The sequence below is a fragment of the Oryzias latipes genome, chromosome 8 (genome assembly GCF_053564925.1).
Source record: "Oryzias latipes strain Hd-rR chromosome 8, Olatipes_Hd-rR_3.1".
Classification (NCBI taxonomy): Eukaryota; Metazoa; Chordata; class Actinopteri; order Beloniformes; family Adrianichthyidae; genus Oryzias; species Oryzias latipes.
The window spans coordinates 3,669,890-3,810,005 of record NC_136244.1 but is presented as its reverse complement, the minus strand read 5'-3'; the positions used below and the strand labels follow the sequence as shown (position 1 = coordinate 3,810,005).

The 140,116-nt window shown below is 42.2% G+C and overlaps 10 protein-coding genes across 24 annotated transcripts in view; 8 read left to right on the top strand and 2 right to left on the bottom strand.

Annotated features, from left to right (window-relative positions):
- The first annotated feature begins 34,821 nt into the window (after positions 1–34,821).
- tlcd4b (TLC domain containing 4b) lies at positions 34,822–51,055 on the top strand. Of its 3 annotated transcripts, XM_078951192.1 has the most exons (8): positions 34,859–35,251; positions 35,680–35,836; positions 37,093–37,245; positions 41,271–41,360; positions 45,596–45,654; positions 48,182–48,276; positions 48,383–48,456; positions 48,527–51,055. In XM_078951192.1, exons 3-8 carry the CDS (start codon positions 37,100–37,102, stop codon positions 48,873–48,875), a joined length of 813 nt encoding a protein of 270 aa, XP_078807318.1. In that variant the 5' UTR covers positions 34,859–35,251; positions 35,680–35,836; positions 37,093–37,099; the 3' UTR covers positions 48,876–51,055. The 3 variants fall into 3 exon arrangements, with proteins under 3 accessions (XP_023813526.1, XP_078807318.1, XP_078807319.1); XM_023957758.2 differs by lacking the exon at positions 35,680–35,836 and having other exon boundaries at positions 34,822–35,251; XM_078951193.1 differs by lacking the exon at positions 35,680–35,836 and having other exon boundaries at positions 34,895–35,251; positions 36,839–37,245.
- An 11,301-nt stretch (positions 51,056–62,356) lies between these two features.
- Positions 62,357–71,631, top strand: cnn1b (calponin 1, basic, smooth muscle, b). The gene is made up of 7 exons (XM_004071988.5): positions 62,357–62,625; positions 65,865–65,986; positions 66,066–66,132; positions 67,386–67,523; positions 67,660–67,776; positions 67,861–68,007; positions 69,507–71,631. Exons 1-7 carry the CDS (start codon positions 62,566–62,568, stop codon positions 69,750–69,752), a joined length of 897 nt encoding a protein of 298 aa, XP_004072036.1. The 5' UTR covers positions 62,357–62,565; the 3' UTR covers positions 69,753–71,631.
- Positions 71,553–74,389, bottom strand: elof1 (elongation factor 1). The gene is made up of 4 exons (XM_004071847.5): positions 74,259–74,389; positions 72,410–72,532; positions 72,275–72,345; positions 71,553–72,143 (listed from the first exon to the last, which is right to left on the bottom strand). Exons 2-4 carry the CDS (start codon positions 72,523–72,525, stop codon positions 72,079–72,081), a joined length of 252 nt encoding a protein of 83 aa, XP_004071895.1. The 5' UTR covers positions 72,526–72,532; positions 74,259–74,389; the 3' UTR covers positions 71,553–72,078.
- Positions 74,390–76,315: 1,926 nt separating this feature from the next.
- On the top strand, positions 76,316–82,670 carry tmem205 (transmembrane protein 205). The gene is made up of 5 exons (XM_020699553.3): positions 76,316–79,978; positions 80,601–80,707; positions 81,665–81,773; positions 81,852–82,015; positions 82,105–82,670. Exons 3-5 carry the CDS (start codon positions 81,674–81,676, stop codon positions 82,405–82,407), a joined length of 567 nt encoding a protein of 188 aa, XP_020555212.1. The 5' UTR covers positions 76,316–79,978; positions 80,601–80,707; positions 81,665–81,673; the 3' UTR covers positions 82,408–82,670.
- Positions 82,671–84,356: 1,686 nt separating this feature from the next.
- On the top strand, positions 84,357–98,077 carry rab3db (RAB3D, member RAS oncogene family, b). Its single transcript, XM_023957759.2, has 5 exons — positions 84,357–84,626; positions 88,201–88,437; positions 94,986–95,104; positions 96,108–96,232; positions 96,315–98,077. The coding sequence occupies exons 2-5, from the start codon at positions 88,201–88,203 to the stop codon at positions 96,494–96,496; spliced, it is 663 nt and encodes a 220-aa protein (XP_023813527.1). The 5' UTR covers positions 84,357–84,626; the 3' UTR covers positions 96,497–98,077.
- Positions 98,078–98,846: 769 nt separating this feature from the next.
- Positions 98,847–104,262, top strand: epor (erythropoietin receptor). The gene is made up of 8 exons (XM_004071990.5): positions 98,847–99,178; positions 99,289–99,424; positions 100,099–100,265; positions 100,433–100,584; positions 100,696–100,852; positions 100,943–101,030; positions 101,132–101,219; positions 101,309–104,262. The coding sequence occupies exons 1-8, from the start codon at positions 99,070–99,072 to the stop codon at positions 101,990–101,992; spliced, it is 1,581 nt and encodes a 526-aa protein (XP_004072038.1). The 5' UTR covers positions 98,847–99,069; the 3' UTR covers positions 101,993–104,262.
- A 2-nt stretch (positions 104,263–104,264) lies between these two features.
- swsap1 (SWIM-type zinc finger 7 associated protein 1) lies at positions 104,265–106,824 on the bottom strand. Of its 2 annotated transcripts, none has more exons than XM_011478604.4 (3): positions 106,688–106,824; positions 106,205–106,458; positions 104,265–104,960 (listed from the first exon to the last, which is right to left on the bottom strand). In XM_011478604.4, the coding sequence occupies exons 1-3, from the start codon at positions 106,755–106,757 to the stop codon at positions 104,403–104,405; spliced, it is 882 nt and encodes a 293-aa protein (XP_011476906.1). In that variant the 5' UTR covers positions 106,758–106,824; the 3' UTR covers positions 104,265–104,402. The 2 variants fall into 2 exon arrangements, with proteins under 2 accessions (XP_011476906.1, XP_078807317.1); XM_078951191.1 differs by having other exon boundaries at positions 106,679–106,796.
- Positions 106,803–114,221, top strand: znf653 (zinc finger protein 653). Of its 2 annotated transcripts, none has more exons than XR_002873714.2 (10): positions 106,803–107,086; positions 108,464–108,504; positions 109,150–109,434; positions 109,540–109,988; positions 110,069–110,246; positions 112,051–112,135; positions 112,206–112,323; positions 112,431–112,522; positions 112,867–112,966; positions 113,056–114,221. XR_002873714.2 is itself a non-coding variant. In XM_004071991.4 (10 exons), the coding sequence occupies exons 1-10, from the start codon at positions 106,803–106,805 to the stop codon at positions 113,231–113,233; spliced, it is 1,833 nt and encodes a 610-aa protein (XP_004072039.1). In that variant the 3' UTR covers positions 113,234–114,221. The 2 variants fall into 2 exon arrangements, 1 of the variants encoding a protein (XP_004072039.1); XM_004071991.4 differs by having other exon boundaries at positions 112,408–112,522.
- A 4,020-nt stretch (positions 114,222–118,241) lies between these two features.
- On the top strand, positions 118,242–135,779 carry tspan34b (tetraspanin 34b). 4 transcript variants are annotated; one of them, XM_023957760.2, is made up of 8 exons: positions 118,242–118,401; positions 126,126–126,203; positions 129,416–129,631; positions 133,934–134,008; positions 134,079–134,186; positions 134,254–134,385; positions 134,465–134,557; positions 134,627–135,779. In XM_023957760.2, the coding sequence occupies exons 2-8, from the start codon at positions 126,147–126,149 to the stop codon at positions 134,684–134,686; spliced, it is 741 nt and encodes a 246-aa protein (XP_023813528.1). In that variant the 5' UTR covers positions 118,242–118,401; positions 126,126–126,146; the 3' UTR covers positions 134,687–135,779. The 4 variants fall into 4 exon arrangements, with proteins under 4 accessions (XP_023813528.1, XP_004072040.1, XP_023813529.1 ...); XM_004071992.5 differs by lacking the exon at positions 118,242–118,401 and adding an exon at positions 124,985–125,223; XM_023957761.2 differs by lacking the exon at positions 118,242–118,401 and adding an exon at positions 125,571–125,687.
- A 3,176-nt stretch (positions 135,780–138,955) lies between these two features.
- Positions 138,956–140,116, top strand: part of LOC110015526 (outer dynein arm-docking complex subunit 4-like) — a 4,026-nt gene continuing 2,865 nt past the window's right edge. For 4 of the 8 annotated variants that reach the window (XM_078950820.1, XM_020705509.3, XM_078950819.1 and 1 more), the window contains exons 1-5: positions 138,956–139,052; positions 139,247–139,411; positions 139,490–139,621; positions 139,700–139,853; positions 139,925–139,986. In XM_078950820.1, coding sequence (XP_078806946.1) covers positions 139,304–139,411; positions 139,490–139,621; positions 139,700–139,853; positions 139,925–139,986 — 456 coding nt within the window. In that variant the 5' untranslated portion in view covers positions 138,956–139,052; positions 139,247–139,303. Of the gene's footprint in view, positions 139,053–139,103; positions 139,123–139,246; positions 139,412–139,489; positions 139,622–139,699; positions 139,854–139,924; positions 139,987–140,116 lie in introns of those variants that run through there. The other 4 variants (XM_020705510.3, XM_020705507.3, XM_020705508.3 and 1 more) reach the window with 3 other exon arrangements.

The window sequence follows — 140,116 nt, the reverse complement described above, 5'->3', positions numbered from 1 at the left end:
CTTTTATACGTAATGATCTCCTCATGCTAGCATCAATATCAATACCTCAACTTGGTATCGATACTATCGATACTCGGATTGATGTACTCACCCCTATTTTGTGGACTAAATCAAGTTTGAGAAAAAACAATTAGTCAAATGAATGTAACTTATATAAGGTTGCAGGACAGTGACCCTGCTGGAGTTTTTCTTTATTTTCCCTTAAGTCAGTCAGCCACAACCTATTGACTGTAAATGAGACCTGGACCAAGTGAGTTTGACGTCATCCATAGAAAATGACTTACTTCTATGGAAGCGATTCTGTAGCATGATTAAAAACAAAAGTCAAAACCAGAAATGCTTTTTCATTTTCAGATGAAGCTGCATTTTTGACTCAAAATTAAAATAAAAAAGCAATCCACCAAAATGCTTTTTCAGTTTCTTCTTCTGTCACTTAATTAAAATGATAATGGTATTTGACATTTCATTTTCAAAAGGTTCTCTGGTAAATGTGTAGCAAAATTCATTTAGAAATGTCTAATTTGACAATTAAAATGGATTAACAGGAATGCTTTTTCATTTTCAAAATGTAACTCCATCAAATGAATCAAAATGAAAATGAAAATCAATACTTCAAAATGCTTTTTCATTTCTACTTAAAAACTGCTTATTCTGTGTCATAATTAAAATGAAAATGCAAAGAGGGGTTTGCATTTGCATTTTAACATCCACCCTGCAAACATTGTTGCAATATTCAATTCGAAAAAGCATTTCCAGAGGGGAGGCGGGGCGATGACGTCAGTGCTTTCTCTGTGTGTCCGGCTGCTAAGAGACACAGACATGCTAGGAGCAGTGTAGCTTTGTGTTAGCGGCAGAGAAGACAGCTTTGAGATGGTTGTGAACTTCTGATGATTGTACACAGTGTTGCCAGATCTGAGTGACAGTTTCCAGCCCAAACTCATCGTAAAACCCGCCCACCTCAATAAAAACCAGCCCAAATCTCAACCTAGCAAAAACCTAATGTTGAACGTAAAAGTATAGCAGTAGCCTAATAAAAAATGATGCAATAATAATAAATTATTATATAATAAGTCTGTTATAATAAAATTTTTTATAAAATAAGTACAGAAAATCCAGTTATAGGTTTCTCGTATCGTGTACTCTAGATGGCTTTTGATGGCGCCCCCCTCTTTCTGCCACTGCCAGGTGCTGGACCACAGCGTATGTCAATCAGCGGTGGGCTGGTGACTGGTGGATTAGAGGGGGCGGGGCCTACCTGGGTGCGCGTTGGCTGAACGTTCTCCTCCGGCTGAGTGTATAAGCAGGCTGCGTTATTTTTGTTCGAGCTGTAACCATTCTGACAAGGTTAATAAAAGCCAATAAAAGCCCTGCATCATCTCCATCTTTTGGAAATGAACCCAAACGGCAAATATATTAATTAGTATACTTTTAATTAATATTTTAAATAATAAGAAAAATAATAATAATGACAGTAAAACCGCTAAATATTTTGAAAAGCAGCCCAAATTTTATAGACCCGCCCAATGCCAATTTTACCCGCCCAACATAACCAAAAGAAGCCCAATTGGGCGGAAACCCGCCCAATCTGGCAACACTGATTGTACACAGCTTCTCAGGACTACGTAGCAGCATTTTTTTCACAAAACAGGCGTTGCCATGTTGGAACTCGTCAGCACTGATTGGTCTGAGTTATCTGAGTCACTGTTTCGGTAAAAACCAGTCTCGCCAATCATGAGTGAGCTTGTTGGAAGTCCACACCCCAACCTGATTGAACTTGGCTCTGGAGATTCTGTCAATCAAACCTTTTAAACGTTCAACGTGAGATCACATACTTTAATGAAGGCATCTCATTGGTCCGTTTATAACTTGAATATTGTGCGCTAAAGAAAAAATATTAAAATAACATTAGGGATATCAAGAACATATCCGATCAGCTGTTTATTTCTGTATCAAAGTCTATGGGATTTTGGCTTCTTGGAGCCAGCACATACGGTACTTCCTGTTTCAGTCTAGTTCTCATAAACAGTCACTTCCCACACACACATGTTTTTATCAATTTTCTTTGAAGCCAAGGGTGCACAATTGGTTCCAAATAGAACTGTCCTCACCATTGACCTATTACCTGGACTAACATATCCATTCACACTAGCAATGCCACAATTCTGGGTTTAAAACCAAACCATATCTGACATCATTGGACCAAATCATTGGGAAAGTGAATCGTTGCATTAATAATTTTTTGTTTTATGTTTAAGAGTTTTCTGAGTTGTACTTGCAAGTGGAAGATAGAAGTTTGTTTGGAATAGAGTGAGATGTTTGTTTAATTGGCATGTGGGAGGGGCCGAGCCTTAAATGAGGGGGAAGAGAGGGAAGTCCAATCAGCTCTCACAGAAATGATTGGTTTCTTTCTTCTGCTTGGGACCATTTAAATCCCATTGTTTGTTTGTTTTTCTGAGATTTCTAGCTATTTTCCTGGGTTTTTTATTTATTTATTTTGTGTTGCATTCAGAAGAACTCTGTTAAAGTGAGTAGTGGTGCTTCACCCAAAAATCTGATAGATAGAAGTGTTTCCATTGACCATGAAATTGCACAAATTGGATTCGCAGTAATAAATTGGCTTTATGAAAACATGTCAATTTTGAAAAAACTTGCATTTATTGGAAAAAAAATGTTCCGCTTGGAGGACATGACTTTTGAGGCGTATGAAAATTGACATATTTAGCAAAACTGAAAAGGAAATGCTTTATTTACAATGAGTCCTGTGACCTGCACGGGTTTATTCTATTTTTCTCCTTGGAGTTTTTTGTTCTAAAAGTTATTCTTGCAGCATTTTAGACAGACAGCATTCAGACAATAGAGAGTATTTCTATGTTATGTTTCTTTAGTGCTCGTAGCTTGATCTAAAACCAGAATAAAGATGATACATTTTTGCAGTATTCTCCCAAACGAGCCAAGACCACCAAGTTGGTGGTGTGAAATCCTGGCTTCATCACTGGTAGCCTGACTGACTGTGACATTCAGAGCCGGGTGAAAGCCTGAGGCCTCTCCAGAACTGTGAAAGTCCCTCTGTCCCTGACTGAGTATTTTCTGTTCTCAAGCACAAAGCAGGAAGGAAGCTGTTGGCATGTTTTTTATGAAAAGTTCACCAAAAACATTTTAGCTGAATTTCTGTTCGACTCTGTGGACGATGTAATAAGTTGGAGAGAATCACTTGAAATACCATGTTTAATTTTCAGTTTGAATTCTTTCATACTTTTTTGCTAAAGTACACTGACATAAGATGAAATGCAGATTATAAAAGGAAACACACATTCATTTTGAATTAAATTGATACATTTTGATGATATTGGTGAGATTACAACATGATAAAAAGTTACTCTGTCATTTTTCCTTCAAAAGGCTAGTTGAATTGGATAAGTGTGTTCGTAGTTGTCATGCCATTGACACAGCAGAACACGGTGTGCCAACAACAGAAACGGTCCTTGCTGAGGTTTTTTTGAGTGACTGACGTCGAGCCACTAGAAAAAGTAAATAAAAATAAGGCTGAAAATAAGATACATGCATTCGTTTGTCCTCATGGGTGTTATGATAAGTTGGTGGCAAGTACCTTAAGATGCCAAGTTCAACTTTCACAATTTCAGCTTTTACATGCTTTTTTGACATTTGTTTCCATTGTGTTGCATACGTTTGTCATGGATTGCTGCTCATACAGGGTTGATGTTTTACCTTTAGCCCTTGTGCTATCTTGTGGGGTCTAGATGACCCCTCCGAGGCACGTTAACGTTGGGAGAGGGGTCATCTAGACACCACAAGATAGCACAAGGGTTAGATATAACATCATTCCCCCACTTCAGTGTCAAAGTCACATTTCTGCTTTGCATCTTATTTATGTGTGCATGGACATAGCGTGTGTTTAATCCTTTTTCATTTGTGTATATCCTTGTTTTTGCTTTTAGTTTTTGAGTTGAAAAATGTCTTCAACAAATCATGCAACAAATCTTTTTCTTGCATAGTTTGGCCGTTGGTGTGACTGATTTCAAATATTTAAATAAAAACAAATTGCTAGGGCACTGCAGGTGTGCGTATTTACTATCGCCATCATCAAAGAAGAAGAAGTGCGGCTCAGTCCTCAGGCATGTAAACACCGGAAATGTGATGTTCAAGAATGCGCTAAACAGTCATCCTTGAATGCGCTTTGAGCCCATGATGTTCATACTGGACTGTCGCTACCCGATACTAGCGCATGTACAGTTTTTTTAAGTCAATTTTCTATTAACAAAATTTAAAAAATTACACTCATTTTTTTTTTCATTTGGAACATTCAATCAAAAAACATAAGACAGTATAGCATTTTACAAATAGAAAGCTAGAAAAAAAGTCTAAACAGCAGAGGAAAACAATATAAAGTAACAGAATGGAGTAATAAGTAATAAAAAATAAATAAAACACAGACATATAATACCAAACTAAAAGTAGCAATAGACAAAAATGATTAAAATAAAATAAAAAGAAGCAAAGGCATAAATCCAGATAAACCGAAAAACAGTTCAAGAGTTTTATAGCTTTCTTTTTGTGTATTTTTGAGGTGATTTATTTAAAAAAAGCAGGAGCTTCTGTTTCAGAAAATGACATTAATGAATAAAAATGTACCTAAAATAACAAAATATTTAAAAATAAACGGAATATGTTTAGCTTTTTTTAAAACCCAAATTGAATGTTAAATGTACTGTACCTGCAGTTGGAAGAGATGTGGTGCAAAATGTCAAAGCTGTGCAAATCTGGCGAATCATGCTTTAAGCTTTTTCCTTCACACCTCAAGTCTTGAAAGACTTGGTGTCATGGACTGCCAGGGACAAACTTCTTCTTCATGATCAATTTTCAGACGGTTGGCACGGTGCAAACCCCTTTGTCACTACCGGATCTGAGTTCCTGATTGATCAAATTTTAACTCACTTATGAAACGTATTCCATGGCTGCACATTTAGGTATATGTAGACCGAGAACATGCGTAGCGATATGTGAAGGAGAGGCCCAAAATGCAAATATTTGTGCTTTTACATACTTTTCAAAAGCTGCATTCACATCGGCTGCGTTGACTCAGGCTGCTTCTTTCAATGAAAAGTCCACGTAAACGCGCGTCAACCCGAATTTCAGACTTGTGCATCCAGAACGCTTTCGTTCACGTGTTGCCACGCAAATGTTAAGTCCGGCCGCAGGCTCTACTTAAAGAACAGCCGTTCATTGATCGTGTACTAAAAATTTGACTAATAAACGTCTCGGCTGTTAAAACGCGATAACACTGAGCTGTGACCAATCACGGACTCAGATTCGTTAGTGACGTGTAGGTCGCATTCTTTTCAAAACATGGAAGTACCAGCCGTTGTAAACATGATCATGGAGGTGAAATTAATAATGGCGCTTTTTCTGTCCGTCCAGAAATCTAGACACCAAGTTTTTCCTATATTGGAATAGATCTGTGAAAGAGAAAGCCTGGAGCAAGACTTGCCAGGACGGCACCACGTCAAAATTTCACATCACGCCTCATCCCCCTGTAGGTGGCGGACAAGCTCTGGTGAACAGTATAAAAACAAAAGAGGAAGAAATCCCTTCCCTGCTGCTCCCTGCATGTGTACTGTAGTGTAAACGTGGCACTACGCCGGGCTTAGCAGAATCTTTCCAAAGTGACACAGAGGATGAAGAATTCAGCGGATGAAGACATTTAAAGGGATATTAAAGAGTTTAGATGACATGTTATTTACGGTTATCTCATTAATTGTTCATATGTTGTGCTAACATACTAGATTCCATTTATGTTTCGTGAAGCTAAATAAGCATCAATGCGTTACTTTAGTGAAGCGTGCAAATATTAGGTTCATTATTCTGTCATGATTTGTCTTTCAAGATAAAATGTTCGTTCTTCTTCCCATATTCCCATATTTCTCCCGAAAGTGCGACTCACATCTGATTTTTTCTTCTTTATTATTCATTTATTTAGCTGCTGTAAGTTATACTCAGGATCGACCTAAACCCAGAAGAACAGGGTACGTATGACCGTGTTTTGATTTTGTCCAACCCAACTGTTGCTTTATATGTGTGATCCACTTTCAAAAACAAATTTCTTTTTTCTTCTTCACATCTTTCATGCCACTTTCTACACTTTGACAGGTTCATCTCCAACATCTATTCCGTAAAGTGAAGTCTCTGTACACTGTCTTGCTGCAGTGGCTGGTGTGTCTTTCTGGATGTTCTGAACCGAGAGGTGTGAAGACTGGAGCCTCGGCCCCGAGGATATACATGGACACGCGTTACGCACAGACATACACATTCACACACAGGCGCGTCTGGCACGTTCACACGCAGAGCAGATGCGGCAGCAGGGATGCGCATGCAGCCGCTGTCTCGCCTCCGAGCGTGAGGTGGGCTTCAGGTAACCCAGAGTGACAGCTAGTTGTCTGCGGGACGCTGTCCAGAAGTGTGAAGGGCAGGACATCTGGACTGCCTCCCAGATGTGGCAGGAGGAACACGCACACCTGATGTGGCAGAAGGCCCCAGCTGTTAAAGTGTCAAAAGGAAGGAGCCTCGGCGTGTGACAGGCCTCGTCAAACTTCCCGGGATGGAAGGACAAGTGGGGTTAAGCCGTTTTGACAGCTGCTGTCAGGGAAGGTAAAAGCTAACAGGTGCGTGCCAAGTTTTGCATCTCTGTACATTTTGTTTACCATTCAAACCCTTTTTATGCGTTTTGTTTCTTGTTTACCATACTTGGTTGTGTGGGCGCGTGTGAAATTGATTGCACATGACACCACAAACTTATAGCACCCCCCCCCCCCCCCCCCTTCCCTTTCCGACACCTCCGTGCACACCCCCACACATGCACACTGGGACCTGGCACAGGCTGTTCTGCAACCCATCGCAGTCCAACTGCCTCACATTAGTACCAGTATTATGTAATGAGACACAAAGCTAGGCCTTGTGGGAGATGCAGTCCAGGGAGGTTTGAAGGATTCGGGCTGCCTCTTTCCTCTCGGCTTTTTAATACATGGCAATGGCAGCTCAAAGTGCGGCACTGGTGGAATATCTTTTGATTGTTAAAAGACAAAACTGGCCCTCTGTGGGGGCCTCTGCAGGCTGTTTCTAGAGGGGTACATCAAGTCTGACATCTACTGTTCATAATCAGCAACAGCAGCTGCCAGCATCAGCAAAAACAACCTTTCGATGGTTCCATCATCTTCAACTGCAGCCTCCTATGAGAGAACTGTTCCTCCTTTAGGAGGTATGGTGCTTGTAGAGGAATATGTTCACTCATATTTATGTATAAAATCAGGACAGAGTACATTAATCACCAAGAGAGCTAATGGAAATGTATCAAAATTAGCATTAAATCTGAATTTTTTTCTCGCTTTCTAAGGGAGACTGAAGCAAAACAAAATCAGAGACGTTAACAGATTGTCATGCACAAACGTTTAACTCAAATACCAACACTAAATGTAAACCAGAAAAAATAATAACAAGCTTCAGAATAGGTTTTTGAAATTTGCTCTCCAAGGATGTTTTTTTTAAAGCTGAATTCTTTATATTGCAAAAAAGTAATAAAATGATTTTAAAGGAAAAAAAAGTGAATATTTAAATAAAATTGTGTTTATTTAAGAAGACATTTTGCTGAAAAAATCTTTTGGCTGCAAACAACAAATCCAAAATAAAAAATACTAAAATAATTATAATTAATAAAGAAATAAGTGAAACAAAACATTTATTTGGTTACAAGTTTTATGATGAAATTATTTTAAAAAATCAAATAATTTTAAATTTGGTCACACAATTAAAATGAGAGAAATGCTTTGTGCGTTCCTCTGTACTAATCACACAATTGGGCTAATGTAAAAGGGCACCACACCTCTGAAGAGCCAAAAATATTTATATAGGAATGTAGAAATACCTCAGTCAAAACCCACAAGTATTAATTAGCTGCTGAACAGGTTTTTTTGAAAATTTTGTTCCAGTGATGATGTATGTAAAACATTATACAATTACTACACTGTCCTTAAAAAAGTAAGTGATAAAAAAAGAAAGTAAACCTAATTTGAAATCACAGCCAAATAGATTTTGTTGTTTGTTTTACACAACAAAAGCATTTGAAAGTTCCTAATTTAAAAAGATTACAATAATTGGATCTAAAGTTATAGTTTTTTTTAGAAGAAACTGGTAAGAATTCATGTGAACAAAAAGAATTTCCCTCAAGGACTTCGACAGGCAACATCTGTTTGAGAAATGTAGGGAATGTGGAGCAAACGCTTGAAACTTTGAGTGAAAATGTCTTCAGAAATCTGCAAAAAGAATTTTATAGTTTATCTGAAATGCCTCTAAGGTCAGCAAGATTTCTGTTTATGAAACTTTCATCAGTTTGCAGTTTGGAACAAAGTGGTAGTAGCACTATCATGTGGGCTTTTTAAAAACTATTTTAATCTTCTTAAGTGAAAAACAACTTTAACAGATATTATGATTTTTTTTTGCTGCAGCACATATCTTAGCCCCTTTAAGCAACTCCAGACTTTGCAATGAGAAAAGAGTTGCTTCAAATCCAAGAGCATCTTTAATTGAGCCCAAATCTTTATTAAATTCATTATGTTTATTCGGATTTTAAAGTTCATATTCCCTGCCAAAAAAAGTACTATTCCAAGAGAGTCTTATTAGCAGTGAAATAGAAAGTATTTTCACATCATCAACAGAAATTTGCTAAAATTAATGTTGATTAGGGAGTATTCCGACTGGAAAAATACAACGGGTCCTGAACCTTGCATCTGGTCTGCATTCAGACAGAGATTTCTGTTCTTGAACCAAAGGTTGTGAACAAAGCCATCGGACTAAAGATTTCTTCAGTCATTGGCCAGGAATTACAATGGCTTTTTGTACAAAGAGCCTGAAAACTGTCTTAAAAACGTGCGCAGCTGCGAGTGAGCCCGTGACTTCTGAACGCAGACGCTCAAAAAGAGCATTTACATGTGTTTACATAGAAGTGGTGGGGCTCCGGTGCGTAAGAGGGTGGTTTCTCCCATGTCTTTGTCTGACGTTGGGGCTCTTGGATGCGTGGATCGTTTGTAGCGCTGTCTGTGTCACGGCTGGAAGGACGGAAACCCAAGTGCAGAGAGGAATCAGGGTGAGACTCAGGAGTGCTCTTAGGAGCAATTTAATACTAACAGAAAGCGCCACAAGGTGGGATCACGAAAACACAAAAACTCCTGAAGATAGGGAAAACTACCAAAGGCAAAAAGGGAACAACTAAGCTACGACAAAAGCCCAAAGGACAAACAGACCTCAGTGTCGGCTGAGCTTGAAAACCACTGACCTAACAGGGACGCACCGACACTGAGGACTGAGTAACATCAACTTGAATAGGCATGATTGCAAAGTGCAGGCAGCTGTGCACTCCTCCACAGAGAGGACCAGACAGGAAAGGGAGGGGCATTCCAGGAGGAGCAACAACTGACCTGCAAAACACAGAGGCAGTCAGCAAACAGAACAAGAAAAACAGCACACTGTGTCATAACCCCCCCTCAGAGTCCGGCTCCCAGACGGACGAGAAGGTTGGTCCGGATGGTCCCGATGAAAACGAGCCTTGTCCAAGATGATAAGATAAGATATTCCTTTATTAGTCCCACGATGGGGAAATTTCCTTATTGCGGCAGATGTGCCACTTGGCCACCCACTGGCGATGTATAGGACCGTAGCCTTCCCAGTCCACCAGGTACTGTAAACCATGGCCCACTCTCCGAGAAGAAAGAAGTTTGTTGATGGTACAGACCAGACCACCATCCACGACACATGGTGGTGGTGGTGGTGGGGGGGCACGGCATGTGAGGGACTCTCCCTTGCAGGCTTCAACAGGGTAGAATACAGGGTGAATCCTTGAGCGCGGAAGAGCCAGTTTCACAGCAACTGGATTGATGAGCTTAGTGAGGAAGAAAGGCCAGATGAAACGGGGATGCAGCTTCCGTGGCCCACCTTTCAGGGGTATGTCAGTTGAGGACAGCCACACTTTGTCTCCAACTCTGTACTGCGGTGCCGCAGACCGACGACAGTTGGTCACCATGGATAACTGCTCCTGATTTTCCATCAAGCGAGTATGAAACACCCTCCAAGTGCGCTGGGAGCGTTGAACAAAGGCAGCAGTACCTGAAGTAGATGCCAAGCCCTCTTGATGGGGGACGAGCGGGGGCTGGTAACCTTAAGCTGCCTGGAAGGGTTATAAACCAGAGGACTTGACTAGTGAGTTGTGGGCATACTCTGCCCAAGGGAGCTGATTTGACTCAAACTCAAACTGACTTTTATCCCCAAGAGGTTGCAAAACTTCTTCCAAAAGGCAGATACAAACTGTGGTCCCTGTTCAGAAACAATATTCTCTGGCAGTCCATGCAGACGAAAAACCTCTTATGACACCACTGCTGCCAAGTCCTCAGCAGAAGGAAGTTGTCGAAGAGGCACAGCATGTGCCAACTTAGAAAAACGGTCGACTATGGTTAGAATTACTGAGTTACCTTGAGAGTCTGGGAGCCCGGTGATAAAGTCCATGCATATATGAAACCACAGTCTAGAGGGCACTGGAAGAGGCTGAAGAAGTCCAGCAGGGGAACTCTGGGGAACCTTGACACTGCCACAAACAGGGCATAACGACACAAAGGCTCTAATGTCTGAGGACATCATGGGCCACCAGAACCATTGGGCTACTAAAAAGGCAGTCCGAGTGACTCCTGGATGGCAGGCCAAACGGGAACAGTGACCCCACTTGAGTACCTGGACACAGGTACTCAAGTGGGGTAGAGGGGACAAACAGGCAACCAGCTGGGCAGCCAGGTTGTTTTTCACTGCAGTCTTAACCTTACGTTCCAAGGCCCAGCGAGTCATGGCCAACATTAAGGCAGGCGGCAAAATGGTGGAGTCCTGCGCAGAGTCCATAGCTACATTGTCCCGGAATTGTTGTGAAAGTGCATCAGGCTTGATGACAATAGGACAAAGAGAACTAAAACTGTCAAAAAAAAAAAGTTCCCATCGTGTCTGGCGAGGATTAAGTCTCTTAGCGGTTCGTATGTATTCAAGGTTCTGATGGTCAGTCCAAACGAGAAATGACTCCTCGGCACCCTCCAACCAGTGACGCCATTCTTCAAGAGCCAGTTTAACTGCCAAGAGCTCCCTGTTCCCTATCTCGTAATTTCTCACTGCAGGAGAGAGCTTGCAGGAGAAAAACGTGCAGGGATGAATTTTATTGTCAGACGCTCTCTGAGACAGTACAGCCCCCACTCCAGAGTCAGACGCATCTACCTCCACAATAAACTGTTTGGTGGTGTCGGGCTGAACTAAAATGGGGGCTGAAGAGAAACGTTGCTTTAGCTCGGAAAAGGCATTCCTGGCCCCCTCATCCCAAACAAAACCTGCCTTTTCCGAAGTCAACTTGTGCAGGGGTGCAGCAACGCCACTGAAATTTCTAATAAAGCGTCTATAAAAGCTTAAAGCCTTAGCACTATGCATGTGAACAGAACCTGGAGAAATTACATGGCACAGATTTTGGTTGAGTGAAATTCATATTTCTCTGCTTTGCAGAACAGCTGATTATCCAGGAGATGCTGAAGAACTGCCCGGACGTGCTGCACATGGTTCTCTACATCAGGAGAAAAAATCCAAATGTCGTCAAGAAAGACAAACACAAATCTCTTAATCATGTCCTCGCGAACATCCTTAATGAGACACTGGAAGACTGCCGGGGTATTGGTCGGACCAAAGGGCATAACTAAATACTCAAAATGTCCATTGGGGGTGTTGAAGGCCGTCTTCTACTCATCTCCCTCTCGTATGCGTATCAGATTGTAAGCACTGTGTAGGTCCAGCTTGCTGAAGATCTTGGCACCTTTCATCAGATCAAAATCAGAATGAAGCAAAGGGAGAGGGTAAGTAATACGGACAGTGATATTGTTTAACCCCCTGTAGTCAATACAGGGACACAATCCACCATCATGTTTCCCGACAAAGAAAAATCCTGCTCCTGCTGGGGAGGAAGAAGGACGTATGATGCCAACTTGAAGGCTCTCATGAAGGTACTGCTCCATGGCTTCTCGTTCAGGAGGACTGAGTGGGTAGAGGTGTCCTCTGGGTGGTTGAGTTCCTGGGAGAAGATCTATAGGACAGTCATATGGTCGATGGGGGGGCAGAGACTTTGCTTGAGTCTTACAAAACACCTCACCCATGACGTGATAGACAGAGGGTACTTTGCTGAGGTTAGGTGGCTCAGGACATGGGGTCCTCAGGGCCGAGGAAAGTGTGGTGGCAGCATTTAGGAAGTTCATTAAGCAAAAGGAACTCCAGGATAAGACTCTACCTGAGACCCACAAAAAAGGAAACAAGTTCATTGTAATTACCGGATACAGTCACTTTCACAGGTACAGTACGAGCAGTCACTTTGTGGATTAAAGAGCCGTTGATTGCATTAATGAGTAGAGATGTACTTAAGGGTTGAGTGGGGATCCTGAGTCTGTCCACCACTTGAGAGATTAGATCTCCATCTGAGCCAGATTCAATAAAAGCGTCAAACTCACCCTGTAGCTGATCATGTGACACCAGGAGGCTTGTAGGAGGTCGAGAGGGCGAAAAGGAGGCGGAGACGCGGCTCACTAGTTGCCTATATAAATATGCACGATTGCAAAGTGCAGGCAACTGTGCACTCCTCCACCGAGAGGACCAGACAGGAAAGGGAGGGGCCATCCAGGAGAAGCAACAGCTGACCTGCAAAACACAGAGGCAGTCAGGAAACAGAACAAGAAAAACACCACACTGTGTCAGTCTGCCCCCAGCTCTGCGGTGTGGGTTAGCCGGGCCACCTGCCTTTAATGGAGCATTCATTGTGATCAAGGTACACTTTAAGAAGCACACATTCACCTGCTTATTCACTTCTGCACAAATATGGGCATGGGTATTGTTTTTACACCCCTTTTCATGAATATCGGTAAAGCGAATTTTGTGTGTAGCTGTCTGTGTGCAGAAGTCGATGTGAGATAAATCTTCCATCATGAATGTATGAATATACTTCCAACCTGTAAATAGTTGAGTGCAGGCTATTTGTTGATGTGTGAACTAAGTCATGGAATTTACTTATGACACTCTTATGTTTTGACTTTGTATTGTCCACTCCCCCCCCATCTCCCCCACTCTAACCCCTTGTACCAAATCTCTAATATCCCACTATATCTCTATCTCTCTTCTTTTTTTCCATCCGGTCCAAAAAGGAATGCATACAAATATAATGATCATAGATAAAGTTTAGCCTCAAATACATACAAATGGGGTTTATTCAAATATACCCTCTGCTTGTCTGAAGATCTACAGTATAAACCCCTGTTCTAACAGTAAAATCTGTCCAACACACAAGACCTTCAGCTCTGATCTGCTTGTTCAGCTGTTGGACAGGACTAGTTAAAAAAAATTAAAAAAAAGGAAGTGGTCGCTCGAACATGCGTTGCCAAGGGCGGTATGAAGTGTAAAACAGGTAGGTCTTGAAAACCAGGATTGGGAAGCCCTTTTGTACCCGATTCTGTTTAAAAGTGGGTGAACATAAACAAGCTAGCATCTGTGGTCTCATTGCTGAATCTTTATTTTGGTATAAAAGTCACAAGAAAAGAGTCTTTGGCTTCAAATCAGGTCTAAAAATCATTTCCACTGACACATTCAGAGTCAGTCGTGCTGTTTATGTGAGCACTTCACGCTTGTCATGCTCCGTCGGCTAAAGAGGAACTTTTGCTTCAGGAATTCTTTGGACCAATTGAAACCTCTTCTTTCGTCTAATTTGATTTCACTTCTCATCTTGGAATGGTTCAGTAAATATGATGTTTGAGCATTAAACAGCATGATAGCAGTTGTCACTCCACAAAAAAAGGCTCACGGTTTAAATCCGAGACCCTTTTTGGTAGAGTGGCGTGGGCCTTTGAGGGTTTTTTTTTTCCTTCTTTAGTTTCCTCGCCCCCACACAAACGTCTCTGCTGTTAACGTCAGCCGTTGCTTGAAAGAAGACCATGTCAGCCCGCTTGTCTCTTTGCTAGTAGTACTGTGATGGATTGGCAGACTTGTCCAGGATGTATCCTGTCTCTCAACCCCGTGTCAGCTGGGATATTCTTGATTCTGCGCCAGACAGAACAGGGAAAGAGAATTGATGGATGGCAAACCATGTAGAGAAAAAAAAAGTTAAATAAACTCAAAAAAGAAAACTAAAAGGTTTTCAGATCGTAGGCGTTTGTGAGGCAGGTTCTCAGAAAGATGATCAGAGGCTCTCCAATCTGTGAAAGAGAGCAAAAAAAGACTTGAGCAAACAATAGTAATAAAAATAATATTAAAAACCTCATTCTGTTAAAATTTAAAGGGTGCAGAACAGTATTAAAAGGTAAAGACCCACCAAAGTAAATTTTAGTTTACAAGTTTTTGTGCATTTTACTGATGAAATTAACAATATTGAGGGTAAGTATTAAGAGTATTTCTTTGTTCAAATTATTGTGAATCAAGAGCAAAAAAGATCCTATTTGTGACGTAGAAAATACATTGGGCGGGCCACAAGCTCCCTGCTCTGCTCTGCATCCCAACAGGGAAGGGAAGGGGAGGTGGGGTTGCTCCACACCACCGGTCCTGCCTACAATTCAGAGGCAGATTTCCAATCAACTCCTGCCGCTCTGCAGAAGCTATGTCCTAGAAAACGACACAGTTTTTATTTTAATTTGGCTAAAAATAGATAAAAGACCACTGGGAACGCTTTTACAATAGATCAATAGACATTTAGCGTGGTGACATTAGAGATCTAATTCAGTTATTTTGATAAAACTCAACTGCTGGTCAAATTTTAATTGTGGAAACCACTGTATGCCTAGTCATGACAGGTGGGTACGGTCTGTCTGCGGGTGAAAAATGGGCAGATCTGTGTGGAGCATGCAGGTATCCCACAGGAGATTTTAAGATCTTTGACATTTCTGTGAGCCCTGGTGTACCACCATGGTATAAGTCATGATAAATAAGGAAGAAAAAGGTAAAATGCAGGCGTGTCATAGCGATTTTTCTTTTCTTTTTCTTTTAAACCCAAACCCTGTGCTCTAGTCTGTTGTTGCGGTTCAAGTGAAAGTTGCGCACTCTTTGAAATGACGAAATGAGAGAATTAGAGTGTAGCTTGTGTGGGCATTCTATAGGGTGTCCTACGGGGTCTTATATGTCAACTGCACTCCCCACGCATGCAGCATTTCCGTGTGGTCGGGAAGGAGCCGGTATGCACACCTTCCTATGACCAGAGTGTGGCATAAAGGAGACCTTACAACAGCATTAACCGTATGTCATAAGTGCTTGCAACTTATGTTACGTCCACAAACGTACAGGTCTAGGGCTGGAGTGTACGTAACAAACACACACAATGAATGACCTTTAAGAGTTTTATTGAAGAGGAGGAGGGGAGGTACTGACCAAGGTTGGGCCAAAGGAATGAAATAAATAGAACAAAACCCAGCCTGGCTATCAAAGCTCTAAAACTAAAACAAGAAAACAAAAGTCTCACTGACTTATCTGTAAAATGGTGATAAAACATACCAGGGGTGGCACCAACCAACGTACCTAGTGTGTCCAACAGAAAGCAAGCTAAATGAGGTGTACAGGGTACCATGTCTTACCTGTCCACAAACCTCCCACAATCTCCAACACAAAGAGCTGTTCACATTCATCTGGGTCTGTGATCCAGAAGGAGCTCTCCCCTCAAGTGATTCCCAGGAGCTTATAAGCAGGCCTGGTGGCTGACTCTGGGGCCTGATTGCACAGCTCGTCAGGTCTCCACCAGATGTCTTCACTCAGCACTTGAAACACATGCAGAGGAAGGAAACAAAAGAAAGACAACGAAAAACCCCTGCATGTAACAACTTATATTACCCTTATCAATACTTCAGACTAGGGGTGTCACGTTATTGCGTTAATCGCTAATAATTAATTACAGGCAAATTATCGCGTTAATCTCATTTTTAATATTTAACTACTGTCATGTTCTTAAATACAAAAAGCAAAGATCCAGCTGTTTACTTGAATGAGCGTTTTATTTGAACTCAGATGACAAAGCCTCTCACATCGCTCCCAGCGCACTTCCTGCTGGCTTTGTACCGCTGTGAACACGGCACAGTCGCTGCTGGAATGTCGTCTTTATGGTCCGTCACAGACCTAACCAAAAAAAAACATAAAAACAAAGCCATAACGCAGCAGCTACTATGTATTATGTAAGGGATAAAGCCTGACCAGGTGTTAGTTATCATAAATTAATGGGGTATGTGGAGGGCTGATCTCTTGTCAGGAATCTCAACATGTATTATGGTATTAATACAAAGTTAATGGTCAGTATTCTTTGCATTGCTCAGAAAAGTACCCCAAATGTTTTCAGGTGTTAAATTTGAGAACTCTGTACCTGATGTTTTGTTCCTGTGTTTTTTTTTTCTTAATTGTTCAAGATTACAATGAAAATCCCCCTTGTTGGTGTAAAAGGAAAGGTTGGAAGTCTGTCATATTAGGAAAACTTCACAAAGCCAAATTTTTTGCTGTTGTAATTCGATTTTTTACTGCACCACAATGTCATGAATTTAAATGAAAATATCTCAAAATTAGGCTTTTGACAGCAATTATTAGGTTAAAAACGATTATAATTGACAAAATTGATTAACTTATTACAGGTAACGATTAAATGAATCACACAAAAAAAGGTGAAAAGTGTTCTAAATCCATGAAGTATTGAGAACACGTTTTATTGTGTTGTGTCTTGCTGCTTTGAAAGGAAGACCAACTATCTTCCTGTGTGTGGATGTGTGTGCGGCACAGCGAACAGTGCCCTTAAGAAATGATTCAAGATGCAAGCTGTCAGTTAAACAGTGAAAAACTTACGTCCCTTTAGTTCCTACATTGTAAATCAGACTCCAGGGCAGCCGGCGCCTCACCAGCCGTGAACTTCACCACACCTGACTGGCTTTAGGGGTGCAAGAATTACAACCTGAAATCAAAGAGAAATGCAGGAAACTGCAAGTAGACTCTGTTTTTTTTTTCCACATAGACTGCTGGACTGCGTGAAAGTGCACCTGAATGTACTTCTGTGAAATGCAATGCCAGCTTTTCCAGCCATAGGAGCTCTGGTGCATTTGCACCGTCTCCCTCAACTCAGTAAGTAAATTCAAAACTCACTTAAATAGCATGCTCATTTGTTTGAATAACAGCCATTCTTGACTCACTACCTGCAACAAAGTGATAATTGCCCTCCTCCTGTGGTAATTAAATATTTTGAGCCTTGGTAAGTTCAAATATTGCCCAGGGGAGGCTAATAATTATTGTAACTGATGGAAGATGGCAACATGATAATTTATTCCGCCAAGTGTTTTCTTGGGATTACAACTAATTTTGGTTTCCTAATTGTTTTTAAACGTGCATTTAGAAGCTCTCTTTCCACAATAGAGACCAGAGAGTATAATGCCTCATTCAAATTCACTGAATAAAATTTGCAATGTATTTCCTGCGCAGAGGCATCCATGTGTTTGTACAGTGTCAGAATCCAAACGTGGTGCAAATATATGCATGCTCATGCTGCGTGAATACAGCTAATTTGTTCAAATACTTTTTTTCTGCTGTGGGCATTTCAGCGTTCCTCGTTCTTGCAGATTCTGATGCTCTCCTCTGCAGAGGAGAGATTGCTCAGAATCTCCTCATTATTCAGTATATTCATCCATGTCAAATGTGCTCCTCTGCAAATCTTCTCTTTTTACTGTGCAGCTTTGTGCATTTTATCAGATAATTTTCCACTGAAGCTCTCTCCCTGCGTCTGATTGTGTTTTATAGGAAGTGTTGGAAAAGATCCGGTTGGAGCTCCGAACGTCCCTGACCTCGGGGCAACGCCGTTGATATTTCCTGAGTCTGGGCTCTGTCTCATGACTCCAACGGCTTCAGTGGAATCAGAGAGTGGTTTCTGTTCTGCTTTCCTTTCTGTCCTTTTTCAGTTAAAAAGACGCTTTTTCTTAACAAGGTTTCATCTTTTTTGATTTAGCAGAAGCACAATTGAGTATTAAAGTATCGAAAGTTTTAGAATTAGGATGAAGTTCAGCACAGAAACTACGTTCATTTATATACATGCTGTTAAGTTCCCTGAAATCCCTAAAATGATAGTAAATGTCTGGTTAAATGACATTTAATCCTTTCTTTGTTCAGCCTGATCTTTTATTGAGCCATTAAACGAAAATGTTCACTCATGAAAAAGTTTGTAGGAGATGAAACATCAATAATTTTTAATTGACTATAAATAATTTGAATGATCACTTTGTCCAAAATGGTTGAAGGGTTTCATGTTTCGGTTACTTTCTTCCTGATCCACAGAAATCCAGTAGTTTGAGTAGAAATCTGTAAACAGACGTACAAACGGGTTAAAAACAATCCAGACTTCACTGTCTATCTCTAAGATACATTTATAAATCCTCAACAAACAAAGTTATTTAACAAGTGGTTTATACCACAATAACAAACAGTTTATTAATGATTTGTGAACTATCTATAACAGATAGTTAGTATAAAGTGTTACTAAATGTTTTTAAAGGGACAGTAAGAAAAATGCAAAACTATGGCTTGAGGGAAGTACAAAAATAGGAGTTTTTATTACTTTTATATGCATTCTGGAATTAATGTATTCAAGGAACAATCCTGTTTTACTACAAGGAAATAATAAAAGGCATTACTAATTCATTTTTAGTGTATTTAACTCATTGCTTGTTCCAGGAAATTGTTGTACTAGAACTGATTATTATTATTTCAAGAATAAAAATGCCACAAACAAAATCAACCATGTGCTCAGCTCTGTAATTAGACTTAAATTACTGAGCCACATCTCCTGCTCGGCCTTATAAACCAAAACACTGTGGCTTGTTGTTGAGTTTTTTACAGGTGTGTCTGGACTTATGTTTTGATCTAAAAATAAGTCTTGCTTTTTCTTCAGCTGAATAGAATCATTTTACAGAAAAATGGAAAAAAAAATTGTTGAGCTGTTAAGGTTTACACACACCTCAGCAATAGTATGGCAATATCTGTATCTGTAAACGGTCCCAGACAGTTTAGAGCACATGTGTCAAACTCAAGGCCCGGGGGCCAAATGTGGCCCTCCATGTCATTTTATGTGGCCCGCGAGAGCATAAAAGTTTTCAAATTCTTAAAATAAAAATAAAAATTGGTGTGTATTTATTCATATCTAGGGGAAATTGGACTTGAAATATTGGATTGGGCAACTGTACATTAGGACTTAAACACTGACCACTAACCTAACCTGACAGAATCAAATGTAAAAGAATTTATGCTAGAGTAACAAGCAAACATTTTTTTTTTATTACATTTATTTACATGTATAAGTTATATCTGGCCCTTTGAGGACAGCCGCTATGCTGATGTGGCCCTCGGTGAAAATGAGTTTGACACCCCTGGTTTAGAGACATCTACTAAGCAGTAAACATCTTTAATTTCTTTCTGAATATTAATAATGGCCGTTTTTGCCCTGAAATTATCCTCACCTGCGTGCAAAATGCTCTTCCGGACTAGTCATTTTAGATCATAGTTCCAAAGATTTTATACGGTTAATGCTTCAACCCAGTTCCTTCTGTTATCCATATTGGGATATTTTGGAACAAAAATAATTTTTGGAGTAATAGTGTTTTCATTTTCAACGTATTTATTGTTTTTAGCATGTCATGTGATTTTATTATGTTTTACTATTGAACCTGTACAGTGTCATTGGATGTTTTTTAAAGGCGCTTTTAAATAAAATTTATTATTATTAATTATTTTAACACAATTCATGCTTGTTTTTTTCCTGACCAATTCAGTATCTGAACAGGTCAGCTCGCAGGTTTGGAACAACAACGGCCAGGGATCCACCTACAGATGCGATTTCTGTGGCAAGGAATTCCTCTCCCGGATTTGCCCTTTCAGCCACCAACGATGCTGTCTCAGACAACCAAACACAAACCAAGACGAGTTAGGATACATCCTCCATGGTGAACAGGTGGTCAACAGGCCTCCGAGTTAAAATGACCCAGAAAAAGTGAGTCCCTTTTTAACTTTGGAGGTGGGTTAAACACAATCCAACTTGGCTTATTTTATGCAGAGTTTTTAGTTTGTAAAATGGAATTAACTTTATAGTAACTTTAGTAACTAGAGGGCACTGAGGTGGCCCTTGTGTGGACCCCTCTGAGCCCGTAGAAAGAAAATGTTTGTCCTAATTTTTTAACCCCGCGGGTAACACAAATTCACATGATTGCGCTGTTGCACGGTTTCTCAGGACAGTTAATTCAAAAGTGCCTCCGCCTGTCCCAAAGCCTGTCTCTTTCTAGAGATAGCCCGCTCACAAAGAACAGGCGAACGGACTGCAGTCTGAAGTCTCCTCCCCTGCGCACACCGTAACTAAGCGCCCTCCCCTGCCTGCAAACAGAAGCTACAAGTCCAGTTGCTCTGCTAAGAGACATGCACATGCAATGTGCGTGCGTGCACGATTGCGCAACAGTACAAGCACAATTAACTAATCCGTGCACATGGTTTATCAGATTTTTTTTTTCTTTTCAACCACTGGCACCATGAAGGCTCAATACTTACTCCATGCACTACAATAGTATGTTCCATTTATATAGCGTCTCTTGAGGTGGCCAGACGAGCCTCAAGGGAAATGCAAGGCACACCTGTGTTCCCCTTAAGAAGCAACCGCTCCTCTCGATGACCCTTCATGGGCTCGGACAACCCAAAAACTTGCAGCACCTGAGCAGGTCAAGCCCCACCTAATTGGTGCATGTGGCTAAAGGCCTGTTCACACCGGGACGAATTTCGCCCGCTATGTTCGCCGATGTTTAACGCCTCGTGACTAAACAAAGGGCACCAATGTGAGTGTGCACACCGACGCGAAAAAACTCCACGCGTCAAAGCGTCACTTTTTAAAAAACGCCTCGGGTTCGTTTTTTTGGTTTGACGCGCCACGTCGAAAACTATACGACCAATGAGAATGGCGCTTTTGCACACGTGTCTGGAGCTTCTGAAGTTACAGGAAAACGCTCAAACACAAAACTGCCTTGCTGAGCACACATACCAGCGAAGAAGATAGACGCCGAGTAGCATTTACATTGCCGCAAAGAAATAATGACGGACATTCTAAAATATCCCCGAACCAGTTGCTCCAACTGGTGCTTGAAATATTCATGTTTTCTTTGTATGATTCTGACAAGCGCGTAAATACTTGCTCTCTTCTTCTGAGTGAAAAGTGACTTTAAGAAGCGTAAAGTTGCGCAGCGCCACCTTGTGTACAGGAGTATTTCTGTTTTACATTAAGCGCCATCTAATGTCAGGGAATGAAATTGCATGTTCGCTCGGCTCATCGTCAGCGAAAATCGCCTGGGTGTGAACACAAAAAACGTGGCGAATAACACTGGCGATTAACGCCTGGCGAATATTCGTTCCGGTGTGTATGGGCCTTAAGACTTGATATATGATGGGTCAGTCACTCACAGATGTCACTCATGTCGCGCCACCATGATTGTGTCCAACCTGTCTTCTGCATAAACTAAATTAAAGTCAGTCAAACAAGGGGGCACTTGCTTTTTATTAAACACACAACCATGCACACACTGTGGTACTACAGTTCCATATCCCAAAATGCCACTGCGTAACGACCTATATGAAAATTTTTAAGCAAATTCAGCAGGTGGCTATGCGGTGGCATTTGCAATCGGAATGTGGCAGTCGCATTTTGATACCAACGTCTGTGGTTCCAAATCGGGAGATGTCATTGATGCTGCACAAAACCCTGGATTGGGCTGATAGGACCACAGTGATTCTGAGATCATTGAGCTTGCGGCACTACTGATAGAAGAATAGCAACACGCACAAGAAGGGCGAAGAAGATGAATCTGGGTTACGAATAGCTTTTGGGGCCAAATGGCTCAATGTTTATATACCCCCAGGCTACTGGGCAGCTGGCTGCCTGTGGCACTTGATAAGTACCATCCTGAAACATTTACACGTCGTCCGATCAGAGCTGCTACCACCCTGCCATCGCCTTGTGGCCACCTAGCCGTTGCTTAATTTTATAACGGCATCATCCCCGCTTAACTGACGACATCCTGACTGCCGGCTGCCTGACTGCTGCCATCTAATTTCGTGACAAAACCAACAATTTTTTAAAAATTGGACGACGGCATGAAATCTTGAAGATTCTACTGATGCCTCCCCAACGCATGGGGGCTGCTGTATTTTTGACCATAGCCCAACAGACACACGCTTGCTAGCTTTTCAGCAGACTACTGGCCAGTTAAAACACTCCAAGATTCAAGAAGCAGTTTTCATGTCAAATGTAGCTGTTTCCTGTGAAGGAGTAAAAACACACAACACCTCAACACTTGTTTGGTTGGAAGCAGTTATTGCCAGAGAATTGCAGAATATGTCTTTGCATGTTTTCCTGCCAGCCACTCCAGATCAGGTACAGAGATGCTGTCCCACACCTGCGCTGTCTGCATAAACAGCATCTTAGCCACATTTGACCCTCAACAACCCAACTTTTATGGGCAGATTTTGACCTGATTGTTGAACATAAGGTTCCCCACATGCTCAGGCACTAGTGCACATGTTACTTTCAGCAGTGCAAACAGGCGTGATGATGAAGGACAGTTATGGCAAACCTCCTGGCAGCCTGGCAACACAGATCTGCTGCATGCAGTCTGTTCTGGATTGTCCGGGCAGAGAGCCATCAGTCATCCTGCAAACCTTGGCCACAAATCCATATTGTGCATGGTGTCTAAGTGCTGACCACCTGAAGAAACAGCTTTTTTGGGGCTCTTGTCTTCTTCTGCTCAGCTATCTGCCTCTTATTTTACATGTATTTTCTAACAGACCTGGAGCCTGGAGATGAAACCAAACGTTCTGGATCCTATTTTAGCAGAACAACAGCTTGAAGTTGTCAGTTTAAGCTAAAACAAAGTACACCGTTTGGGAAAGTCCATGCTTCCAGTCCTGACAGCACCTGGGTTTATAAAAGTTTAGAACAAGTGTAGATAACAGTTTCAAAAGCTTTTCAGTGGCAGAGAAGATCTAGTAGTTTTTCATGTTTTAGTTCACGTATTTTCCAAAATTCCAAAAACCATTATTTAAGTTGAAATAAACAAAATGTAGAGTAATTTAGAAGTTGCAGTAAATCCCTTTTCTACATTTATTCTGAGTTGTTTTGACGTAGCAGACAGTTGTAGTGGATTGAAGAAGCTTCTGAGTGAAGACACTGTTGTCGAGTCTTTGTGTTATAAAGAAGATGATTGAGGTTTTTCAATGATGATTTCCATCTTAGACCTTCTGTGAACCATCAGCTCTGGAAGCTTTAGGTGAGAACGTGGAACAGAGTCAGTCTTCTTAGAGTCACTCTCCAATCATTTTTCTATTTTCAAATCATTCCCAGTGGTCTTTTTATTCCTATGCTGTCTTTAGCCCAAATTTTAGAAAAAAACTGTTTTGTTTTCCAGGACATAGTTTCTGCAGAGTGGCAGTAGTTCATTTAAATTCACCTCTGAGTTGTGAGCAGGACTGTTGGAGCAGAGCATAATCAGAAATGTAATGTAAGCACAAGAACTTGTGAAAAACACACACAAAAAAGCTGTTTTTATTAAAGTTCATCTGTTTTTTCAGCCGCTGTGGGTCGTTTGCTCTGATGCTGCTTCCCCACATGAAACTGCAGATGTGCACAACCTCTCCACAACATACGTTTGAAAACCTTACTAAAAAAAAAACACTTAAAAGATTTAATCTCGGCTTTGTTTTGTTTAAATAACAGCATCACTGTTACTGAGTTAAGAGTGTTATCCGGTTTAAAACCAAGGCATTTATATTCCTCCACAGCTCATCTCCCATAATGGACATGCCGTTTGAAACTACACTTCCGAAAAACATCTCAAGATTCGTTGCGAAGAAGCATTTTTTGGCATCAAAAAAACATGGCAAATACAAACAGTAAAAACAGCAAAAAGCTTTATCTGGATAATCCTTTTCTCCATGGTGTCCACGCTAAATCTTCCGGTAATGTGTTAAAACAGCAACACCACCTTCTGCAGCAGTGGAAACCCAAAACTCCCGTTTTTCCTCCATCATTACATTCACCTTTCTGCTAAAACGAACACAGGTGTTTTATCAGCTCACCCTAAACATGAGCCCAAACCATGACTCATCTGCTCCACCTTCTTTGATTTTACGCAGTCTGTTCCTTCGCTGAGCTTTTCCGCTGCGGAGCTGCTCTTCGGCTTCAGGCCAGGCAGTTCTAGCCTTCTATCCTCTAGATTGAATTAAATACTTCTTTACCAAGACTTGATGCTCGCTCTGTCAGAGCACGGATGCCGCCGGCCCAAACGCTCAGCACGCCTGCAGATTTTTCGCCGCCCTGCTGTGGCCGACCTGTTATCGTTCTCACACCTCAACGTGAACAGACTTTTGACACGCTGTCAGATGAAGTGGCTTTCACTGAAGGACTATACTTGGAATTTGACAGAAGTGTAACTGTTGTATCAGCTTTGTGGAGCTTAATTACAACAGGTTACCTTATTAACACTGTGACAAAACTATATACATGATAATCCAATCATTGCACAATCACAGTTCCATAATTTGTTGAATCAATCTTTTAAAAAGCATTCCAAAAATATGTAAAATAAAATAGGTAAAATAATGTTGATTTTCCATTTAAGAAGGCAATAAATAGTCTAAGTCAGTTGGAACTTAGTGCATCGGCCCACAATTAATTAAACAGATGAGTTTAGTTGAAATCTATTTAGAAAATGTGAAATATTACAAATTCTTTTTAATTTAAAGCTTCCATTTGATGATAACTTTTAAGAATAGTGTAAAATATGACATAAAATGTTTTGCCATAATTACCAAGAGGCTATCAATTAGCCTCTTGGTAATTCATGCTTCTTCTTTTTTTACCATGTTTAATCATGTATTTTTTAAATAAACTATTAAACTAAACAAACACTTGGATAAAAAAAGCAATTGTGCAGCTATTTAAAAGTAGATACAAAAAGGTGAAATTGTTCAGTTTTAGAAAGGCTGAATTACAAAAATTGTATTAAAATGATTTTTTACCAAGTTGGAATTTATTTTATTTTTTTTAACCACTCTGGAACATATCCTTTTATTTAATTAAAACCATAAAATCCATAAAGTAAATGCCGATTCAGCAATATTTTGACAGTAATGGGACATTTATTGTCCAGCCAAACTTAGCTTTTTTCTCAGCAAATCCCTTGTTCCATTTTGAAAGACGAACCTGTCAGAGGTCAGGAGAGATGAGGACAACAGGAAATGGGGATCAGACAGGCAGCAGGGTCGCATCACGCCCAGACTCACCAAGGGTTTTATTTTACAGAGCTCTGAATGTTTGTCCAGTTTATCATTACTGAAGTCAGCAGAGAGTGTGTTAGCTGCAGTTGGGCTGCAGTTGGACTGTCTCACCTTTGAACGTCAGCTGAACGTCAAAGGTGAGACAGCCAGCTTGATTGTTGTCTCAGAACTGGCCCTTCAGCATTGACGCTGACATGTATGGAGATCCTGAAGCTCCAGTAAAACCAGAAAACCGTGTCAATTGCTCTCCTACTGTATGTGTTTTGAAGAGAATTTAAGAAGTTTATATCAGGTTTTAAATGTTAGCTGACAAGCTTTCATGAATTTTCGTGCAAATAAATTAGTTTTCATTTGGAGCTAGTAGCTATGAGAGCTGAAGTTCATCCTGTCATTTTAGGATGTTGATGTGCTTGGACTTACAGAAAAACAGACTTATTTTGCTTGTCTTATGCCAACAACTCCTTAAGCTTTTGTCCCACAGCAATGACTATAATTGGATTGTGTAGACCACTGTACTTCCTCTCAAAAACCTTGAAGGTATGACATATAAGGAAGCACTGAGAAGTGTCTGCTGCTCTCTTATGTAATATGTTTATGGACCCACTCCAATAAAAAGTGCTTTTTGGTGTTTTTTAAATGTTCTTGTGGCATTTTTCTCACGATGGAGGACATGTATTAAGCAAATTCAGCTTAGGATTGCTTTTCAAGTATTTCTTTATTCAAAGAAAAAAGAAATAACTTTAATACTGTGAACCAGGAGCAGAAGAAAAAATACTATAAAAGCTTGAAGCAGTGACGTAGGTGCAACAATCAACAGACCACAAGCTCCCTGCGTCTTTCTTTTCAGATATACAGTATATCCACTTGTAGACGACTAGATCCATGAACGTCTTTGTTTTCCTTGGCTGAGCTGGTGTCTAGCTCCAACCTTTACAGCTAAATAGTTCCGATACTGCCCACCATTTTTGTTACACTGATAATGTTAAGTTGGGGTTGTGAGGGCCTGTAAGCTAGAAAGACAGTGTGTTAACAGATGGATGATGGGAAATAAAGACAGGCTTACCCCTCCCACAATTTAGAGGTGAATTTTTAATGAACTCCTGCTGTTCTGCAGAAACTACATCCTAGAAAACAAAAGAGATTTCTGGATTTTGGCTAAAAAAATCACAATTAAAAGATAAACTGTGAAGGCTTTGAAAATAAATAGAAAGATGATCAGGATGGAAGTTTATGTTCTGGAAATATTGCTAAAGGCTTCCATAGTGTTTTGCATAGGGAGCAATGTTCATTACAGCCTTACAGCTACCATTATTCATGTCGTTTAAGCATGCTGGATGATAAGATTGAACCTTTGAAAGCCTGCATAACAGTCCTCTGAAGTAATCAGGCCTAAGGTTGTCTCCTGGGTGGGATCATTATTAAGTAGAAGAAATGATGAGTTCCCTTAAAAATTAGGACAAAAACTGCAAAACAGCAAAAACTATCAGAAAATTAAAAAAAATAAAATTCATCTAAAGATTATCAAAAAGGATCAACGAAGTCTTGAGGGATTGGTTTGTCAGAAACAAACCTTTTAAAAGCTTTAATGAACTCCGTGCAGAAACTAACTCATGTGCTGTGCATTGACTGCTAACAGGTTCATCTTTCAGCAACATTTTCATTTTTGTCAGTCCCAGATAACTAAATCTGTTATCATTTTTGCTTCTTTTATATATTTAATTCAATTCAACTTACGTCGCTACAGGCTGCATAGTGGTATAGTGGTTAGCACTCTTGCCTTACAGCAAGAAGGCCCTGGTTTGAATCCTGGCTGGGTTCCGTGCTGGGTTTACATGTCCTCCCCATGCATGAGTGGGTTTTTCTCAGGCTTCCTACCACAGTCCAAAAGCATCCTTCAGAGGTTGATTACTCTAAAATGTGCACAGGTGGATGATTGGATGACAGCCTGGCAATCTGTCCAGGGTGTACGCCTCAACAGTGCCCAGATTAGGCTCTGGCACCCCCATGACCCCAAAAGGGACACAAAGATGAATGGATGAATAGGGATCCCTGAGTTCTTGGTGGAGTTCTCAGATTGGGGAGGGGGGATGCCCGGACCTCCCGGGTGGTGGTGGGCGGTTTGTCTGGGGCTGGTATGGTTATGGGCTGGGCCTCCTGGCGGGAAGGAGGATTGTCCTGTTGGCTGGGCTGGGACCTGCACGCTCTGTTATCCTGTACCTCCATGCTCGTTGGCGTTGGGGGGCCCCTGCAGTTGTCCTCTTATCCCTGATCCGGGCATCTGTCTGGACTTCCCAGCGGGTTGGATTCCCTCTTTCAGCTAAACAATGCCGGTGTCGGGGGGACCCTGGCTACAGGTATAGTTTCCATCATCCACCTCAGTAAACACCCACCTGAGCAAAGATGTCAGCTCACCTTTGCACATGTGTGACAGATTGAAATGCGGTACATGTGTTGGATTGTGTGCATGTGAACCGTAGTTGTGTTGAGTCCATGTTGACATGATTGTACATGAAGATTTTTGGTGCCAACAGGTATGTTTGTAACACTTGAGTATGTGCGTGGACAGGCCCCGCCCCTTTACACCAGACAGTAATAATGATAATCCTCCACCATCTTGTTGCTTAATGATTGCCCCCCACCACCACCACCTATGTAATCATCTTCCCGATTTCCTTAACTCCCCCTTTCCCCCTATCATTTATACCCTTACCCCCTGTTTCCAACATCCCTCCCTTCTTTCTTCTTCTTTTTTTCCATCCAGTCCAATGAAAGGAAAGGATGCAAATGTAATCAATTTAAATAAAGTTTAGCCTAAATTACAAAAGAGGGTTGATACAAATACACAACTAGTGTGTTAGAAGATCCAGAAACCCCTGTTGTAAGAGTCAAATATTTCCAACACAAGAGGGTTTCAGCTCCTTAGCTGTGTGCTCAGCTGTTGGACAGGACAGGTTAAAAAAACAAAAGAAAAAAAAAACAAGATGAATGGATGAATCACTTAGCTACTTCAACTGTAACAATTGTAAGCTATTATTTACTTGCACTGTTTACAGGAACCTCTCCAAGAGTGGAATTTTAAAAGACCAAAAGGCAATCCTTTCTTTTCGTTAACGTCCATAACGTAAGAATTGATTTTTGGTTTAAGTTTGACCATCCAACAAATGATTTTCCATTGTCTGTTTGATTCGATGAACGTTCATAGTTAAATCGGTGGCAGGATTAAGCTCAGACCCTGAGGCAGTGCACAAACGACAAACCACCTCCTTCCTCAGAGACGATGCAGACGTAGAAATAAGGCGTACGACCTGTGAGGTGCATCAGTTATGTCAGCTCTGCTAAAAACATGAGTGTTTTATTCCAAAGAGTTCCTTATTCACTTGTGCAAACCATTCCTGATCGTATTTACAGAAAACATGCAGATCCTATTAGGAAACTGGAATTTTCCTGGACTGAATGTACTAGCCGCCATAAGCAAATTAGTTTTTCAAATCCAACCTGCTCGGAAAGGATTTTCCCTAAATGGAGTTATTTATTTCTAAAGGAGGGGAGGTTACGTAAAGCCACTGCTGTAAGTCTTTCTTCAGTACCTGAAAAAAAATGAATTTGCCTCCCAGTGAACGCAAAAATGCCTGTTAAAGGCACCATCTTTCATGTTTGCTTCTTTCTCAGGGTTAGCTAATGCATCTTTTCCCCAAACCTTTCATTTCAACCTGCTGCCCCCATGACTGACATCTGGTCTGCTCTAATTAGCAGTTGATAGTAAGTCTGCGAGGCTGGCGTTGGCTTCATTCAGACTCAGGGCACTCCTTAAGTCAGCACAAACATCATTTATCCGTGTCTGTCTGGATCCTTCGCACACACTCCTTCACTCATTCAGGCTTTTCCTGATTTCCTCCCTTCACAAGATGAATAGGAAAACGTCACATGGAGATCCATTTATCATTGACTTTTGAATCTTTTCTGTCTCAAGCAAGTCATGCGATTTCTGGTAACCAAACATCTGAGCGTTTGTGATTCAGGTTTTCCTTTCAGAATAGCATTACATGCTGTCATCCCTTTAATTATCGACACAAACTAAGGGGGGAAAGAAATTACACATTTGTCATCATTTATTTTGGAAAAATCTCCTTGTCTGAGCAGATCAGTGTGACAGAGGAGTAGTAATTGTCAGGAAAGCCCTTTAGATTTTCCTTTACTGTCGACAGAAATTTGCCTCTTTCTATGTGTGAATAAAGGACCTAGGCAGGAGGAAAAACGGGTACATCCTCTGATGTTTGGGTCCCAGTAACTGTAATGTTGTTTTCAAGTCAGGGTGAATTTAGGTCAGCGTTACAGTTAGGCTTTTTAAAATCTGAAGATAAAGGACGGCATTTTATCAGCAGAAGATGCCTTGAAAGATACTGACAAGGCGTTTAGCGTCTGTGTGTCTACGCCTGTTGGTGCAGTCCAACCAGACGGACAACAATCATACAGGATTGTTGAGTTTTGAAATACATTGACACTCCTACAAATGGACGGTCAGAGCTTCCAGGAAAACCCAATGGAATGTAAAACAGAAGTATCTCAATGGAAGGCTGTGATGACCTCCACACCACTGCTCTGAGACAACAGGATGGACGTCATTTGATTCTATCTGAACTTCTTATGCTTTTCTTTGGCATTTACACAGTTCCTAGAGATTAGTGCACATTTCCTGTACAAATTTATCATTTTCTCTGTTGAATTGAATGAGCTTTACAACCCAAATTATACTCTCGGCCAACATGAAGCTTTTGAGGACTAATATTGTTAAATAAAGGTCCCAATTTGTTCTGTTTATACATTTTTTTTTTCAGTGTAGCTAGAGATGACATAGCTTGTCATACTGGACTCACCGTAATTCTTTTTATCTCAACATCTATATCAGGCTTTAATTTGCCCTTAAGTTTGCCTGTTAGAGTAAATATGTGGCTATATCCAGCAGACTGGATGGATGGATGGATAGACATTCATATCATGAATTGATAAGACATCAGGTTTCAGTTCATTGTGTACCAGGGTCAGAATTTTAAAAATTTGCTTCATACATCAAAGTTTTGACCCATATAACATAGGCCCAATTTTGTAGCTATAACAGCTTCACCTCTTCTGGGAAAATGTTCTTGAGGTTTGTGGGAATGCTTTGTCTTGATTTGATTTGTTCTGTCAAAATAGGAATTTACAGTCTTCTCTCTAATTCGTCTCAAAGATGTTTCAGCAGATTGAGGTAGGACAATGCAAACTGTTGAATGCTGTGGTGGAAAACGTGAATGGAGTAATGGCATAGCAAATCACTCTTCTGCATTTGGCAATCGGATGAATACTTCTGTGTTTGACAGTTGCCCAGAGAGCAGCACTTGTCTGACTGCACAATAAAATTTGGTGGAGGTGTGGTAATGGTGTGGGTCAGGGATGAAGAAGCTGAGCTTGGCTGCTTAGTTTCAGTGAAAAGGACTTTGAATCCTTCAGCATTCCAAGAGTTTGGACATCCCATGCTCCAAACAATTTGGGGATGGTCCCTTCCTGTTCATACAAGACTGTTCACAATGGACTAAAAATACATTTGACTCCAAAGCATTTTGGGTACTGTCATAGCCTTTGTTCTGTTCGAAACAGTTGGCCGGCTTGCAGAGGTGTGCCACGGGATGGTAGGTGTCAAATGTTAGTGAGGTATGACATTTATTGTGTGAAAATACATTGAGACCTATCTGCCCCTTGAATAAATAGTGATGGTGTTTACTTATATAGAGTTTTCTCTTGCTTTAAGGCCTTAAGAACTTTACAATAAAAGTGCCATTCACCCATGCACACACATATTCATTCACACACTGATGTTACACTGGGACCAATCACAACCACCAAGAGAAATGCAGGGTTCCGTGTCTTGCCTAAGGACATTTTTGCCTTGTTTTCACTGAGCAGTACACTACGGTCAAGCCCAGTCCAGTCCGGTATTTTGACCATTTTCAGTAAAAAATTGACCCATTTTGGGGACCCCGTCGGTTGTAGGTCCATAGAAAAATGGAATGGAGAAAAAATGAGCTGCTGGATGACCTCCATTGCTGTCGTTGTCAGCTTCACCCCACATGCGCCGTGACATTCCAACTTCGAGTCGATATGGTCACCCGAATTGCCTGGACCATTTAAAACTCGACCATAGTGCTCAGTGGAAACGAGGCTTTTGGCACGTGGCAGGAACCGAAACTACAATCCTCCAGTTGGAGATTGACGGCTTTACCACTGCACCACAGATGTGTGGTGCAGCCATTTTGGATTGCCAATAAAAATATACTAAAATGATGACTAAATAGATCAATCTGGTGTGGAGCCAATGGAGAGAATTGTTGCACTCTATATGAATAGACTTTGATAATAAAAAATCATAAATTGAATCGTGACAAGTCTTGCAGTGGAGAGAAGGAGCAAAGGAGGGAGGAGGTTGTGTGTAGCTGTGTAGCTATAAGAATAGCCACATTTAAAGAGTCTGTTGAGTCCAGAAGGGGCAGCTGCCAATCAATCTCTTGTATAATTTTTCTATCACTTAATCAGATTGTGTACTGAGAGTAGGCCTTTAGTGAAGACCGCAAGCCAGGCCTTTTCATCCAACACCAGTATCTGGCCTCACAAGTATACTTCTGCAGCCATGGCCAAGCATTTCCATTGAAAAGAATTACTTTGAGAAAAGCTTTCCCACAGGTTGTCATGACCACCAACTGTGTTGTGTGGATCATAAATTGGATGTCACTCATGTATTTATGTGTAGGCAAAATAACACTATGGCAGTGAAGTCCAAACTTGCCTTAGGGCAAACAATGAAAGCAGTTCTTAAAGTCTTCTCTCTTTTAAGGTTTTTGCATTTTTTCCCCTGTTCCTTGAGAGTTCCACTCCAACCACCTTTTGAACTATTCCATTCTATTATAAAAGCGTTCCTGTTGGTCTTTTAATTGTATCATGCATTTTTTAGCCAAAATTTAAAAAAAAACCTGTATCATTTCCCAGGACGTAGTTTCCGCAGAGTGGCAGTGGTTCATTAGAAATTCACCTCTAAATTGCTGGCGTGGAGCAACCCCACCCCCCCATTCCCGTCACCCATAGCTGAGAGCTCTCTGTTTACGTGCTGTCTGCTAGCTTGCAGTCCCTCACAACTAGGGTTGGGCGATGTCCCCTAATTTGGCCGTTGACGATGTTTGCTGTCAACCATCGGGATGGACGATGACATCGTCGGGGGGGTATTTTTACATTTTTCGTTCTTATATAACTGCTATTCGTTATTTTGCTTTTTTCATTTTATTTCCCAGCTAATGGTTAATCCGCGATGATCCAGTATAAACTGAGGGAAGTGACTTTAACAGAAAAAGTAACAAGCAAGATAGAAAATTAGTGTAGTCGCTCCCGCACTTAATTAGTGAAGTGGACCGGCGGAGCGCGGACTTAAAGCTTTGTGTTTGATGGGAAGGGGGGGGAGGGGGTACATGAGCGGTATGTGTGGGAGAATTAAGACTGCGATCCGTCCCGCAGCTCTAGGGGTACAAGCAACCGAACTCAGAACCGGGTCTAAATGTGTGTGTCTGAGCACAGCTCGGATCGTCAGCACACACAGCGGTTTGAGCATCAAAGCAGAAATGTCGCTCAGTCCTTAGAAAACATTCAAACAATCACGCGGATTTGTGTTTCCAGTCGTGTCCCGACTAAATAAAGGCTGATGTTATTCTTACACGTTTACGTGCAGCGCCACCCAAAGCTAATGTTGTTAGCCCGTGTTAGCATACTGCTAATCCTGGCTTCGTTCAGAAAAAGCACTGACCACACGGATTAAAATTCAAATGATGAGCGAACAGGTGTTTTATAATAACCGTAACATTATTAAAAGCACGTTTAGAAGATCATCTCGTATTTTACCGAGCTGACATGTCAATATATATAGCCGCTCGGTGCTGTTATCGTTTTGTATTGAATTGATACATTCAATAAAGTTTGGAAAAAAAGCCGCTCGGCGGAAGTTGTATCCCCTTCCGGTTTTCAAACTGCGCAAGTGCGAATACTGCTCATGTGCGAATGATTTATTCCGACCGAAATTGTGACCTTAGTGAACGTTTTTATATTCTGAAAACATTTTTCTGGGCCCATCTACACGGTTGGATTCTAATCCGACCATTGATCCCATCAAGATATTTTGTACATGTAACCGCGGCTTATGGTGTCGACGCGCAACGTGGCGGGGGCGTGGCATCACGATGGTGGTCTCTCCATCGGGATGTCAGTCACCCATCACGATGGACGATGATATCGTCCATCGGCACAACCCTACTCACAACCACAACCTAACATTCACAGTGCAACCAATACTGGAGCCGTACAGTTTTGAGCTCATAGAAGGAACACAAAGACGTACTTGGATACGTTTGTCTCCAAGTGGATGCATCAGAGTGGAGCGGAGCGCTGTAGCTTCTGTCACACCGACAAGTTTTACAAAGATTTAAAGAAAATACTCTGAGATGTAAGTTTAATCTTAATTTTCTTTATATACGTCGTTATAACCATAATCAGAAAAAAGTGCCACAGGAACAAGTTAAAAACGGAATTTTCATCGGAGTGAGTCTCTTAAAGGAAAGGCCAAATGGAGGTTGGGATTAAATGAAAATATGTATTAAATATAAATATTAAATATATTAAATATATAAAAGAATTTCTGTCTGAAAAACAAAAAAACTGATCAACAGTACTGATTTGTAATCAACAGTTTAGAACTTGGACAGACTCTGAGGTCCTTTCTGTCTCACCCCTAAGCTCCTCATTTCTGTCTCACCCCCTGACCTCCTCATTTCTGTCTCACCCCCTAAGCTCCTCATTTCTGTCTCACCCCCTGAGCTCCTCATTTCTGTCTCACCCCCTTAGCTCCTCATTTCTGTCTCACCCCCTGACCTCCTCATTTCTGTCTCACCCCCTAAGCTCCTCATTTCTGTCTCACCCCCTGAGCTCCTCATTTCTGTCTCACCCCCTGACCTCCTCATTTCTGTCTCACCCCCTAAGCTCCTCATTTCTCTCTCACCCCCTGACCTCCTCATTTCTGTCTCACCCCCTAAGCTCCTCATTTCTGTCTCACCCCCTGAGCTCCTCATTTCTGTCTCACCCCCTTAGCTCCTCATTTCTGTCTCACCCCTAAACTCCTAAGTTCTGTCTCACCCCTAAACTCCTAAGTTCTGTCTCACCCCCTTAGCTCCTCATTTCTGGCTCACCCCTAAACTCCTAAGTTCTGTCTCACCCCTGAGCTCCCCATTTATGTCTCACCCCTGAGCTCCTCATTTCCGTCTCACCCCCTGAGCTCCTCTTTTCCGTCTCAGCCCCTGAGCTCCTCATTTCCGTCTCACCCCCTCACTTGAAGGCTGGCCTTTGTTCCCCGTGGGCGTAGCCCGTTTGCAGGGGGGCGTGGGCAGGCGGGTGGGTGCGTGCCGACGTCACCGCTCATTCCCCGAGTGTCACTGCCAAAATAAAACGAGTAAGGGGGAAAAAAAAGAAAAAACTTTTTGGACCGTCTCGCGGCGGAGAAACTCATGGCAGCTTGGGCGCGAGGCCGTAAGGAGAGCCGCCGTCCGCGCGGCTTGTGATGCCTGCTCGAGCGGGGCTTTGTCTGCGTAGCCGCGGAGGAGCCTGTTTTCCCCGGTCCGCCGCTGCGGGGTCTCGCTGGGAGAGCCAGCGGGCTGCGGCGGCGCTTTAGCCGACTTGCTAGTTAACGTCAACTTTAAAGAAAGTGGAGGAGTAGAAGCCCACCGAACGGGACTTTCACCGACAACCTGTGCGACGCGCGGACGGGCAGGTAAACCGACGCCGCTTGCCCCCCCCCCCCCCCCCCCCCTTCTTTTTAACCGCCACACAACGACGACTCGAAGGGGCTCGCCCCCCGAATTTTCTCCGCGCTTTGTGTCACTTTTCTGCGGCTTAGCAGCAAAACCGTCCGCGGCGGAGCGGAACTTTGCTCCTCTGTAAAGTCGGCGAACACCTGCCCGTGTGGACCGGTCAACCTGCTCCAGCAAACTGGATTTATCACATACCCCCCCCCCCCCCCTCCTCCAGCTGCATTGTTCCATCCATCCATCAGCATTCATGCCGGGGATGCTGCGACTCCAAGCCGCTGCTCTGGTGTTGCACTGCGGTTTGCAGGAGCCGCTGTACATTTCCCATTGAGCATATAGGGAGGGGGGGGCTTTGAACCGCCATTATTTATGTTTGGTCGATATGTCACAGGGAGGGGGTCAGGGTTTGCTGACAGCTGCAGGATGCTTCCGTGGAACAAGGTCAAGAGTTTCTGGGAGCCGCAGTGAGGAAGGAGGCTCCTGGGCTCCTCCTCCTCCTCTTCCTCCTCCTCCTCCCCCATGGGGGCCCGCAGGGAGCAGCCTGCCAGGTGAAGAATGCCAATGAATTATTCAGGCGCTTTGCTGCATCTGATCAGCCCGGGGAGTGTGCACGGCTCCCCTCCCTGGGTCATGAGCTGAAGATCAGGAGGTGCATCCCACAAATCCTCCTGAAAGCTGTTTCTGGTCTGTCGTGATATATTTTCCAAGCAAACGCCACGCAGACACGTTGTGTTTACACCAAGTCCTTCCTCCTTTCAAGCCACTTGGATTGCATTGCTATGATCTCTGCTTTGTGTCGCCGCTGCAATCTTATTCTCCTCATTCGGCGGCTATGAATAACTTCTGCATAACTTGCTTCACTGCTGCAATTTAATCAGTGCTGAAGGATCCAATAGGAATCCACTCTGCTGCTGGCACAGGATCATGTTGATATCCTGTCAGACCGGGTGCTTTATGGAATCGCCAACATTTCCTGGTCTACGCACACTCCTTTAGTGTTTTTGTAGTCGTTCAGAAACACAAGTTGTTGTTTTTTTCTCTGGATTTGGACACCAGAGGAAGCTGAGTGATCCAATCAGAGGATTGTTATGGTGTGGCAACAACATAGAAGCTCCACTAATGACTTATTTTTAATCTGCTTTGTTTTGTGTGTTTTTTTCTGAGACCCCACAATAGCCCACTCATTTGTGTGTTTTGGTTGTTTCTTCAGGCTCACTCTTTTAACTATGGAAGAAAAACACCACACAGCTATAACACACCGTGGATTTACACTGAGGAATAAGAAGCTTGTCGTGTTTTGTCTTATGAGCTCAACTCGTTGCTTCATCGCAAAAATCCTCTTTTACTTCTTAGCCGAAGCTTTTGTTTCCTTTTCTTTTTTTGTTGTAATCCTCTTGCAAACCCTGCATAATGGAAGCCTTTTGTTCTAAATTAAAATGCAGTGCCGCCCCGCGTGTTCAGACACATTAATTTTCTGTTTCTGCCATTTTTTTTCCTTCCTTTACTGCGTCTCCTTTCATCTTCTCCTCCTCCTCCTTACTGTGCCGCAGCTCCCGTGTCAGACAGCTCCTGTTCCCCGCTTGTGTTTTGTTTCCTCTTTTTTTCTCCTCCCTGGTTTTGCTTTGCTGACTAGATGAACCTCCCAAGCTGCAGCTTCACCCTCCCACCACCCTCCTGCCACATCCGTTTCTCCTCTCCTGCCGCTGCCCAGGATGACTGGCAGGCTTCAACTCAACCTGTCCATGTGTGTGTGTCTTCCTGCCCCCTACCCCCGCCGTCCCCGACTCCCCTCTGTCGTGTTCAGGTGAGGGATGGAGACCAGAGAGTTGACCGTGGTGGCTGGCAGCTTCGTGGGGTTCCAGCTTCTCTTCTCGGTGGTCAGCCCGCGGCTCGCCTCCACCATCACTCCAGATTGCAGACGGCTCCCTCCACCCAAGCTGACCGAGTGGAACTCCAGGTGTGTGACACGAAGCCTCTCTCAACCGTCTGATGGATGGTCTCGTCTTGGTGGTTTGAGCGGGCCAACTCTTTGTTTTCAACCACGGATTGTATGCGAGAGCAAGACCAAGTGACCCCCCCCCCTCCTCCCGGCGTTCTAAACAGGAAGTACCTGCTGGCTCCTAGGGGCAGAAATCCCATAGACATCTATAGAGAAGGAAACGGCTATTATTCTTGATAATCTTAATTTTTTTCATTATATTTTTCTTTATTCCAAGCCTCACATCTGTTCCATTCCCTATTTATAATCATTAAATAGACAGTCTAACTCATACAAACTGTGAATCAAGCTTCCACTGTGGGTAAGGATCATTGACTGTAAATGAGAGCTGGACCAAGCGATTGTGATGTCACCCATAGAAAACGGTTTACTTCCACCTCCGGCTAAAACAATCAGTTCAGTCGCTTTTTTTTGTATTTTATTTTTTTTATGATACGGTCGCCGTCATGTTGGAGCCAAACGTTGACCGTTCCGAGTCGGTTTTAGTCATCGTTTCTATGGCAACCGCTCCCACCGCTCAGGAGTGAGCTTGTTGGAAGTCCACACCCGTTCCATTTCTGCCGAAGGCTGTCCAACGTCTTGAACATTCGACCACATACTTTTATTCAGGCATCTGATTGGTCCGTTTATAACTCGGAATAAAGAAAAAATACAGTGGAAAAAATGTGGATTATCAAGAACATGTTAGAAAAAAGGTATCAGAGCATAAATGGTTCTTCTGACCAATCGAGTGACAGCAGTTTATTTCTCTATAGAAGTCTATGGAAATTTGGCTTCTTGGAGCCACTTCCTGTTTGGCTCACGTGTAAAGACCCACAGTTTAAAACAGATTTTTACTCAGTGGCTCTTTATTAAGTCAATTCTGAAACAATCAACCAGTCTTTTAATTTTTATACTTAAAAAATATGTCTTTAATAAATAAGTTGGTTGGAAATATGATTGCCGTGCAGAGGCGGTCCTGGCTAGTTTGACGCCCTGGGCGAAACACCAGACGGCGGCCCCCACCCCCCTTCCAAGTCCCTCCCCAGCCTGCATACGTACAAACATAAGAACAAAATGTGTAATTTATTTTACATTACTTTATTAATCACATAAAGTATACTTGTGTAGTTGAATTCATAATAAGGCTCTAGCATGGAAGTTATTTTACACTAAACCCGAATCAGTTTCTGTTTTCTTTTCGAAAGCTGGTTCTGGTAAAAATTGCCAAATGTTTCAGTTCCGTTGTAGGTACCAAAACCAGAACCATTCAGCCTGCAATAACCGTTCGGGGTCCTTTAGACTGAGGATGACGTCACACTACGGTAGCCCCACTTGGACAAACTACGTAGCTTCGAGATCTGCTCGGGCTCTACAAATCGTCATTTCACGTTTCCTTTTGTAGCCTAAAGTTATTTTCCCTCATAAGTTGTCTCTGACATTATTCTTTGCAGTGTTTATAGAGAGATTTTGCCACAACCCACCTAGTAAAAGAATGAACCTGCTGCCCCACACAAGTGAACCGTGTCTCTGAGCAGAGCAGCTGGAGTCTCGTAGCTTCGTGTTCGCAGGCAGGGAAGCTGCTTTGTTATGGTGTGCGGCCTGGAGAAGGGTTCGGACCGCAATCCGTTCAGCCGCAATGCACTTAATAATAATCATAACACTAAAAGCACGTTTAGAAGATAATCTCGCTCCATGTCGGAGCTCTGCTTGTTTACAACCAACCGCATGATATCTTCTTCTATGGTAGTATCGTAATTTGTCCAGACCAATCAGTATCTGACACGTCATCGGACCAACGGACCCCGAACGGTTGTTGCAGGCCGAATGGTTTTTTTTCTTGAGCCGACTACAACCATGACACGAATTATAAATGAAGAAATACCGGTCATATCCGCCGCATATTCTTCTGTTTTTGTGCTTAAGTGTCACATAAAACTGAACAAATTATGACAAACGATTGTGTGCATTGCATCTGAAGCATTGATTGTATGTGAGAACGGCAGAAGAGCTTAGATGAAATCCACCAATAAGATCATTGACAAGACTAGTTTAATGAAGTCCGAACCTTCATTGGCCAAATGTTGCTCCAAATTTTACTCCTCGAACAGTAAATTTGGTCTTATTTGGCGCCCTAGCAAGTGTAAATTTTGGACACCGCCTGCATTTTTTTATCCTTGGAGTGTTTTTCTTCCTCTTCTTTTCTGTCCTTTCTCAATACCTGATGTTTCCTTTGATCTTTAGTTCATTTCCACAAGCTTGAATAGACTTTTCGGTCTGTTAAACACCAGCGTAAAGATGAGTGACATGATGAAAACAAATTCACTTTTGATGCAGACTCCCAATTTTTATCTTCACTTTTCAAAATATTCAGTAAATCCAGTAAAATGTATTAATTTTATGAATGAAAACTGTTTATTGATTGGGAAGCAACAGTTCTTTTGTTGTGAGGTCTGGAATCATAAGTGATAAGTCTAAGCTCCTCCCACGCCTTTCTACCCGCTTTTCCTTTTTACCTGTTCACATCCTCTGCCGCCTTGACGTAACCCATTGAAACGGCCTTACCTCGCCATTGCTTCCTGGTACGGGCGCTGCCATGATGAAAGTGGGCGACCGGTATCGGTCCAAGTCGCTCTGAGTCATCGTATCTGTGGCATTGCCGACAGTAGTTGCCATAGATGTGATGACTCGTTACGCCGAAATGAGCGGCTTTAGTCTAGAAAAACTGTGTGTGTGTGTGTGGAGGGGGGGAGGGTGTGCGCCCCCAACAAGTTTGCACTCTGGGCGGCCGCCCGCACTGCCCAAAGGAAAAACTCCCACCATCGCCATGATTTCATTAAATACACAATGTTTGTTTGTGAACGTTTCATTGTAAAACAGGGAAAGATGAGTTTTCGCTGTTTATTGAAACTAATTAATGGTTGAACTTTTATTAGAAAACTTGTGAATTGTTATACTGAACACAGGAGTTTTTGCAAGAAAATAAGGGCAATAAGTTCCTTTAACACAATTGCTAGATTTGATTGAATAAATTTGATTTATCAAAATGAAGACTGATTTGAATGAGATTATCCAACGTATGTTTAATGGTTTACAGAATATAGCAGAAGTGCTGAGAAAGGCACTCATTCTGTGAGCTAAACTCATCTGAGTAAAATAAGCTCAAACTGTTGACTGAAATAAACGAATCACTAAATTATTCTAAAGAATCGAGATTCTGAAATCTAAAACCTGACGAGCAAAGTTGGAGTTCAAAGCAGTGACTGCTGGGATGCATGGCCCCTCCACTGCATGCAACCACCTCAGGGTGAAGTTTAAAGAGCAACAATCTGCTGTTGCGTAACCCCCCCCCCCCCCCCCCCCGCCCCCGTTAGCTCCCTTCCCTCGTCTTATTCTGCTGCAAACGCACAGACGGGCGGTCCAGCAGCTGCAGGCGTGCTCGTTGATAACAGAACCAGTGGAGTGCACTGACCAAGGAAACCGAGAACGTGAAGGAGAGAGTTCACGTCTGCGGGTCTTCTGTTGCGTAACAGCTGCTTTTTGGCGTCTGAGTGTTTATGTAACCCCCAGTGAAAGTGCGCTAAAAGAAAAAGCAGCTCAGAATGAACGGCCATCGAGTCTCGTTCCTGTGAATTGAGTCGGTATGATGGCCCCAAACAGACGGTCAGAGAGAGTCGGTGCTCCTATTGCTCCTTTGTCAACACTTCCTCTGCGACTCGCTGATAGAAAGCCACTCCAGACGTGCACAAAGGCTGCTCTGTGGAGGCGGTTTTGGCCCGTGATCAGGCGAGCTGCTGAGACGGCCCAGTGATAGAGCTGAAACCGTCATTATTGCACAAGAAAGAGCAGCCTTTGGACTTCAGAAATCCTATCTTGGTCTATGATAACAGTTTTGACCCTCAAGGCTGATGTTCATCTTCCTTTTCAAAGGGAGCAGCATCCGACTAACTGTTTGTAATGAGCTGTCAGTCTGTGGAAACGTGATGTCGTTTGTTCGTCCTCAGGTTGGTGTCCACTGTACACGCCCTGATTGTGGGCTTCTTCTGCTTATACATCCTGTGGTTTGATGACGCCGTCAACGCCAACCCAGTCTGGTAAGAAAAGCACAAACATGCTGACTGGACAGGAAGATGTTATTCAAGGATCAGCAGTTTAATTATTTAAAAAAAAACATGAAGTCATAAACCAGGAGGCTCAAATCAAAGAAGAAAGAAAAATTGAACAAGTTGAAGTCTGGATTGGTTCAATGATTTATAGAACTTGTGAATGTCCTTATGCATGAATTCAGCTGAAATGAATGAAACCTTTCAAATATATAGCAACATTACTTCTAAAATAAATCCTAAAAATCAGGTGGTTATACTTTTTATCTAGAGCTTTCCATTATAATTCCTAATCTGAACTTTCCTGCCGGTTAATAAAAGGAAAAACAAAACAATGAAATTGAGAATAAAAAGAAGTGTCTATATCTTGAAAAAAGGACAAAAATGAAGTTTGTATTAAAGCTCTGTTTTCCTCTTGTGATCCAGAGCAGTTGATACTTGAACCTGGAACTGACAAAGATTATAAAGCGGTTTGTAGAAAAAAATAACAACAATATGGGGAAGGAAAATATAGTTATTTTTTAACTTTTAGCTTCTCAGATGAAGCAGGGGCTTCCTCTTGCAGTTTTTTGACAGGTTTTCTCGTCACGCAAACCCATTTGCAGTGCATTGTGGGAGTTGGGCGGCCGTGGTGCAGTGGTGGGGTGGTCGACCTCCAATCGTAAGACTACGGGTTCGATTCCCGCCTTGCCTGCCCATGTGGCATAGAGTCCTTGGGCAAGACACTGAACCCGACCTTGCATCTGATAGAAGGTTGGCGCCAGTGTTTGGCAGCGGAGCCGCCACCAGTGTGAGAAAGGGACTGTTACTATAAGGCGCTTTGGGCCTTCAAAGAAGGTAGAAAAGCGCTACATAAGTGGACGGCGTTTACCATTTGTAGCGGTGCGCATACGTCCGCTCTTATCACACAGGCCTTATTCCGGGTCGCATCTCGCCTTGAGTTTGTCGTTTGTGCCACAAACTGTCTGGAGCAGAAACTGATGGATTTATTAAGTTGATATCTAGTCACTGGTCTTTAGATCGCTGACATGACTGGACATGAAAAATGCGTTCCAGATCTTCAGCCCATCTTTACGTTGACTGTCGGTCCAGACCACAACGAAATGAAAAATGCAACAAGACACCTCTTTTGGGTTTTTCTTGTGAATGAAAGAAAGAAAAGTTGAATAGATTCCCTCCTCATCCTGGACTGTTTTCATGAACGCTTTCTGCCGCGTACCAGCTTCCTGCAGAGCTGTGGTTGTTATAGTAACACGCCTCGCCACAGAGAAGCGGTAGAGGGAAGAGCGGGTGAAGCTGGATCCTGACTGGCAGCTTCACGCTCCGCTGGGAGTGTGCAGACTGATAAGAGGATGAAGACTGGAGGTGGGAAGGGTGGAGGACAGTCGGTGTTGGAGGTTAAGATCTTTTTGCATCCATGAAGAGAGCATTGAAACACGGGTAGAGTGGATCTAAAGAGTGAGAAAAGTGTGCATCGTTCAACCAGTCAATTCTAAATCAGAGGGATTTCTTTTGACAGTAGGTTTTTCTACTTTTTTCATTATTTGTCCCTCTAGAGGACTCTTTGCAAAAGCTCCATGAATCCTTGTGAGTTCTTCTAGCTGTCGCTGTCCCCGACCGCCCAATCAATGCACTGCAACCCACCTCGCTTCCATTGTCTTGGAAGTAGAGCCTGCTGTTCATCCCCCCCATCCTAAACTTCTTTGCATCGCTATACGACTAAGGGGTCAAATCAGGATCAGCTTACAATGAATTGTAAATTTAAAAATAAAGAAAAAACTTGAAAGTGCACATTGTAAACTTGAAAAAAATACTGAAAATTAAAAATTAAAAAATATATAAATCTAAAACTTTTACCAAATGAAAAACAAAGAACATTTATTTGTAGCAGCTGCTGTTTTGTATTTTTGTTTTTTTTTATTTATTATTTTTATTTACATTTTTAATCTTCTGCATCTGAAATGACAGCATCATAACCTCTATTACCCTAAATCATCATTGACTGTATGTGAGAACTGGACTGAGTGACCCCTCCCCCCTGGCATTCCAAACAGGAAGTTCCTGCTGGCTCCAGGAAGCAAAATCCTATAGACTTCTGTAGAGAAGTAAACAGCTGTTACTCATTAATTATATATTGCTTCACATCAAATGTTCAACATGATTTTTTTTTCTTTTTTTCATTTGGTAACAGAAGTTTACAGTTTTTTGTTCAAGTCATCAGTATTTCTTTAAGTTTAAAATAAATCTATTTTTAATTTACATTTTTTCTTAAAGGAACAAAATGTCTTGACAGTTTACATCTGTTACCTTTATGTTTTAAACTGTTTTTTTTATCTCAAACTCACCACGCATTTTTCATTATTAAATTTTTTTTTTTTTTTATTTCCGATCTGATTTTTCATTCACTTTAAGTTGATCCTGATTTGACCCCGTAAACGTCTCCCCGATCCCGATCCTCTCGCGCTCCCGTCCTCGCAGCGCTGCAGCCGTTGCGAGCGCCGTCGGCCGGATTGTCTTACAGCTGCAGACGTGGAGCGGCTGAAGCCTCACTGTTTGCTCTGAGCCTCTTATCAAAAAGCCGCTGTTATCAAACGGCACGTCTACCAGCCTCGCCTCTGCTGGATGTCCGGATTAGCTCCTCATGACTGAGGCTCAGGTTGCACAATACGGAACAGTTAAAGGTTGAAAAGCGTCTGAAACCCTTTGACCTCGTCATCTCTTGACTGTAGTCACTCCAGGATCAGTTGAAGCTCTTATAGATGTGTGAAAAGCAAGCTAGCTTCAGTCAAAAATTTACAGTCTCAGCCTCTAATTATTGTCTTTCCTTTCAATGTAAATACCATGGAAACCTGCTGATGGGAATTGGGTCATGAAGAGAGGCACATGCTTGTTTTTGTTTGCTTTATGCTGCTTTTTTCAGGGCGAGCATGCAGACTGTGGGGCGGCACGGTGTCACACTGCAGAAAAAGAATCCACTGATTGTTTGACACGAGTCTGTTTCCCAGGAGAAGATGCGATTGCTTTCACAGCATATCTATGAATAAAGTGGATCTGAAACTCCAAATTTAGGACCTCAAGGGGCAAAAGAAGAGCGTTTGAGTCGTCCTTATCGAATGCACTCAGCAGAACATTGTTGGTTTAATAACCATGCCTTTGAGACGAGGCTATCATGACACTCCCTGCCTGTATCTTCCAAGGGTAAACTCCAGACTGCTAGTGATATCACAGAAGCTGGACCCGGATGCTGTTTTTTTTTTTTTTCTTTAGAGTTTTTGGTTCAGGCTGTCAGAGCTCGATGCATGGCGGTCTCAGTGCAGAGGTAAAGCGATCCAGGTGATCTGTTGACAAAAGGAGGGAGGGAGGGAGGCATCACGGAGGAAAAGGGAGCCGAATGCATCAATAATGATGGGAAACTGCTGTAAAAAGCTTTCAATAAAGCTGCTGTTCCGACGCGCCTGCTGTCGTAAATGTGACGCGCTTTGTGTGTCCTCATGCCAATCAAACACTGGAAGTCCTTGAATTCTTTCCCGGACTGCTACATTTTCAATGTAGGACACTAAGTCAAGGGTTATTTGGTGGGCAAAGGGGGGGCTCTGGTGAGCCGACATGGTTGTAGTGTTTGGAGTAAGGTCAGAGTGAACTATATGTCAGGTCAAGGATCGCACTGTGGGCTGTGTTTGTTGTGTGCAGTTGGAGGCCGCGTGCCTGTTTGTGCTGCGAGGTCACATGACGCAGACTACCCCGCCTCTCATCTGGCCGCACGACATCTAGGATCAGGTTTCTACTCAAAAAGCAACACCGTGCCTGTTTTTGCTACCAACGCCGTTTGTTATGACACCAGAGCGAGCCGTCCACGTGGGAACTGAGACGTCTACAAACATTTTGAAAGACTTACTTGGTGCAAAGGTGTTAAAACGAGCTGTTTAACCCTTGTGCTGTCTTGTGGGGTCCAGATGACCCCACTCTCAATGTTAACGTGCCTCGGAGGCACGTTAACATTGAGAGTGGGGTCATCTGGACCCCACAAGACAGCACAAGGGTTAAAACCTGATCCGTGTGTCTGCTGTGCACCAACGTGTCGCTGCAAAGTCTGCAGAAGTGCGTCCTCTTCTGGCCATGGACCGGATGATTCACTCCTGCCACGCAGTGAATGAGTAGCTTTGAAGGCGATAGGGTTTCAGCCCAACTGCAATGACCTTTACACTTTGTTCTTTGCTTTTCCACAGGGGTGACCCCAATCTTGTCAAACTTAACGTAGCCATAACCTGTGGTTACCTCGTCTATGGTAAGGTTTCCTCTGGCCTTTGTTCATTTAAGACTAACAAACCAGTGAGCTGTTTTTTAAAGAACAAACACAAGATGAGTCTCATCAACAATAAAAGAAAAATCCCAGGAATTAGAGAGTTTAATGTTAGGCAGCTTGGAAATTGCAGAGTTTTTTCACAAACTTAAAGTCTGACTGATGTGTTACTGCAGAGTATTTTATTTATTTATGAACTTAATAATGTTCAATTTGCAGAAATAAAACACTTCACCTTAAAGACAGGATGAGAGAAAACACGTCAACCTCTATTTGTTCTATATTCAGTAAAGTATTAAATAAATCTATGGAAAAAAAGCAACAAAAAACTAAATCTGTAGCATTTATTATTAGACTATGGTCCACCTTTACAGTGAAAGTACTTCAAATGACCACACTGCGTTTAAGGACGGCAGCTGTAAAGAAAAGGTCACTCGACAGGTTTCTATAAAGTAACCCATTAACTTCACACAAAGGCAAACATTTCCGCCTTAAGATGAAGTAAAAATAAAGATGAAATGACTCTGTCTACAAAGCTAATCTCTCAGATGTTGAAGGAAATGAAAACCGCATCCAAACTCAAACAAAAATGGGCCCAACAGGAAGTCTTTCATGTTATAAATCCATTTGTTTGTAGTTTTCATACTTAAATATTCTAAACCATCTTAAAACATTTGTTTTACCCGTAAAGTCATTTATTTCTCTCCTGAAAAAATGTTTTGAGCTCTTTGTTTTTCCACTACGTATTGTGACAACTCAGAGAAAAATGATCAATTTAATTCCAGATCCTCTTCATTCAGCATTACAGGTAGTTTCAATGAATGAAGAAGATTTTGGGCGAAAGCTTGACCAGAGATGCTTACATGTCTGTAAAAGGAGCAGATCTTTGGCTTCTTCTGTTATTTAAGAACGAGTTTCTGACACTTTGATGTCTGTCAAAGACGGAAAAACAGTTTGAAATGGGTGTAGGACGCCTAGAATAGACATCGGAATCTTTGCACACATTTTTGAAAGGTTTTAATCATTAAAACATAATTACTGTTTAAAAAAATGAACCGTTTCTGCCAGAAAACCCAGAAACTCCGGTGAAAAATGAGAGAAGTGGTGTATTTGGAAGATCTCCCATAAATGTGCGACCACACTTTAACAAATCATAGACAGCCACATTCCTCACATTGCCTTCATGAGTTTTATTTATTGTGTTACTTAAATGACTAAATGGTTAATAAACATTTATCTCAAACACATAAAATAAAACTTGGATGGAAACAAAATAACTGTTTTTATTTTTCATTATTTTAATTAAACAAAAAATGGAGATGTGCTCCACTAACTAATGAATAAATCATCCGTTTTTTTCTCCAGTGTCTTTAGTTTTGAATGAAAATAAGGTTCCCATGAAAGTCTGTGAACCTCAGATGGATGTTCACAAAGAAAAGTGAAACTTTATCCAGTACTTCAATTCATTGTTTACCTTGTTTTTTCTCAGGCTAATCAGATGAAACTTTATTCATAAAGTACTTTTCAGACTGAAGTAATGCAAATTTATTTACAGAATAAAAACATCTCTCAGACTTATAAAAAAAAAAAAGCAAAACAAAAGTCTGTGTCTTCCAAAAAATAAAAACTGATCAAACACACAGAAAACTCTTAACCCTCCTGATTCTCCTGCACCCAACTAAAGGAACCATATAATGACACGAATACAACTCCAATTAAGAATATACATCTCAAATGTGGCTTGATGCTGAAATGAGGCTGCCGACAAAGCCTAAAACGCCAATATTCTTTTTCAATAATCTACCATAAAACTCACATACCAGTCAGAGCCATTGATACTCAAGAAAATTTATTTAAAAAAAAGAGCAAAAAAATCTGTCTGTCTTTTTGAAATATTAAGGATTTTAGTTCTCACTAAACCTAGATGCTGTCTGGATGATGAATCCTTCTGTAAATGCTCGCTAAAAGCTCGTAAAAAGCTTCTTAAAATCCTTTGTTACTGTGCAAAAAAACAATAAAAAAAGAGGAATTCCTCATTCATTTTCCTGGATTTGTGATCACACTGCTTCACTTTTTCTAGATCTCTATTTTTTAAATTCTTCCATGTAATGGAACATCTGTTTAGAGGGAGAAACATTTGGCTAAAGAGAACAGACAAAAGCTCTGAACCGACAGGTTTAGAGGTGCACTTTTCAATGTTTGGTCAACTTTGGTCGCTTCTGAAGTTCAGCTTTTGGGGTTTTGGCTTCACGCGTTCCTCTAACTTCCTTTTCCTGGGTAGTTCTGTGTTGAAGAAAATCCAATGAGGGCTTTGCTGCCATCCTATGGCTTTAAAAACCATGTGACAGCTGTGTAAACGACTTTAAGTTTAGTATTTTCAACTTTAGATCCTGCTAGATTATATTCAAATAAAAGTTTTGAAGTGAAAGTTGGTTTCTGCCTCAGATTAGTCAGAAATAGCTGATTTTTCTGTCTTTATCTTCTTCTTTTTGTCCTGTTTCTCTTCCCGTAGATCTTGTGTTGTTGGCGTGTAACTGGAAAACTATGGGGGACGGTTTTTTCGTCTGCCACCACTTGGCGGCGCTCTACGCTTACGGATATGTTTTGGTGAGTGGCGGATTGTCCCTGAGCGTGTCTCTGCGTTTTGGCCTGACGGTGTGTGTGTGTGTGTGTGTGTGTGTGTGTGTGTGTGTGTGTGCCCCGCTTCTTGCAGACACGCGGCGTGCTTCCGTACTTCGCCAACTTCCGCCTCATCTCGGAGCTTTCCACGCCGTTCGTGAACCAGAGGTGAGGAAGTTTCGGCTCCACGCAGATCCCTTCTTCCTCGCCCCGTCTCACGGGGTTCTCTCATGTCCAGGTGGTTCTTTGAGGCCCTGAAGTACCCGCGCTCGCACTGGATGGTGGTCTCCAACGGCGTCGCCATGGCGGTGGTGTTCTTCCTTGTCCGCATCGCCGTGATGCCGTCCTACTGGGCCAGCGTCTTTGCCACCTTCGGCACCCCAGAGTTCGAGAGGCTGGGTTTGGGAGCCCAGGTAGCCTGGATCACATCCTGCATCGCGCTGGACGTCCTGAACACCATCTGGATGTATAAAATCGCTCGCGGCTGCTTCAAGGTCCTAATGGGGAGGGGAGGGGCTAAAGTCAAACATGTAGAGGACAAAAAGTCCTCTTCAGACAGCAAACACGTGAACAACCACACCGACTGATGAAGGGCCCTCTAAAAGCTGGCTTGGAGTTCTCAGGTTTCTTAGCCCTCTAGCGGAGGAGGAGAGTGACTCACTACAGCACCAGCAGCCTCTTCGGCGGCGCCACGGAGGCGACGGCTCTTGGTGTTTTTTTTTTGTTTTTGTTTTGCCCGGCAACATTTTACCCGATCACCCCTGCTCCTCTGTCATCACCACAGCCCACTCCTCTGAAGTGCCTGTGACAAACAGGAAAGCAATAAGAGCGGAGCAGGAAGACCACCACCACTTCCTCCTCCTCCTCCTCCTCCTCCTTTCTCTGTCCACATCTGAGGAGGCGCGACTTACAGAGAGTCTGAAAACTTTGTGAACCTGCAGGGCTCCCGTCCTCAACCCACCCAACCTCAGAGCGGCAGAAAAGCACCACAATGCCTCTCCTTCAGTATTACCTGCTGTGGCCTCTTTCTGACAAGTAGCGCCTATTTATGTCACCAGCCGAGCCCCTGTAGACCTTTTTAAAACCTAGATTGTATGTTTAGGACGCGGTGAGTGTCCATGCAGGACAGAAAAAGCACACGTTCGCTTCCTCTCAGACTGTTGTTTCAGGATCCATCACCTGTTTTTATGTTGTCCAGCAACGTAGCTTTTCATTCTACCTCTCCCCCCCAGCCTTACAGAGACTCTGTATCCCATTTCTGTGCGCTGAAAACAAACGCGTATCCTTCAAACATGCAGCCAAGTCTCATCCCGGTACGTTCTCACAAACTCTGCCTGTGTTTTCCAGAGCTTCGTTGGTCTTCGGTGCCCTTTTATTGACAGTAAAACGCGGCGTGGCCTGTTGCAGAAGGAGCACCTCGCCGCTCCCCCCAATCCTGCCTCCACGCGTCGGTTTGATGCGCCTCCTCTCCTGCACGCTGCAGTTCTGCCGGATCCCCCACAGAGCCACAGGAGATGTGATGCCAGAGCGTAAACGTAGACGAAACGCCATCTAGGGATGAATTGCAATAATCTAACAGTGTTTTGGTCTTCCAGAATGTTCCCCCGAAGCCTAATCGAAGCATGACCTCGATGTGTTTTTGAGGCTTTTCTCTGCATGTTTTTAAGAGTCTGCTCCGCAGAGGAGCAGCTCTCGCTTTGTTTTTGCAAGCGCCTCCTCCCAAGCACTTTGCTCCCGTCCCGTCGGAGCATCGCACCCCAAAAACCCTTCCCGAAAGACTTTAGCGAGCTCTCCCGGCGTCTGCTGCTTTTAGGATTCTCAGTGGAAAGCACACTCCTGTTCTCCTGTCTGTCACGGGGAGGGGGGCGACGGTTTCTCGTGCCTTTACACATATGGTGGACGCCGTACAGTCGGATCCAAACCCTCCGGCGGCGCAGCTCTTTCAGTTATTCTGCCTGCACAGCAGTTAACCGGCCAAGTATTCCAGCCCACAGCCCGTCCTCCGTTGGGTGAAGCTGCTTTGTGTCGATTTCTCTGAATGTTGCTGTGGAAACATGTAGTGGCATTATAATTCTCTCTCAGTTATGAAAGAAAAGAAAAAAAAGATGAGCATGGCAATCAGTGTATCTGAAGAATCCAAGCTGTGAAAGGAGCTGCGGCTCCTCCAGATGAACCGTTTTCTTTTTGGGGGGGACGGAGACCTCGTCTCGCGCACAAAACGCAAAGCACAGGGTTGTCCTCGACCCCCAAACCGAGCGTTTTATTCGGGTTCTCCTGGAATCTCACAGTAAATGAACAGTTGTTGAAATGCTTTCTATTGGGAGATCATAGTTCAATAAATCAGTCAACATAATGTACGGAAAGATATGTCTAAAAGATATGTGCAGTAGTGTCTCATGTAATGATGCATATAAAAATGCTGCATCCAAATTTATTGAAGTTGTTTTTTTCCAAATTACTCCCAGAATCAGTTGATTTTTTGTTTTATGTTTTACTTCATAAACCTTTGATTACTTAATGATTCATTGTATACGATACGATATGAATGACCTCAGCCAGCGTCTGAGTGAGGAGGAACTTCCTCTCCTCCTGGAGGTTTTCATGATCGATACTTGACCCCCAGGGCGGGGGGAGGCGGGTGGAGGTGCGACTCAGACTGCTGGTGACTAAAATGACCACTACTAACTAACCATCACCTAACTGTAGACCCAAAAGCCCAGACTTACTTGAAAGTATTGTTCTTCAATAAAGTTGAAGAAAAAAATCAGCTTGTTTTCTATTATTTTGATGTTGTAGAACAGTCGTTCTATTGTCGTATTTGGGCTCATATGAATCATTTTGCATAAATTAAGCTGATCTCTGATGTGATTTCCAGCCGCTTAGCAAGGATTGTGGGACGGCCCAGCATCATAAAAGACTTCAGAATTTGTCTTTAATTTTTTCTCTTTTTGGCATTTTTGCTTTGCTGAAAAATTGGAATAAATATCAAATTTTATTCCAAAATGCAGAATTTGGTCCGAACAGTTTTTGACTCTAATAAGAGCAAACGATGAAGCCACATGGACGAAGAGTTTAAATGCTGTTACCATGACTTCACTTCAACATGACGTCATCGGGATGAGTGAGAACCTTCGTCAAAGCGTATATATATATATTTTTTATTTACAAAGAGCATTCTGATTTGTTGCTTTTTTTTTCTTTACATCTTTTTTTGTCTAGTTTCCCCCGGTGGACCCCACTAGGGGGCAAACGCCTCCAACAGCAGAGCAACTCTAACCCTGAAAGGTAACAGTCATTCATCTAAGCATAGTTTGTGGAAATTCATCTTATTGTACTGTTCTTTTTTATCAAAAACATAAGGCATTATGTTATTTTTATAACTTCTAAAAAGGGATTATTTAAAAGTATTTCAGATTCAAATCTTTAAAATATTTTACTCCAAAAAACTGTACAAGTGTTCTTATCGATATATAACAACAGCTGCATAAACATATTTGTCTTGGAGATTTGAAGAACTCATAAAAAACAGGAAAAATCCTTAATATTTTTAATAATAACACACAATTGATTCCTGACTATTGTTTAATTCTTTTTTTTTTGTCATAGAAAAAACTCTAGTTGTGGTATAAATACTTGACAAGATTTTTTTAAATAACAGTTTTGGAGAATGACAATTTGTCATTGATTATAATTAAAAGTTCATTGTTCTGATCCTCAAACCTGATTATCCGTTGAGTTCATATGCTGTTGCTAGGAGCTGCGAAAACAGAATCGTATGGACTTTGGAATAAAATGCATAAATGTGGAGATGTTTCTGCAGAAAAGGTCAGAGAAGCACAACAGCTGCTGGAAAAACCTGCAAAGGAGCGAAAACAAGACGATAGAACAGACACTTTCAGCGTTTTAAGTGCTCTGCAACATTCATTTTCAGCCTTAGGGTTGATGGTCCAAATCCCAAGAATTTCCTTAACCCCCCCTACTTCACTGATACTGATCATGGTTTTAGACTTCAAGGCCTTTGGGGAAAAGGTTAAACATGATGACTAGCAGAACAGCTGTGGAGGAAAAGCAGGTCTTCCTGCTGTCCAGCTGCTCGTGTGGAAAAACATTTCAAACTTTGGGGATAACGAAAATCTGTTTCAGCAGACTTTTAGGCCCAGCAGACACTCCTCAGAGCACGACCCCCCCCCCCCCAATCCTTGGTGGCCGTGCATCATCACCCCGGGAATTGTCTCCCTGCCATTTCCAATGGCGTCTGCGCTCCTGCAGAAAGTCCTGCAGCAGCAGCCCATCGTCTGCTCTGCTGTTATTGCAGCGCTGTGTCTTTGTCAGACGCTTTTGCAAAATGGATGAGGCCGTTTTATTGGATGGGAAATCTTTCCAGCTGATTCACGGCTCACCCTGCTGGTTAGATAGAAGCTCCAGTGAGTTTCCTCACAGCGTCTCAGACCAGAAGTCTGTGGAGGGATTGTCCTTGTAAAACAAAAGATTTTACTTTGGTAACAATGTCATTTTTCATGATTCTATATGATAGAACGACTGCGCCACCTGCTGTTGCAAGCATGTGCTCCCAGTCTGTAAAAAAAACTATTTTCTTCTTACTGTACACACCAAAGGTCCAGGTTCAGAGGTAACCTACCATTCCTAGGAGCTGACTTGTAAATAATGTTGGAGTTTTTGCCCCTTTTTGGGGTTTTTTTCTCAACGATTGGATGATTTACATAAAGGAGCTGATTCAGCACCCTCTATAAGTTCAGTTTTGGCATAAATCTGCTTATTTGCTGCCTGTCCTGTGAGGTGTAATGCTCTGAAGTAGCAGCGTTCTGAATCAGCCAGTCGTTCATCAGTTTGACAGCTGCAGCAAGAGGCCAGCTCCTGGAAGCTGGCACCCCCGCCATGAGGGTTTTTTTCTTCTTCTCTCTACATAAAATGAGATTCAACCAAAACCCGAAAGTTTAACTAAAACATTCAATATGTTATGAAAAGGGTAAATCCAGGAGATTGTGGAGATTTGGAGCCTGAGCTAAAGTTAGGCTCTGATTGAAACCATCTCCTGCCTGCACCAGCCGGTGGGGGGGGGTGGGGGGGGGGAGGGGGGCCCCGGTCGGAGCGCGCTGGAGGAGCTTTACCAAACATGGTCACATTGCAGAGGCTAAATGAATATTTCCTCCTGCTACTACAGCAGAGTCATGGCAAAGATTTGCTGCTGAAAATCACCACCTGCATGTTTGAGACATACTTCTCCTCTGTAACCCCCACCACCACAAAAAAAAACTCATTGTGTTTCTTTTAAAGGAGGAATTTGTGGAGATTGTATTCCCCCCCCCCCCCCCCCCCCCCAGACTCAGAAGAAACCAAAACATCAAGAAGGGGAAGCATGTCCCAGACTTTGCAGGAGCTGTGAACAGAGGCCTTTTTACAAGCTGCTGAAATCAAACCTTACACTGTCTGGTGGGGTCAAGATAGCACAAGGGTTAAAACCTGTCTGTGACGGATCTGTCAGGCAAAGGGGTGCGGGTCATTAAACATTATTCATTTGTCACCTTAAAATGATTTTTAAAAAATTTGACCTTTAATTACATTGAGTAGGATTTTTCTTTCTCTGACCACCATAAAAACACATTTCTATTATTTTTCATTAAATCCATCAAAAACTATAATTCCCAGAGTCCCACCCCTTCACATTTGACATCACTGAAAATCCCCAAATGTCCTCTAAAAGGAATTCATTAAGTATAATGCAACGTCTGGGAGATTTCCTAGTTTAGAAATGACCACTACGGAGGACAAATGTGCATTTCTGATTGTCAGGAGGACAGGGAAAGTACCAGCATGTTTTTTTGCTAAAGACGTATTAGTTGACTGCCAGACTGTGTGTCAGAAACCAAGCAAATGCAGAGTTTTGTTGAGCTTGGAAACGCACAGCAAATGAGCAACTGTCAAGCCCAGTGGTGGGAGAATGATGGTCCGGGACTGATTTGCCCGTTTAGCCCGTGGTTTTCACATTGGAGAAGCAGGGAGGGGCTTCTTTTTCTTTTTCTACTGTTTACTAGAGCATCCATGCCACCTACAGTTGGAAGAGGCTTGGTGCAAAATGTCAAAGTGGTGAAAATCTTGGGAAACTTGCTCCAAGCTTTTTCTTTCACAGCTCTATTCTGACATATGAAAGACTTGGTGTCCCATAGTTCCATCTGGGCACTAACCGCAAATATTAATTCTTCCTTCATGATCTGTTCTCAAACGGATGGCACATCTGTGAATGAAAAGGGCCATCCATACATTACCGTCAAATCTGAGTCCCTGACTGGTCAAAGTTCAAGCTGGTTTAACTTTAAACGCACATTCAATGGTTTTTTGTTTTTTAACTTGTCCTGTCCAACAGCTGGGCAATCAGATGAGAGCTGAAGGCCTCTTGTGTTGGACATATTTTACTTTAACAACAGGGGTTAAGAATCTTCTGACAAACCAGAGGTATGTCTGAATAAACCCCTTTTGTAATCGAGGCCAAACTTTATTTATTTTAATAATATTTGAAAATCTTTTGTGTTGGACCGGACGGAAAAGGAAAGAGGGGAAGAAGAGAGAGGGATTATAGAGGGGGGTGGTAAAACCATGAAGCTATACTCATTACAGTGAGGTTCAGGTGTAATACAGGTCTATAAAGGCGGGGCCTGTCCACACACACCCAAATGTTATAAACATACCTATTGGCTCCAAAAATATTCCCATGTCAACTTGTACACGATAAAAAAAAATGTTCACACACGCATATCTATGCATTTAAACCAACTAGTGTGAAATATTTCATTCAATCACGCAAACTATTAGTGCAAAGGTGAGCTAACACCTGTGCTCCAGTGAGTTTATGTTCTTCTAAAATGAATGGTGGAATGTAAAAAGGAGGAGGGAGAGTGCCCAGCCATCCCAATACCAAGACCCCCGCTGCAGCAGCTAGAACCCCCCAACACCCGCAAGGCAGCAGATCGGGAACAGCCGCCCCCCGAACGATCACATCCGCCACCCAGGCCTGGGCCAGCAGGACCGCCACCGGGGCCCCCAGAGCCAGAGAGCAGGAAGGCATGGGGGGACAGAGTGTGCAGCTCCAGCCCAACCAGGAGAGCAGCCCCCCCGCCACGCCGGGAGGGCCCGACGCGGGACCCGCCCCAGAAGAGCGCCCACAGCCCCAGACGAGCACCCCACCACCACCCAGGAGTTCTGGGCATCCCCCCACCCCAACCCCAGGTACGAGCCAGGACCCCCCAAGGGAGACCCGCCCCACGCTCCAAGCACCCACCCACCCGGCCCGCGGTTGGTCCAGGAGAGAGCAAGGCAGGGGCCAGTTGCCCACGCCCAGGAGGAGGGCACCCAGGAAAAGAGGGGGTCCACAAGAAATGTTGTAAACATGGCCCGACCAGGCTCAGCCACAGTTGGAATTTTGGCGAGGCCCAGTGCATCAATGTTTTAGATACTATATTTAGCGAGACATGGACCACATACGTGAGACGAGCGGAGACTGAATGCTTTCCATCTACAAGGTCTGTGCCGAGCCTGGGCATAACCTGGCAAGACAAAGTCTCCAACATTGAAGTTCTGACTCGAGCACGTACACCATGCTCCGACAATGTCGCCTGCGTTGGCTTGGCCATGTACGCTGCATGGAGGACGGAATCGCAAAGGACATCCTCTACGGGGAACTGGCACCTGGGAAGAGAACCACAGGGCGGGACATGACAGCCATCGACACAAAAACGCAGTCCTGGGAAGACCTCGCAGCAGACCGCCTAAAGTGGAGGGGCACCCTGACCACCCAGCTCAAGTCAGGCGAAGCGAACACGATGCACACAGCTGCAACTTCTGCGACAAAGAAAGCCTGTCCCGGATTGGCCTTTTCAACCACCAGCAACGCTGTCCCAGACAATCCGACATGAACCAGGACGAGAGATAGGATACATCATCCATGGTCAACACTGCCCGGCGGAGGCCAAGAGCCTGAGAATTGTCGTAGAAACTTGTGTTGCTACGCATGAATCCAAGAGTTTTGAATACAAAAGCCCCGAAACATGCGTTTAGATGGATGTTTCATTGGAAGCGGCCACTTGAACGTGCGTTGCTGAGGGCGATTTGAACGTAGCTTCAGAAAAAATAAGTTAAGGAAATAAAACCAAGGCTATAGAGGGAAAATCCCTGCTTCTTTATCTGGTTTTCTGCATCAAACCTAAAGGGGATTCTGTCTTAGGACGGTATGCTGCACTTACATCCAGACTTTGATGAATGACTTAATACCTCCAAATGCACTGCCTCTTCCACTGTATTTGTATGGTTAGAATTCAGACACCATGAACTCAACCCACCGTGCATCTCAGGAGTTGTGCTGGATTGTGAGGCCTTCTACCATAAATAGCCAGAGTCGGAGCGCACACTGGAGAGTGGCTGTTGGGTGGAGGGACAGACGGCAAGAAATGCCCTCCTGCGTTTGTTTAGCCACACAAATCTCCTCCTCTGCCTGCGAGCTGGAGTCCTTAAATTCCCAGAGAAGACGGACCGCACACTTTACAGTTTTAGGTTCAAACTTTAGTGCACTGGCCTGTGTGTCAGACGCACACGCAGTCAATGCAAACGGTGAAGTCCACCCTCACGGTAAACATCTGACTGCCCTCTGTTATTTTTAGTGTGAGGGATTCCTCCTTCACAAGACATCACCTCCAGCGCCGCTCTGCTCGGCTCGGGCTCTTCCTTTCTCCCATAATGCCCAAATAAAGAGTCCGAATTCCACGTGCGTGCCTCTTCTTCTCCCTCTGAGATGTTTATAAGACCCTTCTGGTTTGCGTGTCTCTCGAGTCTGGAACGTGTGAGACAGAGGGAATGTGGCTGTGCGTGCTCCCAGAGAAGCTTTAAATCACTGATTGTAATTTTATGACATTAAAAGCTTCAAACTCAGCTTTTCTACTCTAATTCAGGGAAAAAGTTGACCACGAGAGCCAAATTAGGGTTTAGGGATTTTCATTTTATCCGTCTAATCCACAAACCTGGAATTATACACGGATTTGAGATCATGACACCTCTTCTCTGTTAGCTCAAACTGCATTCAGATTTACTGATGGAACATAAAATATGTAGATTTTTAGCTGAAAAAGCCTCCAGTTGTTGAATTTGAAGTTGAATTGTTGCCCTGAAATAAAAAAAATTTAAAAAAAACTGTTTGTCAGGCTTCACTCACACTGCTCAGATTGCTGAGTGGAAATGCTGTTGATCTCTTTCATTCACTAAATTTCACAAACAATGTGGTCGCGGATCAGTGTTTCTAAGCCAGTCAGTCTGTTATATTTTTGTCTCTAACAGGGGTCTGCAACCTGCTCCTCCAGAACCATAAGTACTTATTTGAGTCCCAACATTTTGGCTCTCTGGTTAAAAAGAAAAATGAAAACGTTTTTAATTTTAAAAAGTATCTGTAGAGTAATAAAAGACAGATGGAGTACAGTAAGTTAACTTAAACTTAGTTCAACTCATTCACAAAAAGTTGAAGGACAGCATCACACACTAAACAAAGTCACTTTGACAGATTTCTGTACGCAAAACAATCATTTTTATACTCAACCAGAATTAAAACACACCAGATTTTAAGGCATATTTTATATTTTTGAACAAATTCGAGAATTTTAAATGCACCTTATGGTTAAAAAGACCACAGAAAGGTTTAATTTTAATTTATTAGATTCACACATTTCTGGCGGAGCTGCACCACAAACTGTTAAATTATGTGTTTTTAAACACTACAATACTACATTGACTGCATTAAGATATGTGACACTGGGTGTCTTATTTTGAAAGAAAGTCATGTTGAACCTCTGTCAAAAGTTATAAACTCGTTTGTATTTTAAATAAATAATACTGTTTTCTCTTCATGTTATGATTTGTTTGGGAACAATTACATAAATACAAATGAGTGTCTCTTTTTCTAAAAGGTAAAAACTGATTTTACAGATCCTGTTGGGTTGCTGTCAGTGACTAATCGACCCGAAGTGTTGAAGGTTGCGGAATCCTGAACTTTTTTGTGTGTTTTTTTTTCATCTGGTGTGTACTGCCTTCAATTCTACGACAGTTTCAGGGCCAGTTTACACACAATATGTTTTTAATTATGACTTTTAAGTCTTAACTTTACGAGAAAAAAGTCATAACTGTTCAAATTACGAGAACAAAGGCGTAAATTTATGTCTTCAAAACACGTACGTTTATGGGAATAAGGTCATAAATTAACGAAAAATACACCAAATTGTCTGTTTGACGGAGCCTTGCTTGAAGATGAAAGATGTGGAGCGTTTGGTGAAGCTTTATTTCCAGACAGGTTTTAAAAACAAAGAAATTCAGAACCTTTTGTCAAAATCAGATTTTTGTGAGTGTAGCCGTCTTTTCATATGTTAAATAAGGAGCTCAGAGACATGGGTAAAGAGGACCGTCACTTTATTCTACCTTTTCATTCACATTCCCAGAAGTCCATTTGTCCCCTTACGTCGTGTGACTGTGATGCGCACAAGAAACACTAAAGGGGAAGTAAAAAAACAGTGTTACATGGTCCCCTGCTCCAGATGAAACGTCTCGTTTCAACAGAAACAACAAAGATGAATGGAAATAGTCAGTTATATTAGAATACGAATGTTGAAAATGCCAAAAAGTGCTCCTCCTCAGACGGAAGCGTCACACAGACCTGGAGATTTTGTCTTTGGTGGAGGACGTCTGCGGCCTCTGCTGTCCCGTGCAGAAACCTCACAGGGCTTCAGGCTCTGCAGAAATCGGGCACCAACATGCGTCTGTGCCTCCAATGGGTTCTGCAACACCTCTTCAAAAAATAGACGGAGCGCAACAAGTACTGACAATCACAGCAGGTTATGCAAATTATGGCGGAAACAAAAAGAAATGATCTTACATCTGTATTTAGAAAGATCTTTAAAGAATTCTGGGAAAACAGTTGCAGTTTGTTTGCTTCTGGTCTCTGTGTCACCTCACAGACAGTTTTATAATCCTGAACAACAATAACATAAATAAAATCAAAAACATTTTGAAATCATGCTTTGGTGTGACAAAAATATTCCACAATCTAATTTCCTGGATTTCTGTTTCATGTTGGAAGTTTATTTATAACATTGTCTCACATTCTTTACACTAACGTAATGCTGGAGACTGAATCCACAGTGATGCCACGTGCAGCGACTCTGAGGACGGATGTTTTGTTCGGCAAATTTCTAAGAATTAACCTAAAGAAACTGAGAATTTTCCCAGAGCTTTTCTAAAACGGTTTCTTTCTTTTTTTTTTTTTTAGAAAGTTACATCGTTTTGTGAGCTAAATTTTTGAAAAGATGGGCAAAAAAATGAAGAATTTCATTTTCTGGACACACAGACACGCCCACACTGAATCAAAAGTATACTCGGTTCCACTCTAATCCAAATGATTTGGGTCAATGGGAATTTTCAGTTCAGGTTCAAGTAGCGCTCGTCTAATCCAGTGTTTATACACTCAAAAAAAAAATTTTATGGTATGTTTAACCTTTGTGCTATCTTAGATGACCCCACCCTTACATTGACGTGTTCTCCCTACCATGACAAAGGTGGAAAGATTTCATGTAATCCATGGACACCAGTGAAGATCACAAATCATTGAAGAAAAAAGGTTCAGCGCACTGTCTAGTGGGTCTAGATGACCCAACTCCCAACGTTAAAGTGCCTAGGATAGCACAAGGGTTAACAGGGGCTGCACAGTGTGGGGCAGTGGTTAGCACGCTCACCAGGTTCAAGTCCCAGCAGGGATCTTTCTATGTGGAGTTTGCATGTTCTTCCAGTGCATGCTTGGTTTCTCTCCAGGCACTCTGGCTTCCTCCTACAGTCCATAGGTTGACTGGTTACTCCAAGCGTCCCTAGGTGTGAGTGATTGTGTGCCCTGTGACCAGGGTGTCCCATGAATTCACCCCACAGTAACCAGAATGGCTCCATCCACCACGTGACCACAAATGGGATGAAGCAGGTTTGGAACGTGGGTAGATGGATATTTTATCCCTTAAGCTGTCTTGTGGGTCTAGATGACCCCATCTAGACCCACAGACAGTGCGCTGAACCTTTTTTCTTCAATGATTTGTGATCTTCACTGGTGCTCATGAAATCCTCTCCTTGTCATGGTAACACGTCAATGTAAAGGTGGGGTCATCTGGACCCCACAAGATAGCACAAGGGTCAAAGGAACCCGATAACTGAAAGTGCACAGAATTCAGAGAATTACTCAGCTCCATGTGTGGCTGCAGGGTGACAGTGAACCTCCAGGAATCCTTTTGTGTGTGCCCCCCACCACTGCTGCCAGCTTGTGCTGTGAAAGCCCCCCTTTTCATCCAACAACAAGATTTCCACGATTGACTCCTATGGCATTCTGGGCCTGACACACAAAAAAACTATGAAATGAAAGTGTGAGGGATGAATCACGCTGCCCCCTGAGCCACCCCCGAGTCCCCAAACCCCCTGAATCTGCTGCATGCCTTTCCTTGTCATCAGCCTGGCCGGGGAGGGGGGAAGGAACAGCACAGTGGGGTAAAAAAGGAAAACCACCTCATGGTGATGACATCAGCCATCCTACAGTAGCTTTTAGGCTCTAATCAGACTTTACTTTTTGGAAACGCCAGAAAACTAAGTGAAGTGATACAGGATACAGAGCTAAATAAAAAATAAATAATTTTATTGACAATCATTTTTTTCAGCTTTTAAATTTTTAGTTTTTTTTAAACATTTTTTTTAATGTTTTTCCACACAAACTGTAAATGTCAGGATAGCAGTAAGTAATTTGTCTTTTATTTTTAATATCATGTGTTCCTGTGTAGATGGTCTCACTGAGTCCAGGTCTGCTGGAGGATTTTTTTATTTTGTAGGAAGGATTTATTTAGTTAAAAGGCTCACTTTATATATATATATATATATATATATATATATATATATATTCCTTAAAATCTCACTCCAATCATCTTTTGATTTATTTTAAACACGTTCCTTATGGTCTTTTAATTACAGTGGTGCTGGGACTTGTGTGTTTTTCTAGGACATTGTTTCTGCAGAGCGGCAGCAGTTTATAAGAACTTCACCTCCTTTCCAAAAGCAATAACAGTCCTCAATTCCCAAATGCACAGATAAAATCCATATTCCTGTTTACTTCTCTGTCCACAGTGTCAAAACTCTTACCCCATTACCACCTCTTGCACTTTTGACATGTTTACACACAGTTTGCGTACGCAATTGTGCAGAATTATTTCAGCACTCTTCATTACAGTTTACAGTTTATATTGCACTCTTGTATATACTGTTTGTTTGTTTGATTTGATTGTATTACGATGTTTCTTATTATTTTCCCTTCGTGCTGTTCTTGCTCTGATGGCAATGCTAAAATCTCATTGTACTATGCACAATGACAATAAAGTCAATCTAAATCTAAATCTAATCTAAATCTTATTCAGGAGGGGGTGGGACCGTTGGCGCGGGCCAACCCCCTCCCCGTTGCTGAGAGCTCTCTTGGGTTTTTTCTGCTCCCAATTCACAACGATTTGAAGAAAAAAAACAATAACTCAGAAATACAATTTAATCTTTATTTTCTTCATGTGTGTCTCCAATCATCAGAAGAATGCCACAGAAACACCATCTGAGTGGGTTTTCATGGAGTTATCATTTTTCTGCAGGTGCAATTGTTTTGGTCTCACAAACATTTTCTGCTCAGCATTCCAACAAAACAAGGGATAGAAGTTATGAAAAAGATTTAAAGAGACTTATTAAAGTCGATGATTTATAAGTTTATTGTATTTATTTCCATATAAAATGAACCAATTCTGTGAAACACATTTAAATAGAACTGTTTCAGTTCGTACTTTTACCATAATTGGAATAAATCTGCTTAATATCCGTTGACAGAACCGTAACACGTGAACGTCACGATGACACGACCGCAACAATCGGCACCTCTCTCGCGCACGCGCACTCGGAAAAAGTGACACCGCTTGCTCAGTCATGCCCGAGCGATGACATCACTCGGCCGCGCGCGCGCCCGAGCAGACTGCGCCGTGATTGGACGGCGGCCCCGACCAACCGGCGGGCGCCGACATGGCGAGGGTTTAAAACGACCCAGAAAGATTCCCGCACTGTCCGTCGGAGAGGGTCAGCCGCGGGTCCGAGCGCATGAAGCAGTGACAGCCGGCGGTTTCCGCGGACTTCCGGTCAGGTTTCCCGCTTTTAGGGAGAGAGACACCCAGAAAGGGAAGCATGTCGACGCACTTCAGGAGCGGACCGGCCTTCGGACTCTCTGCCGAGGTCAAGAGTAAGGTGGGTGTGTGGCCTTTGATGATGGGAGAGAGGATTGTTCTCCTCAGGAGGGGGGTCCACCAGATGGGTGTCATCAGCTCCTAGGACAGGTGGGGGAAGTCTGCAAACTGTTGGGACTTTTTTTTGTTTGTTATTTTTTTATGAGGTTTATAGAAACCAAATCAATGTAGGACTCTGATCTAGTTTGGTTCAGCTCAGGCCATGCACTCCCCCCAGAAGGAGGGGTTGTTGGGGATTATGGTGAGGATGAAGGAGGTGGACGGAGGGCGCTGTTCTGATGATTCTGGGAACCAAAGGCCGATCCAGATCCATGGCACTGGTGTGTGTGTCTTCTGGTTCTGGTTGACAAAAATGGTCCGTTTCCAGCCCATCCATGACCTCCCCTCTGAACGGCTCCATCGCTCAGCAGCGCCTTCCTTTCACTCTGCTGTTCTCCAAGAATTCCACATTCCTTGCAGACAGCGGCCGCCTCACAGGACCCGGGATCGAACACGGACGAAGAACTGAAGCCGGGATGGTACGACCCAAAAGCAGAGAGCAGCGGCGCCAGCAGCAGCAGCAGCATCCTCTGATGGCCTTTTAAGGAGCGACCGGCCGGGAAATGAAACTGTGTCCCGACTCTAAACTGTTTACATCTGAAGCAGGACTGATAAAACGCAGGTGGACAGGGGAGAGATGGGGGGCCACGCCAACAGGGACCCGCCCCCTCCTTTCACCACGAGACCATATCTGGAGAAGAAAAAGAAGAGATGGAGCACAAAAATCCACAATAAAAGAAATAAAAATGACCCAGAAAAAAGATAAACGCAGCCTCAACAGGAGACAAACCAGCGTCCTGCTTGTGCCTGTCCCAAGCCCGGCAAATCTATAGAATAGTGTTGAGAAGAGAACTTCTGACACATCGAGTGGATCAAAGGAGAAGAGAAATATATGGAGAGATGATCTGCTATGATGATAGCTTGGTTTTCTGAGCATTCTAGGAGCTCACAGGGATTTAACCATAAAAATGTATTTATTAATCCATTTATTTTCATATTTTATTGATTCAAATCTTTAGGGGAGCTTTCTTAGTACGTTTCTGCTTTGGCTTTTGTCCAAAAAGAAATAAGCTACAGAAAGTTATGCAATTATGAAAACAACTTTTTTTTTTATATTACATTTTTTTTATACATTGCATTTTTTTACAGGTAAAGTATTAAAATAAACTTCTGTATACATTTTCTATTATTAAACAAGGAGTAGTTCCAGAAGCAGAGAATTTGTAGTTTTACTTTTTCAAACTGGTCTATGGTTCTGAAATGCATGTTTTTAATATAAAAATAGAAACGTAAATGTTTTTAATAGAGACCGGTTCATTGCTAACTCAGTGTTTTTATTTTCAGCAATATTTAACCTTTTTTTTCCCCTTTCCAGTCATTTTTAAACAGGTTTTCAGTATAGAATGTGTTTCTGTAATGATTAAAATCCCAAAAAATGCAGCCAAAAAAAACTCTCCTGAATCTAAATCCGGACCCGATCTGGGTCCTAGAACCAGAACCTGCTGCTCCTGCCGCTGTGATCCTGGAAAACCTCCACGGAGAGGAGAAAAGGAGGTGCAGAAACTTGGGGATCATGGGGAGAGGAGGACAGTGGAAAAGGGGAAGGAGGAATTTCTCGGAATGGCGTTTCTCCCAAGTTTGGTGTGATGGACTTGAAGCCGCGCTATCCCTGCTGCTTTCAAAGACTTGTTTGTGTTGGCTGCCGATCCCAGGCTTATCGGGAGAACATTCAAGAGAAGCGGGGAGAGACTGTGTGCGAGCATGAGGAGGCGGCGGTGGGAGGGATGGGGGGTGGGGGGGGTGGCCTTAAACCCCACGCCAGAATTCAACGTATTAGGGAAGCCGGTTTGTGCCCGTTAGTAAATGCATGGATGGAGGAGAGATGAGCATGCAGGAATGTCCACAGGCCTTTTTCTGATCTCTCTTCCTGTTCGCCTTTTTTATTCCAGTTTGGAATCCTTTAGCTACCCGTTTGTTATGAGCAGACGCCAAATAACTGAGGCCTAGAAATGGGAAGGGTAAAGGAAAAAAATATGTCTGCGTACATGATGGACAGATGGATGTAGGGCTGAACAATATGAGAAAAATCTAGCAATTTGCTGTATTAGTAGTCAATATTGCGATGATGATATAACTTGCGATAAATGAACAAACGGCAAAAAAAGCCTAGTTTACGTAGGGTTACATTGGTCAACATCGTGAAGGCGTCCATCCGCTTGGTCAAATGCATAAAGGGATTTATTTGATTCGTTAAATACTTCAAGCTGCCATAAGGTTGTTTTAGCTCATCAAAGGTAACCATTTATTGCAATTTTCACCGTCTTTTAACCATCGATAACGATAAATTTGCGATTTATTGTGCAGGCCTAGATGGATAGATGGATAGAATTTTGTAGTGTATAAGCTATTCAAGTTATACACTAACCAATCAAATGCTCCAATAAAAGTATGTAGAGCCTGCTGTCCCCCACGTCCAGCGTTCGAAACCTTTTGATTGAGAGATTTCGTGTAGTCCGCCTTTAAGTGGAAGGGGTGTGGACTTCCAACAAGGTCACTGCCGATTCACAAGAGTGGTTGCCATAGAGACAATGATTCAGCCTGGTTCAGAGCAATCAATGCTTACTGATGTCGTCTGGCTCCAACATGGCGGCGTCCGTATGGCCAAAAACTGGCAACTCAATTGACTTCATTTAGTTGGAGCAGGACGTAAGTTATTTTCTGTAGGTGACGTCATCTCAAGCTACGTTAACACCAGCCATATGGCGCTGAATACAAGCCGAAAAAGGGGTCTTGAATCCGCTTTTCACACTGGACTGTGGCTAACCAATACCGGCGCACGTACCTACAGTTGTGAGAGACTTATTGTGAAATATGGAAGCGGGGCAAATCCACCAAATCTTGCTTCAGTCTTAGTGTTGAACGGGGAAGCCTGAAATCCGCATTTTCATAGGACGTGGTCACGTGAACGCAGGTTTCAGAGAGCGCCGTGGATGTAGCATTACTCGTCCAGTTCTTATATACAGTCAATTAATTGATCAAATCGTCTCAGCTCCAGGTGTTTGTTTGCTATTTCAGGTCTGCGGTTCTGTTTCATCGAGCATGGAGTTCTGTTGACATCTCAGTCATTTTAACATATTTGTTTTCTAGGATCATTTTGGGTGTTTTACCAAAAGATAAGAAATGTTGTGGTTTGCTCCTCAGCTGGCCAGCAAGTATGACCCACAGAAGGAGGAGGAGCTTCGAATGTGGATTGAGGACGTGACCGGTAAACAGATGGGAGACAACTTCATGGAGAGCCTAAAGGATGGAGTCATTTTGTGCGAGTGAGGCCCCAAACCCTGAAAGTTCAGTCTGTGAATCTTATTGGACGTCTAACTGAAGGAACCTTTTGTGTCTTTGCAGACTTATAAATGTTCTTCAGCCAGGTTCAGTAAGGAAGGTCAACCACTCCAATCAGAACTGGCACCAGGTAAATTTTGTACTCCTGTCACGAGCTGTCTGCTGTGTTTGGGTGAAGCCATGGTCACCACCTGTATGGGTGGATACTGGCTGTCTGCAGACGATAAAAGGGTCCAACCTGTACTGCGCACAGGCCATGTCACAGAGCCATTGCATCCATGTACGAAATTTCGGTATTCATGATATACGCAAGTCATGAGTTTTTTGCATTTGTCATTTGTCGATGCGCACAGATATCCATCGAGGGTTTCAACTGACCGGTTTATACGTGAATTTGGTTTTTGTTCAAAAAATTTTGGTCGGTTGAGAATTACGCAGTTTATGCGTATTTTACGTAGTTGATGCGCAATTATTCCGTAAATCTTACGGAATTGTGCGTGAATTTTGCTAGATGCATTCACAAATGTGTGTCTTTACACGATTGTTCCACATATGTTTAATGGACTTTTCACGCATGTATAACTTTTATATCGCATATACGGCGCATATATGATGTTAAAATTACGCAATTGATGCAAAAAATCACTAGTGTATTGCATATAAACAGCCCAACAATCACAAAAATTCTACGTTGCTTTACGTGTTTTTTGTGTGTTCTTCTGTGGTTTGAACGTGGTTCATTTGTGATACATCTGTGAAGATTTCACATAGGGACCACAACTTTTCTCCCTTTTTCCACATATATTCACATATGCATCCGTATGTGTGACGCGATTTTGACCAACATGTACTTTGTCCGAGTTTGGCATAAAGGACACCGTACAACAGCATCACCTGTGTGCCGTAAATACGTGTAACTTACCTCATCCTTACGAAACCATCGTATACTTTACGATATGCTTACAACACACACAGCAATGGTACGCTCCAATTTCAGGACGTCCTTTGAGGCGGCGATAAAAGTCTCAAGGGACGGTAGCTTCAGTCACACCTAGAAGCTTTTTCAAATGGCCTTTTTTTCATCTGCTCCTGATTCACAACAACTTGAATGAATAACTAAATACTCAGAAAGATAATTTTGTTTAACATCTCAATCACAGTGAAAGACTAAATTGAAGAACAGGGTTTCCTTAGCTAGTCATATATTGAAAGAAATAATAGGTCTCAGTTTAGAGATCCTGCTTGACAAAGACTACAACCACGGATTAAAACCCAGTAATGGTCACTGGTTGGTATTTTACTGTGTACAACTGGCTTTATGGTAGAAATGATGAGGCTTCTCAAACTGTTGTTCCCTTGCTTCCTGCCTGCTGTCTTCCACAGCTAGAAAACATTGGGAATTTTGTCCGCGCGATCACAGAGTACGGTCTAAAGCCTCACGACATCTTTGAGGCCAACGATCTGTTTGAGAACGTCAACCACACCCAGGTCCAGAGCACGCTCATCGCTCTGGCTGGAATGGTGAGAACATCTTCCTGTAACTGTGTGCAGAGGCTGTGCATCCGACACTGGGCCGGCTGTTGGAGGTCTACTTTATTAAAGAATATTTGAGGGGGGGGACTTTATCATCTGGGTTTTTGTTGCTCCTTTCTCTCAGGCCAAGTCCAAAGGTTTCCACTCCAAGTATGATATGGGGGTGAAATACGCTGAGAAGCAACAGCGACGCTTCGCACCCGAGAAGCTCAGGGAGGGACGCAACATCATAGGCCTGCAGGTCAGGAAATGTTCCAACGTGCTGGGACTTTGAGAGGTGATGCATCTGAAAAGATCTGCCTTAACCGTCCATGTTGCCGTTTAGATGGGCACCAACCAGTTTGCCAGCCAAAAGGGGATGACTTCATACGGGACGCGACGCCATCTGTTCGATGCCAAGATAGGCATGGACAACCCAATAGACCAGTCCACCATCAGCCTGCAGATGGGCACCAACAAGGGAGCCACCCAGGTGCAGAGATGCTTCCATTAGTTTTAGAAACTCTTCATAAAGGATAGTACCACTGGTGAACAGTGGAGTTTACTTCATGAGGTAGCAATGAGACAAACTGGAGAACTTATTTTTATTTTTTTTACTGGGAGGAATGTTTTAAAAAATGCATATTTTGACTTTTGTATTAATTACTGGGGGATAATAGTAGTAATATAAGAAAGTGGTAAAAATAATAATAATAATATTCACAATCTAAGTTCAAAGTGGCTGATAAGAAAACACTGATGTCCCAGCATTCTAGCAGCATTTAAACGCATCACTAACTAACCTTGGAGATGTGAAAAGAGTCTCACATCTGTTTTGTGCGTTATTGCGAGCTTGACACCAAAATAAAAGACACATTTTCTCTCTAGGGAATCAGTAGCTGCATCATTTAGATAATATATATATATATATATATATATATATATATATATATATATATATATATATATATATATATATATATATATATATATATATATATATATATATATATATATATATATATATATATATATATATATATATATATATATATATATATATATATATATATATATATACAGCATTTGCTGTTAATACAGTTGAGTAAATGTCATTAAAACAGAAAAAGAATCATATATGTATTTTCAACTTAAATCCTTTGAGCATCAAAAAGATCCAACATAAACAATCCAGGGCTGTTGGACCGATGCAACAGTCTGAAAGTCCATAAAGCATTCATGTCCAAAGTCCGGCCCGTGGGCCAGATGCAGCCCACGTTAACATTCCCAACGGCTCACCGGCTTCTGGCATGAAATGAATAATATGAAGCCCCCAGCACTTCCTAAGAACTCTGAATATTTTTGTTTTATTTCTGAAATTATTCTGGTTGGCTGCACAGTGGCGCAGTGGTTAGCGCTCTTGCCTCACAGCAAGAAGGCCCCTGGTTCAAGTCCCGGCTGGGGGACCGGACACAGAACATCGACGGGGGACCTTTCTGTGTGGAGTTAGCATGTTCTCCCCGTGCATGCGTGGGTTTTCTCTGGGGACTCTGCCTTCGTCCAAAAACATGCTGCATAGGTCAATTGGTTCATCTAAATTGCAGCTAGCTGTGAATGTAAGAGTGCATGGGTGTGTGATTGTGGCCCTGCGACAGACTGGCGACCTGTCCAGGATGTCCCCAGCCTTCGCCCGCAAGTGGACAGGATAGGCTCCAGCAGCCCCGTGACCCTGAAAGGGAACCAACGGATTAGAAGATGAATGAATGAGTTCTGATTGGCTAAACTGTAACCTGCGGCTGCTTGACGGTCAGTCTCAAGGGCCAAACATGAACAGATTCATTTGGGCCTGTAATGTAAATAAGATAAATATTTAGCATTTAATAAAGCCCCTTGCATATGAAACATTAAGTATGTTGAAAAAAAGGGGTTTTCTTATGGTGTGGGACGTCAGTTGCAGTTTTTAAGGTCCTGCCGGGTCTCTCTCTGTCCCAGGCGGGGATGACGGCTCCAGGAACGAGGAGGCACATCTTTGATAAGAAGCTGGAGCTGGAGAACTGTGACACCACCACCATCTCTCTGCAGATGGGCACCAACAAAGTGGCCTCCCAGCAGGGCATGACCACGTACGGCCTGCCCCGCCAGGTCTACGACAACAAGTACTGCGCCAACCCCACCGAGGGCTTCTACAACAACGGCAGCGAGGTGGAGTTTGACGGCTACAACCAGTACTCCGACTAAAAAGCAGCATCAAAGCAAACCTCTAGACGGATATTTAATTCAAACCAACGTCACGATAAAGTTCATTCCCTGTTTAATACGTTTTTCTTACTGTCCTTTTTGGGGGCAAACTGCAAAAACGAAAATAATTACATGTTTATTTTGGAGGTTGTTACATCTAGAGGATCCTTCTCTACATTTTCTATTTATAGTTCTTGTTTTTTCTACCTGAGATTTGGGGCCTTCGTAACCTCACAGTTTTAGCCCTCCACGTCCATTTGAACATCGATGAAGAGCATCTGCCCACTGTCCTGTCGGTGCTATGAACTTTGGCCCAACTGGAGCAGAGTCGACACGGAAGTTCCCGGTCCACGATGGACGGAAAGGACAAAAGCGGATGCTGTGGTTGATTGCTATGGTTGTCTAGTTTTAGCTTAGTTCACTGCTTTGATTAAGAAGCATGCGTAGTTGTAGCGGTACCCTGTTTGAAGAAGGTTAAACCTGTTTTCTCCTTCCATGCGCAACCCTTGTGCTATCCTAGGCACTTTGACATTGGGAGTTGGGTCATCTGGACCCACTAGACAGTGTGCTCAACCTTTTTTCTTCAATGATTTGTGATCTTCACTGGTGTCCATGGATTCCATAAAATCTTTTCACCTTTATCCACCGTTGTCATGGTAGGGAGAACACGTCAATGTAAGGATCGGGTCATCTGGACCCCATAGGAAAGCACAAGGGTTAAGAAAACTAGAGCTTTGCTCCTCTTGCACTTGAACTGACTGGTGGAACAAAAGTAGATCAACTCAAAGTCCCACTCCGATCATCTTTTGATCGATTTTCAAAGCATTCCCAGTGGTCTTGTGCCATCTTGTGGTGGGGTCATCTGGACCCCACAAGATAGCACAAGGTTAATTATGTTTTTAGCTAAAATCAAAATACCTGTGTCGTTTTCTAGGACATAGTTTCTGCAGAGCGGCAGGGGCTCATTAGAAATTCACCTCTTGGCGTGGAGCAAACCCGTCCCCCCTTCCCCCGCCTTGTTGCTGAGAGCTCTCTGTTTTCACGCTGTCCTGCTAGCTCCTCACATCCTCAACCTGAACTTAAGCGGTGCAATAAAAACAGGCGAGCGACGTCGGAGGTATCCAGCCGATCAGTTTAGATCCCGATTCCAGCTAAACTAAGACGGTCATGGATCTATTTGTCAGCAGGTGGATGCATCGGAATGGGGCGGAGCAGGAAGTTTGTGGCCCCGCCTGGTGTATTTTCCACATCACAATCTTTTTTTGTTTTGTTTTCCCTCCTTTGAATAAAACAATACTTAGAACTGCAAATATTTAAGCTTAATTGAATTAAAAACACCATTTTCATCGGAGTGGGTCTTTATGATACTTCGCTTTTATGCCCTACCGTACTGCAGTGGTACTTTCTACTTCATCCATGTACCTGTTGCTGCACAGGCGGACAACAGAAATCTGATTTTACAGCTTCTGCCACATACTCCTCGGCTTAACTCTGAGCACATCAATCCGCTGCAAATGTGAAACGTGTTTAACCCTGTTGCTCACCGAAAGAACTGAATGTAGTCATCACAGGATTTCCCCCTCCTGAAGGCTTACACATTAGCACCATCTAGTGGCCAGCTTTGGTAGGGAATGCTAACTTAGTTTTGCTGATGCTAATTGCTAAACCCAACATTTCTACTTTTTTTAAATCTTTTTTTTAATTTCACCCTTTAATGTCTGTTTAATCACCCCCCCCCCCCCCAACTCCCACATTCCTCTTCACCAGAAAATTATTTTGTGCAATAAAGACACCTAAAAATGGTTTGTGCTTTTATTTTATTTATTTTATGTCAGGACATAAACGGCTGGAAAATAAAACACAGGAATTTCAAATTTCATTGTGTTTTTTTTTTTTTTAATTTGGAGAGAACACCTGCAGTGTAAATAGTGATGTACTGAAGCAAACACAAAGGCGATCGACATTTACAACTGTACAAAAAAAAGAGGCAAAAATATGACTTTTAGGACTCAATATTGCAGAAACAGAAGTTTGTTTTTTTTAAGTATCAGTTTTGTGTCAAAACTCATTGATTGGATGAAAGAAATTAGCCCAAAATAAGACAGAGGTACCCAGCTTCTAAAGAAAATCCTTCAGATTTCCACCGAGAGCTTTAGTCTGCTGAAACACTCACACCCAAAGCAGGAGAAACAGGACGGCTGCTGCTGCTGAAACACTCAGAACCAAAGCAGGAGAAATGCAAACTTCACTGCACCAAAACCAAAAAGGCGAGATCCCTATACACAACACCAACAGGGCTACAGATGCTAACTTTGGCTCAGTTGAACTACTGGTTGGCTGCTTCACAAGCATCAATCCAGTCACTGTAAACGTCCACCGGTTCAGACAGATCTGTCGATGACGGGTTAGGGAACACTCACACGTGTTTGATGTCATTTATGTGGTAAAACACTTCAAATGAACCAATGATGAGCCATGAGGCGGCGGCGGCCTCGCCGTAGCTCAGAGTTTCCAAAGGATACAGGTGATGGGCGTCTGGAACTCCTCCAGACAGACGCTGCAGGAAATGATCCCCGTGTTGCGGGTTCGCTCCCTTCAAAGTAAAAGCATCATGAATCCTCCAACGTTTCCAAATGGATCTAAAACCGCAGACTCACATTTTGACGTCACAGGATTTCTCGTGGTTGCAGAACGGGCAGGTGAACTGGGTGTCCAGGTTTCCCGTCATCTTTTTCTTGGGGGGGGGCTTCCTCTTGGACTTTCTGCGCGCCATCGGCTCACTGCGGACGAGGACGGATGCCATGAACATCTGTTTCACACTGTTTTACACTAAACACCGGCTTTAAAATGACCGTAAAAACTGGACATTTATGCGCATTAGGAGCTAAATGAATAATGTCTGTAAATTAAAGCACATTCAAAGGGAAAAAAAAGGAATAATCTCAAAGGTAAAAATAGTCTGATGTAGATTTTTCTCCTGTAGTGTAAAACAGGAAGATACATATTAGAGTATTATACATTTGTTTGTGTGGCCTCAATGTCGACATTCTGTGGGGATAAAAAGCTGATTTTGCCAGTGAGTCATCATTCAAAGAGCCACAGAGACACGACGCCGCTGAACCGACGAGCAGCATCACCCGGCCACAGCGCCTTCAGGTTGATGGTTGACAGTCAGGTGTTGCAGGGGAACTTATCTCAAAGTGTCATCAGCAGACGTGCATCAAGACTCTGAACTATTGTCAGAGTTTGGGACAGATGCAGGACTGGAGCCCCCCCCCCAGTGAAGACCACGTGACCTGGACGATGCAGCAACGGTCTACCGCCCTGTTCACGGATGAGTGTCAGGTCACCGTGCAGAAACGATGGTCGTCAGTGTTGGTGGAGAAGGCGAAGGGAGCGATACGCCGAGGTCTCCAGGGTCCACTTTGGTCTGGGCAGGCATCACCAGTTAGCTGTAGATGGTCCAGTCTCATCAGCATAGAACCATCATCATCCCCCAATTCCACCCGCACACCCCCAACGTTCTGCTCATGGACGATGATGCTGCTCCACCACATGCTGCTGGAATCGTCACAGCTGGACTTCAGGAAGTAGGAGTGGCTTGTGTGGTTTGGCCAGCATTGACCTAAACCCCATAGAGCAGGTCTGGGACCAGCTGACGCACAGACTGGATGATAGGACCCCCAAGTGACGTGGTAGAAACCCCATGCAGCACTCGTGGAAGACAGGAACGCCTCAGAACGACATCATGAAGTCAGTGAGGAGCAGGAGACGTCGCCGCCATTGCAGTAATCGGTGAACATATGTTTTATGGACACGGTCGATGTTTTTTATTTGGAGCTATCTTTACTATTGTCCAACTGTCCGTCATGGATCTACAGGCCTGCTTAAAGAATCTAACCGAATGCCTGAATCAGGTGAGTTCAGTCCTCACAGTTTGGACTATACCAACTCAACTGCACTACTCATGAATTTCCCCCTTTTCTCCCCACCTAGAAAAAGATCCGTTTTGTTGTACCTGTACTTGTCGCAATGACCATAGAAGCCATTCATTCATCCATTAACACCCCGACCCCATCTGAGATGGTACGTTCCAAATCATCAACGTTCCAGCACACCTGATGGCTACATGGCCCTCCAGGTATTTGCTTTATTTAGTTTGTATGCATGAAATAATCTGACATCTTGTCACGATCATGATGCTGTCGCAGGATCCTCTTTTCATCAGGAAGACCTGCCAGAAGCCCCGCCCACTCTCTCACCGCATCAACAACCTGTAGTACGCATCGAGATTTAGATCCGTTCACGCTTGCAGGAAACAACTGTATCACCAAACAGCAGCAAAGCTTTGGTGGAAACAAACAATCCTCCATCATCCTGCGCCACAAACACCAGCAGCAGCAGCGAGGAGCAGCTGGATCCACATCCATGTTCCGACAAACAGGAAGCAAAGTCCGCAAACTTGGGTTCTAACGTTTCGGCTTTTCGCAGAAATGCTAACATTACCTGTGAAAAGGATTTCTGCCGAGGAACGACCAAGGTGCGCGTCCAGGTCTATTTAAATGAAGGATGCAGCATCTCCAGAGTCGTTGCTCTAGCAAAGTCGCGCGAGACCTCAAGCTGCCGAGAGTGTTTTGGTGGCGCGTCACGTGATTTTTTTATTTTTTGGCTTATTGCTGAATTAATGGGAATGGGAACAATAGCATTTTGATTTGACAACTTGTGTATTCTCATGGACAGGGCTGGACCGAATATGTAGACAGAATATGCATAACAAAAGCGCGATGCAAACTGTCGGCAGATCACGTGATCCACTTTACTTTTCTTCAAAGTTTATGTAGGATCCCAATCCTGACTCTACCCACTCCACCTACCCGGGCTTGGGACCGGCACAAATGTGACACTAGCTTATGCTCTGTTGGGGCCGTATTTTTTTTATGTATTTATTTGTGAGTGAGGGATTTTTTTATTTTTATTTAAAGCCTGTCTGTTTTTCCATATCTGTTCTTTCTTTTATCGTTTAACATCTTATGTGTTTATTATATACTTTCTGTCACTTTTATTTATTTATTTTTAAGTTTATCTCTGGTTTAATTTTTCACCTTTTTCATTTATTTTTAAGTATTTTCTGTCACTTTTTTTATTTACTTATTTTAAAGTTTATCAATCTATTTAGCTATTTATTCTTTTGAGTTTGTTGTCTATTATTTCTTTCTTTTGTTGTTTTTTTATGTCACTTTTCTTTATTTAGTTTTGGACATATATCATGGCTTTTATCGGTCATGCAGCATTAGTCGTCTGGTTTTTGTTGTGTGGAAAAGTCCTAACAAATGAATCCATCTCCAGGCTTGTTGTTCCGGCCTTCTCATGAGCTAACATAACTATATTTTGTTTTCTTTCATGCAGCACGGTGCAGCAGAATGGGGTAAGAAGTCCAGACGTAGCAGAGAAAGAGCTTTCACATCATGCAGACGATCCACCAATCACAGTGGAGCTCACATCCATCCGATGGAGCTGCGGAAAGGCATTCTTATACCCATGTAGATATTTGCACACAGTGGAGAGGTGTATAACTCTACATTGCCATCAATTTTGCCCTTTTTTTTCCAACATGATTTTTGCGACAATAATCACATTGGAAAGTTTGTCACTGTCCCCTTCTGCCATTTTTGCAGAGGACTTAATATGGCGACATCCAGAAAAGAGGGAGATTGAGGTCGAAGACAATTAACTGCTGTCATGAGCTCGAGATTGCTTTTGGAAAATCTTGTCTCCATCTCCACAATGACTATGTCCAAAATGTTGAGAAGAGCTCTCTTCGGAACCTGGCAAGGAGTCAAGGGGCCTTCTTCACGTCCCGTAGTGGACATGTCAGCATTACCTGTGAACACTGAACTCCTTGTTCTCTTTCTTTTAGCTGCTGGTGAAAGCATGCTGGCTAATATCTCACTCTTTAACCCTTGTGCTCTCTTGTGGGGTCCAGATGACCCCACTCCCAACGTTAACGTGCCTCCAAGGCACAAGACGGTGTGCTGAACCTTTTTTGGTGTCCATGAAATCCTCTTCACCTTTATCCACCTGTGTCATGGTAGGGTGGGGTCATCTGGACCCCTCAAGATAGCACCAGGGCTAAGATTTAATTCTTATAACTTACTTTATACTATTTTTAGGTAAACTGATTTCCAAAAGAGGAGGTGGTTAAACTCCAGACTTAAATTTAAGCCTTCAATTCTTAGCCTGTAGCAAAAAAAAAGTCATTTTAGGAAATGCAAAAAGAAAACATGCTCCTTGCTTAAAAAAATGACATTTATGTTTGTAAAGGGGCCTATAATCAATTTCTGAATACATTTATTTGTCTTTCCCATGTTCTTCTTCTGATCACCAGTTCTAGGCGACTCCTTAATTTTAATGAAATATCCTGTGGCAAATGCAGTTTTCAGAGTCTTTGTTGTGAAATTACAGGAAATTTTAAAGTGAATACTTGTTAAAACTGTGTTTTAAGAAGTTTTCTCTGCCAATGGTATTATATTTCTGTATAAAGCTGAAAAAACGTTTTTAATCTTCTTCTTTCTCTTTCGGCTTTTCCCATCAGGGGTCGCCACAGCGAATCATCCTTTTCCACCTCACTCTATCATGGACATCTTCTACCCTAACATTAGCCAACTTCATGTCCTCTGTTAAGACATCCATGTATCTCCTCTTTGGCCGTCCTCTTGCCCTCCTGCCAGGCAGCTCCATCTCCAACATCCTTCTACCAATATATCCACTATCCCTCCTCTGAACATGTCCAAACCATCTCAGTCTGGCTTCTCTGACTTTGTCGCTAACACAGGCAACATGAGCCGTCCCTCTGATGTACTCGTTCCTTATCCTGTCTAACCTGGTCACTCCTAAGGAGAACCTCAACATCTTCATCTCCGCTACCTCCATCTCAGCCTCTTGTCTCTGTCTCACTGCTACCGTCTCTAACCCATAGAGCAGAGCTGGTCTCACCACTGTCTTGTACACCTTTCCTTTGAGTCTTGCTGACACTCTTCTGTCACACAACACTCCTGACACTTTCCTCCACCCGCTCCAACCTGCCTGCACTCGCCTCTTCACCTCTTTTCCACAATCCCCATCACACTGAACTGTTGACCCCAAGTACTTAAACTCCTGCACCTTCTTCACCTCAGCCCCCTGTAACCTAACGCTTCTACCTTGATCCCTCTCGTTCAGACACATGTATTCTGTCTTACTACGACTGACCTTCATGCCTCTTCTTTCCAGAGCTAACCTCCACCTCTCTAGCTGTTCCTCCACCTGCTCTCTACTCTCACTGCAAATTACAATGTCATCCGCAAACATCATTGTCCAGGGAGATTCCTGTCTTACCTCGTCTGTCAGCCTGTCCATCAGCATAGCAAACAAAAAAGGACTCAAAGCTGATCCTTGGTGTAGTCCCACCTCCACCTTGAACTCCTCTGTCTGACCTACAGCACATCTCACCACCGTCATACTTCTCTCATACATGTCCTGAACTACTCTGACATACTTCTCTGCCACTCCAGACGACCTCATACAGTACCACAGCTCCTCCCTCGGCACCCTGTCATACGCCTTCTCTAAATCTACAAACACACAATGCAGCTCCTTCTGACCTTCTCTGTACTTTTCCATCAACATTCTCAAAGCAAAAATGGCATCAGTGGTGCTCTTACGGGGCATGAAACCATACTGCTGCTCACAAATCTCCACCTCTTTCCTAAGCCTGGCTTCCACTACTCTTTCCCACAGCTTCATTGTGTGACTCATCAACTTTATTCCTCTATAGTTGCTGCAGTTCTGCGTGTCACCCTTGTTCTTAAAGATCGGAACCAGAACGCTTCTCCTCCATTCCTCAGGCATCTTCTCACTCTCTAAAATCCTATTGAACAACCTTGTTAGAAATTCCACTGCTGACTCTCCTAAGCACTTCCATACCTCCACAGGTACGTCATCAGGACCAACGGCCTTTCCGCTCTTCATCCTTTTCAGAGCCTTCCTAACCTCATCCTTTCCAATCTCTGCTACTTCCTGCTCCACAACAACCACATCTTCCTCCCTTCTTTCCCTGTCATTTTCCACGTTCATCAGCTCCTCAAAATACTCCTTCCATCTTTTCTGTACACTCTCCTGGGTTGTTAGCACCTTTCCGTCTCTGTCCTTAATCACCCTTATCTGTTGCACGTCCTTCCCATCTCTGTCTCTCTGTCTGGCTAGCCTGAACAAGTCCTTCTCTCCTTCCTTTGTGTCTAACCTGTCATATAGCTCATCGTAAGCTTTCTGTTTGGCCTTTGCCACCTCTCTCTTCACTCTACGCTGCGCTTCCTTGTACTCCTGTCTACCTTCCTCAGTCCTTTCTACATCCCACTTCCTTTTAGCCAACCTCTTCCTCTGGACGCATTCCCGTACTTCCTCATTCCACCACCAAGTCTCTTTACCGTCTTTCCTCTTTCCAGATGACACACCTAGCACCTTCCTACCTGTTTCCCTGATAATCTCTGCTGTAGTTTCCCAGTCCTCTGGAAGCTCATCCTGACCACCCAGCACCTGTCTCAACTTCTGCCTAAATTCCTCACAAGTTTCTTCATTCTGTAGCTTCCACCACTTGGTCTTCTTTTCTGTTTTCCCTCTCTTCTTCTTCCTGACCTCCAGAGTCATCTTACACACCACCATGCGGTGCTGTTTGGCTACACTCTCTCCTACCACCACTTTGCAGTCATTAACCTCTCTCAAATGACCTCGTCTACATAGGATGTAGTCCACCTGAGTACTCCTACCTCCACTTCTGTATGTCACTCTATGTTCCTCTCTCTTCTGGAAGTAAGTGTTGACTACAGCCATTTCCATCCTCTTCGCAAAGTCCACCACCATCTGTCCCTCCAGATTCCTTTCCTTCACACCAAACCTGCCCATCACCTCCTCATCACCTCTGTTGCCCTCACCAACATGCCCATTAAAGTCTGCTCCAATAACAACTCTCTCTCCTCTGGGAAAACTCTCTATGACCTCATCCAACTCACTCCAGAATCTCTCCTTCACTTCTAACTCACAGCCAACCTGTGGCGCATACCCACTGACTACATTCACCATCACCCCTTCAATTTCTAACTTTAGGCTCATCATCCTGTCTGAGACTCTTTTCACCTCTAGAACACTGTTTACAAACTCCCCCTTCAGAATCACACCTACCCCGTTTCTCTTCCTATCAACACCATGATAGAACAGTTTGTATCCTCCTCCAATACTACGTGCCTTGCTGCCCTTCCACCTTGTCTCCTGCACACACAGTACATCTACCTTCCTTCTCTCCATCATGTCTGCCAGCTCTCTGCCTTTCCCTGTCATTGTGCCAACGTTAAGAGTCCCTATTCTCAAACCTATGTTCCTGCCTTTTCCCTTCTCTCTCTGGCCACGGACCCTTCTGCCTCCCCTCTTTCTTCGACCAACAGTAGTCAAATTTCCACCGACACCCTGTAGGTTAACAGCATCGGTGGCGGTCGTTGTTAACCCGGGCCTCGACCGATCCGGTATGTCAAAAGTGTTGTGGATGATTCGCATGGTTATTTTGGCAATTTTTACGCCGGATGCCCTTCCTGACGCAACCCTCTCTATTTATCCGGGCTTGGGACCGGCACAGAGGCAACTGGCTTGCAACCCCTGTGGCTAGATTAAACGTTTTTAATCTAGTTTTAATATAAAGAAGAAATGCTGATCCTTTAACCTTTAATTTTTATTTGATAAAGTTGTGTTCTGGAGCCAGCCTGAGGCTCACCTCTATGCACAGTTCTGAAACTCAACCCTTCCTGTGGGGTTGGACTCTCCACCAATCTGGAGTTGCTCATGGTGAGAAGTAGCAGGGTGGGCTTAGTCATGAGCCCCCAGCTCGCCCACCAAGGGTTAGATTTTATGCCTCTTGATGAGAGGGTTGTGTAGCTGTGCTTTTGGGTGGGGTATAGGTCTCTGTTTGTGGTTTCAGCTCACGGGCCAAACAACAATTCCAAGTACCTACAGCCTTTCTAGAGTCTCTCAGATGGGTCCGGGAAAACGCCTCCACAGGGGAGTCTATTGTGGGACTTTAACAACGACAGTTGGATTCGCTGGTGTGGGAGGAGGCTGGAAAGACTTGGCCGACTCCAACATGAGCGTCTGCTGGAACGTCTGGCTGAGCCCTCTGTCAGCAAGGCCTTTAACACCCAAAGCAGGTACTGAGCCTGAGGACTTTGAGTGGACCGTGTACTCCATCTTTATTGTCTCGTGCGGCTGATCGCCTTGTCCCTCATTTTTTCTAAGAACCTCTAAATGATGTGAATATCAGCAGACTGTTATGGGTTGATAAGTGTCCGAAAGCAGGCGTGACCGCCCAAGAGTTCCTGGAGAATCATAGATTCTTAAAGAACTAATTCTCACATTAACTTTATTTATACTAACATGATTGGAAATATCAGCGTATTTTATATCAGCAATTTTTTGTTTCACCCAGCCACAGGTGTTGGGCAATTTACAGGAGAAACTTAATGAGTCATTACGTCAATTTTAATGCATGTATTTAAAATTAAAATGTTTAAAAGTAGATAATTAAAGGATTATACAAGTTTCCATTTTGAAATGCAGAATAATAATGCTATTTGCAACAAATTTTTGTGTATTTGTAGTACATTTGTATTTGCAATCCATAAACAACAAAATGTATATTCATTAATTTATAACATCTGTGTGAAACGAGAGCAGGGGTTGAAAAAGTAAACATGACAATTGAACCAATCAGCAAACGTGTAACAAACGGGTTTTTCATTTAACGCCTCCGATTGGTCCGTTTCTGCCAAGGGGGCGGGTCTTTTGGTCAGAGTCCAATGACGAAATGAGGAAGTCTCTGCTCTACGTCTCAACTTGCGGTCGGACTGCGTTGAAAAACAGGTCAACGTCCCAAAAACGTAAGCAAATAGAACTTAAAGTTGTTGTTTTTTCGTGTCACGGTCATAATTTCCTCAATTAATTTAGAAATGAAGCCATAATTGCTGCAGAAATGTCATTACTTCTTCTAGCTAAACTCGTTAGCTTCTCGTCGGGACTGTTAGTGTAATTGCTGTGTAGAGGCGAACATATAAGTTATGCTTGTATTATTTTTTCTTCTGACTTTGAAAGGTGGCTTTAAAAAAAAAATACATTTCCTTGCATGAAACCGTAACGGCATTTCCCGCTCTGTCTTATCTCTCCGTGGGGTTTTATCAGGTCAACTGCACGCGAGCCTCGTGCCTGCTTATCTCTCTCTGTGGACGTTTTATGTTTTAGTGGGTTATATAATTAGGAAAATACAAAAGGAGTATATTCACAGTTAAATTAAAAACATGTCTTTAATTCGATGGGATTTATTTATTTGTTTTTTGATTCTTTAGGGAGCAGTGAGTATGTGTAAGAAATAACTTATTTTGAAAATCTTCAGAACACTTCCGGTCAGTCCACATGTGGGAAATTTTAGAGTTTTATTCAAACTTCTTTATGTGTTGCTAGATTGTATATGAATAGCTAAATGAGAAATTTAAATCATGACGTCATTGTTATGCCACATTTCTTTTGCATCAATAGTGTTTTAAATTGCACAAAAGTAAATAGGGGGGAAAAAGCCAATAGTCAGATGAAAAAAATTTTTGCATCTGTATTTTTATCTTTCAAACCACAATTGAACATTTAATTAATCTTTTTATCTCTAGCTCTAACTATAAGAGTATCAAAGCTTCATAAAATTCGATTTTTATCAATTTTGCTCGACTTTAATTTTTACAAATTGCAGATAAAGTAAACAAATGGATGATTATTTTATTTGACTATCCCCTCTGCATGACTGAAGTTAGAATTTCTACGGTTACTGCAGACTTTTTTTGCTGTTTTAGGATGACACCATGGCAACCGAGGGGGAACCCACAGACTTGGTCAAAGTTTTCCACCTGCTGGTGCTCTCCTTCACCTGGGGGATGCAGGTCTGGGTCTCCTTCATTGCCGGTAGGAGAGCAGCATCGCAGGAGCCGAGGCTGCTGGATGTTCAGGGCTCTCTCTGATATTTTTTGTCTGTTCCTGCAGGTTTTGTTTTGGTGACGCAGGTGACTCGACACACCTTTGGCCTGGTGCAGAGTAAGCTCTTTCCTGTGTACTTCTACTGCCTGCTGGGCTGTAACTTTGTCAGCCTGGCTGTGTACGCCGTGTACCACCCCAGAGAGCTGCTGGACTGGCATGAAAGCGTGCAGGTCAACCATCACATTAGATGTTTTGTTTTTTGGGGAAATGCAATAACAAGTCTGAAACTGACCAGCACCTCTGCGTCTTCTTTTCCCAGATTCTTCTTTTCTTTGTGTCACTCATCACGGCAGGCCTGAACGCCCAGTGGTTCGGCCCCGCAGCCACTGAAGTGATGTTCCAGATGAGAGCGGTGGAGGAGGAACACGGCTTGGGGAACCAGGTGGGCCTGAGCAGCCAGAGGGAGGAGTATGCCAAGCTCAGAGAGCAGGACCCCAAGTACAGGGCTTACAAGAGCTCGTTTGGCCGCTACCACGGGCTGTCCAGCCTCTGCAACGTCTTAGGGTTCATCTGCACCACTACTAATCTGATCTACACAGCCCTGAATCTGTCCACCATTTAGAACATCCCAACCCTTTTAACAGCTCAAAATTCTGTACCGGAAGGCCAGAATTGTAAACTAAGGAATTGCATAGTGTGTTTAAAGTTTGAGTTTAGGTTTATGAAATGCAAGTAAAATTTGAACAAGCTGGCATGAGATATTTCTTCATATTTCTATATTTTGAATTCATTTTGTGGTTTTTATTTTATTTTTCAAAATACATTTCAAATAGTAAGATGGATTTTCAATGTTTTTTGTTCAATAAAGTTGTTTAAACAGTGAAACCCAGCCTGCAGTTTCCTCGTATCTCCGGCAGGGGTCAGTGTTTAGACAGGATTTTCAAGCTTTTCAATGTCATTTCGTGTTGACACTGCAGGCCGTGTTGGAGTTTATTTGAAATTATTGTACCGTCATTCTTGTCAGCACTGTAGAATTTTTACAAGATTATGGGATTTAATAGCGTTTATATTTTAAATATAAACTCAGTAAATGCAGGCAAGTTTGAATTCGGTTACCGGTGATGCACATCCGGGCTTTGGTAGGACGGCTTTACTGGCCAGCTGCAGGATCAGGGGGCCTCAGTTCCCCTTTCAACTTATAAATTGTAATGAGGGGTCATTTCAATATGAAAAGCAAATAAATGTTCTCAAATGTAAATGTATGCATCCCCTTTGAACCTGCCCATGTGTTCCTTGATAGGATTATGTAGTCAAAAAACAAAAATGTTGCACGACAGGGCACCTTGCAGGGTCACATACACTAAAGTTGCTTGTCAGGAAGCCTGATTTTCTGATTTTCTGGGGACTGTCAGAGGGTTGAGCAGATTCTACAAGGTTCTCTGAGACTGTGGCATCAGGAAGTGAACAGTGTTTAACCAGAGAACAAGTTTATCCACTCAGCTGTTCCAGGCATGAAGGAGAAATGTCAGCCACCATGTTTGCTTGTTCCAGACATGTTTGAAAGGGTCCAACGCTAGAATTACTCAGTAAAGAAAAAGGATGTTTGGAACACCATACTTTGAGATAAGGGAAGACATCTGAAGCTGGTGAGAATAGGCAGCATGGGGCGCGTGGGTGGAAACACGAGGAAGTAAGGCGCTAAAGGAAGTGTCAGCCTTCCTGATGAGGAAAGCCATTCGTCAGCAGCTTAGAGGAGGCAGATTTAAGATGTGAGCGGGTGTTAGTTAGGGAACCATATGTGTGGCAAACGTTAAATATAGTATGATCTGGCTCCAAGCCCCTTCATTCAATAATTTCTAATATGAAAAGGTGGGTCTGCATGATAAGAAGCAAACAGCAGCATAATTGCAGATTATTTCATCTGCACATAAAACCTAGACATTGGCATTTACACATAATTGGAGCAGAATTTCAATGGATTTAACAAATGTAATATTTAAAACAGCAGTACTAAAGCTTACATTTTTAGGGGCAAACTACCACACTCTTTGACCCTCTTCTTGGGTTATTTATCTTAGGTTATATTTTGGGTTACTTTATGAAGCAATGTTGATTTTTTCAATTATATAGGTTTCCATTTAAACCCAATTTTTTGTATTCTTCTTTGTGTTGAGTTAAAACAACCCAGTAAAAGACTTGTCCCTAACGTCAGACTTGGGTTAAAAACAAGCTGGGTTATTTTTAGATTTTACTTTTTTTTGCTGTAAAGTCAAATTTAAATTTAAATAAATAGTTACGTTCGTTTTTGGCTGCTGTAGATTCTTCGGGTTTTTTCTTTAGTTTCTGTGTTTGTTGTCTAATAAGAGGAACCAAGGAGAAGAATCCTGAAGATTCTTTATAGATATTTCGGTCAAAAACAGAAAAAACTCAGAACTTAAGAGCAAGATAGATTTCAAACTGGGAATGCGCTCAAAAGTAACTTTATCCGATGGGGTCGTCAGCTTCTAGGTTGTACATTTGTGTTTGTTTGTTTTTGGATTTAAAAAACTTCACCTGCAGCAGCAAGTGCCAAATGGGCGTCGCGTCGCGCGCGGCGGGGCCGGCGCTCCTCCGCCTCCCTCGCGCTCCGGTACCCGCGGTGGGTCAGTCCCGCGCAGGAGCAGCCCAGCGACGCAGCGGCCGCGGAGCGCCAACGACGGGGCGGGTGGAAGCAGACCTTTTTTTCCCGGAAAAGGGGGGCAGTCAGCCGCCGCGCGTGGAGCCGGAAGGGAGGCTCGTTTGGCCCGCACCGCTCACGCACGGAGAACCCGCAGGAGCCAGGCGGCCTGAAACCCGTTGAAGGTTGGTTTTTCAGTCAGTCAGTCAGTTCCTTCCCGTCTTTACTCAGCATTTAAACGAACTTAAACTGCTAGTAGCTGTGTGTGTTTTTTTTTTTTTTTTTTGGGGGGGGGGGGGGGTTCTTTTAGTTTATTTTTTATCTGCATCATTTCACGCATCAGATGTGACAGCTGAGAACCGATCACTTCCAGTTTGCTGGCTCGTGAAACTGGCAGCTGTGAGACCTGAGGTTGTCACATCAGTGACGTCACGTCAACAGAATGGTCCTTGAGTGATGCTGCTGTCAGTCAGCATCGCTCTTCTGTCTGCTCAATGGCTGACAGGGAGGTCAATCCCTTCAAAGATGAGTGAAGATGATGAGGATGATGATGAGGATGATGATGGAAACCTCACTGAAGACATTTCAAAAACGCAAAAGTAGCTTCATCCAAATCGATTTTCTAACGTTTAGCCTGCAGAACGTCTTCACCTAAAGACATCCGGGGTTGCAACACCCGACATCTGAAATCCTCACATGGTTGAACATATTTTTAGGTGCTCCCAGCTATTTGAAGCAAACTTTTCTTTAAAAAAAAATTGTGAAACCGCCTTCTGCTATTTCTTCTACAGCTAGTAGGCAGAGTTTCAACACCAGCACAAGACGGGGCAGGCCGACGTGGGACGGACCTGAAAGGAAATGCTTTCAAAATAAACGAGTGTGAGCAGGAATGCATGCAGGGCTGTGGAGATGTACGTGTTCAAAAAGGCATCGTATAAAAAAATGTCACTAGCAGCGATGCCTGCAAGCCCCACTTTTACCACTCCTACTCATAAAAAGGAGCATTCTCACCTCCTCATTAACGACGTTTCCCTGGCTTTTTAGAATAGTGAGATGCATGTCTCCAGCCCCACCTCCCCAAGAGCTGCACAAACTAACCGCCGAGTCCTGCTCTGGTCTCCACGGAGATGAGTCCCATCCGATGGAAGCTGGCAGGGCCGAGCTAAAAGAGGAGCTACTCTCCTCGTTTTTAAACCCAGACTTAACCAGCGGCTCTTCTCCACCCGCTGGGTTTGACGGTGAAGCAGGTCAACCACTCCGGCACCCAAAGGACAGAACGCCGTGTAGAAAGGCTGCAGCATCTCACTGACAACATTTGAAGTTTTTCCCCAAAAGTACAGTTTTGATCGATTTTCAAAGTGTTCCCAGTGGTGCTTCAATTAAGATTATGCCGTTTTTAGTCAAAATCTGAAAAATAAAAGAAACAACTGAATGGTTTTCTTGGAGATAGTTTCTGCAGAGCGGCAGGAGTTCATTAGAAATGTGGGCGGGACCATTGGCTCAGAGCAACCCCGCCCCCACCTCTGAACACCTCCAAATTCCTTCACTACTCGCTACATAGTGCACTATAGTACTCACCACTTTGTAGTGCTGTCCGAATCTACAATTCTAAAAACGAGTGCCCTAGAAATTTCCCAGAAGTCTCTGCGAGAAACCAGTGTGTCGATGCCTCATTAGATATAGACCACAATGCATTGGGTTTGAACAATTTTTGTGAATTAGATGTATTTTAATGTTATTTTCTAAACCATCTGAGGTTTTCATCAGCAGAACAATGTGGATAAATCGTCGTCGTAAAATGATCATAATTATTAGGTATTCATGAAATCTGTAATGTCATATTTGCCTTTAAAAAGAAAAAAGGTAGTGAGCACGGTGTCAGAAATGCTTTTAAAATGCATTAGAGTCCTGTCTTTTGTAGTCAGGGAGTAGGGAAGGAATTCAGACATAGCCTCTGTTCCGCTAGCTTACAGCCCCCTCACACCCCCAACCTTAACATTAGCGGTGCAACAAAAACGGCGAGCAATATGAAAGCTATTCAGCCAAACAGTTTAGATCCAGATTCCAGCTCAGACGAGGAAAACAAAGACGTTCATGGATCTATTTGTCTGCAGGTGGAAGCATCAGAATGGGGCGGAGCAGGAAGACTGAGGGCCACCCAGAATATTTTCTACATAACAATCTTTTTTTTTCTGGATAGAAACTAGTCTTCCTTTGAAAACTTCATCAAAAGAAACCTCTAGTAGCCCTTGTGCTAAAAACTACTGAAGGACTTTCCACATTACTAGGCAGACCAACATTTTCAAGCAATACGGCACGTTAACGTTGGTAGTTGGGTCATCTGGACCCCACCAGACAGTGCGCTGTACCTTTTTTTTCTTCAATGATTTGTGATCTTCACTGGTGTCCATGGATTACATGAAATCTTTCCACCTTTATCCACCTTTGTCATGGTAGGGAGAACACGTCAATGTAAGGGTGGGGTCATTTGGACCCCACAAGATAGCACAAGGGGTGGTCAGAAAAGACACTGCACGAAGGCTGGAGGCCAAAGTCTTATAGTCACTAAAATACCTTTCATCTTTCTTATATCGGTTTGAGTTGAAAGGTGCTTTGTTGAAGTAAATCAATAATTTATTGAAATGATAGTTTGTTTAGTGCTGTGTTAATCTGCAGGTCTATGGATGAAGTGAAAAACATTTATTGTTTTTCTTTTAATTGAATTCAAAGACCCACTCTGATGTAAATGGTGTTTTTAACATGTTCTTGTGGCATTTACTATTTCTTTATTCAAATCATTGAAAATCAGGAGCAGACGGAAACAATCCTGTTTGAAAAAGATCATATTTGTGACTTTGAAAATACACTGGCTTCAGCTCCAGGCTCCCTGCTCTGCTCCATTCTGATGCATCCTCCTGTTTATCTGTGGAAATGTGTTGGAGGTGTGAGGGGCTGTAGGCTAGTAGGAGGGAGTGTAAACAGAGAGGAATGCGGAGCTAGCGCCACGCCAATATTCCCGCCCACAACTCAGAGGTGAATTTTAGATAACCTCCTGCCGCTCTGCAGAAACTACGTCCTAGAAAATGACACAGAATTTCAGATTTTAGCCAAAAAACGGAATAATTATAATGAAGAGACCACTGGGAACGCTTTGAAAATAGATCAAAAAATGATCGGAGTCAGACTTAAATTCCTTGCATCATGCAGATCTGGTTGATATAAAGTGACTGGTTCTACTTCACTGCTTGTTCATGTAGTGCAGCGACAATAAACTGTTTCACTCTTATCTTTTAGTACTAGCATTACAATAACAAAGAGGCCAGTTGTGTGTCTGTGCAGTGGGAATCAGTAGTTATGTGGAAACTTCCACAAGTCCAAGCCAAACTGGTTTTGGAGATAAAAATGTACAAAGAAATCGGATTGTGAATTCATATGAGATCAAAAGATCTGAATAGATTTCTGAGTTTTAGAGGTGAAACGCAATTCATTCAAGCGCCCACAAAAAGCAAAATCTTTTAATGATTTATGATTGTTATCATCTAGTTTATTCCAAACATCTTAGATTGTTTAATGAAGCCAAATTGACTTAATTGGGACCAATAGATTTTCCCAACCGTGTAACTTCAGTGGAAACGTCTCTGAGCTGTGTGTACACATGTGTTCACCTCAGAACATGTCAATCACAGATGTTGTCAGATCAGTTGGTTTCCTGCCTCCACCTTTTCCTCATTGGTGAGATTTTTCTCGCCCGTCTTTCAGATGGCATTGACGGAGCCGCGGCTCCGGCAGCAGCCCACGCCAAACGACACAGCGGACCCCGACTTCAACCACATGTTCAAGCTGCTGATCATCGGCAACAGCAGCGTGGGCAAAACCTCGGTCCTCTTCCGCTACGCCGACGACTCCTTCAACCCCGCCTACGTCAGCACGGTGGGCATCGACTTTAAGGTGAAGACCGTTTTCCGCAACGAGAAGAGGATCAAGTTGCAGATATGGGTGAGTGGATTCAAGATAAGACATTTCCTGAAAAACCGCCTGCTATAAATACACAAGAGGAAGCAACAACAGGAGACGGGCCTTCCTGTAGTTTTACTTTGCTTGTTAAAGAAACAAAACAGGAAAGTATGCGATTAAGAAGACGAAGAAACTGAGCCTTTTATGTAAAAGCTGCATCCATAGTGAGAGGTCTGACTTTGACTCTGTGGGTTTCCTCATTATGCAAGTTCAGTGATGCAAAAGCAGAAGGTAGGACTTTCTCATGCCTGCAAACACATCTTAACTTCAGTGCCTCATGTGTGGCTGCTATGTAGAAGAGACCAATGCTAACTGCTGCACTCGGAGCCGTGGTTTGAACAGAATGATGTTGGAGGTGTTCAGGACATGGATGTGAGCTGTAATGCTATGTGCACACAAGGGATGAAATGCGTGTTCAACAACGTGCTGAACGCAGGTTCTTGAACAAGCTTTTAGCAGATACTGTTCACACTGAGCTGTTGCTACTTGATTCTAGCGCATGGACTTACAGTTGGAAGAGGCTTGGTGCGAAATATTGAATCTAGCAAATCTTGCTCCACGCTTTTTTCTTTCACTTGGTGTCATATAATTCCAGCTAGGCAATTATGATTTTTTTTTGATACATGATCAATTTTCAAACAGTTGGCACTTTCGTGAATTAGAAAGGACGTCATCCATACGTCACTATCAAATCTGAGTCCCTGATTGGTCAAAGTTGATTCTGGCTAAACTTTCAACGCACGTTCAATGGCCGCACGTCTTCTATGCAGTGCACAAAAACTGGGCTGCGCGGTGGCGAGGTGGTTAGCGCTTTTGCCTCACAGCAGAAGGCCCCCAGTTCAAGGGGGACCTGAAGAAGAACATCAATGGGGGACCTTTCTGTGTGGTGTTTGCTTGTTCTCCCTGTTCATGCGTCGGTTTTCTCCGGGGACTACGGCTTCCTCCCACCATTCAAAAACATGCTTCATAGTTCAATTGGTAACTCTAAATAGTCCCAAGGTGTGAGTGTGAGTGTGCATGGGTGTGTGATTTGTGGTGCTTTGACAGACTGGCGACCTGTCCAGGGCGTCCCCTGCCTTCGCCCATGAGTGGCCGGGTTAGCCTCCAGCAGCCCCGTGACCCCGAAAGGGACAAAACAGGTTTACAAGATGAACGAATGGAGGAATTTCCCCTTGTGGGACTAATAAAGTATCATTGATTGATTAGATGATTGATTGATGAGCACAAAAACAGACACCAAAACTTGCGTAGCAACGCATGAATGCCAGACTTACAAACCCAAAAGCCCAAAATGCACATCTTCATAGACTTTCCAATGGAAGTGGTCGCTTGTTGCCTGGTCCAGGCTGAACATAGCTTAAGGGTCCAGAGAAGGAGGTGGAGAGGCATCTGCACACAGGTTGCAACGGGTGGAGGGAGGTTTCCGGTGTAACGTGTGACTAAAGAGGGTCATCCGGTATAAAAGGAAAGCTGTAGAAGCAGCCATCTGGTTGGTTGAGAGACTCTGATGCAGAGACAGGAGGCAGAGCTGGAGGCAGCAGAGATGAAGATGTTGAGGTTCTCTTCAGGAGAGACCAGGATGGAGATGATCAGGAATGAATCCATCAGAGGAACAGATCGTGGTAGATGTTTGGAAGATAAATTCATGGAAGCTGATGGAGCTGGTTTGGACACGTTGAGAGCAGGAATAGGACGGCAAAAGGATGCCGAGGTTGGAGATACCAGGAAAAACATTTTGCAGTAGGAATTCTGTTATTTATTTCCTTAAATGTTTATTAATAAAGGATGTGAAGGACATTTGTACACAGTAAACCAAAAAAAAAAGCATTTGTGTAGTTTGTAGTTCTCGGGTTTGTCATCTGTAGAGCTCCAGGACCCTTGAAAAGGTGCTTAGGCTTTAGATTCTGAAGGATGTAGCTCATCTCAGAAATCTGCAGCTCTGAAGCATACTAAACAATCCATCCCAGCCCACACAATATGGTACAGGAAATGCTTCCATAAATGGCTTTACCAGACCCACAGTCTCCAGTGGGGTTCACTTGTTTGGTACGCACCAGAGTTCAGGAGTGCTTTCTTGTCCACCAAACAATGAACTCTGCTGGGATCAAAGTGGACGTAACCATAAACGATCCAAAGGTGATGCAGCCAGATGACGATCAGCCGTTGAACTCCTGCCATAATTGTGGCTTTTAAAGCTGCGAGTTACACACTGCTCTCACTGAAAACCTCGCTGACCTGTTGGATCAATCCCCGCGGTTTGGTCAGGGCAGTGCTCACTATCAAATGACCAGCTTTAAGCTGTATTTGTATCATGCGGGGGATGACCCACATGGGTTGTCTGGGCTGTGGAGGGTCGTAGAGAAGAGGGGCTACAGGTCTGTCCAGCAGTTTCCTTGAGGCTCGTACAGCTAGCTTAAGAGACGCCATGAAAATGGAACGTACCATTGTCCTGCTTGTCATACGTCTACTGTGAAGTATTTTCAGTGCACAGATGAAAATTGGTCACATGCAAATATACGTTGAAAAAGGGAGAAAAGTTGTGGTATTTATGTGAATTTTTCACAGCTGTATCACGAATAAACCACACAAAGAACACGTAAATCAACGTAGAATATGTGGGAATATTGCCCCGTTTATATGTTATTTATAAGGGATTCGTGCATCAATTACATAATTTTAAAGTGATATGAAAGTTATACCTCACTGGTACATGAGTGAAAAGTCTGTAAGACATTCGTGGAACGGTGGAGGAAGGCCACAGACTTGCATATGCATCTTGAAAATAAATCACACACAGTTGCGTAAAATTTACATAATAATTGCATATAAACTATGTAAAATACTCATAAACTGTGTAATTCTCAACCCACCAAAAAGTTTGAACCGCTCTAAACCGAATTGATGAAGACCCGTCGGCCGAAACTCTCCACGGACATCTGCGCACATCGACGAATGACGAACACTAGAAACCCTTATGATTTACGTATATCACGCATGTGTCATGAAAGACCAAAATTTCATACGTGCAGAAATGCGCAAAATGTACATAGTGGCTGTGTGGCATGGCCTTAACATGTGTTTAATACCATCTGTACCCTGCAGCATGCTCGTAGAAAAAGTGTGAATGAACAATTTGGCACCATGGGCTCATCAAGCGGTCCACAACTTTGATATTTTGTGCAGGTGTGCCCATTTTTCGCCCGTATCCCCCCGTAAGGGCCGTTATGACCAAGAACTTAGAAAGAAAAGACGGGCTGCGTTCGGGAGACATTTCCCGCTGAACCTTCCCATTGGAAATTTCTAGTTTGGATCCTTATTAAAACTATTTCCAGGTGTGACATATTTTTACAGACTTAAATCTACTCTCTCTCTAAAGCAGAGGATCTTGAAAACTGTGTTTACTTTTAAATCGTGTCCTCTTAGCTGTTGTTGACCTTCAGCCTCAGAAGTGTTTTATCCTCCCTGGAATGGCGTGCGCATCCCTGCAGAGCGCTGTGGATGGTGTTTGGACTTATGAGGAGGAAATGTTAATGTGATCAAAGTGACAATTAAAGTCATTTCTTTGATTTGCCATCAAAAAATGTTTTATTTGGGACATATTCAGGTTTTCTTTTAGCCGCTGATGTTGTCTGACCATAAATCCTGCTGTCAAAGACTCAGCCAGATGATCGATTGGGCTTCCAAGCCTGTGAGCCTCATGTACACAAACAGCGACCAACGCTGATGAACAAGTCCACGCCAAAGCACACAGTGGCCTAGGCTGATCAAACATTTGTCTCATAAAGGCCACACACTGCAAGCGCTCTGCAATAATCGAGTTATCCCCCAGAGGAACAGCTGATGCGAGTCTGATTTGGACGTTTTGCTAAATGACCAAGGAACCTGGAATTTCCTAACAGCAGTACAGGAAGTACAGGAAGTTCCCCATCAGCATCGGGCGGGGACACAATGCTGACGTACAACAGTGGCAGAGATGTGTTTCAAGGGCGTAGGCAGCAGCCTGGTGCTACTCTAACCTGTGAAAAGGCGCCGCAGGTTTCAGGCAGACACAAGCTAATCTGGCACAGTGTGGACCTGCAGGTCTCTCTGGTGCTGTCATGAAAACCACATGGCCTGAAACATAATGGATCTGCAGCTTATGCTGACGATGGGTCCTCATGTTCTTTATGCCCCCTGTCTATTTGTGGAAATATGTTTATGAGTTTTGGTCAAACACACACACTCCTTCTGCACACTTGGCGTGAACCCGGCAGCTGGGCGTTCCTCTGCTTTGTGTTCCACCTTCTGGTGGCATTTTTCTGACAATAAAGGACATGTAGAAAGAAAATTAAGCTTAAATTTGCATTTCTGAGTTTTTCTGTATTCAAATTGTTGTGAATCAGGAGCAGATAAAAAAAATAACATTTGAAACATTTTATTGTGACGTAGAAAAATACACAGGGCGGGCCACAAGCTCCCATTCTGATCATGCACTGTCAGACAAATAGACAAATAGATCCTGGTACAACTTTGTTTTCCTCGTCTGAGCTGGAATCCGGATCAAAACTGTACGGCTGGACGGCTCTGATATTGCTCGCCGTTTTCATTCCACCGCTAATGTTACGTAGGCTTTATGGGGGGTGTGAGGCGTGTCGCTACCCGATCAGTCCGCACATGCGCAAATACTACGTCTTTACTCTATGTGGCCAACTTTGCCAAAGTTAAGTCATTTCATTTACATTTACTTCTGTAACTAGTATATGTCTTACTAATTTGTTATTTCAAGATTGTATACCTTACAATTTACTATCAAAAAATTAAAATAAAAAAATATTTTAAAAAGATCTGGTCCAGTCCGAGCCTTTAACAGCGAATTTATGTTTTCCTCAACAACAGAGAGCTTCCGCTGAAAAAAAACAAAAAACGTTGCCTAAATTCAACATTGTGCAGCAATCGTAAATTGTTGTCATCACAGATTATGAAAATCTTAACAATGCGTAATAGATTGTCAGGCTTGGAGTTCTTCTCTCTGTTTGATGGTTTTTACTATATGTTGGCCGCTTTTGCCGTAAATAACGTGTCTGTGTTAACGGAGTTAATAAAGTGTCAGTAGATGGCGCTGTATCCTTTTGCCTTTGGGCGTAAACTGCCGTTAAACAAAACAGAAGAAGAAGAAAACATCGATGGTCCGTTTGTAGTCCTTAGCCGGATCGCGCAGTCATGAGCTCTAACATTTTTTTTTCTACATCAAAGTTTTTTAATTTTCTAAATATTATAAACATGTTTTAATTATTTTAAGAGGTTATTATTGTTATTAACATTTAAACACAACCCTGACCATAAACCGCGAAGTGACGTAATATTTGCGCATGTGCAGAGATTGGGTAGGACATGAGGCTGTAAGCTAGCAGGGGAGTGTAAGGGGCGGGCCAACGGCGCCAACAGTCCTGCCCACAATTTGGAGGTAGATTTCTAATGAACTCCTCCTCCTCTGCAGAAACTGTCTTAGAAAACGACACAATTTTTCATTTTTATTCATATTTTGGCTAAAAACTGCATAATCCTAATTAAAAGACCACCGGGAACGCTGTGACAATAGATCAAAAGATGATTGGAGTGGGACTTTGCTTGGGATGAAACTTCCTGCCTTCTGCTGGTGGGAGGCGTCCTGCTGTCATGGATACTGTTTCTTTTGTTTGTTTGGTTAGTTGTCTCCCAAATATTTGATCACATCTGCATGGCTGCATTACAGAAGGACAGACAGAAACAGTAAACGAAAGAAGGTTTAGCAAAGCCGCCTTGGGTTTGAGTCATCATTAATAGCCCTACCTGCACATCCCTGTCCTCATTCCCCTTATAAACATTAGGGGAATCTTCATGGTGGGAAGAGTCAGACAGGTTACCAGGCAACAGGGAATTTAAAGTAGAAGCTGGCCACTCAGTCCACCCATTTCACCCTTTTACTTTCCAGGAAAGCGAGCTTTCCCCTTAGACTGAGCCTCGATTTAATTCCGAGGACGTTGCTTAAACAGATTATTCACTGGAGCTGAAAGGTTCTAGTGCTCAGGGGCCACACCTTCATTGACTTTCAGGATCTGTTAATTGTGCATCTGCTCCTGCTGGAGCTAAAAGCCATTTTCTTCTTGACAGAGTTCTGTCAATGGGGTATGGACGATATCCACTGTCTTTTAAATCAGTAGATACAAATAATTAAAAAATGTTTTATTTATGTATTTTATTAAGTTTTACTTGACTCATTTTGGAAAATTGAATATAGTTCCAAAGAATTCCACACTTCTCAAACATAAATGGTGTTGCTAAAGATCGGTGGAGAAAATAATGTAAGTTTGACGTAAAACACCTGCCAGGTGTCTCTGAGCTTCAGCAGATCTTTAAGCAAACATCAGGGTTCATTGTAGTTCCTGACAGCTCACTCCACCTCTGCTGCCAAAGCCGGAAAGCTGTAGTATGGGCTATACTGCCCCTCTGTGGTGTGTAGTAGTAATTGACCTCACAGGAGCAGAGAAAGCTGAACTTGGTTGAATTTTCAGGACACGGCCGGGCAGGAGCGGTATCGAAGCATCACCACAGCCTACTACAGGGGAGCCGATGGATTCCTGCTCATGTATGACATCACCAACCAGGAATCCTTCAACGCAGTGCGGGACTGGTGAGCAGAAGATCTCCGATGCTGGAAACCTTTTTCTTTATGAGCTGAAGAGGATGTTATCTGACAGACGCCAACCTTTTCACTCTAAACTCTTGGAGTTCATAGAAAAATAAGTCCAGTTTTACAGAATGGAAACAAAGATCTAATCACAATGTAGATTTATATAGATTTGGCCAGCTGAATATATTCTGCATAGGGGACACAATACAGAGGAGATTGATTGACATGGTCTCCAGCCAATCAGGAAGCAGAAAACAGAGTGCTGTTTAACCTTTGTGCTATCATATGGGGTCCAAAAGACCCGATCCTTACGTTGACGTGTTCTCCCTACCATGACAAAGGTGGATAAAGGTGAAAAGGATTTCATGTAATCCATGGACACCAATAAAGATCACAAAGCATTGAAGAAAAAAGGTTCAGCGCACTGTCTAGTGGGTCTAGATGACCCAACTCCCAATTTTAAAGTGCTTAGGATAGCACAAGGGTTACAAACAGTACCATTCAAATAAATCCATTAAATATCAGGTTTGTCAAAGAGTTTGATTTGTTGCTTGAAAGGAAAATGTCTATAATTCCACCCCTATTATGTTTTACTTAACTCTTTTTCTTTGATAGTTACAATAATCGGGTTCTTAACTTCTATCTAAAGTGTAGATATTTTAGTGTTAAAGGAGGGTCAGAATTTCCCAGCATCAACCTAAAAATGTGTAAATCAATCAAATCCAATGAGAACATTTCCTGCAAGCCACTTATGAATGAGGCAGATCTGAAAATAACAGGTCTGACTCAAATGTATAATATGATGGTTGGAGAGAAATGGAACATTTTTGTTTAACTCTGGTTTGGCACGGTCTTTATTTTTGTGCATTTCAATGATGATCAGATCACAGCAGACAGATCAGATCACGTTTTTTCTTCGAGGACGTGCAGGGATCGGATGGTGTGTGTCATAGTGTTGGTAAGCTGCTGTGTACCGCTTTGTAAATGTACGTATGGTTTCCAGGGCGACACAGGTCCAACACTACTCATCTAAAAATGCTCAGGTGATCCTGGTGGGTAACAAGTGTGACATGGAGGATGACCGGCTCATAACCAGAGAGGACGGCCAACGGCTGGCGGATGAGCGTGGTAAACAAGCCTCGATTGTGCAGAAGTCCTGAATGATCGTGTGGCCAAATCCCGCTGATCCCCTGTGGTTGCCCTCTCCCAGGTTTTCTGTTCTTCGAAGCCAGCGCCAAGGAAAACATCAACGTCAAGCAGGTGTTTGAACATCTGGTGGACGTCATCTGTGAGCAGATGAACACGAGCACGGACGGAAATGCCATCAACTCCAACCACAATGGCCTGGGCCCGGGCCAAGGCCCAGAGGGCGGTGGAGGCTGTGCTTGCTGAACCCTCCTGGCGTTTGTGACATACAAAGAACAACTTCTGTGCCTCAGCCATGTAAAAGTGCTGCACATCTTCTACCTTCTACAGCTACCTTACGACTGTAGGCTGATCCTCTCCTTCAAATTGACCCTTTCTTCTAGTTTCCCTCCGTTCATTTACTCTACTGTATTTATTCGTGGCTTTGGTTTTTCTGGGGCAAACTGTTTTCTTACACGTCAACAAAAAGATGGCTGGACTTAAGTTTGTACTTGTTTTGTTGTCCTAAATGTGTGTCACTGGTGTCCTTAATGCAGTTTTCACAGGTAAAGATGGAAGTTTCTCCTTACATGTATTTTCCTACATTTTATTTTATTTATTTTTTCCCCCCAGAGGGACATGTATTGGATTTTTGCAGTTGCCAGACTAAGTTTCCCAAACTCTGCTGAAAATGTTTCCCCTGGAGGTCCTGAAGAGGAGTTTGACTTCTTGTAGGTCTTTAAAGGAGAAGATCCCACATGTGTGCTAAACACCAGTGTAGCTACAGCTACAACAAGCAGCTGAATCTAACATGGAAGTGTAACGTGTTATTTACTGGATTGCTTTGTAGACTTTTTTTTTTAAATTGTCAATTGATTAGCGTCGCAGTGTTTGCCAAGCCAACAGCAGCAGGTGAACACTTCACTGTTTGATGATTTTTATGTCCCTTTAACTGCATTTCTCATAAATTGATCATGCATTGAAGTTGAATTTCCTTAGTTTCAGAAGATTCTGAGCATTTCTGTGTTCCGTCTTTTCTCTGGTAGCTTTTTGTTTTATGTCAAATGTCAAAACAGTTGGCTTGGTATTGGCGTCTGATGGCATTGAACTGTTTTTACACGGCCCTGTTTGGCTTGTTGGTGAGACTCGGCCGGCTCTGTGCAGCACATCGTGTTCTGTTCACAGGAAAGCACTGATCCTCAAAGCTGATAGAGCCTCGATGTTGCTGCATCAGGACAAACGGCTGCTTCATGGGGCCTTTCTTTGATATTTTTCTTTAAAAAAAAATCAAGTTGGCCACAACTTACTAGTAGAATCATCAGGGGATTTTTCTGTTATTCTCCAGAATTTACAATTTCGCAGCCTGCAATCGGTGTATCGGCTAAACGTTTGACTGTTATCAGCACATGCGCATTGCTGAAAGTATAAAGCACGACTATTGTACAGTGAGAGTTTAAGGCACTTTTAACAGCAGAGGTGTTAAAGGGGCCAGTTTCTCGGTCATAAAATAACCGCCATGCTCACAGCTAATGCGAGGAGGCCGCGTGTCACACAGGGATCTCAGGTTTCCGTCATCTGTTAAGCTTTTGTCTTATGCCAAACTGCAGAACCAAATACCACCTGAGATTTTGAAGGAATGTCCCTAAGATTGCTGCTGCTTGAATTCCTGTTGAATATCTGGGTTGTTTTTTTTTGTCCTTGATGCTTGTGATCTTGTTTCTCCTAATCGCTAGCTTTCTGAAACACAGAAAGTCCCTGATGTGCTGGATGAAATCATTAAAAATATCTCTTTAAATTCATCGGAACCAGTGAAATATGTTGGAATGAAAATAAAGATTCTGCTTGTTACTATAAGAGTGGATCATTCGAGTGCAAAGTATAAATCAGTCCTGGAGGTTTTGTGGTCATCGGAAGTCGCTGCGCTGAACTTCAGACCCCAGCTTCCACATTTTATCTGAAGAACCAGACAAGCCACAGTAATGTGTAATGTTCCTCATCCTCTTCCTGTAACCATGGTTACAGACTCAGAACCCCCTTCCTTGTGCACAGACTCACCCTCTCGGTCAAAATGTCAAGTCTTTTTTCAAGAAGTGAACTTGTAATGTTAGAGAGGTGCTTCACATGTGACAGTGTTTGCTCTGAAACACCAGACATCAGGCAGCGCCGGACCTCAGACTGACTGATGTAAAGAGGCGCTGGATTGCATTTTAAACGGACGGGGATGGGCTGCACGACCCACCCGTGACTCCTTATCGTGAATGAAAAGGCCTGCCCGTCTGCAGCTCTGATAGAGCAGCTCCAACGATGAAAACACGTGGGTGCAGTGAGGAGATAAGGAACCGTTTTAGGCCTGTTCTTGCAGCCAACAAACACGCTGCTGTTTCCGTTACAGGAGTTCATACAGGCCGCATTCCTGCGCCTTGTTTCTAATTAATAATAGATTTTATAATAAAATTGCAAATGAATATTTGAAAAAAGTGTGAGAGATGTTCTATCGCTGTCGATTCGTGCGCTTTTACGCAGCCCCAGAATCTTCCCAAACAAGTAGTAAACGAGAGCGCACTCTAGCCCCGCCCACCACCACCAGCGTAAAACGCCTTTCTGCTCCACCTTCTTCACCTCTCTCTGACGAAAGTAAATAGTTCCACTATGCGTCCTTATCGCTCACGAGCAGGTGCGTAACAGTGTCGCGCCATCCGCAAGGTCTAAACAACAACAACACAAAAACCCCATACAAGACTCACCCCCCTGTCAGGAGCCCAAAACAGGTGTGTTCGAGTCAGGGATGCAGGTGGACGGCCGATGGTCCGAGTCTTTCTGTGCACAGAGAGGACAAAAGGATGACATGTGATCACCTGCGTCGACTGTTCGCGCTTTCCCTGATGTTGATGTTCTGCGCCACGGGAACGACTTCCCTCCTGCAAGGCTCACGGAACTTCGAAAAGAAAGGTACATTTTTTATCCTCATCCTTGAGCAAAAGTTTTATATTAATTCCAAAGCAATCACCCACAGTCAGCCTTTGATTAGAAACCAAACAGGTTTTCTTTCCTTGTTTCAGCCTTGAGGCTCCTGAAAGAGGAGCCCCAAAACCCAAAGTGCTTTGCTGGGGGGATGAAGGACTTCACATGCTTCTGGGTAGAAGATGAAGAGAGAGCTGGTTCCCTGGATCAGTATACCTTCACCTATGCCTACCAGTGAGTTTGATAGAAGAATAACCCGAACAGGCATGTCCAAAGTCCGGCAGTGCTGTCATATTTCTACTGGCCATAAAAATCTATGATATATGGCCCCCAGGACTTTCTAAGAAGAATGATTTCTTGATTGCAATCCGTTAAATTACGTTATAAACTGCTATAAATTTCTGGCAACAACCTACTTGACCTTAAAGGCCAAACGATAAGAACATTTGTTTCTGAAATTAAAAGATGATAACTTTTTTGTGTTGTTTTCCTGTTTGCATGCTTTAAATGTCGAAGTTCACAGTGAGCATTTAATTGATAATAATATGTAACATGTTGGAATATGTTGACAGATTTTTCTTTATTTTATTCTGGTCTTCAAATCAGAAATGTACACTAAATTTGGTAAAAATGTTATTACATTAATTTTTTGCTCTATGTGAAGAAATAAAAACTCTCATATTGTAAAAAAAGAAGAAAAAAAAATCCATAAAACGTTATCGCATTTTATGTAGTCCAAAGAATGTAGGCCGAATAATTGACCCTCAGACATTTTTACTCCACCAAATCTGGCGCTCTTTGCAAAAGGTTTGGACATCCCCGGCCTCGTAGAAACCAGAAGAACGGGTGAGGGGGATACACGTTAACGTCTCCCTGCGGGTTGTTTCCGTCTTCCTCTGCCTGAACAGAAATGAAAACAGCAGCACGTGCCCACTGACCACCACGCCTGCTGCCGGTGGGAAACTGTTCTTCATCTGCCATCTGAAGCGACTTCAGATGTTCGTGCAGATGGACATCAAAGTTCATCGTGAGGGAATGCTGATCCACAATCGCAGCCTTCAAATTGAGCTTTTCTGTAAGTAGACTCCTACAAAGTTTTCATTTATGTAGAAATGATCACTGTTGCAAGTACGTCCTAATCCTTCTTTTTCGCCTTAAAGTCTCCTAAGATGTTGATTGATACATGTAAGAACTAGGACAAATAACCTTAATCTCCATGAAGCAATTTTGTTTGTTGGGTAGTTCTTCTGGACCCTCCTGCAAATGTGACAGTGAGCCACACAGGTCAGCAAGGCCAGCTGAACGTCACTTGGGTGCCACCTCCTCTGAAGTACAAGGACGACAGCATGATATACCAGGTCATCTACGCTCCGGCAGAGAGTCACCTGGGGCAGGTATGGCTTTACTTTGGAGCTTTTATTGACAGCAGAAGGTTGCTGACTTCTGAAGCAGGGGAAGGCGTAACACAGGTCTGTATTTATGGGTCATGGGATTTTTCTTTTTAGGTAGAAGTGGCACGAGCAAGCTCAAAAGTGATTCTGAGAGACCTTCAGAGCAGTACAAAGTACAGGGTGCAAGTCCGCGTGAAGCTGGACGGGATCGCCTTCAATGGCTACTGGAGTGCCTGGAGTGAGCCCGTGTTCATAGAAACTCTACCTGCAGGTGGATATTCATACTATTAAAGCACAGAACTTGGGTCAAACACCATATTTTTAACTTGAATTCACAGATGTTATTCCTTGATTTCCTCAGAAATTGACCCACTTATCGTGTCCTTGACCTTCATCATCTCATTTATCATCATTGTGCTGGTTCTTATTACACTTCTGTCTTACTACAGGTCAGTTACTGTCTGTTTTGTGCTTTTGTTGGTTTTTAAAGTTCACTGAAGAAACACAGTGGAAAACCTAATAAGCATGTTCTGTATTGCTGCCATTCCAGGTTCCTCTTGAAGAAGGTTTGGCCCACTATTCCAACTCCTGATAGCAAATTCAAAGGTCTTTTCACTGTTTATGGTGGGGACTTCCAGGTAAAAAAAAGGCCACATTCCTCTATTAATTCGGATTTGATGACTTGTACGATTTGTGCTCACAGAAAAAAATGTGCTGGTTTGTGCAGGAGTGGTTGGGGCACACCAGCGGAGGTTTATGGCTGACTCCGGCCTTCATTTATTCTGAAGAATGCCAGTCAAATTTGGAAGTGCTCTCTGAACTCAGCATTTACCCCTCTCTGCCACCCAAAGCCTCAAAAGTTTCCACAATTGCCATGAACAATGACAAGGACACCAAGACAGGCTCGGATGATTGGCGAGCGACATCACAAGACCACTGGCTCTTGGATCGTTTAAGGGCTTTCCAGCAGGACCCCCGACCCTGTTCCCACTCTTCCATGTTGGAATCTCAAGACACGTATGTCGCCTTGAGCGGACACCGCCAAAGTGAAGACAAGCACGTTGTGGACACTCTTGAAGAAATGTTACCTCTAGAGGTTCTTTTCGCTTCCAGAAAGGAAGCACGGTGCGAGTCTCACTCTGACCTCGGGTCTGTTCAGCAAAACTCTGGCTCAGGCCAGCTTTCATCTCAGTCCAGCTTTGAATACACAAATAATGTCTGTGCACCCAACGCTCCGGGGTACACCTACATGGCAGGAGCAGATTCGGGAGTATCAATGGATTACAGCCCCATGAGCAGAGTGGACGACATAGCCAAAGTGGTTATCTATGCCAACGAGTACAAAAACGAAATTCCCGCTCACAGAGGACCCCTTTTGCTGAGGCAGTACCACATTCATGATGACAGATGAAAGAAACGACACTGGACAGACTCCAAATGGACTACATGTTGATGCACTTTGGGGAGCAGTTTGTGGATTTCTATCCAAGGTTGATCAACCAGTTACTGTTAAAGAAAAAAATGTGACTGAAACCAATTTTTAAGCTACAGAACTCAAGTATCGGATCTGGTCAGGAAGTGGCATTTTCAGAGAAGAACCTTCGAAGCTCGAATTTACATCAAATACTGAAGTATTAAAGATTTGCATAACAATTTATTCATGTTGTACAGATTAGACAAGAGTTAAAAGATGGACTCAAATAGTAAACCTCGTTATGGGTTTCTACTATAACACTTTGATGTTTGAGCTAAGAGTGCTTTGAAGTTTAGCTAAATTGATAATAAAGCTAAAGCGCATGGTTGTATAAAATGAAAGGACTTTTGACCACACTGCCAAATGTGCGTTTTTTGTTTAAAATGCTTAAATAATGTCAAATCTACAAGAATTTCCTTTGCTTGTTTTGTAGTAGCAGACATTTTCATACCCTTTTTTTCAGTTACCTTATTTCTTTTCTAAACTAAAGCAGTTTGTACTAAATTGAATGTGCCAACAAGAATGATGTTCTTTTTTAATTTATTTTTTTAAACTTTACACAAAGTCAAGTCTATGTGGCAGAATTTTCCATTTATCAGCAAAACTAAGAGCTACTAGCAAAACACTAGCTTTTTTTTTAAACAAGCTACTAACAAATGATTGGCCTTTTAGCTTCGATTAGCTTATTTTGATGCTAATAACCAAATATTAACGAAACCAAAGCTAGGTCCAACACCAACATAACTAACAAATCAAAATTTTAAGCAGTCGATGAATAAAGTTATTGTGTTGAATCCCTCACTGCTTTGAACAATGTGCTGGACCATGCTAAAATAAGCTAACAAGCTCCATAACTGTCAACTCTCACCAAAGAAAGGACCGGTAATTTGAGTTACAGCTCTCGTTTTTATAGATCTCAGCAAAAGTCAACATCAAATGCTGACAAATACGTAATAACTATCTTATCAGTTTATATTTTTGATTTAAATTTCTGTGGAGACTAAAAAATTTTTACTTAAAACAATTGTTCAATGTTTTTGTATTTCAGAAAATGAATAAAAACAAAAACATATTAGATTAGCTGATAATGATTAATATAAAACTTATTTTAATGCAAAGTAATTTTAAAAAAATAGCTTTGTTGTGAAATGTTGAGACACACATTAGATATGAATTTGTTGTTATGACAGGCTAATACAAACTGTTTTCTTATATTTTAGTTTTTGATCAAATCTAAATTCAATTCACTCATAAACTGAAGTTGACTACCATATTAGACAGCTGATGCATTGTTCATTTAGGATAATAATAATAATAATAATATAGACAATCGTACACCTCACTTAAGATGAAATACCATTATTATTATTTTTAAAACAGCTTTTTTGTGTCCATGTTGGTATAAAATAACAGGTTCTATTCATGTCACTACAACAGTTTAAGACTAAACCAGTAATAAATCGATTTCCAAAATGCTTATTTTATAAGATTCTAAAGCTAAAGGTCGATATTACTGTAGACTCTGCAAAAAATAATAAAAAAAACACTTTAAAGGTGACATTAAGGTAACTGTACTCACAGATTAAGACTAAAAAAGCACAGCTGGGATCCTGTTACAATGCATAAAACACCTGCTTACTACACAACCTTTTTATGGTTTACAGTAACTAAATATGACTAATTTTGTAAATGACAGAAACAGCATTTTGTACACTTGTAAATATAATTGTTTGTGAACACGTTGAAGCACTGCACTACACAACACCAACCATGTAAGCCACAAAAACCACACAAACTGTGCAACTTTTCAAGCTTTGTTTTTTAAACTAACTGCCACACTAGATTTATTTTCTATTTGCTAAACTCATACTCTGGAGTGAAACTTTTATTGTTCTTTCAATAAAACAAACAAAATTTTTCTTATTTGTGGATTGATTTTGACAGCGAATAATGCCTTAAAGTTGGAAATATCTTTATGTTTGCATTGACGCTCATAGATTAAAACGTGTCAACCTTTTAGGAGAGATTTAGAGAATTCGCACTCTATTGGGATTTTCTCGTATGTTGGCCTCTAAGGAGATCCTGCTGGATCAGAAGGTAGCAGACATCTTTATTTGGATTTCTTCCTCATTTGAAAATAATGAATAAAAATCAGCCACTGATGTGCGATTTTATACAAATGCAAATAAAAGACAGTAAAAAACAAATGTTATTGTGTATTTCTGTACCTTTTTTTAATTTCATTTTATACAACATTTATGAGACAAACAATTTAGAAATTAAAACAAAAGAGGTCAATCTAAATTCTTTCTTTGCAACATAATCGTCCTTCATTGTTCCAAGTCTTTCAAACCGAATTAAACTCTATGACTCCATCTGGGAGAATTAAAAGTCTCCACTCTTGGGTTGCATTGAGTTTCTCCTCTCCATCTTTCTCTAAAAAGGTGTCTGTGATTCCTCTTCCTGAAAGGTAGACGTGCCACACCTCCTGAACCGCAGCTGCTGCGGCTTCGTAGCCTCTGTCCTGGTCCAGGGTGCAGCGGACCTGGAAGTACCGATCGAGGACATCGAGGACAGGATCCGTGCCACAGAGGTCCTCGCCGTCCTTGGTGGCGTCCTCCTCTGACAGGTAAGAGGCGATCACGCGGCAGGGGGAGGAAGTTGACCCCCTCTGCTCCAGCACCTGCGTGAGGAAAGCTGCGGTGTCGCAGAGCAGCGCGGACAAGCGCGCAGCGGAAGACTGCTCTCCAGAGAAGCAGCCGGTGCTGCAGCCGCCTGCAGGCCCTCGCAGGAAGCTCTCCAGTCTGTCAACCACGATGAGGGAGGGGGGAGGGGGGGACTCGTGGAGGCTGGCGACCTGCAGGAGGAGCTGCTCTAGAGTCCGAGGGTAGAAAAACGTCGTTTTCTTGAGGGTTGAACAGACGAAATAGTTACATAAAGAAAACCGTTTTAAGCCATTTATGAATATTCTGGGAGAAAACACACGTTAAACTGTTTTCAAATGTTTTGTTAGAAAATTATAGGAATAAAGATGATGGCGATATGACCTTTTTAAAAGTGGAGGGATTTGATTTATATCCCTTGTGCTATCTTGTGGGGTCCATATGACCCCATCCTTACATTGAAGTGTTCTCCCTACCATGACAAAGGTGGAGAGGATTTCATGTAATCCATGGAAACCAGTGAAGATCACAAATCATTGAAGAAAAAAGGTTCAGCACACTGTCTAGTGGGTCTAGATGACCCCACTCCCAACGTTAACGTGCCTCACAAGGTGGGTAGGAAAAAAAAGTCCTCATGTTGTCTTTTTCCGTCATTTCCGCTGCGATTTATGCTATTGCTGTGGTTTATGTCGTTGGGGTAATGCCGTTGCGTTGTTTCATTTGTATGCAGAGTGAGCCCTGTCGGCCACCGTACTTTGCCTCTGAACAGCAACTAGACACAGGATAAGAACAATATGAGTTGAAACTAATTAAAATAATCCACTCGGGCAATAGATGAAACCTTTGACCATCATTTTGCTGTCATCTTCCTTGTGGAGGAAAACTAAAGCTCTCTTTGTCTCTTGATTTAGTGTAATGTAGAAATAGAAAGTTAATTTTTACTCGTGTAAGATGATCCCAGTTTAAAATACTAAAAATAAATGACACAACATAACCAAAAAATCTATTATTTATTTCAACCATTAGCATTTTTCTTCATAGAGCAACAATACAGGGATAAAAGGCTCCAGAGCCCCTATATCCAGTTTCTTTTGTTTAAGACGGTTACTTTTTTAGTTTTAATGCTTAAATTAACAGTGGCATGCAAAAATAACAACAAATACCCCAACAACTCCAATGGCATTTCCCGTCAAACCCTATTTAACCAAGATCTTAGAATAAAAGAACGGTTCAATAATAAATTACATTTAAAATTATTTTATTTCTAATAAATTTTATTTTTGTAGAAAATAATTACGTTTTTTTTTTGCTTAAACAAATAAATTGGTTTTATGCAAATTAGCTAGTGTAAAATAGAGCCATTTTTTTTATTAACACAAATGCTAATTTATTAAGCCTACATTAATATTTGCTTTTGAGCGTCTTCTAAATAAACACTTTTAGAGGATATTAATTAAGCTCAGAGCGCAACCGAGGTGCTGTTTACCTTCAGCCCCTCTGGACGGAGGCTGGGAACCCCCCTCCGCAGCGTTTCTGGAAGGCTCTGGATCTGTGTCTGGGTGAAGAACGCCACTCTGATGCCCATCTCGGACGCTGCGGTGATGGCGGCCAACAGTAGCAGGGAGCTGCTGACGCCGCGGTCCCCGACCAAAAGGACGCTAGAGCCCGCCGCAGACGGCGGACTTTCTGCGGATGCCGGCTCCTTCTGCGGCTTTGTTTGGGACATGAAAGTCCTAAACACTAACGACAGAATATCCGTCATATTAAGTTTACAGTGTGAACCTCCTGTCAAGAACAGAAGAGTTTCCCGCGTTTGTTTATATGTTTGCAGAGTACAGTCCGAAGGGAAACACGTTTATACGCTGCAACGTTCCTCCTCAGTTTTCGGACGAACTTATGACCTTCTTTATCAACATATTTTACTTGATAAATTTTCGATTATTAAACGAATAAATTTTACCATGCTTACTATCTGATAAGATGAGGTAGAGGAAACGCAGAAAAATCCCTTTAATCGGGAGACTTCCGGTGAGATTCATCACAACTTCCGGTGTCCCATTGCTACATCAGCTGTGAACGGCAAGATGGCGAGTTGTCTGGCCGAAGCTCCCCCGGACGCGATCCTCGCCGGGGGGGAGAGTGGTTCGAGGCGCTGCAGGGGACGCCCGAGGCTGACGGACTCCGACCGGGCACAGAGGCGCCTGGAATCCCGGAAGAAGTACGACGTCAGGAGGGTTTACCTGGGAGAGTCTCATAAGCTGTGGACCGAGCTGCGCAGACGCACCAGCCTGAGTGATGCCGGGCTGGCCGAGTACCTGATCCTGCTGGACTCCACCTACGGAGATCAGAACCAGCAGAAACACTGCAGGTAGACTCGTTTGATCAGATGTGTGGAGAAGAGCTTTGAATTATGTTTTTGTAGTTCAAACTACACGGAAGCAGAAAAAATGGACACATAACTGTCATTTAAAAAAGAAAGCAGTTTTCAAACTGTTTTTTTAAGGAGATTTATATGTGAAATAAAGACCCACTCCAATAAAAGTGGTCCAATGAAGTTTTTGTCGTCTTTTTTCTCATGATGGAGAGCATATATAAGGAAAATTAAGCTCAAAATTACACTTCTGAGTAGTTCTGTATCCAAATTGGGATATTCATTGGGAATAAGGAGCAGACAAAAAAATGCTGTTTAAAAAAAAAAAAAGATTGTTTGTGACGTTGAAAATACGCTGGGTTCCTGCTCCGCTCCATTCTGATGCATCCACTTGTAGACAACTAGATCCACGAACGTATTTGTTTTCCTGCTGTAATCTGAATCAAAACTGTACGGCCGGATAGCTACGATTTGGCTCGCCGTTTTTGTTACACCGGTAAGGTGGGGTTGGGGGTGTGAGGGGCTGTAAGCTAGAGGGAGTGTGTACACAGATGGACGATGGGGAGTGGAGGTGGGCTTACTCCAAGCCATCAGTCACACCCACAACTCAAGAGGGTGAATTTCTGCTGAACTCCTGCCGCTTTGCAGAAACTATGTTCTAGAAAACAACAGTTTTTTGATTTTGGCTAAAAATGGAATAATAATAATTAAAAGACCACTTGGAAGGCTTTGAAAATAGACCAATTGATCTGAGTGGGACTTCAATTACATTTTTTTAATTTTCTGAGCGTCCAAACTTGTGGTCCTCCCCCGTTTATTTGACCTGCTCTGCCTCTTTTATTTATAGACAAAGAAATAAAACACATTCAAGGATAAGCAGTGAATCTTACATCTATTTGATTCAATGGGATTTCATGGTATGATAAAGGTTAAATAAATATATAAAATGAATCATTTAAATCAAATTGATTCCATATATTTATGCTAAAAAAAAATTAATATTTTTTTGGAGAGTTATGATGACTCTTATAGAAATTGATTAATAAAAATGTTAACATTGACTGTAGAGTTCTCCATATTCATCCACAGGTGAGAGTTTTCTTATTTTTTTACATTTAATGTTATGTTTTAATAGTATAAAGTGCCCATAGGTTAAATAATACCCCATCTAAAACCTGATCTAATGTGACTTCAGTCTGTTTATACCTGGTAGTGTTTCTGATGGTGTCTAATACGTATTTTGTGTTTTTAATGCTATCTAGTGCTTTAGGACAACAATAAAAATGTCACACGGATGGAACGGCTTTGTTCGTTTGAATAAAGTTTGGCAGTTTTAACATTGATTTGATGCAGACTGTCTTCTCTGGATTACAGGAAGAAGAGTGAAGCAGAGGTTTCAGGACGAGGGAAGAAAGGTGGGTGCTGCCTGAAATGCTTTTCCAAATGAGCTGATAGTTTATTATCTAATAAAATCAATGAAGTCTTTTTCCATCAAACAGCTCTGAGAGCAGAAATCATGTTGAAGCGCCACTCCCATCATCTTTTGATCCATTTTTGAGGCGTTCCCAGTGGTCTTTCAACTATATTTGTCATTTTTTGGTCAACATTTTTAAAAAACTTGTGTCATTTATTCTAGGCGAAATTGGCCTTTGAGTTTTGGCCGGGACCTTTAGCACGAAGTAACCCCGCCCCCTTTAAAAGCTCTGAGCCATTGTATTTTCTATGTCAGAAATAAGCTCTTTCTCAAACGGCCTAACGTCGTTTGCTCCTGATTCACAATGATTTGAATAAAGAAAGGATCAGAATTGCAGTTTGAAGTTTAATGTTCATCATAAATGTCCTCCATCATCAGAAAAATGCAACAAGAAGATGTAACAAACCTCCCAAAACACCATTTTCATCAGAGTGGGTCTTTAAAAAGATGATTTTCATCATCACAGATTTTTTTTTTTCAATTTTTACATTAAAAAAGCTCGACAACAGGAAGTTGTTTGTAATGTATCTGAAAACCGATAAAAGTACCACTTCTGCGGTCACCGGGGCGGATTTTTGTTTGCCAGGCAGGAAGCCGGCCGTGTCGCGCCTCAGCAGTCTGGTGAGGTGGTACCAGGTCCACTCGCAGTCGTGCCGTCACGAACCGCAGCTCACAGCCCTGGAGGTCCGGCCCAGCTGCTCCGCCACAGCTGTGTGGCGATGTGACGCCGACCACTCGTTCGTGCAGTATCTCTTCTCGCCACCGAGGGAGGCCAGCGACTCCGAAGAGGAAGGTGGCAGCGATGGAGAGGAGATGCTGGAGGAAGATTCGGCGGAACAGAGGAACGAGAAATCTGACGAGGAACTTAGAGGTGCGGACGTGTCATCCTTTCTTTAAATGGTTGTTTTTTTCCCACATTTGTTTTACTTTCAGTGCATTTCCTTTTAATATTAAACTTCTTCTTCTTCATTTGCAGAAACAAATATTTGTGAGGAGTCGGCTGCGAGGCGGACAGAAGAGGCTGCGGCTTTAGAAAGGCAGCCCAGCCCCGAGGCGTCCTTCGGGGACCCCGCGCTGACAGAGCGGCCTGTGTGGGGGACGGCGGCGCCGCCCTCCTACCCGTCGGAGGAGGCGAAGGATTGGAGGCGAAGCACAGAGGAGCTTAAAGTTGATGAAGAGGAAATCAGAAGTGCTGAGTGTGATTACGTCCCGGTTCCAGCGTCCGTCATGGATGAGTTTAAGGGAAGCGGAGACTCGGAGCTGCCGCAGGCCCTGAATGACTCGGCCCCTCTGGATGCTCTGCTGGAGCTGTCGCCCCCCCTGCAGGGCCAAGAGCAGACGGGGTTCCTGGAGAGTCAGACTCTGCAGGCTGCGGTGAGCAGCTGTGACATTCCGGACCAGAGGACTGCTTCTGAGACCCCTCAGGTGCACGAGCGGCTCACAAAAAAGAAGCGCCCAGAGGTTAAAGGTCATTTGCTTTACTGTGTTTTCCTGGTTTCCTTCAGCTGATCATCATCACCGGCCCCAGCTACGAGGCCCTGGCTTCAGAGGGAATCCAGCTAAACGTGAGCAGCGGAAACATGGAGGAAGTCACCTGCACGGTCATCGGAAGTGTCTCCTACAACCAGGTGTGCACGCCTGAGCTGAAAATCCAAGGTGCAGATGAGGAAGACTCTGAAGAAGGTGAGCTGTGTTTACAACCACAACAACGTCGACTTCTTTCTTTAATTATTTCCAGACCTGCATACTCTACTTTGAAGTGCATATCTTTGTGTTGGAAACATTTCCACACCCACTCATGATCCTGTTTTGATCTGTTTTCAAAGCGTTCCCAGTGGTCTGTCGCTGACGGTTCTGCCGTTTTGAACCAAAATCCTGTTTTTTTCTAGGGCATAGTTTCTGCAGAGCGGCAGGAGGCCATAAGAAATTTGTCTGTTGGCGGGAAGCAACCCCGCCCCCACTTCCCCTCCCGTTGCTGAGAGTTCTGAGCAGGCGTATTTTCCCAGCGTATTTTCTACGTCACAAATACAATCTTTTTCAAAGAGCATTTTTTCGTCTGCTCCTGATTCCTACCCAATACAATAACATAATCATAGAACGCAATAATCATCTGGCAGCCATGGGCGTACATGCATATAAGAGGATTGAGAGTTTGCCTGTATATTTTGTATTTATTTGATTTTATGGTGCTGCTACTACAACCGAATTCCCCTACGGGGTTTAATAAAGTTTACCTTAATCTTAACACTTTACAATAACTTACAGTATAATAGATAACTTTTGCCCATTTTTGCCTGTACTGTTTATAAATATTTAGATTAAATTATTCTTTATTCTTTTTTTCTTTTATGATTACAATGCTACTGTAACACACAAATTTCCCACGTCTGGGATCAATAAAGTATTTCTGATTCTGATTCACTATTTGAAAACAGAAATACTCCTAATTTTCTTTATTTACGTCCTCCAATATGAGAACATTTTAAAAACTCCCAAAAAAGAATTTGTCATCAAAATGGCTCTTTAAGTAGAACTTTTTATTTTCTTAATTGTGTCAAACCTTTTTTTTTTTCTTTTTCAATTATTTTTTGCACTTTGCTCCAGCTGCACGGTGGCGCAGTGGTTAGCGCTCTTGCCTCACAGCAAGAAGGCCCCTGGGTTCAAGTCCCGGCTGGGGGACATGAAAAACAACATCAAAGGGGGACCTTTCTGTGTGGAGTTTGCATGTTCTCCCCCTGCATGAGTGGGTTCTCTCCGGGGTCTCCGGCTTCCTCCCACCGTCCAAAAACATGCTTCATAGGTTAATTGGTAACTCTAAAATTGCCAATTAACCTGTGTGAGAGTGAATGGGTGTGTGTTTGTGGACATTCTACCCTGTGACAGACTGGCGACCTGTCCAGGGCATCCCCTGCCTTCGCCCACAAGTGGCCGGGATAGGCTCCGGCAACCCCGTGACCCCGCAAGGGAAAAACGGTCAAGAAAATGAATGAATGAAAAAAATGACTTTTCTACGGAGCCCCTAAAGGGCCATTGCAGAAAATAAAATAATTGAAGTAACAAAAAAAAATTGTAAGTAAAAAAAAAAAAAAACAACTAACTGAGGGGGGGTACTAATTGGTGTGCACCCATTAGTTCTTTTTTTGTTTTTTTCCTACTTCAGATTTTTGTTTTTACTTCAATTTTTTTTTCTTCAATGGCCCTTTAGGGGCTCCGTACTTTACAGTTCACTTATCTAACAAAAATATCCAAGCAGAAATCCAATTATTTCAGATTTTTTTCTTGACTGCTAATACTTTCATCTCATGTACAACAGACCTCAATATATATATATATTATATAAATATATCATAACTAATATTTCAAACATTCTCCTTCTGTTCATAAAAACATTCGCCTAGATGTGGAAAATACCAGACTTTCATGGATCTGCTTCGCCTGAAGAAAATGGTTCAAACTTGATAAGGAAATGCTTTTTGGTTCTGTCTAGCTTTCAGAGACGAACGGCTGCCGCCTCCGGCTGGGAGCCCTTCAGAGCTGAGTCGGGATAGAGATCTGCAGAAGTGCATGAGCAGGTTTGTGGGCCAACGTCGTCCCATTTCAGATCAACGTGAGGCTGAGATTTGAGGCCGTCTTCCTCCTCAGTGGCAGGTCCAAAAGAAGCCGCCGCGGCCCAGTTGTGGAGCCCGACGGCATGCTGAAGATGTTCCACTGTCCTTATGAGGGGTGCAGTCAGGTGTACGTCGCCGTCAGCAGCTTCCAGGTGACCCCTTCTCACTGACCCTCCCCCCCTGTTTTACCTCTTCTGCTGCTTTTGAGGGGGATTTAACAAACTGTTTCCTTGTAGAATCACGTGAATCTAGTCCACAGGAAAGGCAGGACCAAGGTCTGTCCACACCCCGGCTGTGGGAAGAAGTTCTACCTGTCCAACCACCTGCACCGGCACATGATCATCCACTCAGGTGGGTTCAGGGGAGACCAGCGATTTTCTTTGTTTTTGTTTTTTTAAAGCTTAGTTCAGAAAAAAACAATTTTAGTCAATTATTATTTCAAAAACATAGAAGCAATGTTTCGTTTTTTTGCGTAAACCACATTTGCACCCTTTCAGACAGTTCTTAAACCTGAATTCAGAACCTTTACCAATAGTGAGCATTTGAGAAATAATCCAAACACCAAAATGTACGACATCAGACGTCTGGAGAAACAGCTCTGTAGCCGGCCTCGTGTTAGAAGTTCCAGCTCATTTATTGGATTTCTCTGATGACTATCAGCCCGTCTGTAGAGGTAAACGGGTGTTTTCCTGCAGGGGTTCGAGATTTCATCTGTGAGACGTGCGGGAAGTCCTTCAAGCGAAAGAATCATCTGGAAGTTCACCGGCGCACCCACACAGGAGAAACTCCGCTGCAGTGAGTCGCCGCTCGTGCGTCGCTGTTGTGCATGTTTTCTGGCGTTCCCTGCATATCAGTCATGATCCTGTTTCCCACCGACACCCCAGGTGTGAGATCTGCGGCTATCAGTGTCGGCAGCGCGCGTCGCTGAACTGGCACATGAAGAAGCACACGCCGGAGGCGCACTACAACTTCACCTGCGAGTTCTGCGACAAGCGCTTTGAGAAGCTGGACAGTGTCAAGTTCCACAAGCTGAAGAGCCATCCAGAGCGGCAGGAGACATGAGGGAGTCCAGATCCGCCGTGTCCATCAGGACCTGCCGGGCCGCCGGAGACTGAGGCCCGACGTCCAGCGAGGAGCGACGGTCCTAGAAGGAACGCCAGCGTCACGGGAAGGCGAAGCGTGCTCAGATAAGAGGCCACTCCTGGTCTATAGACGCACAGACTCAGCAGGTTTATTAACATCTGCTTAATTGTCAACAGTGCGTTCAAAACCGAAACTGCAGCAAGAGCGTCAGTTTACCAGCTCACACCTCCACGCTGACACGAGCAACTATTTCCAGTCGTATCCCAAACGTCTTCCCTGCTCAGTGGGAGATGGTTTTTCCATCCCAGCCCCAACATCCAGTCAGAAAAATGTTTTTTTTTCTCCTAAAGTTTGTCCCGCTCCCACACCTGTGTGTCCTTCTCTTAAAAAACAGGAAGGAATGCTGCTACTGTCCCTTTTTTAAAGTTTATTCCGACTGAAAAAAGTGGTCATTTTGCTCTTGAATACACAACCAGAACAGTTCACTCAGTGAAAACTGTGCAGAGTTTAAATATTAATATAAAGACGTTCAAATCTACCAAGACACTGCAATGAATATAAGCTTTTTTTCCTGGACGGACTTTGTGCCCAAAAATAGTTTCTGTGAAACAAATGAAGGTTTTTAAGTTGCTGATTTACCTGCTGACGAGTTTATAAACTGTAGTTTGACCCAATTCTGTTTAATTGAGTTAATCAGAGCAGAAATGTTTACAGGAAACTGTTCAAAAAATTTCCCAGCTCAGTATTTTTCTGTTATTTTAGCTTAAATCTTTTGCATAATATTTATATGAATCAACACCACCAAAGAGCGTATTGTTTTATTTTCTGCATATAAGTGAAATTTGAAAAATAAAATTAATATAATTTTGTAATGTGTGAATAAAATGTAATTGTTCAAATGTACTTTAACCAATTTAAGGGTAAATGTGATACCTTTAGAATTATAAAATAAAAAAACATTTCACAATTCTGACTTTAGTTGACTTTTTTGTATCAAGGATTTGTGAAGTATTGCTAAAACGGATGTAGGGTTTGTCTTTCGCCACTGGGGGGAGACATTTTGGCGGTCAGGGACAAATGTGACATCATGTGAGCTGTTCGCCAAGGCGTTGTTAAGCCTTCTGTTCCTAAGAAACACACCCAGAGGCTTAAAGAGGATCATGGCCCCCGTATCTTTGACTTCTTTTGTTGGTTTAAGCTAAACGGATAATGAAGCCAGGAGGAACTCCAAGAAGAATTCAATGATTTTCTGCCCAGACAGATGTGTTCTAGCTAGTGACCAGCCATGCTACAGATTCAGGTAAACACAACTAAGATCATAAACAAAATGCATATAAAGATTTCTAGTAATTATCAACAAACTTTTTAAAATTGTATGATATTAAAACACAACTTTAGTCCCAAAGCCTCCATAATAAATTAAGTAAAAGAAATGGCTAAATCAAGAAAATGTATATTATTGAGAATCGTAGAAAAATCCCTTGAAATGTATCGTTGAAGGTTTAAATAAATGCTAGGAAATACTGCAATCATGCAATTTCTCAGCCTGTGATACAATTATCCTACAATGTACTTCAAAATCAGGTTCATCTATGGCTTCTTTCTTCACAGAACAATGGACAATCACCAGAATCCAACACCTTCATACATTACCTGTTGGTCAAAGACGCGTGTCCTATGCTTTAATAGAAAAAAAGAAATTGTCAATTTAAAAAATGAATTTATAGAATTTCCCATTGCTCCAAAAGCTAAAGATTTTTTTTTCAAACCATTAAAACCTGTCCGATGAAAATTTTAATTTTTTGCGCTGCTAACTTCTTGTCACATTTTTCTGGGGATGGATGACATTTTTTATGAAAAAATTAGGAATAAAATTGCATTTCTTAATATTATTTTTAATGGAATTGCTGTGAATCGGGAACAAATGTCATATGAAGGCGTCTTGCAACGCCTTCTAAAGAAAGATGTAGTGTGCTTCTCACTGACGTTAACGACAATGGTCTCGGTGTTGTTTCTGAACAAATGCAAGTCCCGAGAAGTCAGCTCAGTGGCAAGAACACTGCCAGTTAGCAGATGCCCTGCAGGAATAATAAGATGGCCAAAGGAAGAGATACAGATCACGGATGTTAAGACTCCTCACCATGCATTGAGGGTTCCATCCCAAATCCAGCACCCTGAGACTGTATGCTAGCCCCAAAGAAGGAGGCCGAGGACTAGTGAGCGTTGAAGCCACTATCCAGGATGAAACATCCAAGATCCATGAGTACATCAAGCTCAAGGCCCCAACTGACAGTGTGCTCAGTGAATGTCTCAGGTAATGGAGAGCAGAGGATGCAGTGCTGGTGGACAGATCCTCATGGGAGGACAAACCCCTGCATGGGATGGACCACCGTACCATAACTGAAGTGGCTGATATCAAGAAGTCCTACCACTGGCTAGAAAGGGCTGGCCTACAGGACAGCACCAAAGCGCTCATCCTGGCAGCTCAGGAACAAGCCCTGAGCACCAGAGCAATAGAGGCTCAGATCTACCACACCAGACAAGACCCAAGTTGTAGGCTGTGCAAAGAGGCGCCTGAAACAATCCAGCACATAACTGCAGGGTGCAAGATGCTGGCAGGAAAAGCATACATGGAGCGCCACAATCAAGTGGCTGGAATAATATACAGGAACATGTGTGCAGAATATGAACTGGAAACCCCAAGGTCAAAATGAGAAACACCTCCGAAGGTGGTAGAGAATGAGAGGGCAAAGATCCTGTGGGACTTCCAGATCCAGACTGATAGGATGGTAATGGCGAACCAACCAGACATTGTAGTGGTGGATAAAGAACAGAGGAAAGCCGTTGTGAAGGATGTGGCAGTGCCAAGCGATTGGAACATCAGGAAAAATGAAGATGAGAAACTGGAGAAATACCAGGGACTCAGAGAAGAACTGGAGAAAGCCTGGAAAGTGAAGGTGACAGTGGTGCCTATGGTAATTGGAGCACTCGGGGCAGTAACCCCCAAGCTGGAGGAGTGGCTACAACAGATACCTGGAAAGACCTCAGACTTCTCAGTACAGAAAAGTGCATTGCTAGGAACCAGATGAAAGGAAGTACAACCTTTGGCAACCCAAAGTTCTTGGATATTTACATTTTCAGGACTAAAATCTACCATTCTCAGAGAACATGGTGGTGAGGCCAAAGCAGCAACAGATACTAAAAAAATACTTTCGTTTTAGCCAATCTGAGTATATTTCTAAAATGCTAAAAATCTCTCCTTATTTATGAGGAATCCCCTCAATGATGAGAGGAAAGGCACAGAGAATTTTGAGGAACTATTGCACCAGAAAAGGCAGGGGCGCCACCTTCTGATTCACTGGGCTGAGCTGGGGGACTATGACCAAACCTACACCAGCCCACTGCCTCTGCATTTTTTTAATGTGTAATATTTTTATGACACTTGCTGATGCTGTATATGTCAAAATCTGAACACAAAAAAGGGAATTTTATCTCACAAGTTATCAAGGAAGACAAAAAACTCAGGAATAAACAATAGCATCCAAAAGGTTGAGGTTCTATGAAACTGAATAGATATTCTTTGTCAGCTGGAGAAGGACCTATCTGTGGAAACCAATGGTATTCATTTGCCCTCAACAATTTCAGATTACATTAAAAGTTAAAACATTGTGTTTTCTTGCGCAGTATTCATACAGAACCATATGCCCGAAGCAAGTTTCTTTTCCCATTTTGTTCTACCGTGCATATTTTGAAAGACTAATTAGAAGTACTGTCAATCATTGAAAGCATGATGTGTGTGAATGCAAAGTAGGGAAAATGGGGAAAAACCTTGTTTTACTGCAAACAGAAACAAGAACAGGAAAGAGAGGGTTAAAAATCAACTAGTGTCCTTTCAATAACCCTTTGAACCAGAAGAATACGAGAATCGTATCCTTTGAGAATGACATGTTTACAAAAGTGATGTCTAGCTAGGCTGACATGGCTGGTGGATAGCAAAAGCTGTGGAAGAGAGCAGGGCTGACGGATTAACTTCAAGCAATGAAATGAAAAAGAGAACATTTTCAAATCCTAAAAATACTACACACCATCAACGTTCATTTTTTGGATTGATATAATGCAATCTTACACTGCAAAGTCTTTTTTTTCCCTATCAAGTCCTTCTTAAACAAGCAGTTTTGGATGATGGCCGTCCAGAGACTTTACTGTATCTGTGCTGGCTATGTTTAGCCAGAGGTTTCCATCTTCTTGAGGCACAGAGACACTAAATGGGGAGAATTCGTAAACAGAAAGATGCTGCGCAGCAACTTTATTTGGGCTATTTATTTGTTTATCCCTTGTGCTATCCTAGGCACTTTAACATTGGGGTTGGGTCATCTAGACCCACTAGACAGTGTGTTGAACCTTTTTTCTTTAATGATTTGTGATCTTCACTGGTGTCCATGGACTCCATAAAATCCTCTCCACCTTTATCCACCTTTGTCGTGGTAGGGATAACACAGCAATGTATGGGTGGGGTCATCTGGACCCCATAAGACAGCACCAGGGTTGATGCTCGGAGTTGGAATGGGTAAAAATGACACTTTGGGGGTTATTTAACACTTTTTAGTGATAAAGTTGTACTGACAGTGTCAACTATTAAAACCCAAAAGAGTTATGTTAACTCTGAAAATTCCACACTATGTCTTTAGTGTCACCATCACCCTGTGTAGATAAGGACCATATGTTCACTGGCTCAGAGTTAAGATAAAGTGTGTTGCATTAATGCAAAAGTGTTGCATTAACACTTACGTTTTTACTCTATATCTTCTTGAGGTTCTGCATTAGTGTGACACTGAAGAAACCGCCACAGTTCCTGTTTCTGCAGAACATCTCCACTTCAGCAGCTACATGACTGCAGGAAAGAAGCTGTTTTAGACTAGGGGGTGGAGTGTGGGTTGCTTTTCACGCTGTGATGTCGCCTTTCTGGAGGAGGTGTGGGGAGAACCATACTGATATGGCTGGTCTTCATTTAAAGACCGGGACTTGGACTCCAGACTTGGACAGTCAAGTCTCACCAGGACTTGAAGCTTGACATTTGGGACTTGTGAAAAAGACTTGTTTGTTCTTTTTTGTCTCCAGGATCAGGTGAGGAACATCAACTGTTGCAGGTAAGTCCCCACAGGCTGTTTAATGACAACTTCTGGTTATAAAATGTTTGTTTTAACTATAAGTTGCAAGAATTCCATGATAAAGGTATGAAGAACAGTTTGTTTCAACTTGTTTAGGTTCAAAGCTCCACATTACATCCTGCTGGACCGCTTCATCCTCTACCCATCCCAAGTTGTTACAGGTCTTCCGATTTAAGGCACACAGTGGTTTTGAAGGCTTGAAGGAAGTCATGGAATCATTTTTTAGGGGAAATTTGTTGGTGTGCAACTTCTTTGATTCTTGTGCATTTTTTTAAAGACTTGAAGCTTCTGAGGATGAATCTCCACTCCTGATGAGTCAGGAATGAAATCCTTGAGCACTGAGAGTTATGACTCCAAGACTGAAATTAGCACATTTCCCAGCGTCATATCTTCGTAGTCAAACCGATTTGACTCTTTTAGAGTCATTACAATAACAGCAAGTGTAAGGCCTCACAGCCATTTTCCAAATGTAGGTGTTAATGCTCAGAGTTAAAATGCGCAGAGTAAAAATAACTCTGTGGGGATCATTCAAAACTTTTTAGTAACGGTTTGTATTGGCAAGATTCTGGCTTTACAATAAGTATCCTGGTATTGTACTGGAACATTTAAAAAAAAAAATGAAAATAGGACCTAGAAAAAATTCTACCTGAGTATTAATATGTCTTTCATTTTAATAAAATTGTAAAATTACCTTTATTTAATGATCACAATGTTAAGCACTACAACTGTATCTCATATATAAGTTGCTTTTACCCAAGCAAATTCATAGTGCTTTTATTTTGGTAAGTTAAAATGTATTTGTTCTTAAAGGGAACAGCCAACATTGTCTGATTTCATCCATAGAAAATTATAGAATGAATGTGCCTTAACTGATAAGGTTCTAAAAGTTGGATTGAGGAAATAAAGTTTTGTTTATTTTCAACATTACTGTAGCTTCTCCAGTATTTTTAAACAGTTCGGGATCCTAAACGGTGCTTCAAAAATAAGGCAAGGCAAGGCAAGGCAAGTTTATTTGTATAGCACAATTCGTACACAAAGTAATTCAAGGTGCTTCACAAAACAGAAAAATGCATTAAAATCACAATACATCATAGAAATAATCAACATAAAATTTACTTTAAAAGAAAAGAAGAAGAAAAAAAAGATTTAAAAAGAAAGGAAGGAAAGAAAAGTGCAGATAGGACCTTTCAGTCATATACACGGCTAAACAGAAATGTTTTAAGTCTAGATTTGAACATGAACACAGAAGAGGCCTGTCTTACGCCTTCAGGGAGGCTGTTCCAGATTTTAGCTGCAGAATATTGAAACGCTGATTCCCCTTGTTTAGTTCTGACTCTGGGAATCAACAGGAGGCCGGCCCCTGAGGTCCTCAGAGTACGAGATGGTTCATATGGCACTAACATGTCAGAGATGCACTTTGGTGCTCGGCCATGGAGAGACTTGTACACAAGCAGAGCTGCTTTGAAGTCTATTCTTTCAGGTACAGGGAGCCAGTGCAGAGACCTGAGCACAGGACTAATGTGATCATACTTCCTGGTTCTGGTCAGGACTCGAGCAGCAGCATTCTGGATGTACTGAAGCTGTTTTACAGCTCGTTTGGAGAGGCCGGTGAGCAGGCCGTTACAGTAGTCTAACCTACCGGAGACAAATGCATGAATAAGTATCTCCAGGTCTCGCTTTGAGATTATGTTTTTGATTTTGGCAATGTTTTTCAGGTGGTAAAATGTCGCTGATGTTACTGACTTGATATGGCTGTTAAAGTTCAGGTCAGAGTCCATGATTACCCCTAGATTTCTGACTTGATTTGAGGGTTTAAGAGACAGAGAATGAAGGTAGCTGCTGACAATTTCTCTTTGTTTCTGTGGGCCAAAAACAATAACTTCGGTCTTGTCTGAGTTTAGCTGGAGAAAGTTGTCCTGCATCCACGCGCTGATCTGTTGGAGGCAGTGGTTGAGTGAATCCACTGGCCCATATTCACCTGTTGTCAGTGACACATAGATCTGAGTATCATCTGCATAGTTGTGATAAGAAATGTTATTACTGCGTATTAACTGCCCTAGTGGCAGCATGTAGAGGTTGAACAGAAGGGGTCCCAGGATCGATCCCTGGGGCACACCACAATTCAAGCCCATGTAGTCTGAGACACAACTCCCAATTTCAACAAAATATTTCCTGTCTTCCAGATAAGACTTGAGCCAACTTAGGGCAGATCCAGAGATGCCAACCCAGTCTTGGAGTCTGTGCAAAAGGATCCCATGATCAACAGTATCAAAGGCAGCGCTCAGGTCTAGTAGGATCAAGACAGAGACTTTTCCATCATCAGTGTTCAGGCGGATGTCATTGGTTACCTTGATAAGAGCAGTTTCTGTGCTATGATGGGGTCTAAAACCTGACTGGAAAACATCAAACGAATTGTTTAATAAGAGAAAGTCAGTGAGCTGTTGGTAGACAACTTTTTCAAGGACTTTTCCTAAAAATGGCAGATTAGAGATAGGTCTGTAATTATTCAGTACAGTGGGATCAAGACCGCTCTTTTTCAGGAGGGGTTTAATGACTGCAGTTTTTAAGGCCTCTGGAAATATTCCAGATTGAAGAGACATGTTAACTATTTGAGTAATTGATGGCAACACACTGTTCAAGACAGACTTTAGAAATCTAGTGGGTAACACATCAAGGCAGCATGTAGACGAGCTCAGACGGGTGATGGTCTCTTGGACAATTTGGTCAGTGACAGGTACAAAGTGAGTCAGCTTAGAGTGAGTAGGTGGCCGTTGGATAGTTATATGTGTTGTGGAGTTGATGGCTTTTTTAATGCCCTGAACCTTGTCATTGAAAAATACAGCAAACTCATTACATTTGGGTGTACAAACCAGTTCTATTGGTAGCTGGGTTGGAGGGTTAGTTAATCTGTTAAATGTTGTGAACAGGATACGAGAGTTGCTGCTGCAACTTCCAATTATTTCAGAGAAGTACCTTTCCCTTGTTCTGCATAAGATCTGGTTGTAAGCGTACAACTCCCCCTTATACATTTCATAATGAACCTGGAGTTTTGACTTGCGCCACTTTCGCTCGGCTCTGCGGCACTGTTGTTTCTGTGCCCTGACTAGATCATCATTCCTCCAGGGAGCTTTCTGTCTATGTTTTCTCAATTTAACTTTCATAGGGGCAATGGCATCCAGAACATTCAAGATGCTAGAAGTAACAGAATTCAGCATTTCATCAACATTGGCACCAGAGACGTTTTCAGGGTTTATCATTTCTACAAACTGTGCCCTAGTGCTCTCATTTATTTGTCTCCTTTGGACAACTGCAGGGCCAGGCGGTGGTTTGGGAGCAACAGACAGGTCAAAGAATACACAGAAATGATCAGAGAGGGCGACATCAACCACACTGACATTGTAAATAATAACCCCCCTTGTGATGAGCAGGTCCAGAGTGTGCCCTCTGCTGTGGGTGGGGCAACTCACATGCTGAATTAGACCAAAGGTTTCAAGGACAGCATTGAGCTCTTTTGCATTTCTGTCATTGACATTATCAACATGAACATTAAAATCACCTGTAATGACTAGACCATCAAAGTCTGTGCACACAACTGAGAGCATTTCAGTGAAATCATCAATAAAACTTTGGCTGTGCTGAGGAGGTTTGTACATAACTATGCAGAGTAAGGGAGGAGTTTGTTTTAGCTCAATCTTAAAGGACACATACTCAAATGATGAAAACACACCAAATGATAGTCTGCGGGTTGCAATATTATCTCTAAACAGTGCAGAAACGCCTCCACCCTTTTTATTTTCTCGTATTTCCGATTCATGTTTGTAGTTGGGGGGAGTTGATTCAACTAAATAAAGTACAAAAAAAAGAACACACCAATTCTTTCCAGGAACAATACAGTGATGATGAGGCAGCATAACAGGATGAAGGAGACACTTTAATGTGGCGAAGAAGCTTTGTTTACATCACAGTCTGCACTGTAACTACAGCTTCATTTTTCTCAAACGCGTAAGTAAACACGGATTTCACCGCTCATCGCCATGGCGTTGGGCTTTTGTCAGAGCGTTGTACTCATCACTCTGACCCATCTGGTCTCTGAACTAGAATCTATTGCTGGGATGTTCTGCAGAACTTTGGCCCGCTTTGCCGACAGCCTTTTTTCCCTGTGTTTTAGCCGCTGTGCAGCTGCAGTGCTTCACTCGTTCTTATCTGAGCCGCTAGCAACACAGTCCGCGTTTATATCTGATACTGGCAGCAAAATGGCACAGAGTTTAGGTTCGGAAAACATCCTAAGTAAAAACCAAGTAGTGCATGTCTCATAACAACGAAAAAAGCTGCTTCACTGAGACTTTATAGTTATTTTGTGGTGTAGAGCTGCTCAAAGAGGCTCCGTTTTCTCTGCTGCCAACTAGCGTTCGGAGGTTTAAGTGGAAAACAAAAGTCAGACACAGAAGGACCCTCAAAAATAATTGAATAAATATCAACTTGACAGCATTTGAGTATCGCCAAATGAACTATAGCGATATATCACAAAAACGATTTTTTCCATCACCCCTACTTTTTAGAAATAAAAATGTATAGATAGTGTCAACTCATAACACAGAATAGAGTTGTGTTAACTCTGACAAATTCAACACTATGCTCAGTGTCACTTTATCACTGTGTAGAGAAGGACCATATGTTATCTGGCTCAGAGTTAAAACAAAGTCTTTAAGTGTTGCATCAACACTCCTGTTTTTACTGTGTACCTGTATGTCCTCAGTGAAGCAGCCCAAACAACCAAAATCTTTACCGCCAGCAGTTACGAAAAATAAACCGCATCCACTGCTGGCTGGTATAAATGCAATTTGAAACCAGAAATGAGTCCCTGCTCTGAAGTATCGCCAACTTTCACACCCTAAAACACACGTCTTGGGCATCTTGACAAATAGGTTGTGTGTCCTTCTAAGCAACACAACAAACAGAATTGGGATTTTCACAAGGTGAGTGATTAGACATTCCACTCTGCTTTTCAAGCGTTGTCAGGTAAAAATGTCCCGAAATGAATTACATAAATAGATTAAACATTTAATGCAAGATTTGTCGGTTTTCTGCGCTTCACAGATGACGCTAGAGTTTGAACGAAATGTAATAAATGTGAAGTACTGAGACAATTATCGAAAAGTATTAAGTCTTCAGCTGCTTTTACTAGACACGAAACAAAATCTGCTAGTTAAAAAAAAAGAAAAAGATTTGCATTAGTAAGAGAACCGATGTTCCTCATGTGGGTGTGTGTGGAGGCTGTTCTAAAATAAGGCTTTTGGGTGACTTATGATGAAGCTAAGGTTAGTTCTGTTCTGATTAGTAAAGCTTGACTGTAAAATTGCTAAAACTCCCCTTCAAGGAAGTTGAATTCTTTGTAGTTGAGCTCAGGAGGATTTAAAAAGAAATGTGGTCAGTCACTCCAACACGTTAACATTTTATTACAAAATTTTTTGTGAATTTTTATAGAAGTTTTAATTATGAACGCTGAGATTTTATATCCTGACTGTTCTTTTTTCTGTTTTCCATAAGCGTTCATTAAAAGTCTGTAAATAGTAATAATTAAAGTCAATGATAAACTTGCATTAGCTTGTATTTTGTCTAGTAGCATTCCACTTAAGCGTATTCACTGCTTTATGAGGATTTTTAGAAATCAATGTGCTTAATATTCTCACCATGTCATGTTTTTTATAGAAATATAGTCAGTCTGTCAAAGTTTTTAATGCTATTTTCTAAAACATTGGGGAGAAAAAGGGTAGATGTCTCTTACAGACGTTGTCTTTTTTATTACTCTGAACACTTTTAACCCAAGCTAAACGTGAAATCCATCTGATTCGTGCTTTTTTTCCACACTTGAAGGTCTCATATTGGCTCACCTCATTCTTCTGCTTAGAATAAGCCACAACTTTCCATAACTATTTATCTTTCTGCCTGGTCACCGACGTGAAAAATGACCTCACAGCCAAATAAAGGCTCGTTCATCACTTGTGTTTACAATTGGGGAGGTAAAAACTCATTATGCAAACTTTTGTCACTGGAGGGGAGTTTTCACTTGCGATCTTGATTGTTGTGTAGTTTTAAAAAGCCACTTACGATAACTTAAAACTATCTGTTGTAACCTGGTTTCAGTGGTGAAAGAGTGGCCGCACTTGTGTTCATTTGAATGGATGATGAGTCAGCCCACGCCTGAGCGAGGCTCTCCAGAACCCCGGAAACGTGTCTCTGCGTGTGTTAGTGGTAACTTCATTGAGTCAGCATCTTTCTCACAGAGCTCTATTTTTTATTTTTATTTTTTCATAGCTGCTGAGGATATTTTCTGTTTTTGCATATATTTTGACTACATGAGTTAATTTCCCAAGCTGCTGCAGAGAAGCTGCCTCTGAAATCACAGAGGAGGACTGCATCCTGTCAAAATGGAAAATTCTACGTCCTGCTTTTGGGGGGAGGGCTTTTCAAGCCGGACGCAGGTATTCTGTGCAGGTGTAACCAGGGATCCGCCCCCTCCTTTTCACTCCCACTCGCTGGCCTCCAGCTCCATGGTGAAGTCAGCTGTGGTCACACCCACAACTCATCTTCCCTCCCTGTTCGCTTGAACCAGCCGGCAGGCTTTAAATAAGTGCAGTTTGCTGAAAAGGTCTCTGAGCGCTTGTCCTACAGACACCAGAACGGAGCAGCCTCTGGATAATATTTTGGTTTATCTGCCACAGAATTTTGTGTTTCTTTAATATATTTTCAACCTTTTTTTTCACCTGTGACCAACGCAGAAGTCTCACAGCTTTGTTTCAGGTAAGGTAAAAGGGCTAAAAACCTTGACTTTGCTTTGGTTTTTAAGCTGATTAAAATGTTGGTTTCTTGTGAGAGATATGAAAATCCAAATGACAGTGATCCTTTGTCTGCTGAGAGCCACCTGGCATTATTTCCCTGAATGAAGCCCTTTGAGATCTGCTCCTCTGTGTTATGGGTGGAAAGCTTGTTTGTTAGAGCCCAGCTCCACTTTCTTTTGCCTTTCTCTTTTTTTTTTCTTTTTTTAACAGTTTTGCATGTGAGTATTGTTAACACATCACCGAGCTGACTTGTAGACTTCACAGTTCAAGTGCTGAAGCAGGAAAAGCTGTCTTCTGTGAAATGATAGTGGGAGTTTTGGGGGAGTCAAGGCAACTGACAGCATCCCAGTTGTATGATTAACTAGATGAGCTGACTGTAAGACCGTACTGGGGCTTGATGAAACCAACACGCACTTCCTGATCCAGGTGAGTCTGGTAGATGTGGAGCAGCGATATGATGGCAATGTTCACCGCCCACTTATGCTTTGTCACTGTTTTTGTTTTGTCCGACCACACAAAGGGTTAGTGTTCCACACGGACCATGTATAAAAGAAGAAGAGCTGAATAGACTCTGAAACATAAGATAATGTTAGAAGACATGATTTGACATGGTTTATGGGAAGCAGAAGAGGGCAGCTTCCTTCTTTGCTTTGTCTCGAGAAAGGGCTTTTCCCCGTTGATGAATTATTACCTGGATCAAATGTGAAGAACTGAGACGGTAGTTCCCTTCCTCTACTACCAAGGAAACGGCACAGCAAACAGCTCATTTGCAATTCACAATGTTATAGTCGATCCACCTCAGCGTGACGAATTTATGTTCAAACTGAGATGTTTCAACCTGTTTTTATCCCCCCTCCACTACAGGTGAGACAGACCTCTACAGAGATGGGGTGTTTTGGTTTTCTCAAGATTATGATGTTCATCTTTAACGGCATCATCTTCGTAAGTGCTCCCCCAGCTTCCTGTGTTCCTGAGAGCTGTGTCACGAATCATGTGCAAAAATATGCAAATCAGCGGGTTTCATATTTTTTTCCCCTGGAGACTCAGCATGAAATGAGCTTGTCACATCCCAGCGGGATCCATTTGAATGGAAAAAATACTATTGGAATGGATTTTCCATCAGTTTTGAATTTAAAAAGAAAAAAAAAAAATCTTGAAATTGTGATGGTGGGACTGGCTGAGATGAAGGTTACTAGGGGAAAAACAATGCTACACCCATTAATGTTTCTTTTTTAAATTCAAATAATGCCAAAAAAGGAAAAGCATTTGCAAAAAAGTGCCTAAATAAAAATAATTATACCAAGAAGCTAAAAAACAACAGTTAATAGGGTGATGGTTATGTTTTAGGCTTTATTAACGCTGATGTTATTTTAGTAAAACAGGTTTGTAAAGAAGATTCAGAGTCTCAAAGGAATATCCTCTATAAATAAAGGATGTAGTTATAAAAATAATGCTAATCATTTATCAAAAAAAGGAAATTGATTTTATGGAAGTTTGCTGCAGTTCTTGAATTTTAAACTCAGACATATCTTTTTAGACATATTGATAACATTTTTTTATTTTTTGAAATCTCGTAACAGCCAATTATAAACAAAATCTGGAAAATGAACAAAATATAATATGTTAACATAAATGAACGTGTTGAAAGCAGATTGGTTCAAAAAATTTAAAGGAAAAGGAAACTTAAAGGGCTTTAAAATCCAGAAGAAAAATCAAAAGAACAACTAAAGAGGTGGAACGCTCCCGGGCTTATACGACAAGAACACCATAAATCAAAGTGTAAATGAGTAGATTCTGACAATATAAAGTGGACAAATTACAGATAGTGAGGAATGATTGATTGAGAATATAATTTTGGTGTTTTTAAAGGGTTCCTATGGGATTCTTTTCTGAACACAGAGGTCATTGATAAAGAAAATGAAGCTTAAAATGACATTTCTGCGTATTTTGTTTTTCAAATCGCTGTGAATCAGGAGCAGATGAACAAATGTTGGAAAAAGACCGTACTTGTGATGCAGAAATGCTCCAATCCGGTTCATCCACGATAGATCCATGTACGTCTTTGTTTTCCTCGTCTGAGCTGGAATATGGATCAAAACTGAACGGCTGAACAGCTCCAATGTCGCTTACCGTTTTTGTTGCACCGCTAATGTTAGGTTGGGGGTGTGAGGGGCTGCAGGCTAGAGGGAGAGAGTAAACAGCCACCTCTCAGTTGTAGGTTATAGGTACCAGGGGCGGTTAAGTGTAAACTCTGAGCGCGTTAACCCTGAAATCAGGGAAACCCTGGGTTTTCCGTTTCAGAATGGGAGGTTTGTTAAACCAGAGAAAGCAGAGTAAGTCAAACCCGTTTCTGAAAGAGTGGTAACTTATACTCTGAGTCAGTGTCCATGGTTACTTACGCTGTGAACCTAACCTGGTCGGGAGCAGGTTTTATTCTCTAAACTCAAGGTTTCTGCCGGTCCCTTCCCCTTTTTAAAGACGAAGCAGTATCTTTTGCTTTAACCTTCATTGCCCACATGTCCGTCACACAGAGACAAGTGACAAGAATGGCTTGTCCTTTTTTGGAGGAACCAATAGACGAGGAGGCTGCATTAATTCGTAGAGAATTACATTTACGTCGTGCGAGGATTTTGAGACCTAGACTCGATTTTTTGTCATTTCCCCATATGTTTTTGTTTGAGCGTTACCGCTTTTCGTTGCAGTCAATTACATGTATACAATGAAAACAACATTAGATATGTATTGCTATGTAGATGTTTCATATGTCAAATATTGTCAAACAAGCCTACATCCATGACATGCTCAAATTTGACCTGATTGAATTATGTTTTTATACTTCATTTTTAGCTGCTGCCATGTTCTTTTAATTCCTGCAGGATTGCATCTACATGAAAAGGAAATCAGGGACACTGAATTAGATTAATGTAACAATTACTTTTAGGAAACACAATTTGCTAGTACTGCTTACTTTCTTAATCCCATATAAACCTATACCACTTGATCAATACAAGGGTAGACAAAAGTTCACTTTTAAAAACACAATTGCATGTATTAATATTAAACTGACCAACGTTTGCAAGAGGGGAAGGTTAACAATAAAGTCCTCTAAACATTACCGACGTTAAATGCATTTTTCCCCCAGATTGGTTCTGTACACTATGCAGCATTTCATGCAATTACACCAGGAATAACACTTCAAAAGTACACCTAAATATTGCCATTTTTATTTCACACCTTACGCTATTTAAAAAGTTATTACAGCCAATAATTTATAACAATGATTTAAATGCAAACTTAGGCATTAACTTGAGCAGCTATGTTTTCCACGCTAACTGTCTCTGTTTTGCAGATGCAGCGGTGTTGCTTTTCTTCTGGAATATGTGCTCATAGTCACTGTAACTCTGCAGCAGCACGTCAAGTCCAGCTGGCGAAAAATACGCAGACCTCTTTTTTTCCACGGTTGCCATGGTGACTCGTAATATCTGCGCTCCATTGATAATGGCTTCTTTTAGTCACGGTGCGCACGCTTACCTCCGAATCAGTCCACTCAGAGTTGATTGACCTAACTCCGATCAGCTTCTCTGAAACAGAAAACTCAGAGTTGTTAATCTCTCGATTGACCAACTCAGAGTTCAAGTTTAACCTCAGAGTTGGTTGAACCTCCTTTCTGAAACAGGCCCCAGGAACGGTATTTCCCACAACTCAGGGATGAATTTTTAACGAACCCTTGCTGCTCTGCAGAAACTATGTCCTAGAAAACAACATGTTTTTTTTTGGACTAAAAATGTTCTAATTCATTAAAGACCACTAGGATAGCGCCCTTAAAATAGATCAAAAACTGATTGGAGTAGGACTTCAAGGATAGGTGTAATGTCCCCTTTGGATGTAGAGATTAAATTGCTTTTAGCCAGGTGCTCTTTGTGTACACAACTGTAATTTAACAGAAATACCGGTTTAACGGCACAGATCCTCTTTTCATCGCTAAGAGTCTATAAATAGAGTCAATTTGTTTAGCAGGTCAAAGACTGATCTATTCACTTTTTTCCACTCTGAACTTTACAGAAGCAGCTCTTTTTCTGGTCTCACACCAACATACAAATGTGTTGCTGATGTTTGGAGGTTTCTCCTCTTATTTTAATTTCTTCTTCCTGCAGCTTGCAGGTGCCGCCATACTTGGAGTGGGCATCTGGGTGAAAGTGGACAGCAGCTCCATCCTCGGCTTCCTTGGGAAACTTCCAGATGCTCCATCAGAGTTTAATCAGGTCCTCAACGTGGGTTACTTGCTGATCGCTATAGGTGCACTGCTGGTCCTCATTGGCTTCCTAGGCTGCTGTGGAGCCTCAAAGGAGAACAAGTGCATGTTGCTGCTGGTAAGCTGCTGCCTGGGCCTTTACAACATTTTTGTTAATGTCAAAAGCTTTTGTTTTATTAACTTCCCTAGTGCATACACTTTAACGTTGTAGTTATGGATCAGAGATTGTGTTGGAAGGCTTTTTTCTTAAGCGCTATCAACTCCACCAAAAGTCAAGTTTTCTTGTTCAATAGTTTCTTCATATCCAAAACTGATTTAGGATGCAGGATTGCACGTCACTGAGAGGACAGGTTTTTTTTTTTGATAAAGAATAATAACTTTTGAATGACATCTAATCTAATGAAGTTTCAGCTTTTATTTTTTAATTTCCTACAAAAAAAGAAAATAGAGGGATTTTTAGAAGAAGAATTTATGTGATTAAGATGTAGAACTCACAAAAACTGGCAGGTTTAGAAGATGGATCGATCAATGGATAGATGGGTGGATGGATGGATGGAATTATTGAGTCAAGATCAATTCAAAACAATCTCCTCCTTTGATGTTGCTGGAACATGATAAGGAAAAAAATGTTATGTCTCTTCAAGAAAATCAAACTGGTGTCCATTGAAGCAGCAACACTTGTCACGATTTCTGTTGGTGTTGATAAGAACCCAAAAACTCATTATAAAGTGATGAAAGGTCCAGCATATTACCAAAAGTACAAGCTAAAGGGGAGGTCCTACTGAGTTAAGAATTGGATTTCGGGAAACAAAAAAAGTTTTCTACCAGAGGACCAGGGAGTGCATCCAGACAAATATGAAAATTCAGAAATTCTGATGATTGTTCCCATAAAATCCTGTAAAACTTCAAACTAAAACTTTCAAACCATCTACATGGATGGTGCAGAATTTTGCACTACAAGGACAGATGGATACTTGTGTACAAATATGTACATAAAATCATACATGAAAATGACAGCTCATAAAGAGAATAAATACAAGCATAAATGTTCATTTCCAGATCCGTATTTTTAAAAAAAGGTCTTCAATTTGGAGATCCATGACAAACACTATATTAAATTAACTTGTGCCTACAAGTCATTTCCAGACTAATACATGAGAGATTACTAGATATTATTTAAAAGTAATTCTTTATCTTACAATATTAGTTTGCAATGCATTACATGACTTTATTTTGCATTACCGTTAAATTATTTCTTTTGCACAAATGGATTTTTGATGAGGGCTAATATGTGAATCAATGTGTGCTTTAAGCAGATAAAGGATTAACTCTCAGCTTTTGTCAGTTTAGTTCATACGAATGAAGAATATAGGCCATTAGTAAAAAGGGGAAACTGAGATGAAACAGTAGAGTTGGGTCTTTTGTCCAAACTTGTCTTGCAGCTTTTGACACCATCTCAGATTCTTTTTTTCTCTTATCCTCCATGTATAAGATTTTGTTCCACTTCTACGCCGACGACACTCACCTCTACCCAACCACCATCCCTAACTCTACCCTCCCCCCAATTGTTCAAAATGTGTTTTTCTCACAACCTTCTCACCTTTAACTCACCTTTAACTGTCCGATCGACCAAATGGGAAGAGTGCATTTTAAAACACACATTTACAAACATTGATTGTGTGCATAATAATAGGTTTTCATTGATTTCCATAAAGCTTAACAGGAAGTTTGGCTCAGTAATCAAGTTGATAGAAAAGTTTGTAGTGACTTACAATAAGCAGAAAAAAGGTAGTTTATGGCATTTTTGTCATATCTAACACAGTGGGCTTCAAATTTTAACACTAAAAGTGTCACGGTTAGGGGGGCTCGAGAACCGGTAGGACCCAGACGCAGAGACGGGAGGCAAAACGGTTTCGGGACTAGAGGGTTTAATAAACAAACAAAAGGCGCTGCCGAGCAGGATTACAAAACAAAACAAAACTTACTGTGGCGTGGCGAAGAACATGGAACAAGGACACTAAGACAAGAAGACGTAACACCATGACCAGAAGCTAATGGACCAGCACAAGAGGAAGGCAGAGACAAGACTTAAATACAGGCAGGGCAGACAAGACACAGGTGAACACGATCAGGGCAGATGGGGACCAAGGAAGTAAAACTCAAGACATGACAAGACAGGAACCCTTTCAAAATAAAACAGGAAACAGAACCAAACAAGACAGAACAAGAACAAAAGCAAAAACCAAGACAAAACAAACTCAAACCATGACAAAAAGTCTTTTTGGCCAGTTTCTCATTGACGAAAACCAAGCTAGAGCCAAACGCAATGTTTATAAAAATACACTTTTGAAATGTTTTTGGGGCCAGTAATCTTTATAAAATACAGCTTGTAAACATTTTCTACATTTGAATCATAACTGTATTTTTTTATTAATACTACAGCAGCAGCATACACAAGTTCTTTTCAAAATAAAACATACCCTGTGTCAAATAAGATGTTGCTGCTGCATCAGATTTTGTTAAATTAAAATTGCCAAAAAGTCAGATGTGGTATTTTCTGTAATTATAACTTTGATACACCATCATCCTTTTTCTCCTTCTATTTAATATTTAAACATGATAACACTGTTGTAGAATCTATATAAAAAACTACATATATACTGCAATAACATATTATTCTGATAATAAACCCTTCCAACAGTAGATTAAACCTTTTACTATAGTTTTGCTCAGTTATCTGCTATGTTAAGTCTAGACATAGGCTACTGTGTGTCCGAATTCCCACCCCCCTCCTTAACTACTACAAAACTATCTAGTGCAGGACTATCTGGTGTCCTGGATTTTAAAGGTAATTTGGACACCATGCTCACTACAACAAATATGACGACATTGATTTCACAAAATAAAAAAACAAATAAATACAAACATTTTAACAATGAATTTTAATGAGTCCAGAAAAAAATGTTCAAATGCAATGCATTGTGGTATATTTGTTAATCTTGTGAGCATCGATGCATACTGGTTTTTCACAGAGTTTGGAATTTTGGAACACCACTACAAAATGGCAAACGCCCAATATAGTGCACTATAGTGAAGAAGTTCGGACATACCCCTAAATGACTAAACTTATCAGCCGAAAACCATTTAACCAAAACTATTACAAACCCCATTATTTATTTAAATTGTTGCATTTTTTTGTCAAAGTCACAATGGAGGGATAAAAGACCTGAATGTGACTTCCAGACCGACCCCTGCATCACTGCTTTGAACAATGACGTTATGGGCAGTTAGTCTGTAGTTATTCACAAGTTACTGATCATCTAATGAGTAAAACATTGGTCACGTCTCAATGGCAACGAGAACTGAACCCAGTCTCAGATCATCTTTCAGGGCAAAAAGATTGATCCTATTTTGTTTTTTTACATAAATCCTGATTAGCTGTGTATTTATTAGGAACATTTTCTGTTCTTAAGTTTCTTAACTGATGTCGGACTGATTCCCTCTTGCTGTTGGAAGATTCATAAATGTCCTTTTCACAAGTTTCCATACATGAACTACTTTATTTTCTTGAATCTTTATGTTTGAGGCTGGTTTAAACGTAAACTTTGTGATGAAGATGAAGACGTCAAAGTGGATGCTAACAACCGCACTTAAGCTGCATCCGACATTAAATGATGGATAAATAAAGCAAAATAAAATGACACAACAGTCGAAAACTGGTATTTTCTAAATATGATCACATACATGAATCCATCGTGTCTGCATCTTTATTATCTGCATATGTGAAACATTAGAGAATAAGTGGTACAACAATAAATAGTGTTGTACCAAACACATTTGTTTGGTTTTTATTAGCCTTTTAGCTTTTGGGCCACTAACTCAATGGTTCGAGCAGCTGCGTAACCCTTGTGCTATCCTAGGCACTTTAACATTGAGAGTGGGGTCATCTAGACCCACTAGACAGTGCGCTAAACCTTTTATCTTCAATGATTTGTGATCTTCACTGGTATCCATGGATTCCATGAAATCCTCTCCACCTTTATCCACCTTTGTCATGGTAGGGATAACACCTCAATGTAAGGATGGGGTCATCTGGACCCCATAGGATAGCACAAGGGTTAAAGTCATGTGACACGTCAAGACAGGCAGATGTGGTGATCAGAATCCCGAAGTTTTCCAAAATCAAACTTCTTTTAGTGTAACAAAATAAACTAAATGGAAATAATCAAAGTTAGTATATGCATTTTTTTTCTATCTGTGGCCCAGTGCCAAGTGGCCCCTACTGACCGGTACCGGTCCACGGCCTGGGGGTTGGGGACTACTGCCTTTCCCCTACTTGGGTACAGCAAAAATGATTATGTAACTTGTTTTGTAATGAGAACTCCCAGCAACTCCAGTAACAATCAGCTCTCTTCCTCAGTTTTTCATCATCATCCTGCTGGTCTTCATCGCAGAGGTTGCTGGAGCCATCGTGATTCTGGCCTTCAGACCACTGGTGAGTTACGGACAGTAAAGTTGAAAGCAGCATAAAGGGGAGGGGTCTCACATGCACACTCGCCACTCAGGTGGATAACCTGTTACAAAAGGCCAGCGTGAATGCGGTCGCCAGCATCCAGATGGAGTATGGGAAAAACCCTGACCTGACAGGACTATGGAACTCCACCATGACCACGGTACATTACAGGCGATGATGGGCCATCCTGCTTCACAGCCTTTTTCTAACAATCCGTCTCTTCCCAGCTGCAATGTTGTGGGTTCAACAATTACTCGGACTTTAATAACTCCGATTATTACAACAAGACCAAAGGCTACCCGCCGCAGTGCTGCTCATCGCCTCAACCACCGTGCAACCAAACCATGGCTGAAACAAAGGTAAATGTCTCAAATATTCAATCCTCCAAAACCAATTGTTCATCACTTTAGAGTTGATCTCTCTTTTTTCTTTTTTTAGGGAGTGATTGGTTGCTTCTCAAAGTTCAAGAAGCTGATTGATGACAACAGTGTAGTTATAGTCGGGGTGGCTTTGGGAATAGCAGCTCTGGAGGTATGACACCAACTTTGCAATACAAATGTGACAGAGGCCTGCTTTATCAGAAGGTTTTCTCCCCCGCAGATATGTGCCATGGTGGTCTCCATGTTCCTGTACTGCAGAATACGGTCCACGGTTGGCTGACGGCTCAGATGGATCACTAGAGATGTTCATGTCGCCTCCTGCAGTGCCTTTTCTGAAGTCTAGGACAATCAAGAATGATTTACCAAACATTTTGACATTATCAAATACTTCTATTATATAAATGTATATTGTTGAGTTAGTTATTTAGTTAGTTATTTTTCATTTATGGCTGTGGATTAGTGCTGTCCCTCTTCAACTGCAAATCCAGACCCAGGTCTAAACACAGACCTCCTTCTCCATTGCAACTTCCTCCACTCCCCAAATCTGACTTTGTCAAACCCTCGTCTGCCTCTTTAGTGTAGTCCATTAATACATGGATATAAATTTAAAAAAAGGAAGTTTTGTGTCTCCAAACTGTGGAGTTTTGGCATCCTGTGCCACTAAAACAATGAGGCAGAAGCTGGAATTCTTATTAGAGAAAGACGCTCCTGCTTCCAAACACTTTAACTTCACCTGGATGATGAAATACTCACCTTGAAGTTTCACTGAGAAGGACTCAAAAAGATCCTCTGGTTTCTAGACAGAATGTAGATGCAGTCTTTGGTCAACCAAACAAGCCCTAATCATCACCCCTCCACCCCTCTACCCACTGGGAAAGAGGGGTTTCATTGCTACTTTGTCATTTAGTAAAAGGATGCTGATGTTGGAGCTATCCAAAGAGGAGGTTCTAGGATGTAGAGGAGGAGGATATGAAGGTGAGTGAGGAGGATCGAGAGGAGAGGTGGATGATTCACTGTGGCGCCCCCTAATGGTAGCAGCAGAAAGACAGGGACATACTGCCATTCTGCTCTGTGCATCTACACTCCAAACAACATTCTTATGGCTTGCTGAAAGGAAAATAAATCAGATTCACTCATTCTCATGAGTTTATTACAGACAAATAAGTTATGCTTTTAGTTAGTCATATCACGGGTTTAGTGGTTTAGTATATTTCATTTTTTTTTGTACATTTGAGCATTTCTCTGTTGCGTGATTGTTGCATGTAATAAAATGCTTAATTGTTTTGTTTTGTAAAATATTAATCTGGAAAAGGAGTCATTAATTCTTGTTCTAAATGATGTTTTCCTAAATTTTAAAGATATTTGTCACTGGTTTCCTGTGTTCAACTTTATCTTTTAGCCCAATATTACATCACAGTTTTCTCAACGGGCTTCACACCAGTAAACATAAAATAAAGTAGTTGATTGCTAAACTAAACTAAACAGACTAAGCTAACCCTCCTCACTATTTAGGGAATATTTAAACAAAGTAGAAGTTAAAACTTAATCATCAATGGGTCTGTCTCTTTGTTTTTTAACATTTGAAAGATAAAACCAGGATAGAGTTTCTTCAGCCTCCACATCAGACTACAGCCTTACACTCTTATGGAGTTAAAGAAAAAACACTCTTTGAATCTTAATCTTTGAGCTGTTTATGATTTCAGTGCAGCAGATTAATGTGGGTAATTATTATCAGAGAGTGTAAGGGTTTATTTAGACTGGACACATTTGGTTCACTTAAAGTGAACCAGAGTTTATTTTCTCCAAAACAAATTTTTGGAGAATTTTTGAATACACCCAAGTGGACCCTGGTATGGGACCAGGATCTGCTCTTGGACCCATCCTACGAGGTGGTCTCCATACGTTTCCAATCGGACTGAACCATGGATGAATGCAACCTCTTGAAACCACTTTTTTTTTCAATTATTCATCCTCACGTTGCTTTGCCCCACCCTTGTAATTCCTGGCCAATGAGAGAAGATGTCTTTAGTCACGTGGTCTTGTTTACAAGCTTTGGTTTGAATTAGAAATGTTCAGTAGACAGCAGCCTGAAAACAGACCAAGCACAAGGTTCAGGACTCTTCAGGCTGAAGAGCAAACACTGATTAACAATGTGTTAAGAGGCCAGGGTTCAGAAAACTAAGAAGTGGACTTATTAATATTAATATTGCTGGGATAAACAGTTGCAGGTGTGCCTGGGTGCCCTGTCTCATCCTGAACCAGAAAAGGAACAAATACCAAAAGGAACCAGGAGGGGGCAGCAAAGGGGCAAGAACTGTCGAGGCCTGACAAGACGATTGTGTCTGGAGCAGCTTCTGAAGGTCAGCAGTCAGAGTCTTGAACTCTGGTCAGTAAACATCTGGATACCAAACTACAGATGTATTTATGGATTTCTCATCGGCTTGTTGGAATAAACTTTCTGCCGACTTTTATTATCTCCAACTTTATGCATCTCTGATTTCATGGATACTCAACCTTCTGAAGAATGGGCCGCATTTTCAAATGGTTTTAAGAATAAAAGAAGAAAAATGGAACTAATTGATCCCTCAACGGAAACACTGATTTGTTGCCATGGCTCTATAAAAATAACACATAATGAATGACACTGAACAATAAATAACACAATGAAAAACCTGGTGGATAGTGTCTATGAAGCGTCTAATAGTGACCTGTGGAAGCACTTCTTCCTGCAGTGAGAATGTTTCAGTCTCTGACTGAAGGAACTCCTCAGTGCTCCCACAGTCTCATGCAGAGGATTGTCTATGATGGATTTCAGTTTCCGTAAAATTCTCCTCTCACCACCGATAGTCCCAGACTTTAGAGGACATCCCAGAACCGAGCTGGATCTTCGCATCAGTTTGTCGGTCTGAGTCAACGTTTATATGGCAACCACTGTTGTCAATCTGTCAATCAAAGGTTCCAGGTGACGGCCAGCGGGCACCACATGCTTTGGTTGAGGCATCTGATTGGTCCGTTGATAACTTGAACAAGTTGCGTTAAAGAAAAAGAGACCTTGTCACTCTGGCTGCATGACAGAGTGGATCTGTACCAAGACACCGTCAGCACATCACACGTCAAAGACCAAGGAGCTGAACCGGAGGAGCAGTGCCAGCCCCTCAGCCTCCACTGTGAGATGTTGGAGAAAATGGATTCTTTCAAAAAACAGACTCTGACCATCGTCAACCCAATGTTGATTTCCAAAAAGACTTTAACGGCTGAGGAAACCTCAGACCTTTTGATGAGAGCACAGAAAATGTCACAGATGTTGGTCAGAGTTGGTCTTCACCTACTACATCAGGTCCAGGAAACACATTTTTACCATTGAGAAAAAAAGGTATGGAGTGATTTCTGTGCCATTATTCCAAACACAACACCCACTCAGGCACGCCCCCACGTGGTGGCCAGGGGTGGCACTGGCCCCTCTGTTCATAATGATCATAATGTTAAGCACTGCAACTGTGTCTCATATATAAGTTGCTTTTACCCAAGAAAATTCATAGTGCTTTTATTTTGGTAACTTAAAATATATAAAGAGAAGATTCAACATGATTTACACAACAAAATATATTTTAGTATAAGAAAAAAACTCTAGAATGAATGTGCCTTAACCAATAAGGTTCTAAAAGTATGATTGGGGGGAAAAAGTGCTGTTTATTTTCAATATTGCGTAATGTCGCTTCTCTAGTACTTTAAAACTGTTCAGGAGCCCGAAAGGTAAATAAAGGGAAAAAACTAAACACGAATTCTTTCCAGGAACAATAAAGTATGATGACGAGGCAGCATGACAGGGTGAGGGAGAGTTGCTTCATTGTGGCTAAGAAGCTTTTATTTACATGACAGAATGCACTGCAGCGTTGGAACTCCGCTTCCGCTCACGTGGAAGTAAACACGGATTTCACCGCTCATCGGCACGACATTGGCCTTCTTTCTGAGCGTTGTACACATCACTCTGATCCTCTAGGTCACTGATCTAGAATCTATTGCTGGGAGGTTCTGAAGAACTTGCTTGGTGCTCCGTGCATTAGCCTATGAGCCTCTGTGCAGCTGCAGTGCTCCACCTGCTCTTATCTGAGCCGCTACAAAGCACTGCAATCCGCATTTTTATACGATACTGGCAGCAACATGGCACAGAGTTTCAGTTCTGTACCCATCCTAGGTAAAAACTAAGTAGTTCACGTCTCATCACAACAAAGCTGCTTCACTGAGACCTGCTAGTCATTTTGTGTGGTGCAGAGCTGCTCAAAGAGGCTCCGTGTGCTCTGCTGAAAACTAGCGGTCGGAGGTTTAAGTGAAAAACAAGAGTCAGACGTTGAAGGACGCTCATGAATAATTAATTAAATATCGTCCAGACAGCATTTTTTAATTTATACGAACTATAGCGATATATCACAAAATTCATTTTTCCAACAGCCCTAAGTTGAATCATTTCATTGACAGATTCTCCAGAGCCTGCTTACAAGTGGTAGAGGTGTGTACGTCCAACAAGCTCACTCCTGATTGGAGAGTGGTTGCCATAGAAACGTGATTCGACCGACTTTGACCAATCACTGCTTACTGGAATTGTCTGATTCAAACATGGCGGCGATTTCATTTGGTTGGAGCAGGAAGTAAGTCATCGTCTCTGTATGATGTCACACTTAATCGGCCCAGGGTTCATTTACAGTCAACGGTTTCTCTGTCAGTGTTTGATTTACTTTTTTTGCCACATTAGTGTTGTGATCAAATTTAGTTTGTTTTTTTGTGTTGTCATTTTACTAAATAAAAGGCTTCTACTTTGATTTGCTGTTGTTGTTGTTGCTAGGATACCAACTGAATAAATAATCTGGTATACCTGTAGCTAAAGCTTGACTGAGGGAAAATGTCCGACGAAGATCTCAAACAAAAAAGCTTTCTGAACTTGGTATTGACTGGAAGACGGCTTCTTATGATCGAACAATTCCAGAGAGCCAGACACATCTTCACCTCGGTGAGTTTGGCTCCGTTTTGCTCTTTTGTGTTATTCCTTTTAAATGTTGAATGCCTTTGTTTTTTTAAATGTTTTTAGGCACTGGAACTCCAACCTGAGGACAAGGAATGCTTGATAGGACGATCCAAGTGTTGCATGAACGAAGGGCGGCTTCGGAAAGCTCTGCAGGATGCTGAGCTTTCCCTCAGACACGACAAGTCCTTCCCTGAGGTCAGTGTTGGAGCGCAGGCCTTTGCTTTCCCACCCACGGGCTGTCAGTGTGCTTCAGTGTGAGCCTGAATGTTTCAGGGGCTGTACCAAAAGGCTCAGGTGTTGTACAGCCTGGGAGAATTGGAGTTCTCATTGCAGCTCTACTACCAAGGACAACACGTTCGCCCACAGATGCAGTGTTTCGAGCTGGGAATTCAGAGAGCGCGGGATGCCATCGAAAACTCTGTTGGCAGTAAGTGAAAAAAAAAAACCTATATATTTTCATGGCCTACATTTTAAAGCACACTGTTCTGCCTCCTGCAGGTCTGACTAATGTCCCACTGAAGGTTGGGGGAGACCTGTCTTTCCTTGAGAACATGGAGTTGGTGAGCGTAACAGTTTGAACAAACATGCTGAAGGTCTCTCTCCGATCGTCTTTGGAGCTGTTTTAAAATAGTTTTGATCAGAAAACCTGTGTTTTCTAGGACATAATTTCTGCAGAGCGGCAGCAAAACA

What these genes read in the sequence shown, in the direction of transcription:
- tspan34b (XM_078950821.1), top strand. Translation starts at nt 126,090, where the DNA reads ATGTTTCAACCTGTTTTTATCCCCCCTCCACTACAGGTGAGACAGACC. An exon ending in ACAAGTGCATGTTGCTGCTG is followed by an intron (nt 129,632 to 133,933) that starts GTAAGCTGCTGC and finishes TCTCTTCCTCAG; the next exon opens with TTTTTCATCATCATCCTGCT. An exon ending in GGAACTCCACCATGACCACG is followed by an intron (nt 134,187 to 134,253) that starts GTACATTACAGG and finishes GTCTCTTCCCAG; the next exon opens with CTGCAATGTTGTGGGTTCAA.
- cnn1b (XM_004071988.5), top strand. Translation starts at nt 62,566, where the DNA reads ATGTCGACGCACTTCAGGAGCGGACCGGCCTTCGGACTCTCTGCCGAG. An exon ending in CCAATCAGAACTGGCACCAG is followed by an intron (nt 66,133 to 67,385) that starts GTAAATTTTGTA and finishes TGTCTTCCACAG; the next exon opens with CTAGAAAACATTGGGAATTT. An exon ending in CCAACAAGGGAGCCACCCAG is followed by an intron (nt 68,008 to 69,506) that starts GTGCAGAGATGC and finishes TCTCTGTCCCAG; the next exon opens with GCGGGGATGACGGCTCCAGG.
- tmem205 (XM_020699553.3), top strand. Translation starts at nt 81,674, where the DNA reads ATGGCAACCGAGGGGGAACCCACAGACTTGGTCAAAGTTTTCCACCTG. An exon ending in CTGGGTCTCCTTCATTGCCG is followed by an intron (nt 81,774 to 81,851) that starts GTAGGAGAGCAG and finishes CTGTTCCTGCAG; the next exon opens with GTTTTGTTTTGGTGACGCAG. An exon ending in ACTGGCATGAAAGCGTGCAG is followed by an intron (nt 82,016 to 82,104) that starts GTCAACCATCAC and finishes TTCTTTTCCCAG; the next exon opens with ATTCTTCTTTTCTTTGTGTC.
- tlcd4b (XM_023957758.2), top strand. Translation starts at nt 37,100, where the DNA reads ATGGAGACCAGAGAGTTGACCGTGGTGGCTGGCAGCTTCGTGGGGTTC. An exon ending in CTGACCGAGTGGAACTCCAG is followed by an intron (nt 37,246 to 41,270) that starts GTGTGTGACACG and finishes GTTCGTCCTCAG; the next exon opens with GTTGGTGTCCACTGTACACG. An exon ending in GTCAACGCCAACCCAGTCTG is followed by an intron (nt 41,361 to 45,595) that starts GTAAGAAAAGCA and finishes GCTTTTCCACAG; the next exon opens with GGGTGACCCCAATCTTGTCA.
- znf653 (XM_004071991.4), top strand. Translation starts at nt 106,803, where the DNA reads ATGGCGAGTTGTCTGGCCGAAGCTCCCCCGGACGCGATCCTCGCCGGG. An exon ending in TTCAGGACGAGGGAAGAAAG is followed by an intron (nt 108,505 to 109,149) that starts GTGGGTGCTGCC and finishes TTTGTTTGCCAG; the next exon opens with GCAGGAAGCCGGCCGTGTCG. An exon ending in GCACATGATCATCCACTCAG is followed by an intron (nt 112,523 to 112,866) that starts GTGGGTTCAGGG and finishes GTTTTCCTGCAG; the next exon opens with GGGTTCGAGATTTCATCTGT.
- rab3db (XM_023957759.2), top strand. Translation starts at nt 88,201, where the DNA reads ATGGCATTGACGGAGCCGCGGCTCCGGCAGCAGCCCACGCCAAACGAC. An exon ending in TTCAACGCAGTGCGGGACTG is followed by an intron (nt 95,105 to 96,107) that starts GTGAGCAGAAGA and finishes TATGGTTTCCAG; the next exon opens with GGCGACACAGGTCCAACACT. An exon ending in ACGGCTGGCGGATGAGCGTG is followed by an intron (nt 96,233 to 96,314) that starts GTAAACAAGCCT and finishes GCCCTCTCCCAG; the next exon opens with GTTTTCTGTTCTTCGAAGCC.
- swsap1 (XM_078951191.1), bottom strand. Translation starts at nt 106,757, where the DNA reads ATGAATCTCACCGGAAGTCTCCCGATTAAAGGGATTTTTCTGCGTTTC. An exon ending in CTTATCAGATAGTAAGCATG is followed by an intron (nt 106,459 to 106,678) that starts GTAAAATTTATT and finishes TTCTGTCGTTAG; the next exon opens with TGTTTAGGACTTTCATGTCC. An exon ending in TCCGTCCAGAGGGGCTGAAG is followed by an intron (nt 104,961 to 106,204) that starts GTAAACAGCACC and finishes TCAACCCTCAAG; the next exon opens with AAAACGACGTTTTTCTACCC.
- epor (XM_004071990.5), top strand. Translation starts at nt 99,070, where the DNA reads ATGACATGTGATCACCTGCGTCGACTGTTCGCGCTTTCCCTGATGTTG. An exon ending in ACCTTCACCTATGCCTACCA is followed by an intron (nt 99,425 to 100,098) that starts GTGAGTTTGATA and finishes CTGCCTGAACAG; the next exon opens with AAATGAAAACAGCAGCACGT. An exon ending in ACACTTCTGTCTTACTACAG is followed by an intron (nt 101,031 to 101,131) that starts GTCAGTTACTGT and finishes CTGCCATTCCAG; the next exon opens with GTTCCTCTTGAAGAAGGTTT.
- elof1 (XM_004071847.5), bottom strand. Translation starts at nt 72,525, where the DNA reads ATGGCGCGCAGAAAGTCCAAGAGGAAGCCCCCCCCCAAGAAAAAGATG. An exon ending in AAATCCTGTGACGTCAAAAT is followed by an intron (nt 72,346 to 72,409) that starts GTGAGTCTGCGG and finishes TTTACTTTGAAG; the next exon opens with GGAGCGAACCCGCAACACGG. An exon ending in GTTCCAGACGCCCATCACCT is followed by an intron (nt 72,144 to 72,274) that starts GTATCCTTTGGA and finishes CGTCATCGACAG; the next exon opens with ATCTGTCTGAACCGGTGGAC.